General features: G+C 45.9%; 7 protein-coding genes across 7 annotated transcripts; 4 read left to right on the forward strand and 3 right to left on the reverse strand.

Annotated features, from left to right (window-relative positions):
- Positions 1-7,219: 7,219 nt before the first annotated feature.
- LOC128713184 (RYamide receptor-like) lies at positions 7,220-7,670 on the reverse strand. Its single transcript, XM_053808048.1, has 2 exons — positions 7,602-7,670; positions 7,220-7,534 (listed from the first exon to the last, which is right to left on the reverse strand). The coding sequence occupies exons 1-2, from the start codon at positions 7,668-7,670 to the stop codon at positions 7,220-7,222; spliced, it is 384 nt and encodes a 127-aa protein (XP_053664023.1).
- An 18,125-nt stretch (positions 7,671-25,795) lies between these two features.
- LOC128719131 (RYamide receptor) lies at positions 25,796-97,667 on the forward strand. Its single transcript, XM_053812757.1, has 7 exons — positions 25,796-26,487; positions 27,409-27,522; positions 28,694-28,892; positions 91,465-91,533; positions 91,601-91,838; positions 97,363-97,448; positions 97,635-97,667. Exons 1-7 carry the CDS (start codon positions 25,796-25,798, stop codon positions 97,665-97,667), a joined length of 1,431 nt encoding a protein of 476 aa, XP_053668732.1.
- Positions 72,572-74,185, forward strand: LOC128719142 (keratin, type II cytoskeletal 3). Its single transcript, XM_053812768.1, has 2 exons — positions 72,572-72,797; positions 73,533-74,185. The coding sequence occupies exons 1-2, from the start codon at positions 72,572-72,574 to the stop codon at positions 74,183-74,185; spliced, it is 879 nt and encodes a 292-aa protein (XP_053668743.1).
- Positions 97,668-101,385: 3,718 nt separating the features above from the next.
- LOC128712340 (uncharacterized) lies at positions 101,386-103,040 on the reverse strand. The gene is made up of 5 exons (XM_053807238.1): positions 102,973-103,040; positions 102,653-102,885; positions 102,437-102,580; positions 101,577-102,363; positions 101,386-101,512 (listed from the first exon to the last, which is right to left on the reverse strand). The coding sequence occupies exons 1-5, from the start codon at positions 103,038-103,040 to the stop codon at positions 101,386-101,388; spliced, it is 1,359 nt and encodes a 452-aa protein (XP_053663213.1).
- A 6,517-nt stretch (positions 103,041-109,557) lies between these two features.
- LOC128707507 (transient receptor potential protein) lies at positions 109,558-115,700 on the forward strand. The gene is made up of 15 exons (XM_053802464.1): positions 109,558-109,775; positions 110,603-110,747; positions 110,968-111,063; positions 111,162-111,304; positions 111,692-111,893; positions 111,966-112,139; positions 112,207-112,441; positions 112,508-112,660; positions 112,722-112,867; positions 112,943-113,503; positions 113,578-113,742; positions 114,116-114,338; positions 114,433-114,601; positions 114,669-115,029; positions 115,110-115,700. Exons 1-15 carry the CDS (start codon positions 109,558-109,560, stop codon positions 115,698-115,700), a joined length of 3,582 nt encoding a protein of 1,193 aa, XP_053658439.1.
- A 3,753-nt stretch (positions 115,701-119,453) lies between these two features.
- On the forward strand, positions 119,454-122,271 carry LOC128708405 (cardio acceleratory peptide 2b). Its single transcript, XM_053803385.1, has 3 exons — positions 119,454-119,547; positions 121,759-121,908; positions 121,991-122,271. The coding sequence occupies exons 1-3, from the start codon at positions 119,454-119,456 to the stop codon at positions 122,269-122,271; spliced, it is 525 nt and encodes a 174-aa protein (XP_053659360.1).
- A 6,188-nt stretch (positions 122,272-128,459) lies between these two features.
- On the reverse strand, positions 128,460-135,309 carry LOC128718969 (uncharacterized). Its single transcript, XM_053812590.1, has 5 exons — positions 135,244-135,309; positions 130,178-130,372; positions 129,112-129,304; positions 128,733-129,039; positions 128,460-128,670 (listed from the first exon to the last, which is right to left on the reverse strand). The coding sequence occupies exons 1-5, from the start codon at positions 135,307-135,309 to the stop codon at positions 128,460-128,462; spliced, it is 972 nt and encodes a 323-aa protein (XP_053668565.1).
- Positions 135,310-144,179: the final 8,870 nt, after the last annotated feature.

The following is a 144,179-nucleotide window of genomic DNA, read 5'->3' on the forward strand; positions in this document are numbered from 1 at the left end:
TCACCAGTTTTTCTATCTAGTCTATGTACGGTAAAGTTTGGATGTGTAAAACGGGTTGAAGGTTTGAGGTAGGTTTCACTAATTGTAGCTGTATCGATTATACCCTTAGTTAAGATGTTGACAAATTCTTCTTTTCTGCAATTTGCATTTTATGATAGGTTTTTTAACGTTCTGGCTGTTTCAGACAAGATGAAAATAATGCTTAGCAATAACCTTAATAATAAATGTGATGAGATCTTTTTTGAGCGAACAAAGTTCATGTGTGCGAACACATCTTCGATTATTTCACTTATTTCGTCCATAGAGAACGTGTCTGCGTCGGGTGATTGCACTCTTTTGTGCTTGTAGAACAGGCTAGCGTAGGTAGGCGCTCTGCCAGTTGATGTGGCTGACAGGGGCACAGGTGCGATTTGTTTGTGTAGAGGTAGAGGAATATCTCTTTGCGCAGATGAGTTGGGTTAATTTTTTATCCGTGTGTTTGTGGGTGGACGGGACTTGCAACCATGATAATGTGCGGTGTTCGTTGCAATTGGTACAAGGTAGCTTATTAGCGGTGATTTTGCCATCTGGATTTAACGTGCTTTCCGATAGGGGACATGTCTCATAAGTATGCGTGCCGCACTACCATGGCCAAATTGCTGGCAATTTGAACACTGCATGGGCTCATCTTTCCTGTTCTAATCCTCTGTTGTTCCTCTTGTTTGGTTTGCCTTTTGGTATAGTTCACTACTCTCGCAGCTACTATGTATCGGTGGTCGTCGCTTGCACTGGTACCCGATACTATTATTGGTGGGATGCTAGTGTTACGTCGATGAGCGTCTACGTTTGGTTGTGTGGGTCGCTGGCTGTTTCGGGAGCATAGTATTCATCGTTGTCAGCGAGCAGGTTAAATTCGTTTTTTGTTAGAATATTATTCGTTGCTGAATACTTTACGCGTTTGACCTCTCCTAGTGCAATGTTGAAAGACTTTGCCCGGTTGGGCGCACGGGTCATGCTACGAACCATTGCAGGTGGCCGTCCGGCTAGGGTCGATGACTTTGTCTTAATTGACACTCGTTTACTAGCACACTAGAAACACAACGTACAGCGTCGGTAGCTGAGTGAAGACTGACTGCTAGCCCTTACGAACATGTGCTTAAATGCTGTTTATGGCTGTAAAGATTATGCCGATCGGCGTGCGTTACTGGGTCCCTGCTGCTATTACTTTCATTTTCCCTTGCTTTTAATTTGCTGGATTTAACGGTCGATAACGGTCATTTTAATCGCTCTTTCTTCAGGAAACATGAATGCAAAATAAAAACGTGAGGAATTGACACCGATTTATAGATTGAATTTTGCAGGTCTTGGACCAAAATTAGGAATATTTAATTTAGCAACGATTTAGATTAAGATTTAGCAATGGTATTAACTTATTAGGATTTATAAGTCTGAAAAATTATACTAATAAATAAGCAAATTCAAACATACAGCAAGTCTAATACCCTTTGGTTGAAAAATAATATAAACTCGTTCCCTTGCATATTACGATGGTCGATCGTCATGTTTTAACAAAGAAAAATAGACCAACTTCGCGGGCCATACAGCATACGAGCGACCAACAAAAGGGCCCATTTATTGTGGAACGAATTATACGTGCATGATCTTGACGCGTTTGCGAAACAGAGGTCGAAACGTGGACATGGAGACACTTCAAAATTTACGATCAATCCTGGTTTAAAAACCTTGACTTGTTGAGTCAAAAGATATGACCGTTTTATGCACCCCACCCTGGGAAGATATTTCACATAGTTAGGCAAAAAAAAGAACTACGAACAGAAACAAAATATAGAACCAATAATTCGTTCACTTTTGCTATCTGCCGTTGGTTTGAAAAGAGACAGAGCAGGAGAGATAATCGAGAAGACTAGATCATAAAATTGTCACGTACTTCTGGGCGCTATGATCCGAATCTGTTGGGCCCTTCCACTTCCTTTTCCGAGCTGGATGTAGCCTCTAATACTGCACTTCAGCCATGATAATGAACCACTTCTGCGCCAAGACTAATACCAATGATGATAAACCTCACTCAGCACTTGTAGTTGTTGCAGGAAGTGTCTACAACAAATATGATACAGCTTTAGTGATAGTGCGGCAAACGGCATTCACTTTTCCGGCGGGCACGATATTCAATTACAGGAACTCCAGACCAGAGAGAAGGTACCATGCACAATCTGGTATTGTACCTGTGCTGCCAGGTGTACGCCACCATTACGCTCAGTGCGCGGAAGAGTCGGTTGTACTGCAAGCGACGAGCCGGGTATCATCAGCGCCAATTAGTGTTGGCTGACCTCTTATACCAGAGTTTAGAAGCCACGATCGGCAATAAAAACGCAACCAGCGTTGTCCAGCTCAAGCGACAGCAACTTCCATGCAAATCGAATTGGCTTATAACCGCTCGTTGTCTCACCACTACACTTCTCTTTAGGCAGATTGGGTATAAAAGAGCCAGCAATCTTCAACACTGCCGACAGTTGTGGCTGTATTGAAGACCTATTCAGAATTCTACAATCAGCCGCCACTGTTGATAAAGAAACCTAACACATGTGTTGTGTCCTGGTGCGGGGAATAGTTTCGAATTGTTCGTTCATCCGCACACACACACCCAAGACATATACGCTTGAACATTAAAACTTAACACATTACTTTATTAAAACAACATCCTGTACGTTTAAAAGCCGTATCCCGTCCGGGAGCGTCACCGGGATCATCTCGAGGCGATAACCGCCGCTCCATCGGTAGTATTCGTTGGCAGTGTACGTCGCCGCTAACACGACCACATCCACAGGCTGTCGCATGAAGGGAAGTCGAAGTCGTGCGACGTAGCCCGTGTCCGCAATAACTCGAGTAAAGATTTAAATCTGCTGGGAATACCATCCTTTTTCCGAGAAGGATGCAACCTGTAATACTAAGAATAAGAAGCACTTCAGAGAGGTCAAAGTACCAGGAACGTTCTGGTATTGTACCTGTGCTGCCAGGTGTACGCCACCATTACGCTCAGTGCGCGGAAGAGTCGGTTGTACTGCAAGCGACGAGCCGGGTATCATCAGCGCCAATTAGTGTTGGCTGACCTCAATGCTGCAGGTGGACACTTTACTCACCCCAGATCTCCTTATTGTTAAACTAAACAGATTAACGCGCTGCATGTATCAGAATGATAAATTTTATTGTGCTTCAAAAGAAAGATTACAAACAAATTACATCATACGTAAAAAACTGGTTTGTTTCCAAGTTGATGCTCATTGATCATGTCTTATCTTCAGTGCATATTAATCGATATAGTTTTTTTTGTTCAAAGAAATTCAAACACGTGTTTAACATTACAACCAATGCAAGAACTGCAACTGTGTAGGAAGCAAGTAAACGTGTGTGTAGCATGGAATGCTTATACTTAACAGCTATGGATAATATGGGTAAAAACGAAATTATGTCGCAAAATAACGAAGTGTCTTTTGCTTTTTTTTGTCTTTTTTGTCATTTTATAATTTTTTTTGGGGTTAGTATGGCGTAATAATCAATTAATAGTGCAAATTATGATTACACTCTCCCTCCTATGCTTCTCGTCAATGTTAGTTTCTGAAGATAAAAGAATATAAAAAAATCATTTGCGTTTCAACTTCTTTCATGCACGCTCGTTTCTCCATGTATTGTTTCAATTATGGTTGGCGGCACAACTCCTGCTGGGTGTTGTCCAACATCATCCGTTTCATCGTCATTGTAAGAAGGCGTAATTTCTATGTTTGAAGGAAAAGAGCAAACATGAGTAAATGAACGGCCATTCTCCGGGAAATAAGATAAAGATGGTGGAAATTGTAAGTTCAATTAAAAATCAAACAAAGCTAGAAGATTACGTTTTTAATCCTACCTCCATTTCGGGCATCAGGGATCTCATTTTGGCAGCCAGAATCATCTAACGGCCAGGATTTCTCTGATCTTCTTGGTGTTGTTCGCATTCTAAGTTGCTGCATGTTGAGCTTGGCAACGAATCTTCCTGCGTTGATGATGGTGTTTCTATCTCGGAAATCGGTGACGGGTATTGCAAACTTGCTCGGTTGAATCGACTTGTAGTTACAAATTGGATCGGAGGACTCATGGGCCGTTCAACTGGCAGAGCAATCCGAAAGTTGCGATACCATTCCAGGGGTTGTCCGTGATAGGTGGCTTTGGTACGTTCGCCTCCAATCTCAATGTGTTTGGGAACGGCATTAGTCAACACAATTTTGACTATTTTGTTCCCGTCCGGTAGTCCGGCCAATGCCGAACCGGGTGGCCATGTTCCCTCAGTGACATCGATGACTGCGCCGTAGCGCTCCATGTGTTGGACGATTTCACGATCCATTATATTTTGCGATAGATCGTGCAGTTTGACGATGGTCGACCCGTCGTCCAGCGTGATGGACATGGCGTGTGCGTTACCATCTTCGAATAGTGCATGGTATGGGCCTCGATCGGTCAAAACTCGCAGAGCCACCGTCGCGTCCTTCACCTCCATGAGGATCGTGTTGCTGGACGGGCGTACATGAGCCCGATTCAATTGTTCTCGTTGCAGTTCCAGATGGTTTACAATCATCGAAATTACTTCATCGGTAATGAAGTGGAACGGTAAGTCGCCAAAATCTATGCGCAGCGTACTTCCGGTTGTATCCATGGCTTGGCTTCGGTTTTTGCTTTTTTCTTTTCACGCACACACTCACACACAGGCACAGGGTTTTATGTCTTCACTCAGCGAGCTCCACAGCAGAAGTATGAGCAGAAATAAAAATGTGTCAGAATGTAGCAAGAAAATACAGCAGTGCTTTGTCCTATCCAGCGATGTCAAATATCTAAATCGTGACTAATCAGATTTTGTGACATGGCAAACATTCTCGCGATCTCGTGCGTGTTTACATTAGGAAAAGCGAAAGCGTAGAAAACATGTAAGCATTCTACGCTTAAGGTTTAAAATTTCAAATAAACGTTGGAAGAGTGATGACAGGAACCAACCATCAAAGACCATTCAAAGCCTTGCCTAGCTCGCCTTAGATTGTTGAAAAATCCCGAAAATTACAATTCTCTTGTTTTAAAGATGAAAAATATTTTTTTACATGACCAACCATGTGTGGCAAAGCTGGTGGAATGGTGGTTGAAAAAGGGAAATCCAAATAATGAAGGCATTCCAAAATTAATGATTAGTTTTTTATGGTTTAAAGAACTGGAATTTACGAGCCAATGTTGTAATAAATTCTTCCAAATCGTAGAGGATTGAGAGAAAATCCTCAAGGCTTTCCAGCATTTATGAATCGGGTTCATAGTAGTGCGGAGTTGAAGTACCATAATAAACGACCCAAAGCTGGTTGTCGGCTCAGCGAACTTAGCAAGAAATTGGTTATATATTTCAATTTGGGCAACATCGATGAAAGGGAAGCCAACCTCTTTAAACTTATGGAGTACGATCTTTTAAATATATTGAAGCTGGATTCAACTGGAATTTTAAGAATAATAAATAAATTAAAATAAAAATCAATAAAAAACGCACCTAAAAATATAAAAAAAAACGTTTTGAGTAGCACCTTAATGAAAAGAAATTGATTGGATTTAACGAGTATTATTATAGGATATGAAATACCAGGATCAGAAATAATAAAGATATAATCATATTAATGGTCAAAATATTCAAATGAAAAAAAAAACTCACATTGTGGGGTTCAGCTCGTTAAGGGGATGGTACACTTTGATCCATTGAGTCAAAAGATATGACCGTTTTATGCACCCTACCAAAGGAAGATATTTCACTCACACAATGCTTTCACGCATTCAAGAAAAATCGACAAAACCCTCGAGAAACAAAATACAGAACCAAGAATGCGTTCACTTTTGTTCTCTGGCTTTGGATTGAAAAGAGACATAGCAGGAAGAATGAGATGTTAGAATTTAGTTCGAGTAGATAAGATCATAAAATTGACTGTTGAATTAAGCTGTAAAATTGACTGACGCTAGACTGATTTTCTAATTGCTGCTCAATCTGAGCTGATATTGAATGTTTGGTCTGTGGAAAAGAAATGTCTAAGGTCACCACGTGTATTGAAGATAAGAAAGATCGGTCAATTTCATCGGAGACGCAAGTGCAGTGTGTTGCGGTTGGGATTGCTTAAGCTGATCATTCCATTCGCTACTGTTTTGGTTCGATTATAGGTGCTTCGCAACACGCCATAGCTCATACTGTACGGGATGTTAACGAGGCACTACTGCAAAGCAGTGAAGAAGTTGTCCCTTTTATGCTCCATTCGGGCAAGCGAGGTTAGCGATGCATAAGTATGCGCTGAGGGCCATGTTGATTTGGGACGTATTTGGGGTGATGATTCGTTTTACATATAACAAGAATATAATAAAATTAATAGTTGACAAAAAGCATGTAAGGAAGAGCATAATTGTTGACTTTATAAACAAAAACGAGATATTTCTCCCCTTTCCCAGCACTTGACATCGATGGCTGGCTTTCCATCTCACTCGCGCTTGGTGTGATTTTTGGTAAATTTCACAATTAACAAACCCTCACGTACAGGGCGAAAGGCCGTTGCTATGTTATAAGGTTCTGGGACGGCAGCGCCGGATGAATGACAAGAGCGATTCGAGCAGCCGGTGACATGGAAGCATGAATGAAGCTGATGAATGGAGCGCCAGATTCATGCACAGCGCGTCGTTGAAATCTTGAGTGCGTGCTGCGTTCAACAACGGGCGCGGAAAACATTTCTACGCTAGCTCAGTCTATGAACAAGTGGCTAGAACACAGGATTGCTTAAGCCGCGAAAGATTTTCCGTGATGGAGATGAAGAGAGTTAAAGGTCCAAGATCCAGGCCTGAGGCCCAATAAATGGTGCGTGAAATGTTGCGTTCACTATTTGTGCGTGAATAGCTAAGCGGATAGATGTGTGTGAGTGAGTGTGCAGGAAAAAACATGATCACGAGCGATGAGGCGAGGAAAATTCTAGACAAATTCTGGACCAGAGGCTTGTGGCTGTCCACTGGCAACTGGCATGGCAACGAGAAGCGCATCCAAAGCGAATATCCTAAAACCCACGGCACGCAGAACAACCCAGCGGATCCCCCCACAACAGCAAGACACGGTGGGGGGAACTTTTGCAACAACCCCCGGACAACGGAAGCAGAACGGTCCAGAAGAAAGAGAGCAGGAAATAGTGGTTTGTTATCCTGGGTGGCACCTAACTCGCACTCCCGCCTTTCTTCGCAGTGCGCTGGCACCGTACAGGCCATTCATCTCACCGGCGAGGGCCACGCTGGAGCCGACGTTGCGCGCGATGTTCGGGGGCGAGTGGCGAATGCAGCAGCAGATCTGCTGGAGGCCCGGCACACCGTGCAGCACCAGGATGAAGCCGCTGCGGAAGCGTGCGTTCATGTAGCAGTAGATGATCGGGTTGTAGCAGCTGTGCGACATCGCTAGCCAGTGGAAGGCGAACCAGAAGTACGGCAGCAGGTCCCACGAGGCGGGGAGTTTCATGAGCTGGAAGGGAGAGTGGAAGTTAGGCGGTGCTGTCGGTGGCAGTTCGGTGCCGAGGTGACGCCCTTACCATTAGGAAGTTGAACGGAAGCCAGCAGATCGTAAACACGATCACCACGGTAACCATCATCTTGATCATCTGAAAGGCGAAAACATAGAGGAGTGATTAGAAGGGAGTGCTGATAACATTACTAACCACCTTATTCTTCGTTTCAGACATTAAAACAATCTACGGAAGATCGCAGACAAGATCCAACTCGGCAAACACGAATGGTGAATAGATTGTTCCACTCTCTTGGACAAATGAATCGGATTCTATTGAGGCCCAGAAGTTCAGAAAGAGATCATAATCTAGCTTCTTTTGGATTGTCGAAAGCGGAGAGTCTTCATAGAGTACCCACATCCAGGGAACTGCCCGAATCACCGAAGTGCCTATGGACTAACAACTCCTCAAGCCTCAGAACCTATTCCGGATGGTCCGTTACGACGTCAGCAATAGATCTTCTGGGCACATTTAGCTTCTTTAAGCTTCTAAATCCCCCACGGCACCACTCGATGTACATTGGTAAGATGTCAGAATGTCGAAAGCCTAATAATGAAGTAGGGGTTCAAACAGGATTCCAAACACAGAGTACCTGGGATAGCCTAGGTACAAGAAGCCGCCACGACGGTATAACGCTGTATGACAACGCAAGGGCTCTCCGATATAGCGATAACTTAGACCTAAGACTTAGACCTAGGACTTCAAAATTACTGTTGAAGTTGTACTTGCTTTAAAACTCAGAAATAGCTTTACACCCAATTCAATAACAATAGGATAGTAATGTAGCATGATATCAGTCACAACGGCATTTATAACATCTTTTCCCTTCTAGAGAACGTCTATAGTGTCGATGTGACTATAATGAGCAAAAGAGACTGAAGATGAAGATCAGGATAGGATAAAGTGACTGGACCGTGCCCTTGAAGCTCGAAGCAATCGGACAGTGCAGAATAACTTGCAGCAGATTGTAAAGGACACACCTGTGACTCTTCAAGTGAAAGAGTTAGTTGAGGCAGCAAAAACATTTCAGTAAGCAATTTATCGATGTGAGTGAACAATTTCTGTCGACAAAAGCGCGACGTTACTTTCTTGATAGATCAATGTGTCCTGCCTGGTTCTACATCGCCAGACAGCACCAGGCGTGAGAGCCTTGTAGTTTAAGAAGTGCAAAAACCACATAAATATGGATGACTTCAATAGCAGCTTCTGCTCAAGCAGAAGTTGGTCTGTCCTTCAGAAATTTGGTTGATTTGGGGTATTGTCTAAGTCTTAGTGCATTCCCAAAGTTTTTGCTACCTGTCTAGGAATCACTAGAGGAGATAGAATGTTTAGAGACAAACGTTTCATCGAAGACCTTCAACACTCCCAAAGTGTCTAAGATCAGATTTAATTTACGGAGGATTTACTCCAATATTTTGAGGGAAAGTTTGAGAAGGAGCAAAGATTTTATGGTGATTCTGATATACTAGCTGTTGTGTTATTCGTTTAAAGCCCTTTTCATTTGAATTTAGATATTTGAACCCTCTTATAGCAAAAAAGGTCTTTTATAGCAATATGCAAAAAAAGAAACACGTTTCATGGTAGTAAAAGCAAAGACACATTTCGCTTACTTTTCGGTACTGTGACTTGTTCGTTTAATATGCGATAGTCGATAGAAAAAGCTTGATTAAAGTTTAGCGAGGCATTTTGCATCTTTAGGAATTACCCTTAAGGATGCGGCAGCTTTGATGTGATGTGCGCTTGTGTGCGAGAAAGGTGTTCCCAGTAGATCGACATCGCTTTTGGAAGCACACAACACTTGCACGCATGTTCGAAAATGGCCTTTAGGTAGTAGTCCTTATGTCGACGAAAATGTCCTGGACGCCATAAATTTATGGCAAAAAGCTCAAATATTGAGAACTGTTTTAAACGGTGTTTTCGCCCTGTGTGTCTAGCCGAACGTGATTCAATTAGCTAACGCGCATTGTATCGTACATGCACGGCAGTTAGCGACAAGTTGCGTTCGTGTTTGCTCGGTTGATTGATTTATAGCCGCATTTTATGGCAGATTGATAACGTCGCGTGCTTAAGGGTATTGTGCCGTATCTTTGCGCACGTCGGACGATAGCAAAGCGAAGAAATCACCAATATCAAATTATTGGTGATTATATCTGTGTCGCAATACAATTTTCGATAGCACAATGAAATGTCTGCCGGGAAATTCCTCCCTGATGTCTCGCAAAACCCATATCGTGACGGTGTACGAAGTACCGCTCGACTAGCCGGTTGCTGTCAGTGGCGATGTTTCCTGTAACACATCTGGTCATCCCTGTTACGCTCACCCGGTAGTTGCGCATGTCCCTCCCGACGCTCCGCTTTCCTTTCCCCCTTTTTCGCTTTGTATGAAAAATATGCTGTCAGTAGGTGATAGCGCACTGGGATGCCATAAAAAAACGGTTGTAAAACGGTTAGGGCCTGTTCGGTTCGGCTTTTCGACTCTGCTCGGCACGATTTTTTTCCGGTTTTTGGCGGGGTGCGTTGTTGTATTGCGTTTGCAGCGCACACTTCGGCCAGTAGTTCTGCATCTTCCGGCTAGTGTGGATGTGATCATCAATCGAACATCAACCGACTGGTGTAGAGTGATCCTCTTCAGCTTTTACCTGTTAGATATTTAAACCTAACGGCTAACCGCGTGGTGTTTGGTAGTGTGGTTACGAGGTGTTACTGCAGTTCTTTTTTTTTTAATATGGTGTGAAGCTGATAAATCCGCATTACATTCGAAAATTTAATCCAGTGAAGTTTTTTTTTTATTGCACTTGTATGGAAAATTGTGATTGTCCTGCGGTATGAAAATGGCAGCGAAGGAGATTCGAATAATTTTCTTTGTACTTCTGTAACTCGTGCTGCAGAAGCATTATAAAGCACTCTATTGTTCTGCTATTGGCTGGAAAACAAAAGACATTAAACGAGAATGGTCCCACACGCCTGGACAAGACCATCTGCAGCAGAAGTGCGGTTAACGGCGAGTGATTGAATATTTCATTGTTGCATCGTAGCGATTCTTGTCTGTCTGCTTCATTTGCTTTATCGTTGACGCTTGGGCAGTATCCCGGAACGGACAGGGAGATAATTGACCATTCTGACAATAGTGCATCGCAGAAGAATATGCAGAAAACAATAAGTCCAGTTCTGTATGCAGAGAGAACTCAATCCAACCTTCTAGGGCTTTTTTTTTATTTAACAATGCACGGCTTTTGCTATGCTAAATTAAATATGTTTTTGTTGTGTACAAGAGGCTTGAAATTAATTATTTAAAAAATTAAACATCCAGTAATTCAACGAATCAATCATAATTTTAGTGGATCTAAAACATTAAATCGATAACGAAACTATTTGTTTTTAAATAATGAAAAACCATCGTTTAATGGAGACGCCTGGTCATTTGTTCAACCAGCATTGTGGCGCAGTGTAAAGTGCTATTCTAATTAAAGTGGTACGGTTTCCAGCAGACCCCAACAGTGATTGTTTCAAAAGTGGGCAGGGAAGCAAGAAAAAAAAGGAATCTAAATTGTGTCAGCCTAGTCGATGGTAGCATCGCCGATGGTCTGGTGAATAGAGCAAAACACGAATGCGTAAAAGGTTTTCTGATATACTAACCATGGCAAAACCATGCACCCGCCGGCTGTCGATAGCCCGCTACGCTGTAGTGTCTTTGTGTGTGCGTGTGTGTGTGGCTGAGAAATAATATCCAGAAGGTCTCCAATCAAACATTCAGATTAAGTTCGGTCCATCTGATCTGCCTTCCGCAAGCACGGTGGAAGTTTTGCGGACGACCATCAGCAAACTAAGCTCTTCAATCAGCCCGCTACGTGTAGTGCTGTTCATTAGCTTACGATTGTATTCTTTCGACGATAAAAGGCCCTTCGCAGGTAAGCTACGGATAGATTAGGGTGGTTTTTCTGTTTTCTCAACGAATGGAAAATCAATTGATTAGTGTTATTGTGTTTGGAAGTTTTAATTAATAGTTATTGGTACTTTTCGATCATAGTTGGGTATTTGCGATACCTAATAAAAAGATAATTTCCAAAATTATTATTTGCAAACAGTATTCAAACATACTTTAGCGTAACAAATATATTCTGCATTTGAAGATAATATATTTTTTCCCCGTTGTACCAATGTATAGTTGTTGTGACTTACGCGGAAGGAGACCGTTCGTTAACATAATATTTGCGAAAGTTTCTTAATAGGGCTATTCCGAAGAATTCGCCTTCAGAAGATTCATGGAAATTCAATTCAAAGTTCAAGTTTAATTAAATAATCTCCACACTCGGAAACAATTGTTTGTTCATCAATAACTTCTTCCGGCTGATAACGAAGAAACCCATAGTTTCGTTTGAAGTGGCTAAAATGGCGAAACAGTTGTGTCGTGATACGGTAATCCTCTAAGCGCTTTGAGCTATTTGGCAGTCTTAATTTGGCTTTGAAGCTGGAATTAAAAAAAAGGATACAATCTGAAATAATTAATGAATGTTTTTGATCTATCGCCAAGCCAACGCTGGAAGGGAGTAAATATGTTGTCTTTACATAGACAACATATGCAAGGTGTACGTTCAAATAATTCAGTATAAACCATGAATTATTCGAAATTATTAGCGAGCTGGATGCATAAATAAATGGTAGAATTTTTATAAATTATATTACCATTTAGCTGAATTGGCTTCATTGCAATATCAGTCGAGCAAATTTAGAGCCAAAATGCTTAACGGGAAACAATAAGCATTTTCCTTACCATCATATCAACGACCAGGTTGCTACTCTTTTGCTCACAATTTGTTATTGAAGCTCGATGTAATTATGTTCGAACCAATGCACATTGAACAAGGTCTCCATTGCTGATTGATTGTTTCCTGCAAATAGATTTGATCAGAGTTATCTATGTTTGTTTGTGACAAGTGATCTTCCTGAAGAGCGTTCATGGAATCTTATATTTGGCAACGTCGTAGCGATGCTAATGCTAGGAAGTTTTTATTTTCGTTAGATGGTTAGCTAACAAGGCATGGTAAGAGTTGCAACTATTTTTAGGAGTGAAATTTACATATCATGGTAAATAAAGATGATTACCCCACGCGGCCCGGGATCAAAATGAATACCAAATTCTCAGAATATATTTACACGATACATTTCATAGATATTCAAAATGCTACTCTTGTCTTATCTTATCTTTAATCTTCATTAGTGTTGTTTAACTTTTTAGAGTTTTGAGTCAGGTTTTGATCGATTGCAATGCAAATATGTAAGTTACAGTTGTGATAAATGTCGTTAAAGGCCGTAGACATTGAAGTAAAATGATTTTTAAAGCTGATGCGACTGTGGGAAGTGAGGAACTTTGGGGATATTATTTACAGATCGCTACCAGAATTAGGTTCATCACTCGATGGACCTTAGCCGACGAGATTCGATAACGAACTTTGCCGAATTTCGATTGTCCAGATCTGAAGCCATGGGATCGTCCAAAATATTTAAAGCATATTTGCTCATTTTTTAAAAGAAAACCTTTACGAACCGTCCTTTAAATATTGCTACCTCACATTACATGCGCAAAACATCGATGCGATGCAACACAAAGTTGGCAAAATATAGCAAAACCATTTTATATTTTGGAAGGCTCTACCTAAGACGCAAAATGTCTCATCAAAAATTCTAAATGTCTCAATATATTTCAACAGAAAAAAAAACATTTGAAGCTGTGTAAAACATTCTTAAGCCGAGCTTAAGCTGTCGGCGGATAGCAAATGGACAAAAAGCCCAGAAAACTGGTTTAGTCGGAGTATATCAACAACAACTTTGTAAAGCGACCCGTGCTGTGGTTTTAACCCCCGCACCCAAGGGTTGCGTAAGACGTTTCGGCTAGAAGAGCATGTTAGCTAAAGCTAAACCCGGCGGACCATGAGTTGGTACAATTCTTAACATTCTAGCCCATTGCTTCGGTTTCTTACACAATTTTTGCACACAAATAAAAAAGCGAAACCGTATGATCCCCTCGGGAATGGAAGCCTTTAAAAGCTTCGCGAATTGTAACGAATAAAATGTAAAACAACATGACGCAGCCAAAGAGTCGGTAAAAAACACAGGCAATTTATCATAACACTCATACGGTGCGGGTGAAACACGCGACCAGTTCCACCAGTAGCATGTGTATGTGGCCCGCTTATGAACTCTTGCGACCTTTCGCAATCGTTTGTTACATCGGAAACTCAATAAATGAGTGTTTTAGAGTTCTGTTGCTGCTCTCCCGTAGAACGCTGTCAAGCATTCTTGGTACCTTCTGGTCGTATCGTAACAAGGGACGTCTAATCCCTAACCCGTAAGGATAAAAGTTGACTTAGGTCCGTTACCCAGCGAAAGGTGTAACCTTTTCCCAGCCGATGATTACAGTTTTCCGACGGTGAAGCAACAGAAGGAGGAAAATACAACAGCACAACTGCTTGAAATAAATCGCAACATACTTTGCAGTTAAGGACCAGCGTTCCAACATTCTCCGGTTCGCTTGTTTACCTTGCAGTACCCCAAAAGCGGAAGAGGACTCCCGATCCTTCCTGGAATAGGGTTCTCTCCCTCGGTGTGGGTGTTTGTGTGCAAAGAAATTTCAGCGCTTGCTATTTTTGTCTGCCTTCGTTCGTTATTGCAACCATGTTTTAAGATTTATTTAGCGCGATTTTACCCAAGTGCGTGTTATTTAGCAATTAAAAACAGCGACCCCCGAAAATATGTGTCACGCAAGAGAGAAAGAGACGGCAATGGCCACCGACGGTACAAGATGGACCGGATCGAACATCGCCAAAGTGGACAGGACAGCCGAAGGGACCATTTTGACGTACGAAACTGACCCACGTACTCGGGCTGCTGCTGCTGACGCTGGGTGCAACCGGCAGCGGAAAGAAAAGAAAACCCATTTAATAGTCATTTTCACTACGCACCAAAAAAAAAGAAAAAGGGGTGAGCAAGAGGTTCCGACCTAAGGTGGGCAGCATCCGGTACCGAAGCCACCGGAACCGGATGCCAATCATTATTAAAGACATTACGATGCAAATTACCTTCAAATTGTGCCCCATTTCGCATGGCGGGTGTTAGTGTGTTAGGCTATGGTTGGATTGTGGTGAAGCTGACGATGAAATTGGGTTCACCGAAAAGTGATGTAAATGGTTTTTTTGCAAAACAAAAACGAAACAATTTGCTTGCAATTGAAATAAATAAGTTGACTCATAATGTAACACGTGAAATATGGTCCCACCATATTTATTGATGTCTGTCTTTTTCGGCATTGGAAAAATTCACCATTCAGTATGTAGAGTTATCGAAATATTGCGTTATATTTGCCATGAAAATTCCCAAAATTCCTTAGGCGTATGTTTTGATATTTTAGTAAATATAGCCTCTTATAATAGATAAAATTGTGTTTAACGCTACAAAAATACTGTAAAAACTTTCTTGTCCACCTAATAAATAAAAATATGCGAAAGCAATATGGTAGATTATTCTACCGCTCGAACCTGAAGGGTCCTTTAGTGGTCATAGGGAATGTTCCTAGTGGGAGGTTCGGAGCAGTATGATACAGCTTTCTATATGGCAAAAGTTAGCTTCCGACTCAATCAGCCTCCTCACCCGATCTCTCTCTTCCTGCTTTTTACTGCTATCCCAAATATCAAATCGAAATGATTTATTTCTCGCTCTGTTCGCCAGTAGATTCGGCACTATCAGCGGTACATCTAAATCATGCTAACGTTCTATATGGGAAAAATATGCCCGATAAGGAGTCATTCTTTCCCATCGCAATGGGCGGATAAACGAAATTAGCAATTCCTTCGCCAGCGAGCAGGAAACGTGGAATGGATTTAAAAGCATTCACCTTTGAAGGGCAAAAGGGTAGCAACTGTACAAGGGGTTTTGAGTAAGTGAAAATCATCCCTACTGTTGGACCTTCATTTCTGCTGCGTTGCAACACAGAGTGAACGCTAGAAAGTAAACAGTGTCCAAGCGCAACAACATCATAAAGCAGTCCGGGAGGAAAAAAAAATATGAGCGTTTGTTTTGTTGTGTGATGGTTGTTTATTGCTACGTTGATTGTGCTGTTAATATCATGGAGCATAAGGGGGTGGGGGGGATAGGGAGTGTGGGATGAAGGAATAGAATTACAGCGTTCAGTATTATGGAGCAAAAAGAGCAAAGGGAGAAAGAAAGAGGGAGGGAAAGAGGCAGAAGAAGGAAAATACAAGCCGAAAATCCGAAAGATCGCGAACACGCGGTGAAGAATATTGGAATCATATTAAAAGTTGCAGACACTCGGACTATCACTTTTATTGTTGTTTTCCCCCAGCGTTCCACACGTCTTGCCAAACCGTGCCACGCCATTGACCAGCACGCGGAGAAAACGCGTGAAAAGATTTATGAAACAGCGCGCGCAAAATAGTGCGAATCCTTCCACTAACCGCAGCGGCTCGTACCAAACCGGACCGGGTCGGAAAAGCGGGTGGTAAGTTGATGTCCTGTCGATTCGATCGGTGAGCTAATGGTTTACGCCCGCTTCTGGCCGCTTACAACAGTTTCAGAATTTGTTTCCCTAGCCATTGGAAGACGTTGGAATTTCGATATTCGGAGCTCCCGGTAGGCGTTTTTCCTTACTCGAAACCCCCTCGAGCTCGTAACCAGCCAGCTGGATTACAGGAGGAGAGAGGTGGGTAAGGGATGCCAGGGGAAGAGGGGGGGGGGGGGGCGGGGAAGGTGTAGTAGAACGGAGGGGGTCATTTTTTGTTGGGGTGGAATTTGGAATTTGTTGTTGCGCCGAATAGGCCCACCGAACGTCTGACCTTGCGAACTCAGCAGACCAGATGGCCCAGACCCGGGGTAGCCTTCACCATTTACCCACCGAAGTACGGGCATTAAAGGTTACCGAAAGGGTGGTGGGTTCGGGACGGGTAGGAATGCAAAGGAAGCAGTATTTCAATTTGATATGTTATGCTAAAGCAACGGCTCTACTGCCGGCGGGAGGCACCTCTTTGGTAGAGACTTCCGTTGGAAAAGCGAGGGAAAAATTAGGAATAAACCGTCATATAGAAAAAAAAGAAGAAAAACATCTACACCGCAAAAGTGGTGTGTGGTTACATCTACCTCCTCCTCCCTCCCGCCATCACCCCTTTATCCACCATTTGCTAAATCACGCGTGTAACCTCCGCTACTGGCTGTGGGTAGTCATGGAGAGCGCAATGAGTGTGCATACTGATTATTTGTCTAGCTCAACAAACCGAATCTAAGCTGTAGCGATTTACACAAAGAAAAAAAATACTCGTAACCGTAGAAAGTTCTTTTTCCTAGTGAAAATCACTCACAAAAAAAAATCATTCAAATAATAAAACTCTGGCCGGTTGGAAATGAGACGGACGCGATGAAAGAGTTTGGGGCAACAACATCGAGCGCAAGCTAGGTAAGAACCACCCAACTGGCCTTCTTTCTCTTTCGCTCCCGTCCTCCCTTATTTCCACCCTTTCACCACCGACCCCTGCTAAATTAAACATATACACCAAGATTCGTGTATTCGAAGTTCCCGGTGCGAAGTTTTTCCTCCCTTTCTATTTTCATCCCCCAACGCGCCCGCTGTTTATCGCATAGGTAAAAATGGAAAGATGCGGATGATGATTTTCTTTTTCCTTTCCAGTCCACCCCCTGGAAATGGAAGCGTCGGGGATGCATGTTGTTAGTTATTTCACCGTGCCAAACATACGGCGCTGTAAACAAATGTTTACACGGCTACGGACGGTTTAAGTTTTTGCGACGATTATCCCCCATTTTCCTCCAAACTTTTCCCTCACGCCGGCCCCAAACAGGTGGGGTTGGTGTCTATTGCTCAGGTGCGATGGCTAAGGCCGCAAGTGTCTTTGTTTCGGATAGCAGAAGCAACTCCTGCTTGGCATACGATTGGTTTTTTTTTTCCTACGAGCTGCTACTCTCGTGTTTTACTTGAGTTGAATTTATCTTTTGTTGGCGGATGATGGTTTAGTTGTTATTGTTATTGGTTTTTGATTGTTTACGGTTCATCAGGTGCTACTCTGTATTGTTTTGCTTAGCGCTAGAGCTATTTGTTTTCTCTTGACTTGAACTTTAACGACACTCAAGCAGTACAACGACTTCTGAACTTTGTTGAAGGCGAATGATGGGAGTATGATTTTACTTAAGATTCATAAAGCTTATTTACTGTGGAAATATTATGTAATAGGAATATTTCACGATAAGAAACTTACAAATACAAACCCAATGAATAAACTAAAAATTAGTTTTTTTAAGATATTTATTAAACAAAAAACCAACGAAAGGAGGCGCCCAGTAGTTGACTTTAATTTATAAATAACTGAATTTATAAAATTGTTATATTTGAAATGTTTATAGAGAAGGGTTTAATATTCTATAGTTCCATTATGATGAAGCGGACAAATAGAATTAAAAAGCTATGCATTCGAAAAGGCAGAGAAGTTTAAATAACACACCCCTATTATATAACGATATGAATTTATTAAGAAAAATTCAAAATCACTGACACTGTAATCGTAAACGCGAAATGCATTTGAGTAATATTAATGATGCCATTTCACGAATAATAAAACTATAAAGTCAGCCATTATACCCCGCAAGGGAATTATTTTAACGGGCAACGCAAAAAAAGGGAAACAAACTGACTGACCATTGTGCTGTCACTTTCGGTGGTAAAATTTCATTTTTACCATTTGCTTTCATCCATCAACCAATCAAATTGTGATGGGGGTTCGCGTTGTTATTAAAAAAAAAAAAAGCTTTCGTTCACTATCATGCACCAGAATGTGGGCTGGTGTAAATTAAATCAGCGTTTAATTTTCGGCCGAACTGTACGAAACCCGCTTCAGATGATGTTGGTTTTTATTTCTATATCGACTAAATTAATTATCTTTTTTTTGTTATTTAATCAGATGCGTAACGGTGGGCTGTTGCCGCTTTAGTTTGATCTGCTAAAATATTCCTTTTTTTTTGCTGATGTGCATGATATTTGCGAGGAAAATAATGTTGAGATGTAATTAGAAGCAAATTACAGTAGCGAATTTTTTTAAATATGTTTAATCACCACACGTGTCGTTTATGTAACGATGGATGGAAAATAAAGCACGACCTCGTTAGCGGGTTTTTTTTTATCTACACTCGTTAAATATAGTTTCAATAAAGGCCGGAAGGTTAATGCATAATTTGCAACATTGAGTTGGGGAAGAATAATTAATTTTTCGTTGTAACAGTCGATAGACTCATAGAAATTAGATAAAAGTTGACCGACATGTTAGTGGTTGGTAGTAGTAAATCACCTAGGAGTTATAATTCGACCTTACAACAGTTTTTAGACAATTTGTTCGATGTTTGAGTGTCGCAGAAACAGTTCAAATACGATAATGTTGTGTGATAATGATGGTGACCGAAGTGCATTGAAAGAGCACGAACAAAAGCCAAATCAGAATAAAGGGCGTAGGAAGGTCTTGCAGTATATTTGGTGGGACTGAACAAAAATATTTTATTGTGAGCGATATGGACACCCACTAAATTCAGTTAATTTTGCTGATATTATGTTGTTATTAAACGACATTTCATAATCGTTTCGTAGATGCTAATGAAAAGTATCCAGCAAAATTGAAACAAATGAAACAATTTGATTAAACGCATGAGTATAATCATCCTAAATTTAAACGAGTTTGGCTAAGCTCTCGCTAATACAGCACCCTAACGTTGGAATGTAGAGATATTTACCAGAAGCTGATACGTAATGCTATCGAGAACCTTTTGCCCAGAACCATCATCCGTCAGTGCAGGTTGTTAAAGCAACGGCACGGAATAAATAGAACCCTCAATGAGAGCACGTTCGTTGCTGCGGTACAGCCACGAGTACACGCACCGGAAGCGAACCGTTTCGTCCCATTCTCACACACCGAAACTGCGTTTTGGGGAAGCGTCCTGCTTCCAGTAGCTTATCACGATAAAGATGTGAATGAATGGATTGAATTTTGCACAACCCATCTCATCGCAGTACGATGGCAGGCATTCAACGTTGCGTGGGAGTTCAAAACGATAGCTAACAAGCGAAGTGAGGCGAAAAATTGTCGAAGAAATAACATTCCCGCACCCGGTTGATGGAAGGCAGGCGTGATTGGTGCCGTACCGTACCTAACCTGCCCCAGTTTTTTTTTGGTGGAGGATTATGTTGCTGTTGTTTGTTGTACGGTGCTGTACGGCATGTAGGTTTTACCTCTTGATGCTTATTTCATGTTTGCCGTACGCGCTAGAAGTGCCGGAGTTTTCGGCAACTCCAGCGAAAAGACGGTGAGTGGCACTGGAAGAAGGATTCAGCCGAAATTCACTGTGTGTATCATCCAGTTTGACCACCGTACAGGCAGGCAATGGATGGGGATTTATGAGCCCAGACGATCGTTACGATTATCTGTACCTTATTCAACGTTTGCATTTTTTTTTCTTCCGCCGCCTCTGTCGGAACACACTCAACAAGCGAAATTCCCCACGGAAAAGTGGTTCCTTATTAGCCATCCAAGACCGCCCTCTGTACGTGGTGTTCACGCTAAAAACCTCACCGGAGAGTCAGCAAAAAAAAAAGAAGGCTGCTTTCGCTTGACTGCGGCGCTGCATTTTCCGGCCATTTGCAACCGAACCCGGTTCGTGTGCTTGGAGTTGTGGGTGATTTATTGGGCACGGTAGGTCCAAACCTACCGTTTTCGATCGTTTTTAAGGGGCGCTATAATCGGGTGTGAAATTAAATTTGTGCATCGTTGCAGTTTTTTTTTTGCTGCTGCTGTTGCTGCTTCATTCTTTGACTTCGGATGAGATTTCGATTCTCGCAAGAAACTTTCCCAAAGACTTTGACTTTGTGCATTTATATAAAAAGCACCGACAGGGGAAAAAAAACCAGAGGGCCCACTCTGCAAATGGCTCAGCAACTGCAACAGGGGATACGTACCCACTCAACTCCCATTCAACTCACTTCGGAAGCTATTTGCGGAACCGCACAGTGCGGGACATAAACAGTGGTCCGAACGGTCGGCACGGTCCGGTCACGGTGGCTTACAGCACCTGTACCGATGGGTTGTTTCCTGCCGGTGGGTAGATTTCTTTCTGTATGTTTGCTGCAATGGCCAAAGTTCCGGCCATAAGACGCTGTACTTAGACTTCTCTTACCGGCGGTGTGCATGAATAAATCAACCCAACGCGGTGTGCGATGCTGCGCCACCAAAGTTGTTGTTTATTTTTATGGCTTTTTATGGGTACAAACTATTGCATCGACCACACCCAACACCGACCCCGACCCGCGGGTGTAAACATCGAAAACGGGCTTCCGCTAGACGTTCTTGCAACTACACCATCGTCATGCATCGTGAATGGCAATGGGAAGTTTTGCTATTTTATGTTTGCTGGGTTTTTGTTTCACTCTTCAGTTCGGTACCTTTTTTTTACGAGCAGTTCCCACTTTCGCCTACCGTGACTCGGCGGACGAGTTTATTCCGATTTACTATTACTGCAGTTAATAAAAAAACACACACACACACATCCACCAATCCTCGGAACGAATGAAAGGTGGATGCTTTTAAGAGGGGCCATTTTGAAGGATAACGATTTGTATGCCTCGGGACGCTGCCGGTTGTGTGGTGGTGTGATTAAACCACGGTGGCTTTACGGTGCCCACTGTAAAAGCACCACGTGGTCTTAACCAAACCCCTGATCCAGCAGCCATAACTCCCGGTTGGATGACATCCATCCCCAGGGACGCGCTCGAATCGAAAGCGTCAAGTAAAAGTGTGCGAACGCTCAACCAGCACCCCACGTTGTTGGTCCCACCTCGGCCCGACAGCGAAGGTTTAAGGAAGAAAATACAGAAAACACAGCATTTATTTTTTCACTGTACCGTGGGTGGTCGCTTTTATTTACGGTTTTTGCTCGCGTGTCCTTGGCGGTAGTTTTGCCATTTTGTCACTTAGCGCTTAACGAGCGCGCGGGCGATGATTTGCGTCCGTGTGCGCCTAAATGTCTGGTGCCGACCATGCCGCACTGCAAACGGGTACCGTGTTGCTATTCGTCAATAGTAGTTTTGCTAAAGACTGTCAGTAGAGTAGTGGTTTTCCAAGCAGGAGGGGGGGATGGGTGGGGGGGGGGGGGGTAAGGAGGGGGAGAAATTGAAGTAGGTAGGAATGCCCTCCAGGCGGAGTTTGCACTGCTGTTCGGGTTCGGGGAAAATTAATGCAGGAAGCACAGACGACTCCGGTTGCTGCAGCGCCGGTGTTTAGGAATTTGGGTGCGGATCAGATACACTGCGTCTGATGTGTGCGGTCTGTTCAGCCAACTGTTTGCCTGGCTGATATATATTCTATTCTGCTGCCCGCCCCGTCGCCAGGCGTCGTCCGTTGAAAGGACCGGCGTACGCAGCGTTTACGTACAAAGTGTAAATTAATTATTTGATAATAGAACGATAACGTAGCGGTGCTGGCCTTAAGAGGACGGATGAAGGTCGGAACCCATCTCGAGCGTGCATTGGCCGAACGGCGAACGGCAGGGGCGAGCGGTTGGCATCAGCTTCCGCTTTGTGTCCCATCGGGCGTCCCCGGTGAGCTGTCACCGTCGGTGGGCGCGCGTTTTGTTGTCGCAAAACCCGGAGGGGGAACAGAATACAGGAATTCATTACACTAAATTATCGGCCATGCGGAGATGGTGGAGCGAAAAACCGCACGATAAGACAATTTCGGTGTCGTCGCCGTACGGTCCAGGGTGTGGGGGGTATCGTGCGCTGTACTTGGAGGCAGAAGCGATGATTGACGCCTGACAGCGTGCTGCATGTTAAGCGGATGGTACCGTCACAACTCCTCAACGGTGAAGGCGAATACGAGCGCCGCACGTCTGTCGTTGGTATCGATGAGGAAAGTTCCCGAATAATCTGACATGCCGCTTGCGTACGCCGCTGGAAGGTTTGTGTGGGAGGAGTTGGAACGGACGCAACCGGACATGCTTGCCCTCCACAAAAAAGACAATGAATTTGCTGACCTTCGGTGGGATTGTTACAACCCGCCGGCCCATCCGGGGTATCCGTACATCTTAACTACAATCCCGCACAGCATCCGCCCATATAACTCGTTCCCATCTGCTGTGCCTGGATGCTGGAACTGGAAGCGTTACTGCTGTCCATCTTGGTAAATGATTACCGACACAACACAACGTTACACCCGGAAGCGAAATGTTACGGTTTCGATCTCTTATCCGATTGATGTCGGCAGTCGTTTCCGATCAACAAGAGAGCATCATTTTTGGCCCCCTCGGCAGACCCAAAGGGGGAGGTGAAGATTGTGAATGGGATCGGCAGGAAGGAGGCTCTCATTTACGCCCACCATCTCTACGGAGCCGGGGTACGAAAAGCAAACAATGCCGACGCCATTTTATACGCCACCCGTTAATGGTGTGTGGTGTTGTGGGGCGAACGCAAATGTAGGCGCCTAAAGTTATGCACCGTTCGACCTTATGCTACGGTGATTTATCGTGCAATTCGCCTCGGATTCGCAGCACATCCGGAACATCAAACACCCTGCACGCGACGAAAGCTTCTTAGGCCATCTCTTGCGTGCGTGTGTCGAACAGCCATTTTTGGGCTGGGATGCCAAAAATAATTCAACGACAGGAAGCTTCTAGTTGGCGGAATAGGTTAGCTAAAAATAATTCGAGAATCACATCCAACTTGGGCCATGGCGGAACCAAGCATCCTCCGGAAACCGCATGTCATTAAACTGCCGATAATGATTGGTTCCTCCCGCAGGAATGGAGGTACCTTGTCGGGGAATTCTTCTACCCATCCTCCAATAGGCAGCGCTAGCAATTGATTTCGTTCTCGGAAGTATTTAAAGTCTAAAGAGCATCATTGTCCAACGCTTTCGGTATTCCGGGGTGCATGGAGTGAGCAGTTACCCGGAACTGTTCATTCCCGCTTTTTTGTGAGTCTTGAAGGTGAGGTGATCGAAAATGAACCTTCACAAAACACGAGGACTTGGTGGGAGGGACCAAAACTCTTCAAACCCTCCAAACATCAACGACCCAGCTGACAGCAGCTCGGCTATTTATATACGCCTCATCGAGTACGCTGGAGATATCGGAAGGGAAATGAAGTTTCCTACCAACCTGGTGGTGTAAAACAGTACACGAACGACCTTCCGGCGCGGTTTTTCGTACAGACAGCTTGAAGTAAGGCAGCAGCCGCTTATGGCGAATGTGCCGATGCACCGCAAGTGCGCTCCGGAGTGCCTCCCGGTGGTTGTTGCGCGTGTATGTGTACTTTTTAATGGCAATTCGCTACGAGCGAGAGCTTGGAAATCTAGCCGATCGTAAATAAATCAAACGCAACAGAACGGCGCAAGCAAACCTTGAGCGTCTCCGCAACGGCACTACCTTTTCCGGCACATTCGGTGCTACTTCAAAGGGGTTTTCGTGCCGACTTTGCCGCTGTTTAACAGACGCGCCACCGTGGAACGTTGCGCCGCGTACAAGCTCCAAACGAATCGCTGCGTTGCCGTGGACGCAACGTCCCGCGGCTGGGATGCGAAGCCGGGAAACAATCGACGGCACCGACTGCCCGGGGACGTTTTGCTCCGTTCGCCGGCGCGTGGCTTCCTTCGGTGTGACAGAGCGAGATCAGGATGCGTGGTTCATGGGTGTGTCGGTTGGCGCTAACCAAGAATTCATCATCTCGCATTTTTGGGTGCGCCTTTGGATGAAGAGTTCCTGCCCGCTTCCGGGTTTATATCGTGTTCTATGGGTGGTAACGTGGGCTGTCGTCTGATATTGGTTGACGGAAGCGTGATAAATTGCTGACAAGCAGTTGCTTCCTTACTGCCTCCCACAACGCTCTCGGGCGTGCCCTTTCGCTCGAGGAAGTCCGGGATGGTGGGTCGGGGGTGGCGTTATGGACTCGAAGGTAAATAACACGCTCCACTTCGCGAACATCACAAAAAAGCCAAAAAGCTGGAAAGAATTCACCTAAATATCCAAGCAGCATTACAGATCCCGCGGGCCTACCGTTTTGTTGGTGTGAATCAGTTTCCGGTAACACTCGGAAGCACATCGCTTTAATATCTGCTCGGGCAGGTCGATGAAGCAGTGGACGAGTAGCACGACAAGGTAAACACACCGCTGGAACTAATCGCGCAATTTTGTTTTCTTTTATATGAAGTTGAGCTGACGTCCAACTTAGCGGTGCCTGATTATCGGCCCGATTGGTTTCTGGCAGTCGCTGTCCTGCTGGGTAGCTGAGTGATTGAATCGACACGATACAGGGGTGATGATATGTGGTGACAGAGCTGCAGGAAGAGCGAAGAACAAAAATAATAGCTTGGTCAAAAACACTTTATCGATTGTGTGCACGGTGGCGCCTGTTCCTTTGGGGATGTCGACGAGGGGAAGAGATTAGACCACGAGGTCACCGCTGTGTGAGTGAAGGCAAATCAAAATTTGGTCACCGAGTAATACGCCCTGGAGATGGAAACGGCCGTAAGACAAAAGCGCTGAAAGAACGAAGCAGAAAGACGTGCACGTCCTCCCTAATGTGTACCAAACGCAACCGGATGGTAGGCTCTCTCGGGTGATAACATTCATCTTCACAGTGACATCACGGTGACAACTGCGCCGGTTACTGCACGACAACGAACCGGGGGACCGTAACAACATTGCTCCCCATGTCAGAAGGTTAATTATCTGCTAATAGCTGTTCTGTTCTTCCCGGCGGTCCGCATCCTCCGCTCTTGCCGGGGAGTCTTTGGGCGAATAATCGCCCCAAAACAAAAAAAACCCTCAACATCTTCAAACCTCATTATGGTGCCTGTGTTTGTGCTGTGTTTCTATGGACCGCATAGAAGTAATGTGAACATTTTTTGTGCTCTCTTTTCATATTGCCGGACGCTTCTTCGACTCCACCCCATCTATAGTGAAACGGCTCGTCTAAAGCGCGACAGAGTGCCATCCTTAATGTGATGATGATGGGAAAGATTTAGAAATAATCTACTTCGGCGTCGACCAGTGCGGGATTCCCGAAGCCTTTCGGTAAGAGTTTTCTTGTGCCGAGTTTACAACCCTTGGTGGGCAAGTCCTTGATACGGCAGGGCCTCACATTCGGAAGTGAAGATATCGGTACGAACCCGATCATGATATCACAAGCGATCCAGTACGCGGACTACTTTGCTCGCTCGATGCGCAATGACTCCTCGGCGCCGGGAGGCGGTGTCTACTCGGGTGGCAACGTGACCGGGCTGGGTGGTGGGGCGGGGAATACATCCAGTGCCGGGACGGCCACCGGGACCGATCTGTTCGACATGTACGCCCGGAACTATCCGTACGTGTCGTCCACGGAGGAGCAGAACTACATCGAGCAGCTGAGCGACAGCCTGCGCAATCAGTCCGCCGGCAATCGCAGTTACGGCGGGTATGATTACGGGCTGGAACCGATGCCGCTGCCGGAGTGCAGTAACGCGTACTCGGCCGGACCATACTTTCAGCTCACCAGCTACTTCCTGTACATCACCATCTTCGTGACGGCGGTGATCGGTAACTCGATCGTGCTGTTTATCGTCCAGTCGAACCCGCGGATGCGCACGGTCACCAACTTCTTCATCACCAACCTGGCCGTCGGCGATCTGATGATGACGCTGTTCTGCGTACCGTTTACCTTCATCTCGCTGTTCGTGCTGCAGTACTGGCCGTTTGGGCTGGCGATGTGCCGGCTGGTGAACTACACGCAGGCGGTCTCGGTGCTGGTTAGCGCCTACACGCTTGTCGCGATCAGCGGTGACCGGTACATTGCGATAATGTGGCCGCTCAGGCCACGCATCACCAAGACGTAAGTGTAAAAGGGACACATTTGTTGCGTGTGTTGCATACATTTAGGCGTTTACCGTCTAGAGCAGGGGTCTCCAAACTTTTCAGTCCGCGGACCGCATTGGTTGAAACTACGATAGCGTGAGGGCCACTTACACATTACAGGGTTTTACATTAGATAGGATATGGCGAACCCAACTTACTGAATCACACGAACAGACAAGATGGACACAAAAACTACAAACTTTAATGAATTGCCAACATTGGATATGGAATCGCTTGCGCAACTTAGTGAATGTCAAGCCGGGCAGCCTGTTTACGTACAGGCGGATTCAAGTGTTGAACTGCAAAATGAAGTTGGAAGTTAATCACAAGTATTTATCATCATTAATGCTAAGTTTTAATCGATATTTTGCACATGCTTTGCTTAAAATTTACATTAATTTTGAATATTCTATCTCAACTCTTGAATCCGGCAGATACGGAAACAGCCCAACCAGATTTGACATTCACTAAATTATGCTCGCGACTCCATATCCAGCGTTTGCGATTCAGTAAAATGTGTTGTGTTTCACTATCAATCTCCCAGTTTATCTTATAAGATTACACGATTCATTAAGTTGCACTCGTCAGATTCTATCTATTGCCAAACCCTGTATCTTCCGGATAATTTAGAGAGATGTTGCGCTCGAGATGATTTTTATTTCACAATTTCTACTATTAAATATTACTAACTATTGCAGTAATTAAATTGAACAGTTAAGAAATATTACAACTTTGCCAAATTAGACATTTTCATTAAAATGGTAATATTAGCAATAGCGTCGCGGGCCCTCACTGTAGACTCTCGAGGGCCGTAGTTTGGAGACCCCTGGTCTAGAGAGTAGGGTGCACATATATTTATCGTGTCGAATGGTATTTTTCATTTATGTCTTCCTGACAGTTGCTCCAAGTGCTTGATCGGCATTGTGTGGATCATCGCACTGATTACGGCCGTACCGATCGCCATCTTCTCGACGCTGTATTTTCCCACCGATTGGCATGTACAGTGTAACGTGTAAGTATCATCCAAAGCGTGACTCACAAGTTGTGTGTCAATGCGTTCTGAGCACACCGTATTGCCGTGCGATGGTTAACCAGTTAGTACGCTAGATCGCTCTTATGAATAATTCTACAGCGCGCACAGCGTTTGGGCTCTGTCCGTGATTCTCTTTCACGCCCGACACGCCACCCCACCCGTGAATTAGCATACGAATGAAAAGCTCATCTGCATAACATTTTGCATCCGTGCGCCGTTTGGTGGGCGTGCGGACCAACCGTGGGCTAGTTCAACGATCTGAATAAACAAACTAATGCCGAAATTTTGCCGCCATCCAGGCGCAAAAGGGTAATGGTCACCGTATTACCAATTTTGTCAGCTCGCACAGCTACAAGTTAGCTGTACGCGCTGGAACAAAGGAATTACCATACCAATTAACATCCGTGCAGCGATACGCGGCGCGGTGAGGATGTTTCGAACATGGATGCGACTTGCCGTGCGAATTATGGCGGTCCGCGTGCGTATGTGCTGTCCGAAGTTAATAAGTCTTCTGCCAGCTGCTTGTCAACGTCGAGAGGGGGCCATCCTCCGACCACCTCTCATAAATCCAATATGCCACTGGAAGCTTGGCCGTATTGGCCGGGTAAGGGTGGGTGTGATTTTATTGTCCTGATGTACCGCTGATTATGGTGGTTTTATGGGAACATGGGAAAGGATTGCCCTAGCCCCGAGATGCAGTGTTTTAGGCCCGAGACATGGTGAGTGTTTTAGGCTGTCATAATTGGACCGGCACACGGTCACTTGGATAAGGATGCGCCGTCCAAGCAGGGTGTTATCATCCGTGCTGGGGAGTTATTTGTTTTTTTATTGGAGCATAGATGTCTATGTGGATGTTGCGACATTAGAATTACATTAGGATTAGCAATTTTTTGTGCAAGGTCGAGCGAGCTGTACAGGGAAAGGGTACGAGCTTAGGGCGCCGAGAGTTCATGTTCCCGAAAAGGTCGGTGTGGGCCGTGGAGAATTCGTCCAAACTTTTCTACATTGCACTGATGCTCGCCAGCTAACCCCAGCTGCTATAAAATGACCACTCAGCAGCACCAGCTCACCTGCACGGCGAGCCCCGGTAGCTACCACGTGTTTTTTTCTGCTTTATCTCACCCCATCATATTCCCTCTGCACACAACAGGCCAATCTGTGCGGAAAAATGGCCATCACCGGAACAGGACGACTACTACACAATAGCGCTGCTGACCACACAGTTCATCGTGCCGCTGGTGGTGCTGATCTTCACCTACACACGCATCGCGATTGTCGTATGGGGCAAGCGGCCACCGGGTGAGGCGGAAAACTCGCGCGACCAACGGATGGCTAAATCGAAGCGCAAGGTAAGTGACGGGGACTGACATTTCCGATGCGGGGCGGGGGCGATGCTGCTATGCGCGGGCGCGCCTAAAGGTAGGCAATCGGACGGTGCCGTTCGGTTTTGAAGCGTCCGGGGACCTCCCGAGGCTCGCCCGTGCCAGAAGATGCAAGAAGTGGCGCTGCAGCCTTAAGCCATATGCTCGGTATCGATTGGGAAATAGATCCCTTAATTAATTTTTACGACCCCATTCGATGCGCGGCGGGTCTCTCGTGCTGCGAGAGTGAAATAGCTTTTCCCCAGTGGCATGAGCAACCATTATTGACCGGTGATGTTCGAGGAACAGCAGCGTTGAGCAACTTCGATTTTGAGGTTTTGTTTTACCATCTTAATTCTTTCCAGAAAATTCCAGCAATACTAATGCCGGAAGATTAATGTCAATTTCCATAAAATCGCTCCATTAGAGGAGAGAGTGAGAACAGACAGTGCGATTCGATTGCCACCACTGTATTTTCTACCCACTCCGGTGGGAATGGGAATCGGTTCGGTGTTGTACTTACATAAATTAAGTAGGATAGAGTTTTTTTTCCCGGAACGGTTTTTGCCCGCGTATCGCCCGATTGTGCACAAAGCACCATTACAGGGATAAGATTTAATGTCTTATTTCATTACACTTGAAGCGCTCAATTAAATTCACGGCAAAACCGGTGCCCTCTCGCTTCTGCTTGCTGTGTGGGTGGGAGTAAAATCAGAGAGAAGCGTTTTCCGTTTCCTTAACCGATTTTCCGCCCGGAGGTCGGCGGCCAATAACACACTCCATAGCACCACCGCACGGTCGGTTGAATTTGCCTGGTTTCGGATTATTGTTTATGTTTCTGTGTAAACACGGTCGCGCCCTCCGTAAAGGTTGGTTATTACTGCACCAGTTCGCTGGTGGTCCATCCAGGCGCGTATGGAAATGTTGGAGTGGAAAATAGTGGACATAAAAGTGGGTCAATATTTCCCGATGTACGATCGCTGCGTGTGAAAATTGTGGCCCACGTTGAAGGGCGAGGCAATATACCGGGGAGATATTGAACATCATTTTGTTTTTGGGAGGGGGAGGGGGGGGGAAGGAAGTCTAAATCACGACGAGTGGGAGTGGGAGGACGATAATGAAGGAAATTAAAAGCATTGAAAAGTGATGTTCGTGGTAGCATACTGTTAACTTTAATTTTCCGCGTAAGTGCGGTAGATAGCGGAGCCGTTACGCTCTACTCGGTATTATAAATGAACCATGACATGTATGCGTTCGTGGAGGTTTCGTTGTGTTCGTAAAGCCTTATTGCTACCCAGAATTGACTCTCAGAAGTGGTAATTTCACTCATTGATGACTGACCGGCTATCCTGCCCAGATTTTAGTATGGATGTGCTCGAAACAAGGCGTTAGAGTGTTTTGTGCTGCAAATTGCATACTTTTAGGCTTGGCGTACATAATTTAAAAGTAAAAAAAACGTTGTTTTCTTTGGAGTCTCAAATCTTCCTCAAATTCCACAAATCCTTCGGGTGGATTGGGTGTTTAATTTATATTCTACCAGCTCTCAGCCACTAAAATATCCGCACCTGGCTAAGATGCAGGATATAAGTGGATGATGGGTGCTTTTCTGTTCCTGTCGCACGAGCTGCAAAAGCAGAGAAAATTAAACAAGGGTAGGAAAATAATATATTGGAGGCAACAACAAAAAAAACTCATCTTTCTCTTGAAATTCATCTCCCCGAAAATTTTCCTTCTCAGACAGCAACGAAAAGCACAGCACAAAACATCTTTCGAGTGGTATTACGGCTAACGGCATCGGTGAATTATGTTGCTCCCAACAAACCAACGTACAAGAAAACATATGAACTCGTCGCCAGAACCCCGCCAGTACCATCGGTGTACACGAAAGCGTGAGGCGTGGTAAAACCTCGGCTTAAACCCATTAATCACACTCACACCTGCTCTTTTTTGTGTTGTTGGTCCGGGCACAAAATTTTCCCATAAGCAGCTTACCGATGCTTGATCCTCTTCCACACCCCGGGGATGCGATTTCACCTGTGCGAGCACGGGTCGCTTGGCTGTATTTGTACTGCTTTTTTTGTGCTATTCTTTTGTATCTTTTGTGTTGCATTTGGCGTATGGGATCCGGCTATTACGTTCCTTTGCTAATGTGTGACACCGCGATGAATTCTCGCACGTCTCGACTGATGCGGGTGATCGTTTGGGAGGGGGGAAGGATAATGCAAAAGGGTGTGAGAATGTACGGATGTTGTCAAAATATGGAACCTTATTTGTGGCCCATTCAACCCACTGCCAATCGCCCGCCCGCGGGTGCAATATGTGTACGTGACCGTACAGCGAGACGGATCCCATACTGCTCGAACGACTTTTTGCGCCTGGTGGCGCCTCACACGGCGTATGATGGAGTGCCCATATACTCTCATTTTTCTGGCTGCCTTTTCATGGACTTGTCCAATTTTTTTGTTGTGCCTCATTCCTGAAGGACTTATTCATTAATGGGCTTCTCACGGGACCACTCAATGACACACGGCTGGTGGCGGCCCATCGTCAGCCGGCAGTCATTTGTCGGTGATGCCTTCCCGGAAGGCATACGCACGGGAAGGCGTGTACGGTTTTGCCGATCTTTATCGATAAAGGTTTTGCTAGCCACGCAAGCAACGGAGTAAAGCGAAAATACATTAAATTTAATTTCACCGGACGGGTGAAGGAAACAAGACGACAAGTGAAATGTCACGCACCGGTTGCAAACATTAGCATGCCGAGAGTTTAACGTTGGTCAAAAGTTCGTTTATTATATTTTGTTTTTGTTTTTCACTTTCCTTACGGTGCCCCATCTCCCTTCCCCTCCCTTCCTCCCCCCCAAAAAAAAAAGAGAGATACAGAAAAATAAACGAAGAATAGTTGACCTCATCAGCGGTGATTGAGAGAAAAAAAGTTTTTCTCGCTCGACGGACAAACAAACAAACCGGAACGTGGTCCTTTCAGGGCCCACCTCACACCAGAACCCTCTCGCGCCTTGGTTGGGAAAGAGAATTTAAATTAATTTTCAATAATTCGTCATACTTTACGCTGCTTGTTCGTTTGGTGGGGAGGTTTGGGGATGGGTGGAAGGATGTTAGAAAACAGAAGGCAACCAACAAAAAAAAATCCTCTTCCGTTTATGCACGCACCACCAAACAAGGGGATGGAAATGTTTTGCTTATTATTGTCCTTCTATTCACGATCTTCCGATCGGATGTTTCGGCGCGTTTATCACCGGGAAGGGTCAAAGCGGCAAACTCAGCAGCGGAACGGAAGCCTCAATCCATCTGCCTTTCGCCATGCCCAACAACCCGCTCCAAAGTTGTACGATGAAATGGCAGCAGGAGCGTCAAGTCGTCGGAAATGCGAGGCACGAACGCAAGCAAAATGTCAAGCTCGTGGCCGTTGCGTTTGGCTTTCGCTTCACCTTTTCGGGAGCGTTGTGCACCTTTGCGGGAAAAATTATTCCACACCAAACAAACCCCCTTCTCCCACCAGGACAGTGCCAACATGTGTGCAAATATGCTCGAAATGAACAGAAAGAACGTGAAGCCAATCACCATTTTATCATATCGCAAATGAACCTTTATGATATGTAATGCTAAAATTATTATCCCTCTTCAGCTAACGGTAGGAAATTTGTAGTATAACGGACTGATAAGGCGAATTCTTACTTGTACTAGCGCAATATTATTGTGCGAATAGCTAAACTCGAGATATTGTTGCTATAATTTTAATTTGCTCCCAAAAGTATGCAATTCGCTATACAAAATGATAAAAATTATTCGAGAATTCTTTTCAAATTTTGAAAATTGATCCTATTTGGTCGTTTTGCTTTACTTTCTCGCTGTTACCTTTTCAGGTTCGGTAAAATTGTCACTTAGGGGCGTTCGTTTAACCTGATCAGTGTTCGGGCGGTTGGAACGAGCTACACGTGTTTTTGATCAGCCAACTCGAAGCGGGAATTGTTTATTAAATTTCTATGTTAATGATTTTTGTTCGCTTTCGCGCTGCGGAAGGTAAAATGGTAACTTTTTTCGCCAACGATGACGGCAGGGGAAAGAGGAATTGATAGCGATACATCGATGTTGAGGGTGTTGTTGTAATTGTAGGGAAATTTCGTTGGAATTTTCCCTTTCTTTGCATATCCCATGCCTACCCCCGGAAGGGCGGGTTGACAAAGGATGCTTTTCCGGTGGCGCTAGGAGCACCACAGGGGTTCGGGTTTCGATGGCATCTTCTTCAATGCTGCGGGTGGGTTTAATGTTCCAAAATTCCGATATCACGTTACGAGGCGTCTCAAGTGTATAAGTGAATTTTTGGTAAAATAAGACAAAAAAAAAACGCGGAGAAATAACAAGTGAAGACAGGAAGCCAGTGAATGTAACGGCAAAATTGAAGAATATGGTTCGCAATGGTACGCTACTTGCCCGGTTTTTGGGAAGGATAATCCGAGAACGGAAGCTGTGGAAAACGTGTTTGCTGATAGCGGACGGAAAACGTGGGAATACCATACCAGAGTATTTTTCGGACGACAGGGGGGGGGGCAAAGTACGAGGTGAGCTTTTGTTGACAATGGCGCATAAAGTGGCTAGTGGATGGGAACAAAAAAAAATGGAAGAAAAAAAAAACAACCCGGGAAAATTCACAATGTCACCCATCAGAAACCAAAAAAGTAGAGAAGAAAGAATAAAAAAAAACACATTCGACCAAATGGTGGAAAATCTTTTGGCCCCAAAATAGCACAAATTCACATACCCTTGTGTCATGCCCTAACCTTCTTTCGCTTCTTTATATCGCTTCGCGTTTATTGATGTTGCCAGCATATGGGGGGGGCAGATGCTGGACAGTAATGTGTGCTGCACAATTGGCTCTTCCACTCTTTCGGTTAACAACCCGATTTTCATTGCTCACGACGAATTCGACCAATTTTCGAAACTTTTCTTTCAGCTCGTTGTGTCCGTGTGCTGAGGAAGAAAGACGAGCGATACACAGTGATTATGGTGCCTTTTTGGCAGCATCAGTCTAAACTAGAACTGGCTGGAAAATGTTCCATTGCTCGGTGGAAATCCCACGCTATAAACGGGCTAAGGTGATCTTTTTTTTTTGCTCCTTTTTTCTCCATTATGTTTCAACACAGCGACAGGAATTGAGCAGAACGGGGTGTAAATTCAACCGATGCGAACCACCACCGAGCTACACCGACGGTAGTCTTCCATAAACGAAAGCCCCGTCCGGTGATTACGGTGATTTTATTTGACTTTTCATCCTTCACCAAACGGTCGGCACGAAAGGCGTCGAGCTTTTTGGTGTGCAATGGTGCATTTCTCTTTCGCAAAGGAACGACCCCATCTGAAGGGTTGAGAAGAAAAACGAAAACCGGTATTGATCGCGAAAACCTGGTATGTGGGTAGGAAATTAGCGCTCGAGCAAAAGGCCAGCGAAAGGAAACTGTGGCACTTTCCCAATCAAAGTGGAAATCCTTTCAAATCGTGCGCTTAACGGTTTGTCGCGAGGAAAATAGAACCCGTTTCGTGCCGCTTCCTTTTTGTTTTGCGCGGCTTTGTGCTTCTGCTTCACCGATGCAGGGTTTCCCTACATATATTTAAAAAGAAGTTTATGAGTTTCGTGTTTGATGTCTCGATGGGATGATTTTTAGTATGAAGACAGTACTGAACTAAAGTCTCTTTACAACTGTTTAACTGCAAGAATGGGTCTTCTTCTTATCTTCTAGACTTATTTTTTATCAATCTTGAGCTGATAAAAGAGAGATATACATTCAGTATTTATAATATTAAAAAATGTTTTGTATTGCATTTTCTTGAAACTCAAGTTTTTATCATTATCTAATAAAAAACATAGCAAATCATCGATAAATTTCGAATCTACATCTCAAAAAATACAAAAACTCGTGTCTTTAGAATCTTAAAAAGAAGTTTTTTTAATGCAAAACAATGTTTAGTACATCAGTTCTCAGGAATTCTTTAAGAAATCGAACTGAACCTGAACTGGTTGAATTGAAATTTTAACCAGATTTTGTTGAGGTATCTTCCAGGAAAATGACGAATCCAAATACCAGCGAAAATATGATAAATTGGTGTTCTAAGACTTGAATATCCTTGGACTAGGATATGTTAGGGTGGGAGATACAATTACATAACAAGTGTAATAATCGTTTGGATGGCCAGGAAGGGTGCCTCTATAATAAAAAAATACTTCCAGAATATGTAATGTACCCTTTCATTGATAATATACGACATTATGTGTGCATGTAATAAACAGAAGTTTGTTAACTAAACTGCTAGAATTAGAGCTAAACTGCAATTATTTAACGTACTAAAGTATGGCAAATAGTGTCCAATTCTCAATTAATTTGGTTATTTCGAAAAGTAAGTTGAAAACCCCTGTAACTTCTCTTTTGCAATTTTTCTACCATCGTCTATCTCCCAATAAACATTCGCTTCATGAAATACGAAGTTGTTTAGAGCTTCTTAATCGATTTTTACGTGCATCCTTTTTTTGCTGGCACGGGTACAATGTAAACCTCCCAAACCTGCGATACCGGATGTCGCAGTTAAACGGGGGTTGTGTATCAAATGGAAAGCAGAACTAAAGCAACAAACAAAAAAAAAGGAGGAAAAAAAACACACACACCCCATCGGGCCCATAATTTTAATAATCTCACTGCCGACATGCCTTCGCTACCCCATTAGCTACCGGCAGACCCCGGGCCCGGGTCCCGTTTCATGCGGGTGTGTTAAAAACAAACAAGAATATTCCAATTTTCCCCAGCACGGTCCCCGCCTGTTTTTTGTTGTTGTTGTGTTTGGTTGTTGTCGGTCCAATTATCTGAAGGGACCGAGATTGGGTTGTCAGTGTGGCGATTTTCTGGGAAAAAAAACGGGGAAATGGGAAGAGGGCGGAAGAAAAAGGTCCCCAAATACGGTGCGGTGAGGTTTTGGTGTGGTGCGCACCGAACGGGAAAGTTATTGGAAGTAATTACTTTTTAACCAAATTGTTCGGTTTTCTCCTCAAGAAGCTGCCGTGATGGATAGGCTTGTGTAGCTGTGTTTAGCTGGACCCGTCCGTGTGTACCGTTCGTTCGCTCGGCTAAACTGAGTTGTCCAATCTGTACAGAAAATCTGTCAACAGTAAGAAGAGAGAAAAAGGGAAATAGAAAGAGAGTGACAGAGAGAGAGAGAGAGAGAGAGAGAGAAGGAAAAAAAAAGACTTTTAGCAAATTTAAAACAGCTGCAACTGACGATCACTTCAATTGAATTCCACTTGATTGGAGCGAAATGGTGACGTTTTCGTTTGGAATTTTCCCTCCCGCATTTGGGAGGGGAAAAAAAGGAACGCAATCGTGATAAACGGTGTATCCCGGGCGAACCGGGGAAGCCGAAAGCAACCCGGCGGCAGGTAAATTGTTTCCCTGCCGATGGACATTCATTTTCATCTATCGATTACATAAATCCCTGCATTAGTACCGGCCGATTGAAGCGCGCGTTCGGCCGTGCACCTTTTGTCCATTTTGTATGCCCTGGTGCGGGGTGGATGAGCAGTCGACCCGGCGCAGGAAAACATCTTTCACTTCGAGTCTAGCAGCTGGTAAATCTACTTTGCCCTTCCCCCCCACCCTCCACCCCACCCCCTTTCCCTGCTGCACGAGGCGTGTTATGGCGTGGACATGGTGGGTGAATCGTGCCGAAGGCGTTCGAGTGAATGTACCGGGCATAAGGCCATCATCACTATTCTCGGCTTGGGTCATGTTCCCGTGATGAGCACGGTGGCGGCGAGGTTGTTGTCAACGGGTATCGTTGCAAGCACGCGCGGGGGGAGGTGGTGGGTGGGAGTGGAGGGGTAAAAAGATCATTTGTGCAAATAATCAGCCACTTACGATTGGTCACGCTACATTGTGACTTTTGCGACGCTGCACGCCAACCAGCGACTTCTAGCGGCAAACGGCAAGAAGCAGCAAAATGGTTGCATGTTCATTAGACGAAAAAGGGTGAGCTTGCTTGTCGGTTCGGTGCCTTATGGGAATGGGAAAAAGGGTTCGAAATGCATCAGTTGTAGCGATAGCAACTCCCATCCCGATGTACGTAGAATGATGAATGATCTCCGGTGCGCCTGAAATTAGACAAAACGCATATTAAAAGATGGTTGGAGCAACCTTAGTCGAACGAGCTTCGATCCAACTGTGTGTTGGCAGTGCTACCTCCATAACATGCTATCATGTTCCTAATACCACAGCACCGCATCTGCAGATCGTGATTGCCGACAACCCGTCATCTTCCTCCGGGAGGAGTTCCATTCGAAGCGTACCCTGCACAGCTGTACCGTACAGCGTGGACCAACATCACGAGCACCCCGCCGGCCTTTGTAACTTGTTCCCTCTGTACACGCGCGGTGGAAAATTCGGACACACCGCTAGATGGTCGCAAACGGTGCAGAAGCGCACATACCCGATTACCCGCGACACGCGGTGGAAGATTCGAAAGCTGGCCCCATGGGTGCATTACCGATCGGCCATCGAACCGCACGTTACGTAACGCTGCGAGCGAAAGTATTATTTTATTAGGCGTCCATTACGAAAAAAGGGTTGATGTGTGCGACAACCTGCGCGGTGCCTCCAAATCTAGTATCGACCGATAGGTTGTGCTGGATATCCATTTTGGACTTAATTGAATATAATTATTCAAAAAGTACACCAATAAGGAGTTTCAAGACTTCATCAACTTCAACTCCAGGAAAAGACCAAAAAACTCTGGAGCCCTTTTCTTCCGTACGTAACGGGAACACCCCGCGTGGTGTGTGCCTTGAACGAGGGATAAAAAACCCAGCAAGGTCTAATAGGTTGACGTGGGAGTTAATTGATTTGGAGTGGACTTCCCGTTGTTTGTTGGACAACTTTTTCCTTTCGCCGAAAGGTGTTGGGAAGGTTAGTTGTACTTGCTTTACGTTGCGTCCTCGCTTCCGGTCGAATGAGTTTGTGATATTGCACGGCTCCAGCCGTTACCTCGTTATTTTTTGGGGCGTTCACTGCGTGCCTATGCTAATGATATGAAGCACAAGTCGAGTGCGCATCAGCATCAACCTCCGAATCTGGGAACGGAAAAAAGAACAGCAACAAAATGTCCCTAATGCCCACGCTCCAACGCTTCGCTTCCAGCTTCTTCCGGACGTTCGATGTTTTTGTGAGCTGTCGGGCGTCTTCATAAATCATTGAAATTTTAATAAGATGGCTTTACGTCCCGGGGTGCGTACGTGGGTTAGCAGCGACCCCGGGCTTTACGTCAATCCAGTTCCCGGTAGCCGTTCCAGTCCATCCATCATTCAATCGTCAATTGGTTTCGTTGGGCTGCCGAAGGTCTCCCCAATGTCCTGACGAACGGGTTGCCTTGAGGTGACGGACACACACACACCGTATCTTAGCCGTTCCAAGGCCTTATCCAGATGGACGGCCCGATGGGGATGCTGCTGCTCACCGAAGAGTAACAAACGTAACGAACATAATCAAATCAGAAATTAATGGTCCCCGGAGAGACAGAAAGTGAGAGAGAGAGAGAGAGATATATTGGGAGATCCCGTCAAGGGCACCCTTTTAAGATGGGGTTTATTATTCCGCCTTTTTTTTTTTTGGTCAGCTCTCTCCATTTTGGAGAAAGGTGTTGATCCTGCCATGCTGAAAGGAGACACCCCAAAAAATATATAGCCGGCCACTTATAACCCTCCTCACTCGACGGTGGTGGCATGGGTGGCACGTAGACGACGAACCTGTTTGTCGCGGTTCATTTGTCTGGTGTCGCAAAAAGGGCACAACGGGAGTTTTAAGATTAACTTTGCCAAATCTGCTACCCCGCCGTCCCGGGCGTGCCCGGCCGCAGTGGATTATAAATGCGCACGGAAGGGAAGAAAAATTGACCTCCCCCCGTTAAAAGCCGTTCGGTGCGATGGAGGTTACGTTGCGTTACGGTGTCCAATCAGCAGGCAGAGAAGAGAAATAGAAAAAGAGACAGTGCGAGGCGGTGGTTTAAGCGATGATTAATGAAGCCGTTTGTTGGGTTGTATGAATGTCAAAATTTGGAACACTCTCGTACAGGTATGCACTCGTGGGTATTACATGACGTATCGCACGTGCTCCTGTTGTGCCGCAACAACTGGACGAGGCGCTGTGGCTGCTCTTCTGGGGGTACGCGCACACACTCTTCATCAATCAAAAGCTTACCCAAGGTGTGGGGATTGGTATTGGTACCGTCTCACACGACCGTTTATCATCGAAAGTGGCATTGATTGGTGACGTTAATTAAGCGTTACTATCGTACCGGTGCCGGCCTTCGAACACCTCCGCACTGCTTCCCCGGGCGCGTTAATTGAATCGAACGTAACGCACAGATAACGCTGGCTGGCAACACTGCAAGCGTCCGCCAATCGGAAGGAAACCCCAAAAACCGCAAGCACGCACCACTTGAGGCTTTAGCTGATGGGCTAATGCGATTGAAATCTCTTACCGATTACCGTACCACGGGATCTTTACCCGCTCTTTCCAATCTGCCACGATTACAGTGCTCCTTGTGGTTAAAGTTCTGCATTCCGATAGGATATCAGGCGGGTCGAAATTAAAGCGGGGGTGAAGGTGGCACTGCAACTACATCCCCCGAATGTGGACGTGTCGCTCGATATAAAACACACACATACACAAGTACAACTCACCACAAATCTGCCCGCAGCACAATTCTCGACAGCTAGACATGCACTGAGCAAACGGCAGCCACCGGCTAACCCTAACCTCACAATCTGCTGGAATGCACATACCACTGCTGCGGTGGCTGTTGGTTTTTCCGTCCCCTTTTGCGTGTTTTCTTCTTCTTCTTCGGGGGGTGGTTTTTGTTTTTTTTTTTATTCGCTACCTTATGCGAGCGTCTTCGTGAGGTTTTGCTACCACCGCACCGCATTTCCCAGGCCACTTTCTCCGGTGCTGCGGCGCTGCCAGTTGCGTAACGGCTGTGAAGCGAAGGCCTTGGGAGCGGAGCATTATGTTGTTAACTTATCGGGGCCCTGGTGTGCATCTTAGATCTGTGTGTTTTCTGCTTGCTTCTTCCCTTTCGTTCTCGCCACATAATTTCACCCTTCCGTTGGGTGTTTTTTTTTTGTGTTGGAATGTTTGCACACTAATGTCGTTAGCAGGCCGTTTTTGCTGCGTGTTGTTTTCTGGTAGCCGCGTGCAGCCGTTTTTGGGAGCCCCGTGGGGAAGCTCCTCGGGTATACGGGGCCAAAGGTTTACCACCTGGCAAATCCCGGCAGCCGGCTGCATATCGGCATCATCTTCAAAAAAAAAAAGGGTTTCTTAGATAATGGGCGATGCATCTTCACAGCCCGTCAGCGCGTTGCGTGAGCAAAAACAACCTCACACCACTCGCGTAGAACCTGCCGTGCTCACGGCCGTATCTGCTCGTGTGCAATCTCTTCATTTTGGGCACTGCAAATCCACCTCTATCTCCCGCACACACGACTCACTCATCTAGGCCGCGCGCTGATCGGTATCTGGTCGTGCGAGCGGGTTTTAACCCGACTTGACTCGAACGCTTGCGTTTCGATTGCGGTGTCGTTTCGCTGCTTTCTTTCTGCACAATCGTGGCCCGCACCGCCACGATGATTGGTTTTAGATAAGAACGATCGATTTGTGCATAATGCAAACGTTACCTCAGCCGTGGAACGCTCACGCTTTTGGGGTGAAGGCACACATTAGAGATAACAGTCACCGGTGTACAGAAGATGTGAACCAACTTAAATCTAAGCACCTTTTCCCACGGGAGTGTGAATAGATTAATTCGACAATCAGATCTGTTTTGCGGCCCGACTCCCTCGCTCGGTCGCTTGGTTTGTGGCACCATCCATTGTCCGCCCGGCGACGGCTCGAAAGTGTCGAAATGCCAGAAAATTCCAAGTCATCCCAAAACGGCGGGAACGGTCCGGACAAAAAGGCACGAACAACAAAAAAAAAGGTGTTAGTTTATTTCTCGTACCGAGCTCAGCCCGAGCTCTCACTCAGCGCATTACTTCAGCACTCATCTGTATCGATGGTTATGGTTTTGATAAAATAGTCTGCCCAGTTACATAAGTCGGGTTAAACTTTGCCCTTTTACACATTTTGCTCCCAGCAATTCGGGTGTCGCCCAACCATGCCGGCACGTGAATGGTGGGCTACACTTCACCTCCGAACAAGGACACGCGCTTATCAGCGACAGCGGTACAGCTACGCAGCGCTAAATCCTCTCCAGCCACCCTGAATGTAGGCAATCCACCGAGCAAAAAACGTCAAAAACTGGGTTCCGTCGCAGTAACGGTCCCCAATAACCGTTGAGTTTTCGCACTCAATAATGCTAATTAGGTGCCCGCTTTACGCTCTCGGGCCGGGGTCCCTTTTGCAGGGTTGGCGCCCGATCGAGAACGGTGCTTGAAGCACCCGGTGTAGTGATAGAATAAGGCGTTTTCTGGCTTTTTTTTGTTGTTGTTGGGTAGTGAACAGAACACTAGCATTCGGTTCAACTAATCTAGCGGAAGAACGCTAGAAGAAGAACTATCAGTGCTAGACACGTTCGAAGATGCTTCCCATCAGCATGGCGGGCATAACAATCTGTTATTTATTTAGAAAATCCTCTCTCTGCTGGGACGGCCGGGTCGGGCCGTACGAGTATCTTTGTCCGGGGCGTCGGATGTAACGTTTCTAATAAAAGTTTATCGACAATCCTCCGACAGCTTAGTTGCAGGAAGGTGAGGGATAAGGGTAAATGCTGTCATGCTTCTTATCGACCGCTTGAAGTGCAGCTGGTACGTTTAGCGCACCCGACCGAAGGAGGAAAAATTGTCCACTCGTCCGCCTTCTAAGCTTAAATGGAGTGGGGGAGGGGGGAACGGACCCCCCCACCTTCCCATCACACCCTCACCTTCAGTAATAACCTAAACGGCATCATCATCATGGTCGTACCGCTCGGTACATTATCGCACGCTCCATTCAATTTAAAAGCGTGAAAGTAAATCTCAATACCATAGCCCACGATGACATGACCTAAGCCGCTGGAAGGCACCATCCAACCACTCTTAACCACCCTCCCTTCCCCCTCACCTCCCCACATTCTCCAAGCGGGTATGTCTTCCGGGGTAGTCCATTTTGTTTGGTGGTGCTCGCTGGATCAACGGTTGGATTTTTTTCCTTGCCAAGCCGTACGAACAATGTTTCGACCACATGGTTTGTGTGCTTACGGCGGCCACCGGACCGCCCGCTGGTGTTCGGGTTCACCCGCACTATCCCTATTGTTCGGCGCGCACCAGTTTCGCCATCGGCCGGGCAGACACTTTCCCGCGTCCAGCCAACAACGCAGGGTCCCACGCACCGTTTTGCCCTCCCGGGCGATCACACGCCCGGGCTCAGTGCGGTGCTCCGGTTTGTTCGGACCCGGCCCCGGTGTAATGGGTGTAATTTACTTTAAAACGAATACAAGTGCGTGACCCGGGCCCAAAGAACAAAAAAAAAAAATGGAAAAACAAACCCGCGAGTCAGCACGCGGCCACCAACCCGGGGTGACATTTGCTCGGTGGTGGCCGGAACGCGCCCTGACGAATTGGGGCCCGCAAACGAAGCAAACATGCGTCAGTGTCGTCCCGGCCAACCTGACCCGGTACAGGTGGGCAATGTTTTATTGGACAAATTTTTAAATTAACTTAAATGCCCCCCTCCCTCCCCTCCCCCCACCGGTCCGGTTCGTTTTTGCAGGATGAACTTGCAGCAATGAATTACCACCGGGCAGAAATTGTGGAAAAGTTAATAAAACCGAATGATGGCCGCCCTCATCGCGTTTTTTTTTGTTGTTGCTTACGTTTACTGTCGTCCAGTCGTCTGCGCACGATTGCATGCCGAACGAGAGATGGGCGCAAGAGCGCACGCAAGGTGCCGCCATAAACTTTGGTCACGGAAAAATTAGCTCATAAAATGTGATTCCGCTTGCTGGTCCGTCGCTCTTTCGCTCTCCGCCGAACGGCCGACGGGTGTCGTTGCGGGTGGGAATGATTCGCCGCTTAGATGGTGCACACGTTTAATAATTACGAACGAAAGGCATATTAATTCAAGTGCCGATCACCCAGGTCAAACCCCCGGGGGTTTTGGTTTACATATTTAAAATAAACGGCTGATGTTGTGGAGTGGAATGCTTCCCTGCCTAATTAATTGTCGGTACATTAAAATCTTACGCCTTGTGGTTTATTCATTTAATCCTTTCGAGCAATATTTTTGATTGTACAAATGTGTAAATTTTAAAATAAATAATTTGTTACAGTTCTTTAGCAGTTTTCGAATTAAAATAGAACAAGAATGGAGTGTTATATTTCTTTTGGTGATTAATTTAGCCAATGGTCCAACCTGGAATATTCACCAGGGCTCTCACAGATGAGTGAGATGCTGTGGGGGTTCCGGATCGATAGTGCTCAGGACAGAAGAACACTCTCTCTCTCCGGCAGTGCTTCAGAATAGTTGTAATAAAATAATGTAATTGAACTCGCTTGCACATCTTCGCATATGCTTATTTATTTTACCCATGACGACAGACCCTTAACATATTTAATATTATGTTTTCTCATTTCAATTTCTTGATTATATGACTAATATCGTTCTTTACCGATACGTTCGTCATTTACAGTCATTGTCCGAATTCTGGCTACGCGAATCACAAAACTATGACTGTTTGTGTAATTTTGAATACGGAAATGAATTTTTTCTTCGTCAAAATTCAATTTTTCAAAAAAACACGTTATTTATAAATATTAAAAATGAAAATGTTGGTAAAAATTTACTCAAATTGTCTAAATAAACGTTAAAGTATCAATTATTAATGTCCTTCGTAACGTGAAAAGAAGAAATCGATCACTGAATACCAAATATAAATGATATTATAAAGGGAGTTCGAGTTACGCGAATTTCTCTGGCATTATTTGCGTTCCGAGTTACGACTAGTTAAGAGACTGTATTACAAGATTTAAGTATAAGAGATTTATATTATGACATTCCATCCCTTAAAATCACTCAATTTTTATTTTATTCGACCTTTAATTAGTTTAACTTTTCTGGCCGTATCAATTTATCAACTTACCCGTTCCGCTACCATCATGCCACCTAGCAGCCCCTAATTACGTTGATTTCTGAGGAGTTCTCTTCTAGACATCTTTGTTAAGCATTTTCTTTGTTTCTTTTGTATACTTAGTGATGCTAAAATAGATTTATGAATCCTTAATCCATACTGTGTCTAATAAATTCAAACGCTCCCGGAACGATTTTCGGTAGTTCATTATTAATTCGAGTTCATTTTTAAATGCTAGATGCTCATTGCGTTTAAGCTGTACAATTCGTTACTTAATCAAATTCCAACACTTCTAACAGCCTATTTGTATGAGATATTACCTGAAGTTTGAATTGCTATAGAAATCAGAAGTGAATCAATCTTCTTTTCAAACACATTCTTCATTTCTAGGTAAAAGAAAAGTTTGACCGTACGTAATTGCCGACAAACACTTGATGCGTAAAGTTGATACTCAAAAGGCCATTTATAAAATTATGTACATCGTGTCACGCTAATATTCACCATTGCACAAGTAATCTCCAGTGTTTGTTTTTTTTGGCGAATGGCGTCGTTTACGATCGACCTTGATAGGCGCATGACGTCTTGCAGCTTTGGGACGCTTTCGACCGGAGATGGCAATTTTCGTGTGACATCGGCGAGGGTCACCGCCACGGCGGCTGGAGAGTGCTAGAAAAAATTGGGCAAATAATAACTGATCGCAATGTCCAATGAGCCGTGCCGTCTATTTTGTGGACGAACCTTCCACAAAGCCGTTTTGGAAGGACGGTACCCACTGATGTAATCAATACGAGCTCATCGGCGATACGATACGATCTTGCGACGTCTCGAAGCGTAAGCGAACAGTCGTTTGCAAGTGAAAGGCACCGTGTCCATCTTCGCGCCACCAGGAGTGCCGACGCTGGGGCTACTTGAACCCGCCCGAGGTAGAAACAAGCGAGCCCACGTCACCCGGCCTTAGGAGGTGCTCTGGAAAGTCGGTCCGTATCCAGGCCGATCTGGTCCCGCACTGCTTCAGCCGCGGTGAAGATGATGAATGATGTTCCACGGTTCCACGGTGGATTATGTAAATCTCGGACAGTACGGGGTGTGCGCACGCGTGTTAAAAAAGAGCGCCCGAAAATAGCCGGCCGCATCCCGTCAGGTGTGATCACGTGCTCTTATTGTACCAAGCGTGAGCCGCCGGGAGGTCTTGGGAGATTAATAGATCCGGGGTTTTTTTTTTGAGGGATGGACGCCCGGATTACTGGGGGCGCAATTGATTGATAACTGACTGTTCCGCGCACTGTGTATGGTTTGTGACGATTTGGTCTGCCCAATAGAGAGCAATGGGGTACAGTTTTGTTAGGTTATGACATCCCACTAATGCCATTACCGGTTGTTACCAGAGCCTGGGGCTTGTGATCGATCTCGTGGATAACTGATGAAGTGGTTCGACGAATTTCACCATACCGTCCTCCACATCTTCAACCTTCCTTTCCACCCTCCCCCCTCCCCCTCGCTCCCCCTAGGGAAAGGGTGTTGTTTGGGAGATGTACTTTTACGAATGGTACGAACCTCATTTGTTTGGCTTCCGACTTCAGGCTGATTAGCTTTGCATTCTTGCGTGGAATCGATCTCAGACATTTCAAAAGCCTTCCCACCGTTGCGTTGCGTACCGTGTTTCTCGGGTGTGTGTTGGTAATCGGATGCTTCCGGCACCATCGCTCGCGAATGTTTGTCGCCTCCGGGGCCAATACAAAGCGAACGTTTTAGCGCACAATATAAAGCGCCTAATTTCGTTCGCTCCCCCTCCACCGCCGACCCACCACCCCCCCCGTCACTTCTCCCGTGAATAAAAACACACGCATACATTGCGCAAGGTTTATGCTGTGTGCTGTGATACATATTATTTTCCCCGCGTGCCTTTCCGGCCCCGCGTGCCCGGCTGGTTGCTTGAGGCTGGCCCGGGTCGGCCTGGTGACGGTGGTCAAGATGGTGGACCTCCCTACCAACGCCATGGTGTGCTGGTGCCACTAATAAAGCTTCCGGTTACTAATGGGAAATTAATCATTTCGCTTCCCTCCGAAATTGGCTACCGTGCTACGGTGCCACTGGGTGTTTGATGTACCCAACGCCACCACAAAACCACCCACCACGCTCCTACCCGGTCCGGACTTGTGCTTTGTTTTTCTTCCTTTCGTTACGCGCGCAGTGGCGCTGGCAGTGTTTCATCGAACAGCAACACCTTGTTTTTTTGTTGTTGTTGTTGTTGCTGTGTGGGGAGATGATGATGATGGTTAAAACGGGCCACAGGAAGAAAAGAAAAAACTAAACTCTTGCAAACAAAAACGAAATTAAAGAAAAAGATACAACACTGCAGCGGAAGTGAGAGAAGAGAGAGAGAAAGGAAGAGAGAGAGAGAGAGAAAAAAAGAGGAAAAAACGAAACAAAACACTAAACACCATACTGGAAAAGCCACAAATTGCGAATCTACCAAACTGGCGACCATTTACCCAACCTCGGCTTGGGGGCAGTCTATTCCACGCCGAGCTGAAGCCCGGTTCGGTTGTTTTCCTTTTATTACCGCCCCGAAACATAAGCGCTTCATAAGCGTTCCGGAACGACTAAAACAGGAACAAAAAAGTATGCAAAAAACGCCACCTGGAAATGAAGACATGATATGTAGTTTTTACACCGTGCTGTTGCGTGTGCTCTCCCTTTTCTCGCATCGTTCAACCAAAACCCGGGGGACGTATCAGTAGGTTAGTATATAATCTCACTCGCTGCGCGCTTCCTGCCCACCCATTTCACCTGGCCGCTTTATTTTCCATCGAGAAATGTTCATTTAATGAAGCAGAACGGCTAAGAACGGGAAGCGACCGTGTGTGTCACGGTTTCCTCGGATGGTATGCCCGTTAATGGTTCCGTTCGATGTGAAGTTACCGCAACCGTTACAGGGGTTTTCGAACGATGTTTTGCCTAATCATCCCCAACCGCAAGGTAATCGCACCGACATCAGCATCGTTTAACTCGGAGGCGGTGACCAGGTTAGTGGATTTTCACGGGTAATGGGTGAATATTTTGTAAGACAATAAAAACGCTCGCTACGTTCCCTTCATTCCAAAGAGCTATATTTAGACAACAAATCGTTAGCTTTTGAAAAATTGCATAAAAGCAACACAATGGGGTAAAAGCTAATTGTATGGTCTATCAAAGAGTTGAATAAAAATTAAATCCAGACACAAAATAACACAAATTACGTCACCAGAAGTTTGATCTGATAGGATCAACTGCTAAGAGATGAAGATACCAGCATAGAGGAACTGGAAAAAAGCAATAATTTGGAATTAAATTTGGTGAATTGCAATTAAATTTGACATATTTTAGGAAGGCACCAAACGAGTTGAATCCAGACCTTCGGTGAGGCAATTCCAAGATGTTAAAAAATGATCTCCAGGAAAGCATCCAGAGCAATATTGAGCGGATGACTTCTACAGAGTACCTCATAGAATAACACAATCCACTAAAGTTCCTCATTTTTAGCTGTAGAATCATCTGAACAATCTCTTTATCTTTATCCGTCTTCTTTTTTTTTGGTAGACAAAAATTGAAAACAATTGCTAATTTGAAGTGCTGAGAGAAACCTTAATGCTGTATGAAAACCCCTGCATAAGTCAATCAGTAAAGCGCATTGTAAAAACCGAAACTGATATGACTAAAGCGTTCGGTGTGTTTAACTCCGGAATGAGGCACCTTTTCAAGCGTTCCCTTCCAGCCTACCATCCAACAGAACACGCACGCACAAAGGGTGTTGAGTAGACATGATGGAATCTAAGCGACCAGCAGAAGATCAAACAGTGCGATGGCCAACGGGGCGTGAATGTGTGGCACAAAACCTGACGTTGTAGTTGCCCCGTTGCCCGGCAAAGTTCCAGCCAGCAAACTCAATGCAATCTCCATGGGAACGTGTCATATCACGGGGATGGGATCGGATCAGTCAGGGCGAGGAACGGTTTGCTGGCAAAACCGTCAAGTTAAATATCGCGTCAGAACGTTTGCGATACGCACCTGCACCTGTTGGAGATACAGCCCCATGACATCTAATAAAGTTTGTGAAATGTACATACAGCCGCAACGCACGAGTGTTATCTTGCTGTAGTAATTTGTTGTCAGTCAAAAGCAACTACAGAAATAGGGGAAAAATATGAGCAAAAAGTTCAGTCACTACCCCCCTCACAAAGGAAGGGTTCGTTTCAGCTTCCTACACGTCACTGTCACAGGATTGGAAGACCATAACGAATTTGTGGCTGTTGGCTCTCGATTCAGGGGTGGGTGCGCTGGAAGCCGAAGCGATCTTTTGTTTCACCAGAACGATTGCGATATTTTATTTTGCCGTTCTCAGAATTATGGGTGAAGGTAAAGGGCGCTCCGGTTGAACTTCTCATTAACGAAGAACTGGTAGTTAGAACTGCAGCAGTACAAACCTTCTTGCTCCAGCTCTGCTTCATCCCGTCCGTAACGGTGTTGTGGCACACTGTCACCGTTGTAATTTTGTTTTTCGTCCAACAGAAGGCCTACGGTGTCGAAAAAACCTGGTACTAATCGTCCGTAAACGAGTTATGTGGGAGCCCCGGTTTTTTGTTTGCCTCACTTTTATTTCTGTCACTAGTGCCCAAGTGCCACGGCCCGCCAGCTGGAACAGATCGAACAATTTACGCCCCGAAAACTTCAACACACCCAGGTCCAGTAGGGGCAGCATGTTTTCGGGGGGAGGTAAAGCATTTTCATTTTCTCGTGAAGTAGGTATAGCGTTAGGCGTCATTAAATGTCGCTCAGCGGATGCCAAATCATCCACTCGAGTTCGCTGCATTACGTGCGCTGCGTCTTGGAATTTCTTTCTTTCTTTGTGGTGGCTGGAACTCGTCTGAGAAGTGGGACGTTAAACGAAGGCATCTGGAAGATTGGTTATGCGAGAGTAAGCAACAAAAGCAAAAAAAAAAAAAACAAGAAGACACTAACGAGAACGCAATCGATGAACGGATTTGATTTGAGCTCCAGCGGTACCGTTTTGCTCCGTCAGATGGCGTTCTGCAGGAACACATCCAACAGGATGGTGCGCATTGGATGGTTGTGACATGTTGGCGTATTTGCACTACGGTTGGCGAAATCAGACCTACAAAAAAAAAGGAACAACACACACACACACACAGAAAGACGGAAAACCACCACAGGCAAAGTCCTCCGGGATGTTCATGTATCCCGTCAGGTGCACCTGACGCACGTCACGAAGTCTGCAGCGTACGCGCTTCAACCGCACGCGAACGATGTTATGTGATGTAAATTGAAATGGATCACCATCGTCAATAGAGAATTCTCGATTCCGGGGGGTGGATCCCGGCGGTACGTGCACGTTACTGCGCGTCAAGGTGGTTCGGCTACTGTTGCGGCTGTTGGTCACAAATTGTGCGATAGAACATTCGTACTAGCGCGCGCAGCGTAACGTATTCCGGCTGTCGATGCCATCCGGGCAAGAATTATGAAAACCACCCCCCGGGTGTGTCACGCGTGTTTCCGTGCGCGGTGTTCCTGCCGACAGCCGTGTGGATGTGTTGCATATTTATGGCTTAATGGTACCTCCGGCAATGGCAATCGAAAAAGCCACTTAATAATGCCCGATTGATGCGTGTGATTACGTCCCGCAGGAATCAAGGTGAGAGTCGTAATGATAAAAGGGAGAAGGAAACTTTTCCACCACATCATGTTCCGGGGCGCGCTTATCACCGCATCCAGGGATTGCCTTACGAAGGCGACCAACTACCACACGCGGAGGAGAAAGGCATTCGGCAATGCCACCTGCACCGAAACGAGAGGATTCTATTTTTTGTTGTTTTGTGTTCAGCTGCTAAAATTACTGCAATTACTGATGATGTAATGGCCGACCGGTCCTCCCCATGCACCGCAATTCCGTTGCAGATTAAATCAGTTCTTCTCCAAAAAATGTTAAAAATAACACGGTGACGAGCTTGGTCGTGCACTTTCCGTGCCGTGGGTAACAAAAAAAAATCGAAGCGAGTGAAAAGGTCACGTCAGTGACGGTGAATCCCAGATGATGGCCTTTGAAGTTTTCCCCCCCTCGTTTTCGGTTCGATCACCATCACCTGCTCATTAACCTTCTCCCGTTTCGTGAAGTGCCTGGCGGTGGACGGCTGTTAATGGTTGGTACGATACAGTTGAGCTACATATCAGTTTCGGTGTATCGATCACGTATCGTCGGCACGTGCCCAAGTTGAGCGCCGGATGACTTATCGGGGGCTGTAGCTCTCAAACAGTATCCTTTTTTGTTTTTTCGGTTGCCGAAATTCAAGTACAAACAATGGATATTTGCATAGCTCCAACCGAAAGGGGCATCGATGGCACCAATTATTTCTGGCTCGTTGTCTTGCTCGTCCCGATAGTTTCCGGATGCTCCAATTTTGTATAATGTTACACGGACCGGGCCACTCTCAGCTTAGGGCTTAATTGCACCGAACGAAACCATTGGCACCGAAAACGGATCACCTTTCCGACAAAACTGGGTCAAGCGCTGGGTGGTAGCATTTTCCGAGGGGGTTGGTCAATCCAATCCCCCGAAGATGACTGCACCGAACTCGGTAGATGGTGGAGAACTAGTTGGAATCTCCCATTACCTCATGGCTGCGTCGAGGACACCCTAACGAGCTTATGATGGTTGACTATTTCCGACGAGTAATCTTGTCGCACTTGAAGTGAAGGTATGTGCGACAATGCTTCACCTTCGCGGTGAAGTAATTTTGAAAGATTCCTTTCTTGGCGCTTCTTCAGCGATGAGTGTCGTTTTGAAAGAAATGAAAGTGACATATTTGTGGCTGGAGATATCACCGCCTTTAACCGATGTATTGCATTCGAGTAGTGAGATCTCATAGCAATATTCCTGAACAGGAGCTTCCGGACAACAAGTTACGTCTAGCGTGAGAATATTTCTTGAAGGTACTCCAATGCAGGAATGCACCCACATAATGCGGTTGTTTCATTACTTTCATCTTTTTCGTCGGTAGCGCATTATATCTTTACTTTGCGATGTGCCAAAGCACACGCGAACCGTGTACGTGTGAAGATCAGGTTGGGAAATCAGGCATTGAGCTCCCAAAAAAAAAACACAAGGAAAAAACCCTGGATTTGAGATCTTTCTTTACCGGGTTTTGCGTTTTTACGGTGTACAGATTTGAACACGCCAAAGCAAAGCTTCCACGCGCTAAAAAGCGATTGCGTGGAGGATGATAGAAGAAAACAACTAACACAATAAACCGAACCGAACAAAATGGAGCGCATGGCGGTGGTTGGACCTGGTGCGGTCGTCCGCGGCAGTGTCCGACGGTGGGAGCAGTATTTAATTACTATTCTGCCAGCAGCCTGGAACAGGACTACTTTGTTTTAATCATCCCGAGCCCCGGTGGGAACCACATCCTTTGCCAACCGTTCCCCGACCCACGGGATCAATCGCCCTCTGGTCAGTCGCAAACGTTCACAACAACCTCTCCAGCAACGGCAACCAAACCGTGTGTCTACGGCAGCATTTGAATCTTCTAACGTCTTGATACAGCGCAACACCGCACACGAGCACAATATGTTCGGTAAAATAGTCCGCACTTGTTACTGTATTTCCCCGTGTGCACGGTGGTAGCGCCGTGCATGCGTGTGAATGTTTGCTTTTTTTTTGTTTTTATTTTCCACAAGCACTGGCAAAAGCAATGAAAATTAAATTAAACCACACCAGTTTCCACCTGTTCAGCCACCCCACCTTCCCCTCTCCCAACGGATAGGGTGCTGCTGGACCACGTTATTCACGCATTAATATTCATTTCGTGGAAGGTGTTACATCCCGGGTGCTCTTCACCACGCGCGTTTTCGTTGATGGTGGCCAACAAGGCGAGTTACAGGTAAGATGCAGCTTAACGCAGCACAATTGGCAACACAAACTCTCTTCAGGCCCGGTTTTGGCCGGGAAGGGTGCCTGGTGGTTGAGTGAAGCTGTTTTGTTTCAGATTATGCTGCAATCGTTCGGTTGGGCTGCTTGGTTTGGAGTACCATCGCAACGTCGCTTGCTCGCACTCGTCTGTTTTTGGTTTTTGCAGCAGTGCAGCAGCAGCACAAAACGGAACCCATGTAAACGTAGCGTGGAAGCACGTTAAGCGTTTCGTGGTGTAATAATGAGACGCTACTCCCGACATGCACCGGGGGGGTAGGGCTGGATGGTAAGGGAGGGGGGGTGAAGTAAAAAAGGCAAATGGGTTGAATAGCACAAAAAAAAACCCATCCCCTTCCAAGGCACTGACTCATTACCCGCTGGAGGATCTCTTGCCCGGTTCGGGCTCGCGTCCATGCCCGATTAATCCTCGCCGCGTTGCAGCGCGCACCACCCCAAACCACCTTACAAACCGTACCGCCAACACTTGCGTGCTTGCATAAGACACCCCTGTTCCACTGTTTGCTCGCCATCATCCGTTTGGAGCTCAATTCATCAACTTCGCGCGGTGAAATAGAAACAAAATTCGGGAGCGGGCTATTAGCAGGCACCTTTGTGTTGCGCTGGTTGTTCCAAAAAAACTACTGACGTACCGAAGAGCGTCTGCTAGCGGGAACACTCCACGATAGTGCTGCGCCGTTGCCGTACTGCACCGAGGGAATGGGGTTGTTGCCCACAACGCTGGTTATCTAGGAGATCCTTCAACCTCACCACGGCTGAAGCTGGACAACGGTTGCCAACATGGTAAATGGTATCAAATCTTCCTTCCCATCATCTTCAACCCGTGGTTTGGTTGGTTTAGCCCATCGTCGGGAAGAAGTGGCCAATTACATGCACACCCGCGTACATGCCCGTCCCGTCCTGGCCTAATACCGCGAGGGCATTTCCCGCAAACCCAACGGCAGCATCTTCGCATCACTGAGAAAACAATTCGCAATTAAAAACCGCGCAACAATAATAATAAAAGCAAAACCCAACAAAACGGCACCTGACGTTATGTGTTTGGACACTTTTCAGGGGGGGAGGTGGAGGGGGAGAAAAACATACTTGCCCGGCCGGGCTGGTGACCGAACGAGATCCATTAGTAGCAGTGCTCCAACGGTGGTATGTTAAGCCAGCCTGTATGTAAAATCTCACCAACTGTTGCCACACCAGCCAAACAATCCCTTTGATGCGGTGCGGAAAGTCCGAGTGGCCCTACTTATCAGTTGCTCCACCTCGGCCACTCTCGTGCGGGTACAATGTCCGGCCCGAGTGGCGCTTTAACGGCAAAACTTCGCCGGTTGCAACTGGTGGTGATTAAGTGCGCTAAGTAGTAGATTTTAACTCGCCCCAACGAGGCTCGGTAACTGTAGCATCATTCGTTAGGTAATCTGCGTGTCAGTGGACGCCGTGAATCTTCAAGGTATTTCCATTCTTCGCCCAACGGTACGAAAATTTCGTAAAAGTCTTTTGGAAGTTGAGAAACACTTTCACAGTTGAGAAACACTGTTTTCTTTCCAATTCCTTCAAATTTCCCAATAATGAAAGATTCAATATTGAGGGTGCCAAATCTTACCCTTAAACGACCCTCTACCCCCCCCCCCCCCCCCCCCCCTACCCGAAATCATTTCACCACCCGAGAAGAGAGTAATCCAAGATTGCGTGCAGGATGAGCCAATTAAGGGTGTGTTGTGCGTGTCCGTGCGCATGGGAAGTGAGGAGGTTTTGCAAACGTCGACTTGTCGGCAAAAGTTCATAGGTTGAGGTTACGCAAAATCTCCTCCAATCGCAAATGGGTTCGGTTCCCATTTGGTTACGGATTGGATTTTCGGTGCTTTTGGGGGTTGATTTTTGGTGCAGCATTGCGTACGTGCTGGGGTATGGTGAATCGATTTAATTTAATTGGAACACAATGTATGTACGAAGCCTGTAAGTTTACGCTGCATGAGCTGCAAAGATTGATTGTATTTATTTGAGATTTTTTTAAATGAAAATCATCTGAAATGAATTTATTTATTCATGTCACATTTTACTCATTATTCACCTTTCCCTTTTTCTACTGTGTTTTGTTATCATAATTTCTTTATATATGTGTTTGCTTGTTTATATATTTGTTTATAGCATTATTTATTACTTTATTACAATTTTTAAAAACATTTATATAATTGTTTTAATCATTGATTTTTCTAATAAGTAAATTATCAAAGTTTGTTTAGATTTTCATGAAATTTATTTCATTTCATGAGCTACGGCGAAAAGGTGAAACATACACATCAAATAAGTCGAGTAGACCCTATTACGACTGCTAGAGCATAAAGTCGACTTATTAAGAATAGGGAAACTTTTTTTTAAAGCCACAAAACACTGGTCTACTATATCAGCAATCTCGGATATCTCCAGTTCCTTGGAAGTTGTCGACGAACCTTGCCGCAATCGTTCAAGCTGCCCAAAATGAGATGAGATTTACGAAGCGGCTACACACACCTTAAACACAGCTTAACGAAACAAACAACCAGACACACAGATTAATTTACTCCCTGTTAAAGTCGTCCCCGCTCCCTCCACGCCTTGCTGCCCCCAGCTGCCGACAACGCAACGCAACGTCATGTTCGATTGCCATTTCTTTCCTTCTGGCCTGTTTTGTTTCATTAAATCCTCCAGCGCTGATGGTCTGTCCGTCGGGCGTCGTTGCATTGTGTCTGGCCGTCTACACGCCACTGGAGAGCAGAAAAAAGATCGCGCTATTTACCTCTCCTTACTCTTGCTCATTTTGGGCCTTCCTGTTGGCGCACAATTGGGCAGGTGAATTTAACGTTTTTGGTATTTTTCTTTCCCCGTTCGGTTGTCGTCATGTTCCGTCCGCATTTCGTCCGTGGCATGCGGTGTGTATCACCGTGGTCAATCAAGCTTACCTTCAGCCGCAGCGAAAGGGACGTAGCAGGGCGCTGGATCAACACGCAAACAGCAGACGAGAGCTAAAAGATGTATCCCGTCAACATAAAAATGAGAAAATCAAATTGGACAAGTGGTTAATGGTACGGAATGACTGCCGAACAAAAGCGATAATAATGTGCGCGATGCAGTTCTGATTGACCCTTTCGGACGTCGGCTGTCAAGGCCCTCCATCTCATCGCATCGCCGATTCCGCCATAAATGACCCGACCTGACAGGTGAGGCTATTAAAATGTTAAACGCCGAACCGCACGCAATCGTGACCTCCGCCGCTCATCTGCTTGGGAATACGCAACCGTCCGGTTACGTGGTGTTTGCGGGCATTCGCCGATGACATCCCGACGACTTGGCTGCGTTTGGCAAGAAGCTTCCGGTGACCTCCTCGCTAACTGGCCCACCGGGAACACGGGTTGGTTTAATCAATCCGAACAAACCGTTACCGGCGAGATTGCAAGCTCTCGGAAGCATCTCGTGTGTGGTGGGAGGAGGTGTAATTCGTATGAGTAGCGTCGAGCGCAAATCGAATCAGCGAAAGTAACTCGATTTGTAGCGATTGTGGACGTGACACAAAGTTTATCACATAAAAAAAACAACAACAAACTTTCGCCACCATGCACTGGGGATGAGGCAGATAGTGTAACCATTGCCAGACATTTGCACCGGAGATGAGATTCTATCGTGGAGCGCTGTTTATCAACAAACAGTTTATCTGGGGAATTTCGTTCCAGAAACTCGGCAACGTCACATTCTTCGAGTCCCACCGCTGCGAAGTCTGGAAGTGCACTTCATGCCCGGGTGTTACACCCAACTCCTGCGCGGTGCATCGTGCATTCTTGGCGATAGTTTTGCCCGGTTTGGCTGCGACGCTCAGCACCGGCACGCCAATCGCTCCGGTGAGTGGTTGGAAAAATTCCACAGCCAAGAATGCTCATCCAAAAAGTTTCGGCGGCGAACCGTTCTCGCCGGATGTCTGGGTGTGTCAATCACGCGGAACAGCACCATTTGCACCAGTAAAAGCGCACCATACTCTACCCCGTCTGCAGCTACTTCGCGCACGATAAGGACCCCCCCCCCCCGGGGGGCAATTAGCTGGGACGGTTTTTAGATCCTTGCCAGCCCGGTTGCTGCAAACCGTTGGAGGTGTTTGCGTGGATTGCAGCAAACGGAAATTGCAAACTAATTTGCAAGTTATCGGCACTTTGTTGCCGATTGTCCTCAGACACGGTCGTCAGGCGCGGGTGCTGTTGACAACCGTGCCACCATGTACGGGTCGGGTGGATAAATAATCATCAAACCGAGCGCAAACGCTGATGTGATCGAAGAGTTTTGTGTTTGTTTATCCCAAGTGCGCCCGGGTCCTTGGGGCTGGCAGCATGACAAACGGTTTGGGGTTTTTGTGGTGCGGCCAGTAATCGAGGCTGCAAGTGACCTACGCCTACGCCGCCTACGGCCGTCCGGTTTGGCTTTTTGCTGTTGTTGGCTCTGTTTTGATTTGGTTTTTTTTTGCTACTGATTGCCTGTTTGATATTGTGAAGCCGTCCCGGCTTCAGGCTCTTACACTGTCAGGTGCAGACGCAACGCGTACACACGATGGCATCTCCTCAAGATTGATTATGTCATAAATCGGAGCGGATAGGGCGAAAAAATTCCTGCGGTTTTGCTCGTCTCCGGCGTACTGCCCGCTTTGGCATAGCTTTGCTCCCCATTTCCCCCCCTCCCCCCTCGTCCCAGTGGCTCCCATTCCACCAACCAATGCACGATGTGCTAACCATTGATTTATGGCACCTTGGAATCCGTGTCAATCCGGACCAATCAGCTGCACAATAAAGGGAAACCCTCCTTCAGGGGCAGCTGTCACAAACGACGGGTAGGACAATTTTTAGCACCATCCATCTGCACCAGTCGGTGGTGGTTTTCTGCATGATGCAACGGATCCAGCGTTAGGATGCAAACCGAACCCGGCTGTGTAAGGCTTTTCCCCCCCCAGACCGCAGCCTTCCCGTTTTTTGGCACGATGTGCAGTTAATTGAATTTTAAATGATTACTAAACGCCACGGCACGGTTGCTTTGTATGATGCGATTGTACATTTTTGCATAATCGAGCAGAGGAGTTGTTTTATTTTATTTCCCCCTTTTGTCGAACGCAAACGCGAACCGATGCCGATGGGAAGCGAAACCGTAAGGGAAAGGTTTTTTTTTTTATGACCGGTGCTTAAAAGAGCAAAGGGCAGCCCGCGCACGGGAGGGGAACGGGCGTAGAATGGGAAATAGAAAGTCATCTCGCCAGTGCTGAGGCGAATGTTCATTTTTAAATGTTTTATTTTATTTTATTTGCTGCCATGGCTGACTAGGCCAGCGAATGGTTTAATAAACAGTAAAATCGCATATATTAAGCAGAGTTCGCTTTTTTTTTTTGGTACCGCTTGGGAATTTTGGCGGTCGTGATTTGAAATGATTGATTTGCTCATTTGTTTTGTGTCACGATTCTAAGGTCGATGATGGGCTTTTCGTTTTTTGGTTTTTAATGTTTCCACACGTCAAGAACTCAAGATATAAATCGGTTTTTGCACTGTGAGAAATTAAATTAATTGGTTTGACAACATCTTTCCGACTAATTTACTGTACAAGGTTTTAAATTCATAATTCGCTCAAAATAGCAATCCATTTGGAAAAAAACTTTAATGAGCGAGTAGCTTAAATAGTACAGTGTATAACATAAGTTTACGACTGTCTTATGTATGGGAATATACCATAACGTTGAAGAGAAAGCTATCGGGGCGGCTCGGTGGTGTATTGGTAGCGGCGCCGGTCTTCACACGACAGGACCATTACAAAATCCCATCCGGACCAACCGCCTGATAGTAAGACTGACTATCCGGCTACGGGTAAATGAAGTCAAAAGAAGCCAGAAATGGCAGACCTCTAGATCTCTTGAGGTTATTGTGCCGATAAAGGAGGAGAACTTGAAGAGAAAGGGAGCATTCAAACTTAGATTTATTATTATAACGAGATTTTGAGATAAATAGTACAACAAATCTTAACTTACACAGGAGTGATTTCGTTATAACGAACGAACTCCACGAACTTTACGGCGCGCTCACTATTTTAAAGCAAATTAGACTCACCAGGCTCCGGTGGGTTGGTCATGTCATGAGAAAGACACCGGAGTGAACCATGAGAATATCGCATGAATAAAGAAGGTATATACAATGATGATGAGTTCTCACCTCTTACCCCGACAATGGCTACGAAGGGGAACGAATTTATTTTTGTGATATTTAAAGCACTTAAAATATGTATTAGAAGTTTAAGAAGCTTATACTTAACACTTAACAGAAATTATCCTATTGGACATTAAGTTGTAAATTTCGCTAAGCTAATCCGGCTGCAGGTCTATCTACTCGGCTCTACTCTATGCGGATCTACTCTATCTATCGGTTGCCGAATCCACAACAACAAACGTTCCACAACGTCCAATCTTGTGTGTTTTGTATCCTTTCTTTTTACACACCTTGTTGTTGGTAGGCAAGTTGACACAATTTGTACAGATTTCCGAGCAGCTTTCGGTAGCATACCACTTAAACTGCCCACTTCAACACTGACAAAACTTGTGTTTGAAGAACCTTTGCTAGGTTGGTTCTCAACCTTTCTGACTGTTCGTAAATATAGTGTCCGTGTTGGTAGCTTTTGTGATCTTGTGATTTTACTGGCCTCTCTGGTGTACCGCAAGGAAGTGTCATTAGTCCCCTTTTATTTATTTTATTTACAAAAAAGCTGTATCAATGTTTTACCTTGTAATGGACACTTGCTTAATGGAGACAATATCAAAATGTTTCTTCCTGTATCTTCGACAAATGTTGTCTGTTTCAATCTTACCATGACTCTTTTTCTTCATGATGTCCCGTCCCAACGCTAGGAAAAGGGTCACAAACTATGCACTTCTCAACTCTACCATGCGACGAGTGTCTCTGATAAAAGAGCTTGGTGTATGGTTTGATGAATGATTGTCTTTTAAGGAGCATATAAATATAGCAGTGACTAAAGCTCGAAAAGTTCTGGGACTTGTTTGTCGTCAACGTCGTCAACGGATGTTCGTAACCACTTCGTGTAAAGGCGTTGTATAGCTGCTGATTTAAATGCAGTTGCTGAGTTCACTCGAATAGCAATTGATTCGCAATTCTAATGTCTCGATGGCTCCCTGGTCTATACGTTGTAGCTTGCTAGTATATGTAGATGATATATCACACCTCTCAAATGTGCAAGTTGTATCCGGCAACGATTCCTTGTAATCCTCTGTGTGTAGTTTAAATTTTCCCCTTAACACCTAATTATATTTAAGATTAGACTATAAGATTACCTTTTTTAAGTCTAACGGGCTGAAACATTATTTTACAATCATAGCCATACCAAAGCTAACCTACAACATAGTTGGCCACTTTAGGCCAACTGCTTCTGGCTATAAAAAAATCCACATTTGTTGAGCACTATAATGTCCTGAAATTTCGCAAGCGTTTCTCGAATCATTGTCGACTCATTCTCTGATTTTCTAAGTTTTACTTTGCTCAAACATATTTTTTAACTCCCTCATCATCAGAACAGTGACGACAGTGTTTTTCTCCATAACACCCAACTAAGCACATTAACATTTATCTATTAACTAGACTTAATGTACGTTACACAAGACTGTTTGAATTTACGTAAGAACGATGCATTCAAGGAACCCCTTTAGAAAAAATCATTTGCTTGAATAGCTCGTGTGCACCCAAGTAACCTGGCAAGAGTCCATGAAGTACTTTGAGGGATTAAGACCATTGTCAAATATAAGATTCTTTGTGTCACTGACATCCATTGCAGGAAGTTTAGCATTATTTAATAATGGCTACAACGAAGCACCGCCTTCATGGCTGGGTTTTGTATATTCTTTAGCCGAGACATTTGAACTTCAGATGGTAAAAAGAATATAGTTAGATGGAATTTTTATGTGTGAGCTCCCTAGTGAACTTTAAAGCTGGATTCTGCCCTCCATATTAAGATCTTTCTTAATTCTCTGTAAGACACCGTATTTAGTAGCCATTTTCTTAATTACATAATTAATATGAGCTGAGAAAGATAATGTATCATCTACTATTACTCCCAGATATCTCATTTCAGAGGCTACAGCAATAGGTACTACATCTAGTCTCAAATCTCAATGAGCACTAATGTTTCGCAGTGTCACGTCAAGCATTTTAGTTCTGGCTGTTTCATTTTAATTTCTGGTACTCGGCTTTGTAAGTCCCAAGATGGAGTGATGGCGTTGATTGTCCCTGCTCGTGGCTCAAATCTCATATTGATCGCTGCTCTAGTATACCTCTGGATCTCGGAAGGTATTGAGTAGTACGGTGGATCTCATTCGTTACGGGAGCGATCGTAATGATTACTTAGGGTTGTTCATTCGAGTTTATCATTGTCATTTTCTCATTAAAGGTTAGTACATTTAGAAAATGAATGGATGAAGCTTCCTTAGCAGAACAATGTTCCGAAGTTATTCTTAAAAAGTGTCAATAATTAATCAATAATCACACAATCTAAAACCAATTGTTACCGTTTATTCTACGCGAGGTTTGTTACAATACTGATCACAGCACATCGTTTTGCCACGCTGCGGTGAAACTCTCACGCTGCAAAAACGCTGGAGCGGGAAAATTACAAACCCTGTAACAAGGTACGGGCATGTTTATGTGTCGTACGCGCCCGCTTACGATGCGAAATCGTATTAAATCGCTCGGTGCGGCGACAATAAAGCCTACCCGGAGCCACAAATTAATCGGGCTGGCGAAAAATCCATCCGGCCCATGCCGGGTTGGGTGCCGGGGCAGGCATTATCGTTCGCGGCCCGGTGGCTGGCCCGTTGTTTTCCTTTTGCCGTTTTATTACCGCCCGGTCGCAGCAATTTCACAGCGGCCAGTGCGACAATCACGAAACGGTCCCCGGGACGGTCGCTTAAAAACCCCGGCAGCGGTGTGGTTGTGTCGTTGCGGTGCGTGTAGTTTTGTGTCAGGTTTTTATGCAGTATTAAATTCGTTCGGCAAACAACGAGCGGCCCTTAGAAGCGCCTGGCCCGCTTCATTCGGGCGGGGGGGGGGGGGGGGGGGGGGAGGGGGGGAAATGAAGAAAAACGCTACGAAAAACGCTCACATAAATTGTTCCCCACAAACAAACCAAATAAAGAAAAAAAGTAGAAAAGTTTGCCGAAAAAGTGACGCTCGGTTCAGGTGGATGGGGCATGAGAAAGCAGCGAAAAGCCCTATTTGCGATAGTAAAAGCGGCACGAGAATGTTCGGAAAGAAGGATCTCGTTACTCGACACCCTGACGTTATCGTTATCGGGACGAATCAGTTGACTTACGTGACATTCGGGCGGCAAGATATAGGAAAAAAATACCTCCCGGACGCAGGTCAGGAGGTGCGGGAGTAATGTAGAAAAATGGCGGAGACGGATTAATTAAAGTTTTTTTTGCTTCAATCAACGCGAAAAGGGTTTGTTTTGTGCCAGTTTTAGCAGGCCTCGGCATTATAATGGACGCTTTACGATGCAAATTTTAACGTCCCCTCCCCCCACCACCCCTATTGCCTCCCAAACTCCCGATGGGTTTTCCTCCCCAAATGAGCCGGCATTCAAATTGGAGGCGCGGAGAAAAGAGGAAAACTTTTCACCGTAGTCGCGCTGCTCAACTTCACATTAGTTAAATTGGATGGTTCGAACAGTCGTCCCGGATGGCTTCCGTGATTCCGGCCCGGCAACGTCATCATCATCATCATCGCCATACCGTACGCCGATTTAGTCGACTGTCTGGCCTAACGATTCATTCCGACATTGAACGCACAACTGCATCTCATCGCTGGCGCCATTTTAGTACTAATGAGCAGCCGGGTACTGCGCGTACCTGGCTACTACCGCCACAACTACTGTTAATTGACAGGTCGTCGGTTCGCTGTCAGTGTGTGCGCGTAATAGGCGAAAATTCGTAACTTAATTCGTATGCGTTTTTCCCGTTCGTCGACCGTCTACGAATGTTTACTGCGCGATGCTGGCACGCGGTTGCCATTTTACTAACAAACAACTGTCAAAAGAAGTGACTTGTCAAACAGAGCAGCATTAGTAGAAGATGTAAATTCTGTAGCATTCCGTTAAGACGTACGAAAGGCCCACCCCGTCTTTCCTAACCTGCAAAATCGACAAAACGCGAAAGATTTGCGATGGTTTTATTTTTATTTTTTGCGTCATATTGTTGTTACCGCCATTGTGTTGATTACATCTTATGGATCGCATTTTCTGCAAAGCAACGCGTCTCCTCCACCAACCTCCCGTTCCCACCCTAATCCAGGTTCGTTTGGTTCGTCTCGCGCTGCTTCCGTCGTTCCATTTGCCGTTTTTTTTCCGACCGCTCGCGGGTGGGGTCCGGTTTTTTGGACACTTCAATTCCGTCCGGGACAATGGGACCGTCCAATGGCAGGCTTTCGCCATTGCGTTTTCCAATTTCATGTACGCGCGGTCTTTACTTCGGTGCGTCTAATCTTCCACCCCTTTCTACCTTCCAAACACAGCAGTCTCTAATTCCCATGTCCGATCCGGTATGCACGCTGTGGTTTCATTCTTCTCCTGCTCTCAATTACCTTCGCTGACATTAAAGAAGGGAGGAGGCAAAAGCCACCCCCCCCCCTCCGTTCAACGATTCCGTCTGGGAAAGGAGGCATCTTCCCCGGGGGTTTCGGCTCCATTTGGCAGTCCGTGTCTTTAGGGCTACGTCCGCGTACCAGGTGGGTCAGCAAGAAGGCCCCCATCATCTTTCCCCCATCCACCTGCACCGATCCGCGCACCCTTCCCCATACATCACGTAATCAAACGCAAGCCCCATTTGCGGACAAACGAGGTAGGCATCACTTTTACTTTTGTTTGCTAACTGCTACGCTGGCTGGACCGTTCAGCAAGCCATATGATGGCTAGCGAGCGTTGGTTTATTCCTCGCCATCTCGGCGTTATGCTTTTTTTTTTTGTTGTTGCTTGCCTCGTCTCCTCTATTGCGGACTATTATTGCTGAAATAGTCAGATTTAGTTGTCGCGCAGCGCCACTGGATGTAGTTGATGGTTGGCATCTTTTGAGGTAAGAAGAGGAAAAAAAAAACAAGACATCAAGCGGCGCGGAGGTGTTGGGCCCGTGGTATGACCGGACAAAATTTGCCGTTTTCGATGATCAGACCAGGAGGTACACATAATTTTGCCCCCCATCCGCAATTACGCAATAAGATGTATCGGCCCGAGCCCGGAGTTCGACTCCTCCGTATGTGTGTGGATCAATCAAGAATGGGCCCTTAACGGCTTGCCAACGTATTACCGACCGGCGCCGTACGATAGGAGGATGCATTCCGTAGATAATCCTCCGGCATTCGAGATGCGTTCGGGTAATGGTACCGTCCGGGTCGTTATTGCTCAATTTCGTCTTCCATTATCTAACCGCAACAGAAGTAGGCAGAAGCGTGTGTGGTTTTTTTATTTTGCCTTCCCGGGGACCGGGATCGGTTCGATTGATGGACGGTGCGAGATGACAGGGCACTTATTTGCAAGCGGTTCTTGATCCGTGTGATGTCTTTCCACGTGCATCACGCCGCAGGTGACAGCTAGCAAACGATGCGAACTCCCACACACTGTGTGTACATTGTACCGGCGCGCAATACATTCGGCGCTGAGCGTTTTGTTAGTCAAGCGTCAAGTATGGACATTGCAGGATATAAGTTCTAGCGCTCCTATTTGGCCCCATTATTCAAGAGTAGAAGTACAATATAGCAGAGAGATCCGTTGCGCTTCTGGAGCGTTCCTAACGAGGATCAATTAAGCTCACTTACGCTCATTCTTGTCCATCTCCGCAACAAGGGAGCACTCACTTTTTAAGTGGAGTTATAGATGAACTGTCATGTACAGAGCGAACTGGCATGCTCTGGAAGTTCGCTCAGGGAATCGAAGAGTGTAACGAAGATATGTCACTGCTTACCTCTACTTGTCGATGTTGGTTAGGAGACACGACCAACATCAAGAAATTCTAGAGATTTAAAAGTAATTAGAAAACACTGATGAACTGTTCCATCCTCTAAAGATTCAGGTTCGAAAGGGAGAGTTCGACATGTGGAGATTTTATGGATCAGATAAGTCTTTTTTGGAGGAGTAGAAGAGAAGAATAGGAGGAATCTCTATAAGCAGACTAAATTAGAAGTTGTCCAGAAGAGCTCTTTGCTTTCCAGAAGATCCTAGAACGAGTTCCAGTACATGGAATTCCTGTAACTTCAGCGATCCAGCGAATTCCAGCAGTAGCGAAGGCAACAATCCCATCCAACTTTGATGAACAAACTGGATCACTATGGATAAAGTAGCGAACCGTACTGCAACGTTAACTGCACCTTGTTTGCTAAAAACTTCCCCTCGGTGCGATGGTTGTGCGAGTAGTCGAAGTTTTTATCCCGTTTTGCAGCGGTGTCGGCACCAAAAGTCAATACGTCCCTACCCGGAAACCCTTGCCTCCGTCGCTCGCTTTTATGTTAACAAGCACCCCGGTTGTCAAACATCGCGCGCCTTGTGGACGAACCACCGTCCCGACAGGCGAATCAATCGGGCAAGATTCGTTGTTTATTCATCGCTTTATGCGTTGTCGCTACGGCAGCGGGACTGGGATTTCGGGATTGGGGAGTTTGCAGTGTGCCTGTTTGAGCATGACTTCTGTGTGTGTGTTTTTTTAACTTTACTGTCTTTTTCGGTAAACGTTTCGTTTTATTTGTTGGCGCTGTGAGCTACTGAATCGATTCGCACTGCGGAAGCGTCTCGTTCGACCTGTCTGCACCTTAAAGTATCGTGTTGCGCTGCCAGTACAGTGTACGGTCTGTCAATTTGCACCGCTGTCCAAATGGCTGCGCGCGCCCACGACCGCCTCCTTCAGTAACGGTAGTCGTTTTTTGATGTCGTTGCCAAGTAATCAAGGTTAAAGATCAAACAGGGATGGTACGGATGGGGCGCATAAAGGTCCCGCCATCGCAACCATCAATGAAGCGCACGGTCCTGCCCGAGTGATTTATGAATTTTCCATACCCGGTGCCGCGTTATACGTTAAAGGTGGTGCCCTCTTGTTGACGCCGCGACACTTGTCATTCCGGGCCGGTAGTTGCCGGTACGACACGCACACGCCAGCTCGAATCATCACGCGATGAAAGCGTTTTAGCATTTTAGCAGCTGCTCCGTTCGCACCGTGGGGTCACGGGGACTCGCTGATTGACTTCAGAGCTCCCGGACGTTCCCGGCTTGATGACACCTGATGAGTCCATTCTCATCATCCTACGGTGGCGATGACAGGCGTTTATAGTGTTGTGCAGCCGTCCAACGATGCAACTGGGGCAGCAGACCCGGATCGTGCCTGAACTGGGCAATCGGTCGCTCGTTGTGCTGTCACCTAAATCAGTCGACAAATGGGCACTGCACTGTACCTTCCGAGTAGCAAAACAGACATCTTGCTCGCACTACATTGTTGTAAAACTGGTAGTCGGGCGTCATCGCGGAGGTTTGACCTATCGATAAATCAGCGTGTGGTATCGTACCTTGCTCGACACTAGAATTAGACACATACGACACTTGTCGGAATAGCCGCGGGGCAACCAGGTGGTAGTTGGGAAGATTCACCAACCCAAAACAGCGGCCATCCTCCGGAGGTTACAGCTTCGCTACCCATCCCATCGGAAGGACCGCGAACGGATGCCTCCACGCGTTGCATAATGGAGGCGGCAGGACGTACAGAAATGGCGCGTACCACCTTAATTCGATTTTGATCGGCAACAATGTGCGGCAGATAATTGTGTATTGGAAGACGCAAGGCAAGGCACCAACAACAACAAAAAAAAAATGGAAGAAAACAATTTGCTGACGAAACTTTCACACCACGGAACACACAAAGACGCGCCCCCGGTGGTGTCTATGACAAAAAAGGGGAACATTGAGGTTAGGGTACGGTTGCGTTTCCCATGATATTTGTACCGGGGGAGGGTTATTCGTATTCTTCGCTTCTGGCGCAACCTCCAGCCGGCGAAGTGGTTGCTAAACACCAACATAAAACTAAGTGTTTCCTTTTGACAGCACACAGACGGAAAACCAGAGCACACTACTGGCCTTTTTAGGGGTTTTTTTTCTTTCTGGTGGACAAAGCGTACCTTCTGAATGCACACGAAAACTACGACGCGCATTCAACTCATCTTCTCAATTTAGGACTCGAAATTTATTGCTTGAAATGTCGGCTCTTTGATTAATCGTAGCGTTTGTGAGCAACGATACACAAGCTGTTGTGCAACAGTCTACGCACTTTAGAAATTCCTTGGTGTAGGGGTCATAGGAGTTTCGTTATTAATCTAAAAAATATTGGTGGACTTCAAACTAAAAAATATCAGTAAAACGAACTTCAAGATGGTTGAGGTGAGATGCTTGAGGTTTGTAAGCTCAAGACTAGAGGAAGTTCAAGAACTCATAAAGAAATCAGAAGAGGTGTCCGAAATGTAAGGTTATGTTATAGACTATAATTTGAGGTTACGTGTTATTCAATATAATTAGGTAAACATGGGAAACATTATAACAATCTTTTTTTTTTTGTATATATTTTGAATTAAAGAATGAAGTTTCCTTAATAATCTCAATATTAATGGTGGATTTATATCAGTAAATCAAATATCAAAATGGTTGATGTGAGATGCTTGAGGTTGTAAGCTCAAGACTTGACGAACTTCAAGATCTCATAAAAAAGACAGAAGAGTTGTTCGACAAGTAAGGTTATGTTATAGACTATGATAATGTGAGGTTATGTGTTAGTCAATATAATTAGGAAAACATGTTTCACTATAATTTCAAATCAATGTAGATTTATAACAATTGTTTTGTCTTGAGCTAAAGAGCTAGTTTGTGTGCTTAGTTCACCAAAGTGCCCAACTGATGTCATGAATTCTAGCTCTCTCATGCCAGGGCACTCTTTAATCTGCTTATTAAAGAGATATTTGTTTATAAGATGGTTAAAGACATAGCTTTTTGAGCAATTCTTCAGGTTTCGTTCGTATAGGTCAAACATTGGAGTAATTTTTTCTATCTCTTCAATATCTTGGAGTGGGGAATGCCTCCCTTAATCGAAAAACCCAATTTGCGTTCGCATCTCTCCCGCAGGTCCGTAACGACCGTACATAATCCAAAATTGGATGTGGTGTTTGGATCGCCAGTTGATGAGGTACCTGTTATATAGGGAAGGGGAGAGCGGTTACCTTCGGATGCAGATCGGATTGCGCACCGGTGACATCACACGCACTACGCACACGCCTTTATCGGTGGCCAGTAATTATCCACTCGAATCATCCCCACGGGAATGGTTGCGATCGGTCCTGCTGTGGCAGTTGTGAAGGTAGCTAATACCTTCAGCGAAGATGCAGGCTACCGGCGCGAGGGACCATTTCGGTCAAAGGTCAGCGCCGGACAGCCTTCATCGCTTCGTGGCGGGTTGATTTCCCATTCCGCGGTTCGGAAAGTCCTTTACCAGCGCAAAACCACCGGGTGAAAGGCACTGCGTGCGGTTGCGCAACACACGGATACGGACGAAACCTGCCTGCCTGGCTTACACCTCGAGAACGGTGCGGATGCGATACGATCCCTACGCCGACGGGTTTTTCGTTCGGGAAAGGCTCCCACCGACCGGCTGGTGTAATTCTACAGGCGCATTATCCACCGGCGCTGCTCGTACGACTTCCTGGAAGACGAGCTCGATAACCGCTTTCGCCCAACCATATGAAGACATATTCTTTTTTTTTTCTCCACCCGAAAAGCGTTCCCCAGCACCGGGCACGCTCATGAATGTGCGCTTTGCGCCGGGATCGTCTAGCATTCGGGCGGCGAAAGGTTATCTAACGGGTCGATGGATGGAGAGCTTCTTCGCGTGCTTATTTCAGCCGCTGGTCGGGGCGTACGGTCGGTGGCGTGGTGGCGCGGACATGACGTTTCGTGCAATGCATTCGATTTGCACAATGTTCCGCATGCGTGCCGGCTTAGTCAGTAGGCGTCAATTTGCACCATCTTGTCGCGGCGGTTACTCTCCGCCACGTAAACACCACTCCGGCCAGCCGTTTTCCGGTTCGGCGTTTGACACTCGCCCGATAAACGATGAGGTATGACTTTCCGTTTGCACATCCCTCCATCCCGCTGCCGCTCCGAAACGCACACAGAGATAATCGGCATCGCGAGATCCGGACGCTGCAGCGTATGGACATCCAATTGAGCAACAGGTTTGGTGATGCGTTGCAATGGCTTGCAACGTATAATACAGATTAACTCTCTAGAAGCAGCAAATTAGCACATTTTGAGAGTGTGAGGAGGGGTGGTGGGAGGGGGGTGGTGGAGGGATGGGAGATGAAGAGTGTAAAAAAAAAACTGCAGCCCGGTTTCATAATTCAGGTCTCCCCAAAAGAAAGGAAACCACCAACAGGAAGACCCACCCGGGGCAGACTGCGTGATGTACAAATTGGCGAGTGCCGCTCGACCGGATCCGGTCAAGATGGCTGATCCAGTGTTAAAGGGGGGGTAGAAGATTTACCGGCGGTGCGGTACAGATTGGTAAATCACCGATTTCTTTCTCAATAATGCCCGCCCATGCGGTCCGGGTGCGGATGCGACATTGTCAACCCGTCTACTTCGCCAGCGTGCCAAACATCTCACACGCCCAAACCGCACAATCGGCACACGGCCAAAGTGAAAGTGCCCGAAACGTGGACGGCGGCCGGTGGGTGGGGGGGGAGGGCTTGCTGTGGCACGCTGAAATTGGTGCAGAAAAGGAAAGGAAGTAAAGTACCGCACGCAAATGTGCAGGCGAGAAATTTTAAATAAAAGCCCGAGCCCGAGCTTCCTTCGCGTCCTTCCCGTCCGGTGCGTTCAATTAGCGTAGGATATGTGGCCGAATATCTTCGGTTATTATAGCAAAACCGTACGTGACATGACTTCATCCGCGAGAGTTTGATGTGATTATGGACCGTAAGACTTGCCTTTAAACGATTGTACGTTGCGATAATGTGGTCCTGCCTCTGCGTCCGATCTTGTAGTCTGAGGTTTCCCAGCCAGACTGAGGTCATCCGGAGTATCCGTTACACATCTCGCTGTTTGTGTATTTTGTTTTTGTTTTTTTGGTTTTGTTTCATTCCTTATTCCGGTTACCGTTTCTTCCCGAGCAAATTAACCGATCGTGTTATTCCATTTTCACTTTCTGTTTCCCTTTGTTTTTTGTTTTGCTTTCGGTTGCCATTCATGCCATTCCGCTTAATTCCGTTCTACTTTCAACTCGTTTCGGACATTTCGGGTTTTCGGGTCTCTTCCCTTTTATTTTTGGGTTTTCACTCCCTCCGCGCAGAACAGCTGCCATTCGCGCCGGCGGAAATCAGAATGCCGGACCGGTGCTGCCGGCATCATTTGTTTTCGCTCCGTTCGCTTCGTTGCGCACCTTCGCCGGGGTGGCACGCTGACGCTCCGGGCTGGCGCTGATCCACCTGCGCCACCGTGTCTACCGAGCGTGCGCGTGCCACGTAACCATGGGCCTCATGCGCGGCATGAGAATATGAGGCGAGAAGATACACATCTTAGCACGCGCATCGCAAACATTAACCCTCCCCACCGGGCCGGGGCGCCAGTGAGGAGATGTCTCGTTTGTTAGACAAGCAGTTAGGAAGCCGTTAGCGACCGGCTACCGCCACCCAAACCGTAACGGTCTGTGCGCATTAATTAGCTAAACAGACAGTAAACTATACGTCATAAATATAAATATTTAGAATGCATTACCGTGCAAAGCGTTAGCGTACAGGAGGCTGGCTTACATTGTTGCTGGCTGGCACGGGACGCATTCAGTGAATTATTGAAGCGTTGGATAGACGACATCATAAAACGTGGATCCTTCACTGCTGAGACCCTCTACTGCTTATGCAATATTTTGAGCATAAATATTAAAAGGGTTTAAAATGCAGTTTAAAACAAATTAATACTCTAGCAAGAAATGAAGATTAAGATTTGTGATTTTTTGTTAAAACTGTTTGTATAACTGATGCAACACTTTCATTTGTTACTGTTTATTCACTTGTTTTATATGGTAGTTCATTTGTAGTTCATTCGCTATAATTAACTTAAATTCATTTAGATTTGTTCTGTTTACACCACCTACTTAGAGCGTTACTATTTTTTATAGTAAAACAATTTTTTTTATATACTATTTTATACTAAGCTTTACTATAAATTATATATTTGCCTGGCTTATGAAAATTATAAAACAAAATTTGTAAATTACTGATTCGGATAATAATAATTACTTCAATACTACATGAAATTAATATTAAAGCAAAAATACTTATTATTACATTTCAAATATGTCGACATGGAAAATAAATAACAATTAAATTAATTAATAATTAAATAAAACACTGAAGTTTGTCGTTTTTAAACCCCAATTATTTCAAGGGTAACAGTGAACTACAGCTCGAGTAATTGTTGAAAATAACTTAAACGGAAAACCTTTTTCTATTTTCCACGTAACTGCGTTACGACATAAGACGTAAGCAACACAGAGAAGAAGAAAAGTGTCATAATATGCAGATCGTCAAGAAGTAACGTATTTTCAGCAATTTTTCTTTTTCCAAACGAAAAATAAAACCCTTCAACGCGTAAACTGTCGCTTGAAGGCGAGTGTTGTTTGGTGAGGTGAAAAATAGGCCAGATGAAATAATCGTAAACAATAAAACAAAAACTACCCCCTCCCCCCCCCAAAAAAAAAAAAGACGATGCACTCGCTGAAGAACTCATCTTCATGTGGTCGAAAAAAAAGCACACAGCCTTGCAGTCACCTGAAGTGGAGGCTTCTATTTTTATCGCCCGTACACCGCGAACACCGCACGTCAGCGCGAAGACATGGCTTTATTTATTAAACTGCTTCACCTTGGGCCGCCGCCTGTCAGGTGCCACCTGCGTCCCGGCCATCGGTTTCGTATCGGACGAGAAGCCTGGGCGCCAGCACACTTCACTTCGGTTGGATAAGAGTAAGCGAGAGCGAAAGAAAGAGACGGGAGTTAGCAAGTGAGTGAGATGCAAGGTGTACATGCTTCCCATTCGCTTTCATTTGGGGCTTTCCGCTCGCTCTCGCTGTGCAGATCTTTATCTTTCTCTCGTGGTGTATCAACAAGCACCAAGATCGTTAATTCCCACCGTTGAGATGAGCTTTGGTGCCGTGACCAGGATCATCGTGGTGTCTCCCTTTTCGGTGGCCCTCTTCGATGGGATCACTCACCCAGCCGGATTGGTGTGGATCCCTTGCGTGCCGTGTAGATAAATCCCATCTTCATAGATTGTTGGGTGTTTTTTTTTACGTTGTTATTGGTACGAGCCCACCCTCCACTCCACTCACTTTCATTCGCTCTTTCCCGCTCGCAGCCGGCACGCTCCTTGTCGTGCACACACCTGCTCCAGAGGGCGCACGTTCACTTTCGTTCGTTCTCGGCCGGCCCGAATGCGCCACCGGATCACAATACACCCTGCGATCATCTTGCCGTTTTGGGGTGGAGTTTGAGAGGACCGCGTGTGTGTGTGTCCCTCTCTTGCATCGCATCCCTCTCCTACTAACCCGCAGCTGTAGGCTGTGCAGCATCCGAACCGAAAGTTCATTTCGCGAACACGATCGTGTACCGTTGGCCGTTGAGATTTTGTTTCCTTCCTCCTCCTCTCCTCCCCCCTCCCCCGTCCACTCTCCTTCTGAAGCTTCCCCTCCCCTTGGCTTGTCACTCAACCCCGGGTGGGGATGCCGGCTCCCACACCTCGGGGCGGTCACGGGAGAAGTTCACTGTTCATTTCACCACCGGCCTCATCATCTTTCCCTCCACACTGGGCGTTTTTGTTGTTGTTATTGTTGCTTTCGGGTGGTACCGTGTGGAAAGGATCGGGTTGTGGAAGCGAAACGGCGTAAGAGCGCATCCACATCAACCCGGCGCACCGGTCATAAAATGAAGTGAAAGAAAAAATCATCGCACCGGGACACCAAACCCGGGACGCTCTGCGATTGTTGTTGCCGGGCCTGTTCGCTTCTCTCGCCACTGTGCCACTGTGGCGATGGTGATGGTTGTTGCCGTTGTTGTTGCTGTTTCTTTTCTTGTCTTGTTGCTGATGAACGTTGCCTACCACCGGTCTCGGGGCGTGCGTCTGTATGGTACCGTGCATTAAAAAGGGTATAAATTGCATGTACCGCAGCAAACGGATCATCAGTGAAGCATTTGCATCGATCAAACTAAGAAGCACCGTCAGCAGCAGCAAAACCGTCGGTGGTGCAGCTTTTGTTGTGACGCTTGGCCGTACGCAGCTTAGTAATAGTAGACGCCGCAACTACACCCAACCGCAAACGCCGCAAACAGGATTCGCATCCTAGCGAAAACCGTAACGAGCAAACGAACGATCGTAAAGCGTCGTAGAGACAACGCACAACTAGAATTCTAGCAGCGACAAAAATGAAGACGTTTGTGCTGTTGAGCTGTTGTTTGGTACTGGCTTCCGCTCGACCGGAAGCAGGATACTCATACAATCGTCCATCAACTGGCGGCTCGCACGGTGGTGGTGGTGGCGGTTACTCGTCCGGTGGCGGTTCCTTCACATCCGGCGGCGGTGGCGGATACAGCGGTGGCTTCTCATCCGGTGCCGGCGCTAGCTTCGGTGGCAGTGCTGGTGGATTCGGAGGTGTGTGTTTCAGTGCAATTCTCCTAAATGTTTCCCTTGTGCGGTGCACAGAACGCTAGAACGGTGGCTAGAACACAGTGCTTGAGTGATGGGACCAGTGCGACCGGAGTGCCCGAGAGCTCGTGTGGTGCGTGTGCGTGTATGAACAGTGTGTTGATTCTGAGTGCCCTCCGCAACGTAAAAAAAGGCTTGTAGGACTGTAACACGTTTCGGAAAAATAGAGTGCAAATATCCTTACCGCTGTGGGCAGCTATTTTGTGGGTGTTAACATCATCACACCGTCATACGCACGTCACGTACTCCACCGATGCCTTGCTCGCATGGCCCAACCAGTCAACACTCTCCCATCAATCAAACATCCCTGCATCAAAACCATCGCTTCTACGAATTTTGGAAATTTTTCTGTGCATAAATCGTGCGAAAAAAACGAAAGACTTCCGAGGTGGACATTAAGCGACGAACCCGGAAAATAGTCAAGAAATTGCATTTTGGTGAACTGTTTGGTAGTTTTAAACGTTCTTAGGAACGCAATGATAAATTAGCCATTTTTAAGATGTAGTTAAGGCGGTTGAGTTATACTAGACGCACATCCTTACTAAGAATCAAGCGCTTAAAGGATGCGTTTTATTGCACGACTTTGTGTAACCCTTGTCTCCCCTGTATCACTTTGTTGCATATTTTATTCAACTCCCTTTTGTTTTCCCTTCGTTCATATTGAAACCCCATCTTAACCAGGATCGTCGTTCAGTTCGAGTGGTGCCGGTGGATTCGGCGGTGGTGTGAGCAGCTTCGGTGGTGGCAGCAGCTTCGGCGGTGGTTCCTTCGGCGGTGGCTCCCAGCAGGCCATCATCCAGAAGCACATCTACGTGCACGTGCCGCCACCAGAGCCGGAGGAGGTGCGCGTCCAGCGCCCGATCCAGCTGGCTGCGCCGCAGAAGCATTATAAGATCATCTTCATCAAGGCACCGTCCGCACCGTCGTACCAGGCACCGCAGATCCCGATCCAGCCCCAGAACGAGGAGAAGACGCTCGTGTACGTGTTGGTGAAGAAACCGGACGAGCAGCAGGACATCGTCATCCCGACGCCGGCCCCGACCCAACCCAGCAAGCCGGAGGTGTACTTCATCAAGTACAAGACGCAGAAGGAATCGTCCGGTGGTGTGTCGTCCGGTGGATACGCGAGCGCCGGAGGTTTCGGTGGCGATCTCGGCGGTGGACTCGGCGGTGGACTCGGTGGCGGCGATCTCGGCCACGGTTCGCTGGTGGGCGGTGATCTCGGCGGACACGGTGGACACGGTGGCCATGGAGGCGATCTCGGCGGACACGGTTCGGGCGCATCCGCACCGGCTGCTCAGTATGGCCCACCGGGCAAGTCCGGCCCGTACTAAGTGCGTTGTGCTGCACTCGGCATACAAACGAAACACTCACACATACACACATGCAAAACACACGGGACCACGTAGCTAGTCGTAACCATCACACTGAAAATGCCCTCCCCGTTCGGTATGTCCCGATCTGTGCGAACCGCTTCAAAGGACCTTTCTCTATATCTCGCACCCGCTCAAATGCCGTTTTCCACGTTCGAGTTCGATTCCGGATCCTTGCGCAGCGCCTTTGTATATAGTCTCTAGCCATTTTCCGCACTGTTTAGCGACCGTCCCTCGTTTATCGCTCCATCTTTCTAATGCGCTGTTGGTTCATCTAGCGACTTTCCCGGGCTAGGAATCTTCCAAGGTGAAGAAATCCCGGCGCGAATTGAAACGGAAACGGCCGAACGAGTGCGCGGAGTCAGTGAGAAAACTTTGAGCGGCACAGGGGAGCAACGCCGGAGGGGAGTTCGAAACACGCGTCCCCATGCAACCACCCCCAAAAAAAAAAGCAAAACTAATTCAACCACCACCCGAGTGTGTAAACAAATCTCCGCCGAATTCTTAGCACGTTAAGGACCATTTTTTTGTTTGTTTTGTTTTCATTTCTTATTGTTTGGACATATTTGTCCGCCCCCCCCCCATTTCCCCGCTAGGTTTAAGTGTATTGTTAACTACTCACTACGTTAATTTTTGTACTTCTCGTTTTTCAAAATGCAAATTAAAAAAAAAAAACAACGGTGACAAATTTTGAAAAAACGAACTGCCTTGTTGTTTTCCCTTTTTTTTCCTCCACTCATTCATGTGCTGGCTCCTTTCTACTAGCGGTATTCTGCTGCGTCAGTCGGCATATGACGCCATTTTTCGAAGAAGAAGTGTCCTACGAGAAAGTAAGCAATATCCTGCCCTTTGTTTTCCCTTTCGTTTGCGTTCGCGTTCTCCAGTGACACACCCGGGGTGGTTTTTTTTTGGATGTATTTATTTTGGTTTCGTTGTTCACTAAACCGGCCGGCAAAAGCTGATCCGGTTTATTGCTTTCACATGAACTATGCAATATCTTCGATTTCTTTGTCTGTTGGCCAATCTGTTTTATTATTTTGTTTTTATTTCGCGCCAAGCATCCCAAATAAGGGGTGCAATGGTTTTGGGAGGCTGTTTTTAGGGGGGTACCCTTTCTTTCCTTTCTGTTCCGGTACTTCATTAGCTTAACTTTTACTTTCGTTCTGACGTTGAGCAAAAAAAAAACAAACTCGTCTCTCGTATGTGAAAACGTGCGGCAAGCCAAAAACAACGAGTGAATGGTGGTGCGATCGGCACTTCCGGCACTGCCACACAAACCAATCATTCAAGTGCCTTTTTGGCAGCTTTTTCGGGTGGAACAGAGTGGGAGGGAGAGAAAGAGAAAGAGAGGGAGAGAGGCTGCGTAATAGTCTGCTTTAGCAAACAATGGCTGATGATGTGATGCTGTGTAATGGTGTGCGTTCGCAAACACATGACGATTGCGATTGAATTAGTCCACCAGTTTTGTTGCTTCTTTTTTTTCTCTTTTACTTGGCGTGCTCATTTCCGGTTGGCGGACATCTTTCTTTACCTCCAACCCCATCTTTAACATCCCGCCCCTTCGCTTGGTACAGTTCAATTTCGTGCCATCTTACAAAACCAACTTCCGCAAAACAACGGCGTGAATGGGGTACGAGCTTTGTTTTTTTCCTCCCCATTTTCCGCCCCATTCGTAAAGCTTCTTCGCGCAAGAAACGCGGTAAGGGGAGGGGGTAGTTTTAACCCCCGTTTGGTTAAAGATGGGGTAGGTTTTCCACTGTCTTCATCCAAACTCACTTGCTCGGTGCCAGCGATCAAACAGCGGGGCCGATCTTTCAACTGTTTTCCCTCAAACACCCAACCTCCCCCACCCCCCTTCCGCTACACCCCCGTGGCTATTTTACACCCCCGCATCGGGTTATCGCTGACGCGCAGCTACCTTCCGGTTATTTTTTTCTATTTAAACAACGCGATGTCGTGTGACCTTTCCGCGTGTGGTTTTTTTCCATTCGCTTCTGCTTTTCCCGCCAGACCGGTTTATTTACTCATCCTCAAACACCGCCATCCCCCCCTCACGGGATGGAAAACCAGAGGAAATCAGAGTCAAACACAATGGCAAACATTATTCCTTACTTCCAACCCCCTGCTTCTTCCCTCCACTCCACCCCATCGCACCCCCTCCCCCACACACCCCGTTTGTGATAAGCTGGATACCAACCACCTACGTTGACAAATGCATCTCTACCACTCTCTCTTTCTCTCCCGCTCTCACTCACTGCCTTCCATTTCTTTCACTCGGTATTAATTTTAAATCACCATCCAGAAGCGAACCGCTGGGAAAGCTCGTAAAAAACTTGATTGTGTTTGATCCGTACATCTTCCCGCTTGATCATTCCCCTTCCGGTAATGTCATCATTTGCCTTCCGCGGAGAAAGGGGGTGGTTTTTGGGGTGTTGTAAAGGGAGACCAAAAAAAAAACAAGGCTTACACCAAACCACCAACTTTACTTTCCCTGGACCGTAATCGTGATCGCGAAAGGAAAAAAAACAACTTTAACACGAAAAAGGGAAAGGGGTAATGAAGATCAGAAAAGGTTGGAGGTTAACCTGTGCCACCGCCCCACTTACTCCGGTCGCCGCTTTGCGCCCTTACACACCCTGGGACGGTGCTGTACCGATGCCCGTGTGAGGGTGTACCCGTCACGGTGCACTTTTACTTTGTGCCCACAAAGATCATGATCGCGACGTGTCGTGCCGTGCGAGGGCCGGTGAACGAAGCGCTCCTTTTGGGAGGTTCCTGACAATTCCCAACGTTTGAAAGCAGCTGAAAATGGAAGACAAACCGAATAAAAAAAAAATCCTGCGCAAAATGCAGAAGACAAGGAAGTCGTTTGCCGTTTACCGAACCGGTAAAGGAGTTATGAGGCGCAGACAACGACTGTTCACAATTAAAGTTAACGCAATAAAAAAATATGGTCAACCCGGCAGGGTGGGGAATGGAAATGCGTTGCCTTCTCGGGATACGGGCGCAAAACTGCAACGGGCAAAATGTCAGTGAAATGACAGATGAAATGCAGACAAAAGCAAAACCCGCAAGAAACTTCGTGGGGAACATTTTATTATCCACTCGCGCGGGAAAGGGGATAACAGGGATCATCTTGCAGGGGTTTTCCACCGCTTTTTTGGCATGTTCAGTAGTTCAAAAGTAAATAAACATAAGTTATTTTTTTTTTTTTTTTAAACATAAGTTATCTCAATTTATACACAATGCATTATTAGCTATCAAACTCTCACTTATTAAAAAAAGTCCTACAATATTATCGAAGAACGTTTAAGAAGTTAGCGTTTTTACAGAACTTTTTAATGAGTGCTATAAAAAGGGTTTCCAGCGTGTACCATCATTAAAAGCCCAATAGTGTAAAATATTTTGAAAGACTTGAATATTAATCGAGCTTTAAAAAAAACATTAATTAAAGTACAGTCTTTTCCCTAGATATGCGAATAATGCGTACCAGATAAATTCGCGTAACTCGAATTCCCCTTATAATATCGTTTATATTTAGTATTCAGCGATCGATTTCTTCGTTTCACGTTGCGAAGCACATTAATTATGCCGTCTTTACGTTTATTTCGACAATTGGAGTATACTTTTACCAAAAATGTATGTTTATAATATTTATGTGTAACGTATTTTTAGGAAAATATGAAATTTGACACATAAATAATTCAATTGCAAATACAAAATTTCACGGACTGTCAAAATGTTGAAATTCGCGTATATCGAATTGGCGTAACTTGAGTGCCACGTTACTCGGAAAATGGCTGTGTAGCAAGCGAATTCTGAGAGAAAATCTGTGTTTTGGTTATATTCATCACAAACGCTAATCGACGGAGTAAAGAATACCAAAGATTCCAAGATTTTCAATCTCAAAATTGTGTCAAATTCTGCGTACGCTTTGGATCATGTGGGATGGTATAAAGATTTGAAGCTTTTACAAGATGTACATTTCCCTTCAATTAAGCAAGAAAGTTGCTTAATGTTGGATATTCTAACATTTTATCGAGATTTCTGATCTGTTTTTCATATTTTTTCCTATTAACAATAGGTATGTTTATGTTTATCAAGTATATGTTTATGAAACATAATTGTTGTGTTCATTACTAATTTTTAAGCGAATGTAAAACTGAATGGTAGCAATATTTACATCGTAAAACAGAGCATATAGCCATAAATAAACAGAATGGTAAATTAATTAACTAAAAACTTTACTGTTGATGCAAAGGGAAGACGAAAACCCCTGCAAAGCAGTAAAGATCAAACCGATTTACGATGCTTCTGCTTCTTCTTCCATTTATGGCTACCGATGCAATGACACGGTAAATGGCGCACCGTGAGCAAATCGCACCGTACCCATCCGGACGCCCAGAAAGGTGGACACGGCTACCGTTGTACCGCCGATGGCGGCTGCTCTCGTCCCACTTTCACATGGTTCGCATCCCACTAATCGATCGTGCATTGATCGTTTCGTGCGGATTAAAGCCACACTCGCGAGCGGCGCGCATGCACGCTTGGGACGGAGATGAAACACAAGGAAGCAGCGCAAAAAAAAGATGACTGTTTTAAGGAAAGTTACATAAAAATTTTGCATGCGCTAAAAATTGTGTTGCTTTCGCACAAATAGATCATAGCGGGGTGTGTGATTATTTACCACCGGCTAAAAACGCGAAGCATTTTAAATATTCACCCCAAAACACGGTGAGCATAGAAGTACCTTCGGGGAAGGGTAGGGAAAACAGACACAAAATTAGCCTAAAAGTGCAGCAGGCGGAAGAAAAGGCGCCGTGTTTGTGTTACCCTTTTCTACCGTGCGGGTTTACCATCGCGCACGAGACGCGCCAAACGGTGCACGATGGGAAACAAACACACCGCGCCAGCGGCAGCAGCAACAACATCCAAATTTCCAACCATCCCGACCCGCCCAAGGCAAGAGGTGAAAAATACATAAATAAATAAAACGAAACAATCGCGATTACATGCGCACCGTCGTCGGCACTTTTCGCCACGAGTTACGACCCGGTTACGAGTGGATATGGGAAAAGGTTGAGGGGGAGAAGGGAGGGGGAAGGGGGGGGAAAAGAGCGGGAACGATGTAAAAGTTGCTCGCTTGCAGATCACACCGCATAATGGAAATCATCGCGATGAATCTTTCCCATTTCCTTTCGCCCGCAACATAACCCCCTCCCCCAACCCATCAACGTTTGCCAGCATGTGTGTGTGTGTGTGGTGTGCCTGGAATGGCCGGAAAGTGGAGGGTTTTTCAAGATGAAACCGAACTCGTTCAATCTCATTTCCTCTTTTCGTTCTTCGTGCATTTTGTTTTATGTTGCGTCGGTGGAAAAGTTCACTCTCGTTGATTGCCCTCGGCGCAAGGTTGGCGCCCATTGCGAGTAAAGTGCATCTCCCGGTGCTGCACGTGCAGGAATAAGCTGTTTAAAGTGTTTTGTTCGTTTATGAGTGGTTAGGTTTGTTTCGTTCTAGTCACTCATAGGCACACCGTGGGGAACATATATCATAGCACTGAGTGCCGCTGAATTGCGGCTGTCAACGCATTTTCATCCCATTTCAGTTTGTGCTATAATTCCAGTGAGCTAATTGTTTGTAGTAGATTACTTCATTTAAACTTTAAACAGCTATTCAAGAATTATAAAACGTTGGGTCTCTAGCCTCAATCGCTTAATTACTCTCAATAAAGCATTAGGACGCTACGAGCACTTCAAGAATTCGCTTGAGAATTGGACGAATTTAATGATCTCTTCAATATATCCTCACATGATGCACTATACGGTTTCAAAATTTCAACATATTTCCTGCTATAAAACTATGCATAAAACACTCCACTTCCAAGGATTTGTCTCCCGTATGGCACTGGACAGATCAAACATTGTCTCAGCGCTGTCGGCCGGAAGTTATGAAAACTCGGGAATGTTTCCGGGGATGAAACCCTCAACCGAATCCGCTGGACTCAGCTGGTACCGTTGTTCGAGCCTTCAGAATATGCGACACAAAACAAACAAACGGAGTTGGCAAACTGGGCGAAGTTGGCAGGAGTTGGTGGGCCGTTCTTTACTGCGGCGTTTTATTAAACCTCGGCTCTGCTGTTTGTAGGTTTTTTTTCGGACATGAGCAAAGGAATTTTGTTTCTATGTGTTTGAGTTCAAGTTGCTCAAAGCAAGCGCCATTTCCGAAGCCTTTACGACTTGTATTGGAATTTGAGGAGGTTGCACTGGAATTCTGGAATACACACAACACTTGCAAAGCATACAGTGTGACAGTCGAGAAAGCATTCGCCAGAAGTGATATTAGCTTGCAAAAGTTGCAAAATTTCCAAAAGTTGGACAAATTTTAGAGATACCTTAACATGTTCCAGCTCAACTTGGGAAGAGTTGCAAAATGGCTCCAACTTTAATTTTACCACTAGAACTCCTGACTTTGGAATTCAGAACTTAGATATCGTTTTGATTGTCTGTTTCTCTTTCTTAGAACGTATAAAGCGTAAAATATGGAAGATTTTCATCTCCAGTTGCTTAGGTATTCGAATTTCTTCGGTGTACATCTAGGGTTCGCAGCTATTCAGCTCGAATTCGAGTGTTCTTAATGCTCTTTCATTATTTTCCCTTTACTCTGGTCGTGATATCTTCACTTAAATGAAAATAAACCTTCTCCGTTAGGCAATGGCTTATCGATTTGGGTGCGACAAAACTGCACAGCATTCAATGAACCGGTAAAGGTTACTTGCATGCATTACTGTTCACGTGAACGCCGCGAAAGAACACGACGATAAAGTGGGAAGTGGCAGCACATAAATTAAACATCGTTACAGGAACCCGTCAGAGACCCGACCATAAATTAACGCCGAAAACCAGCACGTGAGCTTTCCCGCTTGAGATAGAGAGAGCGAGAGAGAGACAGAGAAAGGGAGATAAAGAGATAGAGAGAAGGAATACCAAGAAATTCTTTCTCTCAGTGGTTCAAAACTATTCGGTTGACCTTTCCTAATTTGGATAGGGGTGGGTTGGGGGTTGGAACTCCCGAGTGGGAGGATTGGGAAAAACAGGAGCAAACAGACAGGGAAATGGTGTGTCGTGTCGTTACGCAAGTGAATCGGCATGGAGATGAGGTGTGTGTTTTTTATTTAGGGCCGGTAACATAGGATCCAACGATAACGAGATTAATTGTATGTGAAGGGCATACAAAGCGCTGCATATTGCCTGCGGACGCATCCGAGAGAAGCACAAAAAAAACACATCCCCCCGCACACACTCCGGCACGCACACATGGAAGCGAAAGAAAAATCAATCACGTACGTTTGGTTGCCCCATTTCGGCCACGGGAGTCCGGAGACACTCCGAAAAAGGGACATTAAAATGAAGTTGCGATGGGCAACACAAAAAAAGGGGCAAGGAAAAGGAACTGAAAATTGCATTCCGCCACACGGATTGCACGGTTTGCATTTCGTTTCGGTGATAAATTTCATTACCCAGGCTGGGTGGGCTGTTCGCGCTGCGGGTGGAATAACGCCGCCCTAACCTTTAGCGCGTGAATCGTGATAAAAAAGCGTCACTGCCGTGCGCCGAGTGCTCCACATTGGCAGCGAGCGACAGTGCTGCACCAACGTCACTGGCCCTGGGTGCGGTTCTAGGGGGGATGTTTTCGTAAATTAAGATCGTACTATCCATCCAACAATGTGGTCCCACCGGGAGGATCGCTCCATATCGCTCCATTATCCCAGCTCGACACGGCACGTCCCAGCAGTGTGTCAGCACGTCGTACGCGACCAGTGCATACCCCGATGCACAAATAATTGACCTGCACCGTACGAACAAGAAAAACAAAATGGGAGAAATGATCCACCCCGTGTGAGGAGTGGTACCCACCTCACCTTCTTCTGTTAGCTTCCTTTTTTTTCTCGCACCATAAAGAAACATTCGTGCAGCGAGTGTTGCCATCAACATTTTTAACCCGATGACATTTGATCAGCATCCCATCCAGGGCTACCAGGAAAAAAAACATCGCCAAACCAACAGTTACCGAGCGCTATTCGTATGTTGAGCAATGCTTTTCTCTTTAGTTGATGCGTTTAATTGTGCCTTGGCAACGGGCAGTGGACCGGCATGGTACGAGCAAATGGTAAAGCAGAATAATGCTAAGTGCCATTGTATTGAATTATCTCCAACGAAATTAATCCGTAACGCAAAGAGGTCGGCCAGGAATATTGTATGGTCGGTATCTTTTAATTTATTTAGTATACGTCAGCCATTTCCTTTTAGCGTTCAATGTGGGTGACGGTTTGCAAGAGTGAAAAATTGCAATTCAAGGTTGCATTGCAGTGGAAGAAACAGGTCGGACAAGATGGAAGTAAAAGCCCACCAGCTTTAATGCACATTACACTTAGCGTCGGATAACGTTATTGCTATACTCTGCTTACTCTTAAAAGAGACTCTTGCATGTTAAATTCCGTTCTGTTTTGCTAGATTTCGTTAAATCTTTGTGATTTTTCTTTTAATATTCATTGTTAATATTGATTGCATACTTGCAGGCGTACAAATTGTCATGAAATGCACGTAAACCGGTTAACATTTGATTAATTATTTTCTGTTTTTATTAAAAATATTAAAATGATTATTATATTTTATTATAACAATTTAGTATTACAAGCTTTTCGTTTAAACAATTGCTTATTGAGCATACGTACTAAAATATGCTGCAAATAAATTTGACGCCTGTATTTATGTAACCGAGATCACATGCACTTGGGCGTTTGTGTGTAATGGTTAACCCCCGGTTATTTAAAAAAACCTTCTTTATAAAACAGATTGTGTGTTAATAATATTTTTGTATTTTGTGGTTCTATTCATTTATTTATTTATTTATTTATTTATTTATTTACTCCATAATGACGGCATTTGCCGTATTATCAATATAGTGTTGAGTTTTTACATATACTTCAAATTTTGCATGGCATTTCCTCCTTGGGAATTGGCTTATTCCGGGTATACTCGGTTATTATATGGTGTTAAGTGAATATAAAAATAAATATTATATAATATTATAAGCAAGTGATGCAACACTAGACGCATTGATCGCTGAGCAGGAAGAGAGAAACAAGTTATTAATAATCTCTTGAGGACTCTATTTTGGGTTTTGAATTAATTGGACAGAATCAAGTACAATTTAAATGGCCTAATGGCACTCCCCCAAAAGACAAACTTTTAATTAGACTCCCGGAATGCTCGAAGGACCATTTTTCGTTCGATTTAAACGAATAGAGGAGGTCCATTAAATGCCGTTTGGAAATCATTGGTCTGTATGACTATATTCTAAACTTCAATAAGTTTACTTCAATAGGGTAAAGGCTTTATTGATGTTTGGTACGAAGGGAGCACGCTGAAAGCATTGCAATATTGAATAAGTTCTCATTAATACTGCCACATTTCAAGAAAAAAATGTTGATAGGAAAAATTGCATACTTTTGGGTGTTTTCAACCCTTTTCCCTTATCTGTATCAATTCGTACAAATAATTACAAAACAACCATATTTGAACAAAATAGCCACTGCAGTTAAGTTGCCTATTGGCCCTTTACGTTCATAATTTAAACCCGTCAAAGTATTTTTTTTAATCACCTTTTTATAACTTACATTATCCGAGTAAATAGTCCACTTATCTTTCGATTGCTTTTTGTTTCGCTCTTAATCTACGGACATCATTTGGCGTCTGGGACAACTGACTTCGGCTTGTCAGTTCTCTGCGCAGTGCAATAATTCAAATCACCGAGAACTTTTGCACACTTCTCACACATCGTACTCATACCGCTGGGAGCACCCGTCCGAACTCGTCTAGTTTTTGCGTGGACCTCGAACTTCCTGCACTATCGGACCAACTATCCTGCCAGAATCAGTAGCCCGGCAACGGAGTACGATTCCGTACCCTAGTCGGCCTCTAACTGCCGGTCGCTTATGGTCGTCAAACGGACACTCTGCCGCTTCAAAACTGTCAACTCCCGGTGTGGCCCCGACCTGTCACATTTTATTATCGCACAACCGGGCCAACTGGCCGGAAGACTTTGTTTGGAACGTTTGCCGACGGGTCTCCAGTAGCCCCGTCTAAAACATCGCTTTTACCAGTGGGAGAAAAAGGCCAGGGAAAGTTACACCAACTTTTCCACGAGAATTATGGGCCTGGCTGCCGTTCGTCGAGGCTTTCCTTGGAGAACGTGCGCACGGACGCAACTGGTGTGTGTGGTTTGCAGAAACGGGGGTCAGAAGGAAACCGGAAAGTGAATTATGTCTTCTTAAACACATCCAAACACGTTAGCGTACCATTCTTACGGTTGGAGCTAACAAAAAAAAACACACACACACAACGACCGCACACGTGCCGGGGAGAAGGGCACGTCATACTGTACAAATGCATCCAGACAATCAATCCTTTCTACTCTCACGCCAAAGCAAGAAGAAAAACAAATTAATGACTTTGAGCTGATTTGCCTTTTAATTTGATTACACCAAACGAGGGACTGGGATGTATCCGTTACCGTTGCGGAGGGAAACACCAAAGACCGTCAGTCGCTGGTGCCCGTGAACGTGAAAGTTTCTGGCTCACCGTACGCTGGAACACCCCTTCTAACCAACCCGGTGATCGTTAGCGAGCGAGATTCCCATTTCCTGTTCAACTACGCCCCCCCCCCATACCTGCATGTTCTAGTGCAACGTGTCCGTCCGACTGCAGAACAGGGTGGAGTTTTGATGGAATAAATGCAAATGAATTTCGGACCGGGGCGAGATGAAAATAGAACCACATTGCCGTAGGCTGCAGGGAGGGACATGCCGGAACAGAAGGTGAATCGTGACATTTTTCGTGCAATGGTCGTGTCACCAGTGCCATCACCAACTCCCATTTGACCCATTTTCATTTAAACTAACCTCTTTTTTTTTTACTTTCAACCTCCCCCTCGCACACAACAGCAGGAAAGGGAGGCAACATTTGCGAGGGTTTTGTTGCAACACAAAAAAAAAGATATGAATCAAAGCGAAAGAAGAACAAGAGTTTGCATGGTTAAAACAGAAAATTCTACCAAAAAAAAAATGCTTCAAACACACTCAACATGAGAAAACGAGAAAAATTGAAACGCACCCGAAGGTCATACTTCATTTTCAGTTGCCCAGTGTTTTTGCTGATGCACTTTTGCTCGTTCATTTTTTCAAACCTCCCCCAAAACGTACGGTTCACGAAGGGGAAGGTAATGGAGAAGACGGAAAAGAAGGAAGGGAAGGAAATATTAAGAGGAAAATGTAAAATGGGGTAAAAAATGTGCTTCGCTTCATTCGATGTTTCTAGTTCTCGTTGATGCGAATTGTGCATAATTCTGCTGCCATGGCGTAGTTTTGCTATTATTCGATGTTAACCTATTTTTGCCCCCCACATTACGTTCCTTAATTTTCATGGGTGAGCACAAATTTTTCATCATTTTCATCTACTTTGTTCAATATTTCCGCCAAAGCATCATGATAGTGGGCATTTTTTCCTCTTATCTGCACCACCAATACCCAAAATGGAGGTTCGTCGTCTACGAATTTTCTTATCAGCACATATTTAACAGTGAGGTTAAGTTTTGACAGCCATTTTGTTATTTTTTCGAAAGAGATTTTTTTAATCAACATGAAAATTAGTAACCTGATGTTTTATCTTGAATATTGCTTGGTAAAAAAAAGAATCTTAAAAAAACTGCATTTGTGAACATAAAACCCCTAAAGCGATGCAACCCGCATGACAGAATTATCCTATTACGCCCGTATAAACTGTTTTGCTTATCATCCTTAACAACGCTGTCGATTGGGTTATGATGATGAGGAATGGTGTTTCTCCGCAAGCTTCTCCACCGTCCGGAATACGATTTTCATCAGCGCGCCACTCTCGGTCCCTTTCCAGCGCGGCGAAGGACTTGGTATGGGGCTATCATCACCGTACCACGACGATCCACACTGCGGTTGATTTGCAATGCAAATGATAGTCCCCACACCGCCTTACCGGTGCTGGGGCAGAAGAAAGCTTCGCCTGGGAAGCATTATGCTAACCAGAAATTTCACCCATCCTACTGTACGTGCCACGCTGCAGTGCGGGTGTATGACATCGAAATTGGAATACCTTCCACAAGTAAACCCGGTACCTCGCGCCCCGTACCTCCTGGAAGGCTAGACAAACTGATACAATTTAATAAGAGCGCATGGCTAATCAGTACAGGTAGATATTTATGTAACCACTTTTCCGGCTCACTGCCCACCCACCCGGCCACCGCACCGTCCATTTTGTGGGATCCCTCCTTATCGCCCTGCGCCGTACAGAGGGTCAAGTGGTCTTTCGGCTGGTGAAGGATGAATCGAGTGCTTTATTGCTGGGTCTGGCTATTCCGAAGGTATTAAAGCACAGTAAAGTGCAGCATCCCTCTCCACCCCAAAAAAAAAAACTCCAAGCTATTTCAGCCTGAAGGTAATATTTCGAGAAAAGCAAACAACCTGTATCGAATAATCGTACAGCGCGATAGCATGAACGTTACTTTGGTTGCGTCTAGAATTCGCCTTTCGCCTCCGGCGACTGACCGGTATTCCATTTCACTGCTGAGCTAAGAGCCCGGCTGGCATTGAATTTACTTTTTCTCGTTTGTCCATATTTCTTTCCCCTGCATGCGGTCGTTGTGCCGTACGGTGGAAAACCATTCTCGAAGTCGACAAAAAGCAAAGTTTGATTAATCGATTATATTGGTTGGGTCGGAGGAAAAAAAAAAGCCCCCACGAACCCTGGAGGGAATGCGCTTTGTTTGTTGATATTTTGCAATATGGAATACGTTCCGGGCGAGAAACTTTTTTCTTGGTAAAGAGCAATAGATTGTTCATTTAAAAATTTCGCTGAAATTGACAATGCAAACTCCTGCACTCCGAGTTTTCTATTGCCCGCAATTAATTATTGTTTCCAGCCCAGATTTCTCAAGATCTTCTGAAACTGTTTGTGGGTTATTTTCAAGGAATCACAGGTCAAGATCTCTGGAGATTGTAGTACCACAGAAGAATAAAAAGAAGAAGAAGAAGGTGCAGATGGAAGAGAAGAAGAAGAGTAAGAAGAAGAAAGCGGAGCAGAAGGTGGACAAGAAGAAGAAGAGTTTGCCCACTTTTCTTGAGGTTTCGCTGAGGATGCCACGAATTCTGTGCAATTCACACAGTTTTGCAATGCTTTCTGATACTAAGGCTATGTTAGTTGAGGATGTTGTGGTACAGATTTAACTCCAGTTTAATAGAATCTAAATAATAGTCAAATAAAAAATAATAATAAATAATAATCTCTAAATAATAGGAATTTAGAGATGACTTACATTTTCTCACTGAAACTCAAAAAGCTCCTCCGGCAATGAGGGCTGCAATTGATGATTATTAAACCCGGTGACAATCGGCAAGATCTCAGAACCGTTCTGAATGTGTAATATTTAACATTTCTTGGGGGTTTCTTTATGTTCCGTGGTGTACTTTTTCATCTCTAAAAGTTCATTTAGGAGTTTGCTATTTTCCACCTTTAGACATTATAAGGAGACAACAAACGTGCGAATGATTTACGATGCTGAATGGTGTTGCATATTTGTGATATTTACAATTGATTTAATGTTTCACTTAAAATGCCCATGATGAATAAAATTAAACAGGGGAAATTTAAGCTGCAGATTGATGCGTACGGTTAATTAAAACTTTCCCTGCCCGCCATCAAAATTCCACCATACATTGAGCAGTCAATTAGCTGAATCGGCTGCTAGCAATGTTGCGCACGTCTTAATTAACGCCCACTGTGACAGAACTTCTTCCGACACACTGGTCCGCGCTGGGGGGGGAGGAAAACGCTGACAGGGAAGTTTTCGCCAAAGCAGCGCAATATTTGCGTATCTTTGTAATGTGCGAAACCGGCTCTGAAGAAGGGGCTGAAGGGGGAGGGGGGGAGTGTAAGGACAAAACTTCGCCGTCGGAACCGTTCCGTCGTAAGGACCAGTGTGACGAACGATAATGTTGTTTATCGCTCAAAAGTGTTTACACAATATTTTCATTAGCCGACGTGACGGGGAGGAGTAAAATCCGGACAACCTGCACTGGAAAAGAAAACTTCCGCGGAGTGTTTCTGTACGTCTCGGTACCTGAAGCACACTTTACGCTGTTTTTTCCCCCTCACTTTGAGCCGCACACAGCGAGCGAGTCGGTGGGAAAGAAAAACACAGATTTGACAGTTTTTCCACTTCACATCACATCGCCGTCGGTGGGAAAGTGAACGACGCGCTACGCCAACAATCAACCAGTTCTGATTTGGTCCGTCACCAAGAACCGTGCGGGCCAAGTGTACGATGGCTTCCAGATGGCCCGCCCGGCAGTAAATCGTTCGTTGCACTGTGCTGCACGTGTGGGTTTCACACCAGCAAACAGGACCGGATTGTGCATCGGGATCCTTTGCGCACCGAAGTTTGGTGGGAACAGGACCCCCTGGGGCGGGTTCGGTTGCTTTCGGTCAAAACCGCGCTTGTCCTAAAATAACACATGTGGGACGAATTAGCTACGCTAACGCACCGAGAAATTGGGTCCGTTTTTAAGGGATAGCTAATCGGTTGATTGATTTATTTTAATTTGGTTTATGTACCGCTTAGTTTCCGTTGCTTGTCGATGCGGTTCAGTGCAGGCTATTAAAATAGGAATACTTCGGTGTTTTTCCCAGCATTGAGAACTGCTTGGGAACTTTATTGGAATGCAGGATTGATCCCTCCTAAATTCTTGGGGGAGTTTGGCACACTGAATGTTTAAACTTCAACGCACTAATGCTAAACTAAAAGGACATTCAAGATACCCATGCAAGTTCTGGTTAACTCTCAAAAGAGGCCTCAATTTCAGAACACTTTAGAAGATGTGACAACGTTATTGTCTGTATCTTCGCTAGATTTGGTTTGACTAGCTAATCGGCCCGGTTGCAGGGCTACGCAACAGAACTACAATATTTAGGCAAACTCCAAAATATTGGAAAAGAGTTTTTTTTTCAATAGCTGACTGTGTTAATTTTACTTTAATCCTTTAATTAATTAATTAATTTAAATTAATTTAGTTAATTAAAAACTGTTTGGTAAAGCACAATTCAAATCATATATAGCTGCTGTTGTAGTTATTTGTTTTAACAGACCTTGAGCCTTAGGGACATCGTTCGTTTCTTAGTCCAATATATATAAAAATATACGACACATCCTGTTTGCTTTCAACTCCCACCTGGACTGTGACGCCCATATGCAACGTATCTTTTTAACATGAAAACTTCAAATTACACTTAAGCTGATCTTAACAATCTTACGTCAGTTTATGCCCCCTGTTGGAACCAATCCAGGAACAGATGTCCAGTTTACGGGTAAACACAGCTAAAAAAAAGCCATATTCACGCAGGATTGATGGATTTGCTGTAGCACAAACGACCTGATAAAAAATAATAATTAGCATTACTAAAAATCATTTCGTTCCGTAAAAAGTCGAAACATGGACGGTAATAATTCTGCAATCGCAAACCCGAAATATTCGGTGAAGTACAATGATTAAGATGATGGTGGAAGCCAATCGGACTTGGCTGGTGTGATTTGAACTGACGATGGTTACCTATGATTTAACCGAGCCTTCCTTTCTTTCTAGGAAAAAAGGTTTGTTTCCTGAAGTTTATGGCGAAGTTACATATTTTGCCTATTGTTTGATGGCATCTTGACCATTGGAACTTGGCTCTACGAAATTCTACGTCTCCAGACACTCAGGAATGATGCCTTTTTTTAGTGTTTATAATGCAATATAAATTCAGATGAAAACAACCTGTAACTCGTAACTCGTGAAAATCCGTACCAAAAAACCTAAATCAAATAGGGCAGAATATATTATTCGCAGTTGTTTCTGGATTTGGCATCGTTTCCACTATGTCACCAACTCGGTGAATGAAATTTATTTTAAAAATCACTTAAAAATACCGGTTGAAAACTGTTGAGGACCGCGTGGCAACTGATACCCAAGAAAAACTGTAAAAAACACTCTTAAATCGCTCGTGGAAAAAAAACATAAAAAATAACTTCCAATGATAAAACCACAGTACTCATCGAAAATTGCACTGCATTGTTAGCGCTGGGATCTTAGAAGGCATTGAAAGGGTTACCGTGGTTACCATGAAAACGTTACGGCGTTACGTTACTACCAACTACAATTTGTACAGGGGCACAGCGATTCTCCAACGATCCACGCTTGTTGCGGGGATCACAGTAAGATGCAAGACTTCCCCAAATGACCTCTGATTGATATAGTTTGGACAGATCCTAACTCCTCTAGGGTTAAACACACCAAACATTGTCAATTGCATTTGATTTTAGCGCTAAAATTGTTCTTCTCAAAGCGTTTACCAAACGAGAACTCTTATAGGCTATGAAAGTATTCCAGCTCAAGGCATCGTTGGGAAAACAAATCTGCAGATATCAGGTGTCTGCGGGACCTGGGGGTGCCTACACCTGCAAAAGGTGCGAGTAAGACACTTTAAATTTCAAAACTAATATGTGAACAAACTCGACCTTAATGTTGACGAGACTAGCCGTTACTAAGCCAAATCAGACAGATCAGAGTTATCCTCATGATGTACACGTCCAAACATTCTACCTTTCTAAGGTTCTTCAAACCTTCAAACCTCACACCTTCAAACCTCGAACCTTCTAAGGTTCTTCATGAAGGTTAGAGTTGGTATAGCTATAGCCTTTAATTGGCCTGATGCCCATAATCTTATGTATCTTTAAATAAACTAATCCTATTACTTGACGAAGTCTTCAAAAGAGTCCAAAAAGCTGATATTCACCGCATTATTGTACCATTTTCTATGGTGTCTTACTCTATTTTCTAGGGGATACAGAAACATAGCAGAAGTATACTTGTTGTGGAGTGTGTTAAGCTATTTCTGAGTATTTAAGCTGTGTTATGATCTCTTTCTGCAATTCTGGACCTCAATAGAATCCGATTCATTTGTCCAAGAGAGTGGAACAACCTATCCACCATTCGAGTTTGCCGCGTTGGATCTTGTCTGCGATCTTTCCTAGATTGTATCGTGTCTGAAACGAAGAATAAGGTGGTTAGTAATGTTATCAGCACTCCCTTCTAATCACTCCTCTATGTTTTCGCCTTTCAGATGATCAAGATGATGGTTACCGTGGTGATCGTGTTTACGATCTGCTGGCTTCCGTTCAACTTCCTAATGGTAAGGGCGTCACCTCGGCACCGAACTGCCACCGACAGCACCGCCTAACTTCCTCTCTCCCTTCCAGCTCATGAAACTCCCCGCCTCGTGGGACCTGCTGCCGTACTTCTGGTTCGCCTTCCACTGGCTAGCGATGTCGCACAGCTGCTACAACCCGATCATCTACTGCTACATGAACGCACGCTTCCGCAGCGGCTTCATCCTGGTGCTGCACGGTGTGCCGGGCCTCCAGCAGATCTGCTGCTGCATTCGCCACTCGCCCCCGAACATCGCGCGCAACGTCGGCTCCAGCGTGGCCCTCGCCGGTGAGATGAATGGCCTGTACGGTGCCAGCGCACTGCGAAGAAAGGCGGGAGTGCGAGTTAGGTGCCACCCAGGATAACAAACCACTATTTCCTGCTCTCTTTCCTCTCGACCGTTCTGCTTCCGTTGTCCGAGGGTTGTTGCAAAAGTTCCCCCCACCGTGTCTTGCTGTTGTGGGGGGATCCGCTGGGTTGCTCTGCGTGCCGTGTGTTTTAGGATATTCGCTTTGGATGCGCTTCTCGTTGCCATGCCAGTTGCCAGTGGACAGCCACAAGCCTCTGGTCCAGAATTTGTCTAGAATTTTCCTCGCCTCATCGCTCGTGATCATGTTTTTTCCTGCACACTCACACTCACACATCTATCTGCTTAGCTATTCACGCACAAATAGTGAACGCAACATTTCACGCATCATTTATTGGGCCTCAGGCCTGGATCTTGGACCTTTGACTCTCTTCATCGCCATCACGGAAAATCTTTCGCGGCTTAAGCAATCCTTTGTTTTAGCCACTTGTTCGTAGACTGAGCTAGCGTAGAAATGTTTTCCGCGCCCGTTGTTGAACGCAGCACGCACTCAAGATTTCAACGACGCGCTGTGCATGAATCTGGCGCTCCATTCATCAGCTTCATTCATGCTTCCATGTCACCGGCTGCTCGAATCGCTCTTGTCATTCATCCGGCGCTGCCGTCCCAGAACCTTATAACATAGCAACGGCCTTTCGCCCTGTACGTAAGGGTTTGTTAATTGTGAAATTTACCAAAAATCACACCAAGCGCGAGTGAGATGGAAAGCCAGCCATCGATGTCAAGTGCTGGGAAAGGGGAGAAATATCTCGTTTATGTTTATAAAATCAACAATTATGCTCTTCTTTACATGCTTTTTGTCAACTATTGACGAATTTTATTATATTCTTGTTATATGTAAAACGAATCATCACCCCAAATACGTCCCAAATCAACATGGCCCTCAGCGAATACTTATGCATCGCTAACCTCGCTTGCCCGAATGGAGCATAAAAGGGCCCATCTTAGCTCTTCCGTTCTTGAGCTTTGCTGCATCGCGTACAGTATGATCTGTAGAGATACATTAAAGCTCCCGAAACAAAACCAAAACAACAATCAAAAGGCTGGAATCGGTACCGACCCCCAGCTTAAGCCACACCGCAACTTGCGTTAAGGCATTTGCGCAGTGCAAAGCTAATGAGGCTTTGCTGCTCATGCTGTACGGTCGGGAACGATTGGCCATTAAGGTTGAACCAGCCTCGATCGTAAATATTGAAGTGTCGTCATTTCCATATTTTTTCCTTCTGGGCGTTTTTTTGATGAAAAAGTTGAAGTATTGCCAGCGAGTGAACCCGGTTGCCCCAAACAACATGAACGAATGCATCTTCGTTTTATTATACCATGGACATGAACCGTGGAGATGGACAGCGAGATGCAAAATTAAGTGTTAAAAATGAAGGAGTCCTTGAAATTACCGTAGTCACACTCAGTACACCTCGGAGTAGGCGGCCTCGCCGTGTAGGGGGCCACGGAAAAAGCTGTTTATTTTATTTTTTATTGATTTTATTTAGGAGCAAAAGTGTATGAAGTATGCCAGAAATGGGCCCCGAAGGGTAGCATAAGGGGCCTCTAGAAAATTGCCCCCCCCCCCCCCCCCAACCAGGATCAACGAATTCTAAGAGAGACTGTTGTGGGGCTCCATTTAACCACGCTTTTAACTTCGTCTCATTTGAGAGGCCTCGAAGCAACACTCCCCACCCCCCAAAGAAAACTTTTTTTTTAAATTAGGAACCCCAAGAGTTCTAAAGGTCTGCAATTGTTGGCTTTCAGTGACATTATTTACTCGTAGTTGGCTGGTCAGTCCTGCGTACGGAGGAATGGTCCGGAAGGGAATTTGGTCCAGTCCGTTCGTGTGAAGACCGACGCCGCTATCATCATGCCACCGAGCCACGCCCCTCCCATCCCAGCTAAAAAACAACACTAATGATAAAACTATTTCGCTACCATGCATTGTTTGCTCGATTTGTTCGACGGACTTCTACACACTCCAATCCGTTGCGCGGCTAAAGTGGATCGCAATGGCAATGGTTTATGATTCACCACTGCAATTAACTATTTTATTGCTAGCTAATTGAACCGACGGTCCGCGTATAAAAAGGCCCTGCAGGGCTCGGCTCAGTTGACAGTCAGCATGTTCTCTAGAGCGGTACAGAACTCTTGGGAGTGCTGAGTGTCCCAAAATCTTTAAAATGCTGAGCTGCTGGGCAGTTGCAGGCGATGTGTATGTGCGATTTGCATACTGTCGCATGTGCAATGGGACGATACCTTCAATCATATTTGCAGGATCTGCATGGAATTGAGATAATGAGAGGCAAATTTAGAGATCTCTCTCTTAGGACTTCTCCGATTCGATGTTCAAAGCGTACACATTCCTGGAGAGTCATTATTTTCGACTGGCGTACTCCAGGAATTAACTGGAGCTTGGGCTCTCTAGAATGCCATGATATCGTTGAACTTTTCCAGAAAAAAATCAGATCTAATTCGTAACAAAACATCTTCATGTCTAAATGGCTGTCTCGTCTCTCAATTCCATGAGGCTGTCTGGCTCTTTTTAATTCGCACCGACGCATCGGTCAAACCTGCATAGCAGCTCAGCATTTGAAAGATTTCAGGACCAATGAGCAAAGTTTGTAGAGCTCTGCATGGCTCTAGAGCCGATGTTCACTGTCAACCGAGCTGGGCGCTGCAGGGCTTCTTATACTCGGCCGATCGGATCGATGGGCTAGCAATAAAATAGATATTTGCATGGCGAATCTTAGGACGCCGCGGTACCCATCCATTCCTTCCGCCGGTGCACACCGGACTGGACTATAAACCCGCTTAGTTACACCCGCACTCCCCGTCAGCACCATAAATGCATTCGATTCACCGAATGCTAAAGGGCACGAGCGGAGTTATCAATTGCAATGACAAGGTGCCACGCTGCAACTGTTGTGTGCGTTTGGTCTTCAGGGCCACGACACGAAATTCCTTCCGGACCGAACTAACGATTCCCGCCACGATTGACCGTTTTACAGCCCTTCATCGAAACGTCACACACGACCGGTGCTGTTTACCAATCGAAGTGCAATAAAATCGCTCATAAGTTCCCGGCTAATTACCATTTCCGTGGTGCGCGAACTCCAAGTCCCGAGTATAAAAGGGCCCGCGATCCCGGGCTCAGTCGACAGTACTGACGCTGTGTAGAAGCTGTAAACTCTAGGCAGTATCAGTGCTGTTCAAAAACGAACCCTCACAAAGACGCATCATAGCCGGGCGACTGGATGTGCTCAACCAGGCTGTAATGTAAACAATGCCTTCCATATATGGCGCATACTTTCATCCATGATGGCAACGAACTAGATCGGGTGCGCGGAACGGATTGTGTGCGGGCGGGCGAGTAGCAGTTGTTTGTTCTAAAACGTCACCCAAAACCACGCGCCCAAGAAACGACAAAGAATGGCGAAGCATTCCATCGCGATTAGTCAACGGCTGTTACTCATGCGATATAGTTACAGGCGACGCAGTTCCGGTCACGTTGGTGCTTCGCAGGCAATAAAAAAAAACCATTATAATGAACTGTGTAATTGGCTGTTTTGGGCACGAGGCACCGGACACTGGGTATAAAAAGGCAGCGCACAGTTCCGCGGTACCAGCAGTTTGTGTGATATTTCGCAATGGAGCACAGCTCCTAATATCACATATACAGCTGGTCTCAAAAACTCTCACAATCCGGTCCTGGCAAAAAGCGCTGAGGAAGGGGACGAGGCACCCTGGACCAGGTGATCTGGCATCCTTGGTTCAGGGGCGGCACCGGACACGACAGGACCGGTCCAAAATACCATCCGGACCAAACTTCCGTACAGACAGGACTCGACTATCCGACTCCGGGTAAATAACGTCAAAGAAGGTCGGAATGCGGCTGCTGAGAATGCTTATGCGTGAGCACGCAGTGGCAGGTTTAGAGTGGCGGGCAACAGAGTGGTTTTTGCCTAGAAGTTATTGGATTTTACTTTCTGTTGAGTTTTGCCCTAAAAAGTTTGTTTTCCCACCACTGCTGAGTGTTATTTCCTAATGTTGGTGGACTGCCGCAAAACGTTATCCTTAACCATCCCATCAATAATTTTAGCACCAGAACGTTTCGTTCTGCTCCTTTAAGGATGTTCAGCTCAAGGTCTCGATCGAAAAAACTATAAAACTACATTTTATTAAGTTGCTTCTTAATTGTTTGGCCAATTATTTTTAGCCTAAATGGTCTTAGGTCTTAGGAACATTTAAATTCTTAATCTTTATCTTGAGATTCTGTTGCAATTTACGGTCATGTTTGTTGTTGGGTGACCAGAGCAGGACTAATGTTTTCCCTTCGTCGGTCTCTTTTATCCTTTTATAGTCCTCGCTGGCCAGTGGCCCCTGATCGAACCTCAATTTCGGCCCGATCGAGCTTGAATTCATAATGATCGACGACGACAACGCCATCTACCGGTCGATCAGACCGTTAATATTTATTAACAAATGGGTTATCCACAAGAAAGCAGCGGAAACTTTTGTGAAGAATCGTTAAACTCAGTCCTTTTTTTGATAACGTTAATACTAAAAGAAACTATTTTATGTCTTCAGTGGCTTCCAGCTACTGTTGCTTTAATGCTTTAATTTTATTTATAATTGTTGGGAGAGCCCTGTCCTGGAGAACCAAAGTGTGTGGACTGCCAAAAATGTGGTCTAATCCATCACGATGTACATACAACTACGTTGGCTTAACTCGCTTCCTGGAGAAAATCGCATTCGCTTAGTTTGCTTATCGTTAAACCCGCCACTTGGTGCACGTGCGAAAATACATACATCAAACAATTAACCCACCCTCTCGTGCCGTGTTGCAATTCCTTTTAGTGAAAATGTGTAACGCACCGTTATGGTAACTTAAAGCTGAAAATTTAAATTTAAAAATAGCTATATATCACCGGTAATGGATGCATTAATACTTTCTATATCTGTTATTAGCTGCTGTAGACATTATTCATTTACGTTAAACGGACGTTAAACATTTTTCCTGCTATTAATTTCCCTCTCTAAGATACTGTGTGCAAGCAACACGTTCGGGACATTTTTTAAAAAATGACATAGATACTCCTCCAAGGTTCTCTTCGGCTTCTAAAAATGATCGTTCCTTTCACATTCATTCGCTTATCACTTCTATTTACACCTTTCAGCATCAAAAATTATGTTTGTTTTTTAAACAACTACTCGGTGGCATGTTTTTGTAACGACCAGCAGTGTATAGTTGCGTAGGAACAATTGGTTCGCTTCCAAGCCAGCGTTTGTTCCGTGTTTGCTGTTAGCGTAGGATTGCAGCTTGTGCAATGAAATAGAACATAAAATCGGATCTAAAAGCTAGCTAGCAAGTGGTGCGCAAATTAAGGGAAGTTACTAATGGCAGCCACCCGTTTGTTTATCCTCTCTATCTCCTTCCGCCTGTCGGCGTGTGTGCAGGAATCGATGAAGTATCGCATCTGCATCGAGTTAACACATGCACCACATACATAAGCACCAGAAGGAAACCCAACCACAACGTACAGGTAAGGGTTTGTGGATTGTTTTTTTACCATATTGCAGCTCGATGTGGAGGCTAACTTCTTCCTACTAACACGGTTTCGTATCTCTAATAGCTTGAAGTTCTTGATGTATGCTAACAATTCTATCGCCAGAGCACTTCTATCTTACTATGCACAACACGCTGACTGTGACCTTCTTACTTTGCGCAGGTCCAGTCGACCGAGACGTCCCTGTTACGGTGATACCAGCAGAGCTACGACTAGAGCGCACCAGTCACCGGCACCGGGAGCGTCTTCGGTGGGTTCGGTGGTGCCGGTGGTAAAAGGGCGCCGTCCCAGAGCCGTGCAGCGAATGGTGGGAACGGCGGTGGTCGACGGAAACGACGGTGCTGTCAGAACGGTGGCGACGGCGATTGGCAAACCGGTCCAGAACAACGCATCGAACTGATCATCCTGGAGACGAACGAGGAGCTGGTCGCGCAGGAAAGCGGCCCCGGTGATATGCGCACGACGGAGCTGCACCACGCCCGGCAGGCTGGTGTTGACGGTGCCGGTGGTGAAGGCGAGCTTACCTAACCTGCGCCTCTAGGGGGACGGGGGCTCGAATGCTCTGCACCGTGACCGCATCACCGACACTGTGAAAGTGAAAGTAAATGTTAGAATATTTCAGCTTATTTAGAAAACAGCAGCGCGTCATTAAGGGTGGGAAGAGTTGATTGAAATATTGCCCACCCAATCCACTATTGACATACCTGGAACGCATCTTACACACACACACACAAACGCCAGCATCTTTCCTGGTTCATACAACCATCCATCCATCCGTCCGCACATCGGACGCATTGTTTGCATCCGACGATACGCCGCATTTATTGTCGGTGTCCGTTTCCCCGTACAGCATCGTAACCGAGCAGTGGAAGGATATTGTGTTTTGGAGGGAGAACAGTCGAGTCGTAGTGGGTTCTAAATATTGTTGTCCAGCAGCGGAGAGTCTATTCCTTCTTCCTAACCATGCGGTCACGTTACTCTGAACGATGTCCAGAGAGCACTAGACGCACTGACCCTGAAAGAGAGAGGGAGAGAAAAAAAAGCATTAAAACACTTCCATGTTGAACCGATACACCTGTTTTTCCCTGGTTGGATCCCTCACCTTCGTGGTATTGCGTGTAAAACCTTTACAACCACTCCATTCGTGCCGTACAGTTAATGCAAATACTCTCCCGTTTTATGCTGCTAGAATTAAAAAAAACAAAAAACAAACTAAATCACATAGTGAAAAAGGCTGATGTCGATAAAGAGAATTCAATCGTAACCACAAACTGTGTATAGAACCCAACAGCCCGGTTTGTCCACCAACCCAGCACATAGTTTGGGTGGCATTGTACAAATCGGGACGGGGTTAGGAAAGTGCGCGTTACGTATAAATACAGCATAACAATTACATGAACAGCTGTCGCCGTGTGATAGAATATTTGCGGTATTATGCAAACTTACGCAAAGCACACTATTCATACTACCCGGCACGCATCGCCGTGCCATTGATGTTTACGAAAACGGTGACCCAACTTAGTTGAATAAAATAAATGGAAAAGGAAGCATCGAACGAAACAAAAAACAAAAAAACAAAACATGCTAAAACCCAGCGCCGGTTTGCAAATGAATGTGCAGCGATAGACATGTTTGTTTTGTTGATAAGTTTCATTGTAACCACACGCAGGCACCGCACACCGTACGGGCATTCAAAAAACTCTATGGAAATCATGAAAACCAAAACTAATAAACCAGTATTTTGTATGTATCCTCTTCTCAATGGCATTCAATATAATGCGCGCGTGTGTGTGTGTTTTAATCGCATTCGTTCTGTTTTGTGCTTTAGTTTCCAATACTTTTCCAGGCTTTCGAACAATTTGTAATTGTTTTTTGTTATGGTTTATAATTATTTTTCCGGCATTATATTTCATACAGTATTCCCGCACAGACTGTCCAATTAATTCGATTTTTGTAGTCTAAAACTGGAATGAAACATCTCTTCGACTAATTCTTTTTTTTCCTTCAGTTCGAATTCATTTATAATGTTTCAATAAAGTTGTCTGAAGCCGCATAAAATATTTAAACTTACGTTAATATTTAACATAAAATATTTAAACTTATAATTATTTAAACTTAAACTCTTAACGCATAATTTTATTAAGATATACCATCTCCTGCATGATTTGCGCTACAACACAATATGTTTGTGTGCTCCACGTCCATTTTGTGATAATTTAACTACGGCCCAACATTAGTGAACATAACAAACAAACCATCTACATTGTCTCATGTATTTTTTTCCTTTCTCTTTGCTTTGTTTACATATTTTGTGTACGGCTGCAATCATAAATAGTTTGATTCGAACTTTTGGCTCTAGACTCTATCTATCATATATGGTATGGATCCGTGTAAAGTCAGTAACATTTTTCTCCTGCCCGCTGTATTATTCATTAGAACCATCACTAAAACCTAGTCACGAAATAATCTCGCTTAGCTTGGGTCGCCCGATCGGTCGAGTCCCATTCACATCCAAATTCCCGTGTACCGGTAGCGACACGCATCTTCTCTTCAGTTTGTTTTTCCTCGATTTTGTTTTGCTTCTGTATCGGTAACTTACAACACTTTTAGTTAAGATCACTTACCTACACACCGTAACGCTTTTAGTAGTTTTTTTTTGTTAAGGCCACTGCTGGTTGCCGCTGAACGAAACCAATTTTCGCATGTTACGGGCGCATTCCAGTTGTAATGTGAATGTGAAATTTGGTTTAACCGTGGTGTTATATTCGAATATCGCATGGTGCATAGCGTTACGGATTCTTTTTTAAGGAGTGCGGGGGGATATTCTTCGGTTACGTTTGCGTGAGAAAAGAAGTAAAATCACAAAACAGTAACATTTAAACGTTGGTACAAGTAATTCATTACTGCGTATGCAAAACAAGATGTTCACCTATACAGCGCATAACTATGATGATAGGAGTCGGCATACGGTATTAGTTACCAGGATAAAAACGCTCTCTTTCTATTCCAAACTTTACCTCAAAATATGTCGTCTTGTCGCTATAAATTCTCCTGTTGAGAAATCTCCTGAGTTAATGGTATGATTGGTAAGTAGTGATGAGTAATTAATGCATATTGAGGAAAGAGTAGATGATACGAAAGTTAACTGTCAATATATGAGTTATTTTAAAGGATCCTGACTATCTTTTAATTATCAGATAAGACGAGTAGGGGGTTTTTCTGCTATTAGAAATCAACCAAATAATAGTGTTTGAGTAAATTATACCTCGTCCCATTCCACAAAAGCAATCTTGTACGGTGCAAACGAAGGTTCAATGGGTAAACAAATTGGTTTTGCAAAACTTTCTTGCTCGATTTCTGGCTTGTGCAGCAAACGTACCGGATTAAAACCGTTTCGCACATCATCGATCATCCATTTGCTTCTCCGCTATCAATATTTATAGAAACACGTAACCTAAATCTCATTTGCTTTTTTGCTTTGTTTTCGTTTCTTTTTTCGTTTAAAACACGCTAGTACGTTCATGTTAGCTACTCTGCACGCAATTGTATTACCTGTTCTGTTCTATGTTAAGTACCGTTCCGGTTGCACGGTGGCAGCGCCGCAAACACTTTTTAAGGCATTTTACCCGTAAGTTAACGTAGTAGTGGAATCTTCCTTCTGCGTGTATACACGCACACACACACTCTATCTCTCTCCTGAACAATTGTTCATCAGGTGTACTTAAACTTAGCGCTCAATTGCAGCTGATTCGTTTGTTAGAGCCTCAAACTCCCCCCTATTAACCCCGTGTGTTAGTACGGTTCCGTTCTGTTAACCTATGTAACGTGATTATAAATAGCCGCGGGAGAAGGAAGGGGATAGGGGAGGGTGGTGTAAAAGTGTATAAAGTATAGGCTATGTATGGCACAGTATTTACAAATCGGTCACCGGTCCGATCACGCCAATGCCGCTGATGTTGTTGCTGCTGCCACCCGCGTTCGGTGTGTCCGTCGACTGCGAGTCAACCTTTTTCTGCAATGCCATCACCACCTTTTGTAAGCTAAAAAAAAAACACGTTAGTTGAATGCTTTTCTTGCTGGCAAAACAGATAGCCTCAAACTTACTAGGCGATCTTTTTCGACTGTTCGTTTTTGGCCGCTATTGCGTCCTGCAGATCACGCCTCAGCTCCACCTCGCCTTTCTCCAGCATCAGCACGCGTGAGGACGCCTCATGGACCGAGGTGGTGGTGCTGCCGGTGCCAGAATTTCCATTTCCCAGCTCGACCGTAACCGTGTCACCACCATACATGTCTTCGGTGGTGGCGATCCGCCCGTAATTGAGTCGCAGCATCGACGGCAGGTTGTTGCTGCCTGATTTGACACCGTTGTTGCTGTTGCTGGTGGAATTGTTGATGTTGCCGGCACAACCTGCACTGCTTGGAGGTGAACGATCACTCACACCAAACGTGTGGAATTGCTGCTGAGAAGGAACCGTTGCCTGTGGGGAATGTTGTTGTTGTTGCTGCTGTTGTTGGGAGGAGTTGGACTGTTGGTGTTGCAGCTGCTGTAGCAACAGTGCCTGTTGGACGTTTCCACCGAACAGTGGCATCGAGGAGAGTGGCATCGTGTGATTGTGTTGCGCCCCAGCAAGACACACCGCCGTCTGCGGTAGTACAATACTTTCCAGCTGTAACACACGGCTGGTAAGCTTCTCCAGGTCGATGCGTGCCGCGCTGACGGATTTCTGCATCGTGTCCACGTCCTTCGCCAGCCGCTGCAGCGTATCGTTGATGGACCACATGTGGTTTTCCTGCAGGTTACGCAACCGCTCGAACGTTGCATCCTCACGCACTCGACAGATGTCGCGTATCTCTCGCACCACGTCCGCTACGATGCCGGAGGTGTAATTGCCTGCAAGTAAGGCAAAGAATCTAATTATCAGTGAGTCGCAGGGCCGGTAAATCACGACTCGAAATATTCTTACCCGACGACCGGTACGACGGTGCGGGACTGTTTTGACCCATGCTGCCAATCGGTTGGCTGGTGGAACTCAGTCCGCTCAGGCTGTCCCGACGCCGCCCCAACCCGGACAGGAGATTCTGCTGCTGCTTTAACCGTTCCGTTTCCACTGCAGACAACAACACACACACAAACACATGATTAGCGTAAGGTTAGAAACCCCGTTCGGTGAGAACCGTACCTTGCAGTTCCAGCAGACTGCGCGTTAGCTTCCGGTTTTCCTCGAGCAGTACCGCGTTTTCCTCGACGATGCTTCCATCCTGGCCACCGGTGGTCGGTGGTTCCGGCGGGTATTGCGAAGGTGTGCCAATGGTGGGGTAGGGCCGTGCGGACGGACCGGGAAACGATGTGTTACTGTCATCCATCGTGGTAGATTCGTCGTCGGACGGCGGGGAGTCCGATTCTACTGACTTACTGTGCATGTTCGAAGGAGGAGTAGAAAGCAGGCAAGTTAATGTCACGAACAGAATGCAAGAAACGTAATCATTGCCTGAACCTTACTGAGGATGTAAGTATGTGCCGCATGTAGGACACGATCCGTCGTTCCCTGCGTGCATACAACCAATCATAAGAAGAGTTCACTAACGTCTTTCATCCGAGGGGAAATAAATAATGGCTATCAATGTATCCTTCTTTTGTGCTCCTGAAAGTAGAAAACAAATTAGTAATGGTAGGAGTTGGTGACGATGCGAAATCGCTTACCGCAAGCACGATGTGTCTTTTCGATGTCAGTCTTTCTATTACTGGATGCAAATCCGATTGATTGATGCGAAGAGCATGAGAGATATGGAAAGAAAAAAAAACGTTTCAGTACTACCAACTGCAAGCAACGGTCAAACCAACACGAAGGAAGGACAATGCGTGACTGATCGGGATGTTTATGCATTTATCGCATGTCGGCAAGGGAGAGCATGTATACACGAAAGTAAAAGCGATGCACAGTGCAGGAGGGTGTACTTTAAGTAATCAAAGCTCCCACTCTACAAAGGAAATTGTTTCGATACGTAAACAGCTGTTACTCGGTTATTTATGGCCGAGTTACTTGTTTGCTATGTTTACCATTTTTCTATCATTTTTAAGCCGCTTACGTAGAGTGCCTCCTTATCTTCACTCGAGATGAATACATTTTAGAGTGCACGTATGTTGCTGTGCATTATGTAAACTAGAAGTTAGCTCTTAAAGCTTTTAAAGACAAGCATGATAAGGCATTGAATATTAATGCAGATTATCATGTGGCCGTGTTTTGATGGGTAGTAATATCGGACATTACACAAGGAGAGATCCGGAGTAATCGGAATAGTCCGTAAGTATTTAGAGCTTTGGAATTTGCTTGGATTCGAATCCGGGGTTTTCAATGAGTCCCTCAAGTCAAACATACTCGGGGTAGACCTAAACTACTCGGATACAATTTCTGTTTTCTAAGCACTAGCTAATCAACGGGGTGTTTGATTAAAGCCCAACATTAATCCTCACTATCGTCACACATACCTCCGAGGCACGGTGGGACTGATCCGTTTGTATTAACCGGTGCGTAAGATTGTTATCTAATGGGATTCGATCCGCTTACCGCGCTTAACAATTTACTGTACAACACAGCGTCTGGCTAGAATTGCGGTACGGCATGGCGCACCATTACGCTACAGCAACGATGGTGAGTTATCCACCGTATCGAGTGTTTTTTTTTTGTTTTCGCACAGTTTAATAATACCCGTTTAAAAGGAAAGGAAAGGAAAAAAAGACCATATTGACCATGGACCCTACGTGGCTTCGCGTCACGGATGGGGATGATGGTTCGCGAAAAGGTGTTGTGCGCCATGTCGCGGACCTGCTGCACCCATTACATCACCGTACCGTCTCTAATCCAATAGAAACTGCAAAGTGCATTTGCCATTTCGATGTAGGCGGTGGGGACCGTCCAATGGAAAATTCGATCCGATCGGCAGGCGCAGTGTGTGTGTGATAACCCATTTCCGTGTGTCGCTTCTAGCAGGTGGATTTTTTTTCCCCCAGCAACATTATAGATCAATTTCTATCAAGTTGTCGTCCCGTGATTTTTTCTTCTTCTTCTTTTTCTTTATCGGCCCAACAACTTCAAGAAGGCTCAAGAGACCATTTCTGGTCTTGTTTGACTTTATTTACCCGTAGACGGATAGTCAAATCCTGCGTACGAATGGGAATTTGGATCAGTCCTGGTCGTGTGAAGACCAGCGCCGCTACCAATATACTACCGGGCTGTTCCGTGACTAACGTTTAGAATTTCTAGTACTCCTTAGTTTATTACAGCAACGTCGAACGCCTAAAATGATATAAAAAAAAACAGACGTTAACCACAACCAAGGACAAGTATGGCATCATGTCACGGTTCGCCGAATTCCAAAGGCATGCATCGCTTTCGCTTTTTTTTCAATTGCAATCACTCCGCGTTGAGTATTAACCTTCTCGACCGGTTACATAAACAATAAAGCGATCAGTCCTTGATGAAGGTGAATTTAAATACGTTTTTAACAGAAGGAATTCCCTCGATTGTTGTAGTTAAAATCTTTAATGCTCAATAAACTGTCTTCTGTTTTCATCTTAAATCTTAGAGTTTCAGGTTTAGATTGGTTAGAATCTGGTTGGCAGAACATAACAACTCTGAACCCAGGCAGAACATAACCCCATCTCGTTGTAATCGTTCAAGAATTGCCTTAAAACTCACCAAAGATAACCAGATATCCAATCTTTTGTTATTGCATATGCTAATCAGGCATGAGCATTATGTCTAATCCGATGGAATTAACTGAAGAGAAAGCCATAACCAAACTGACCGTTTTTTCCCACAAAGTGGGAGTTGAAAAAAAGGCCCACCGTCGAACGACATATTTATCGGAGCGAAAAGCAAGGTGAAAATCATCGGACCAGGTGACACCACTACCACCGTGAAATGGCAGTACACAATGCCACACCGCATTCCAACGCTGCTGCTGAATGTTTAATTGCATTAACATAAATGTGAAACTGTCGGGGCGGGTGAACTTCAGTGTGAAAAGCGATGGGAAATGCGGAGGGGGCCAGTAAGGGCACCACTCGGGAATGGAAGGAAAAGAAAGCGCTCAACATTATCTTGAGCAATGGGCAGCAAGATGAAAACAACAAAAAGAACAAGGGTGAAACGAGATGATCACCCCGTTTTCCCTTGGCGTCGTGTGAGGTGTGGGGAGGGATGCTTTTAAAAAGGAAAACCACATTTTCCCCGTTGTTTTGTTTCTGTTTTCTCTCGCTCTTCTTGTTAAACTCCCATCAAAACAGCAAATGTTTCCCACCAAAACCGACCTCGAGCTCGTTTGTTGTTGATCGGCTGTTTTTTTTTTTGTTATTTCCTTTTTGGTTCATTTTACCTAAAACGAAGAAGGGAAAACATTCTCTCCCTCTCGCCTGCCTTTTTCCCGACCCTTTTACCATACCGAAATGGTGGGCCCGCGAAATGGGACCGAAAGAGACAAATGAAAGGAAGCGGGATGGAACGGAAGTGGAGTTAAAATAGTTAAGCGACAGATGGTTGGGAAAAGACGTTGATGAAAGGGGAGGAAAACTACCACTTACCACAGCTCTCAATGGAAAAACTCCCTCTATCTCCCTCGCTTCTGCTTCGATCGTGTGTCTTTTGTCGTGGAATTAAAGGGTTCGTCGTTTTCGTCTTCTTTCGTTGGGGAGTTTTTTTTTGTTGTTGTAGGTACTAATTTAATTTCGTTTTATTCCCGCGTTCCGATTCGTGGAAGAGGGTGATTGATGAGGTGTTGGTGGTGATGAGCGTTATCACTTGGCGTTATCGTTTGACACCTGCCTGCCGCTCCTTCGCCTTTTCCTTCTTACGCACGCTACTCCACACACCTGCAATTGTGTTTGGGCGGCTTTGAGCTGTGATCGTTGAGTTGATAGATGGTGAACTTTATGTACAAAACGGACAGGAAATGCTTGGATGTGTACGTGTGTGTGTGTGTGTGTGTGGTGTATGTGTGTAAAATTGGTGTGGCAGTTGATTGGTTGAAAAGAGACAGCACCGCGAATTGGGTATATCACAAGAAAAAAAAACTTATCGTTTCGACCACCAACACTAATGCAACCGGGCCTGCTGCATGGGCTTCATGCGTGTAGAGTGCTCTTTGTATATGACTGAGTCCCCCTCGCCTATTTGTGTTGGTGCGTGCACACACCTTATTGCTTTACAGCACGATACGTCCGTACGGTTCTGTTACGATCTGTAGCACATTAACGGAAGCATTCCTGATCCGATTCACCTTAACACTTTAAGCGTTAAACACCCTAATGGTAACACTGTTTCCTGTTCACTTTAAGCAAAAACCTTGAGCTTATTAGACACACTAATAGCACACAAAGGTTCCGTTTTATTTGGTGGTATTTGGTTATGAATAAGTTTGATACAATTTCACCCACATCTTAAACCGACCGATCGATGACGAATGATACATTCTTTGACCACACACTCAAAAAAGAAATAAACAATCCACCCACACACACACATCACAAGCTTGACAATTAATTAAGACGAAATTGGTGTATTGTTAGCGATTGCAAATACAAAAAAAAAACCATAACAAACCCGTAAAGAAAGCCTCACACGTACGGGAAAGGTGGAAATTTGGATTCGATTTTCCCAATCGCCCTACCGGGCCGTCACAAAGCAACTGCTACCCCTCTTTACTGGTACTGAGGGCTGACGACGGTGTTGCCAACAACTGGAACAGCCAGATGCGTAATAATGGAGGGAAAGAGAACGCTGCAGTGAAGTAATGCGCGTTCTCGCATCACATGCGCGCTATACGGGTGTGCTAGAGAAAGGTAGCATTGGTTGTGCGAATGGGATGGTGCGAAGCGAAACAAAACTGACAGTGACGCATTTATATCGTTTAACTGTCAAACGCGATTAAGCGGCATGTATACGTGCACACAAATAAATGAGAAAAATGACGAGAATGTACATTCGTGATTAAAAACTGAATCAGTTTGTTTGAAAACGTTTTTATTTCTAGTTTTTTATTTAATTATTTGTTTATTTACTGGTTTATTTAGTAACTTTTTTACATTCCAATTCATCCAATTATTTCACCTTGGAAGGCATTGGATGCAAATTTCCTGAGAACGTTTTGGGATTTTTAATGAATCTTACATTTAAACACATCTTTGTTTGAATATACATTTCATTGAAATAGTATTATTACATCTAAACAGCATCATAGTAGAGTTCCTATTCCAGGGCTTAATATTAAACTCACTATTGGAGGAAAAGCTGATGGTAGCGACGTCGGTCTTCCCTTAACAGAACCCAGCACTAATCCTAATGCAGACTGTTTCCCGATTATTTCTTTCTCCCTTTTAGCTTAATGACCTTCAGGGGTTTGCCTGCCTTATGAAGGCTTACTAGACTTACCGTTACTACAAATCATTGAAGCATGTTGCAGCACTGAAGACTTTCAATGACATTTATGTGAACTTGGTATTCTTCACAAGACTCGTTCATAATGACACTTTCAGCCAGTGTTCGAATCTCGTCTGGACCAACTCCATCTATACTACGGATCGATTTATTTTTCACCTATCTTTTTGGATTGTGGGAGGAGAGATTCTTCTTGGAGAATCCTCTTTCTTGTCAAACCAAAACAGACAGAAAACACTTGGTAGAGACAAGAGCATGCATTTTGGCTCTTCTCACGTCAGTTTTTGGAAAATTCGTTGCACAAACTCTACAAACGGTGAGGTGTCCTTCACTAAGTATGTGAAACGAATACACGCGATTGATGTAACTGTGATGATGAGATGGTGGTCAATCCAATAGGTGTGCAAAGCCTACCGTCGCATTACCGGACAGCGCTTTGCGCCTGATACTATTGGATTATTTTATTGCCCTTGCCATCTTACCTGCACCTTGCCGATGCCTGCAACAGCTCACTAGTAGATCCCCCGTCCGGCAAAAGGGATTTAATCGAATCGTTCGCCAAACAGCTGACACGGTACCAAGACGCGTCAGTACTCTGTCCGCAAGGACCTGTAATTAAGTTTATAATAAAAAAGCGAAAGAAAGAAAGATAAGCTAACCAAAATCGATCTCATCCGCCGGGTAACGGCAACACGTGACTGGCAGGCGATCGAGCCGAAAGGCTGTCAGGAAACGGTACGCTGGTTTTTTGCAACGGAACCAGCCTGCCCCTAACCGGGGCAGAAGCTTCAACCGAAAAGTCTTGAGAATGGCCGCGTGTAGTCGCGAACAGGCGTGTATCTACATCGGCTTGTAAGTGAAGCGGTTCAAGGTGCACCGGAATGTGTCCGCAACAGCCGTCAGCCAGCGGCGGGCTAGAGTTACATCATCAATATTGACATAATTTTGCTAATTTAATTAAACGTCCCATTTGCCGAAGCCCTGAGGACGCCCGGCCCCAGGAGCGATTGGCCATTTTCGATGAACATCTTGACCGGTACGCAGGTGCTCAGCTGGTTGCTTGTGGTGCGGTCCGGCCAACAATTGAAGGAAGTGGGCCTGGCACGGTTTGGTTCGGTTTGGTTGCCATCGTATCCGGTGCAGTTGGGTTTGGGCCGATCGATGCGGTGCGTTCCCGGTATCAATCGTATCGCATCAAACGAAGCCAGTTCCGCACACGGCACGCGATAGTGGGTCCGTCCTTCGGCGGAGCATTTCGTTTAATTAAATTAGACAACGAGAAGAAGCAAACACCCGCGAACAGCAATCAAGTGCGAGGCGTAAGCAGGCACTTTGGGGGACGCGTTGAGCCGCCCGATCAAAGTTGGCACGGCGCAAGTGATCGTTGTGGGACGTTGGTGTGCAGAAGGCAATCGTGTCAGTCTGACCGTCAGCAGACCCGGTGACGGATGGGTCAAGCATGTGAGCAATAGTCGGCCAACACAGTGGGTTAGTGTCGTACGGACTTTGCGAACCATTCGTGCGGGTCTCTGGTGTACCTCTTGGCCCGCTTCCGGGTGTTGGTGTGTGGGCGTGTGTGGACGCGCCCCCCCCCCCCACACGCAGTGGACAACCCGGTTTGACCGGATATCGGCTCAAGCAACAATCACACGATGAAGAAGGCGACGGAGTCGCGCGAGAACCTCGTCAACTCGGCGGTCTCGCTGGAGGATGGGACCACCGAGCCGGTCGACGATCATCCCTCAATGCTGCGCTCGCTCAAGAGTGCCACGTCCGAGTTTGACCTCGAGATCCAGGATATAGTGCTGACGAAAACGGAGAAGCGCTTCCTGCTCAGTGCGGAACGGGGCGATTGCGCAACCGTAAGAAGGTAATGTCTGGGCTGGTGGAGGATGGAGAGCCCTGTAGGGCACGCGAAACTAATCCGCTTTAGTACGGTGCGAATAGACGCGTGAAGTATCCCTGGTGTTGGAGCTCGAGTACACCACCCATTAAGACTTAAGAGCACCAAGGCTCTAAGGTCTAACGCTTGTGGATGCAATAAGAATGTTTTGGCACGGCATTAGAAGACCATCAACAAAGTTTCTTCCAATCAAACAACCCAGATACACACTAGGCGTAGTCTTCAAACGATCAATGTTCAAACCTCGGCGATATACACACCAGACTGCTAGCAACCCCCACCCTCGGGGAGTTTCCGGGCGGTGGGAAGTTTTGTTTCCAACTGCTGCTAGCAAATTTCAACTCATCCCCCGCGTAGGTTCGACTTGTCGCCCGCCGAGGCGCGCTAATTATATTTAGCGCGACATGTCAGCTTTAAAGCGTCCTAACCGTTAAGAAACCAGTTCTGCCCCAAAAAAAAAAAAAACCCGGACATGGAGCCCGTACAAGTTGCCAGGCAGTGGGCTCTGTGCGTTAGACTGTTTTAAACTTCTTGCTTACATAAAACGTGTGTCTCCCTCGGGGATATTAACTACCACCACATTTGGACATCCGATTCCTTGCCACAGCAACGCCATTCTGCTGCTGTCGACTTGGACATGTCTCATGGTTTTAATGCACTCCTCTAACTAGGTTAAGGTTATGGTGGGTTTTTTGTCACGAATCAGCCAGTTCCAACTGAAATCTATACACCTTGCACATCCAGCACCGTCCCGCCCGTTATGTAATCGTAGCACCCTCTTTTCGCCCCGCCAGAATCATCCAAGAAAACAGGGAACAGCCGGAGGAGTTCGACATTAACTGTGTCGATCCGCTGAACCGCTCCGCCCTGATAGCGGCCATTGAAAACGAGAACATCGAGCTGATCAATTTGCTGTTGCGGGAAGGTATCAAAGTCAAGGTAGGTCGGCCCCGGGTGGGAATGCTGCTAATCTCCCGTACGGCAATCGAACGTCGTTTGTGGAATTAATGGCGTAAGGCGCTTGCTCGTCCGGGATGGGTTGCAGCCGGTTAAACGCCAGCTTCGATCACGGACCACGGAGCTCGCTCGGAAAGATTACGAATGTACACGAATGGGTTTTTTTTGTTTCTATAACTCCCGCTATAACTCCTGCTGCCAGGATGCACTGCTGCACGCCATCAAGGAGGAGTACGTCGAGGCGGTGGAAACGCTACTACTGTGGGAGGAGGAAAACCATGTACCGGGCGAACCCTACGTAAGGATTTGCTCGCTAAACCGAGACGCATGCCGGCCAATGATGAGTCTGCCCCTAACGCCGCTCACTGTATCGCCGTTTACTTCTATTCTTCGCAGAGCTGGGAAGCGGTCGACCGGTCCTCGTCATCGTTCACCGCCGACATCACGCCCCTGATACTGGCGGCCCACAAAAACAATTATGAGATACTGAAGATTCTGCTCGACCGCGGTGCCACACTGCCGATGCCGCACGACGTACGGTAGGTTATTCGCTTGGGACGCGGTCGGGGTTGATGCGTCACGGTGGGCGGTGATTAACTGCTCACCCCTGTTCCGAGCTCAAACACGCAAGGGGAGGGCAATTCACCGGAACTCGATGCAAGATTTCTGGCGAATCGAAACAACCACCGGCGGATGCAAATGAGCTGCAATTAATTATGCCCACGCACACACTCGGTGCCACATTTGGAGCGCAGTGCCCAGGGGGGTTGCTTTTCCAGTTTTTTGGGGGAAGTGACAAGAAATAGAAAAAAAAAAACCCCGTCCTTTTGGTAAAGGCCACGGAACAGAGTTTAGTCCCAAAAAATTTATGACACCCACCCCCTGCGCGGGGGTTTTATTTCTCTCTCCCTCTCTCACTGGAACAGGTGCGGTTGCGATGAGTGTGTTACGTCGAGCGAGCAGGACTCCCTGCGCCACTCCCAGTCGCGCATCAACGCGTACAAGGCGCTGTCGTCCAGCTCGCTGATAGCGCTCAGCTCAAAGGATCCCATCTCGACGGCGTTCCACCTGTCGTGGGAGTTGCGACGGCTCAGCCGTATGGAGACGGAGTTCCGGGCGGAGTACACGGTAAGTAGCGTTACCGGCAGACGGTACCGGCACCGGTAGGTAATCTCGGTCTTCCGCTCGGTGTTGTCACAGCAAATGCGGCTGGCGGCGCAGGAGTTCGCGACCGCCCTGCTCGACCATGCCCGCACCTCGAACGAACTGGAGATCATGCTCAACTACAGCCCCGGTGCGGTGGACAACTGGGAGCCGGGCGAGAGGCAAACGCTGGAACGGTTGAAGCTGGCCCTGAACCACAAGCAGAAGATGGTACGACGCGGGTCCTAAAGCACCCTTCCACCCTAGCCCCCTAACGACCGTTCCGTTTCGCCCCTAGTTCGTCGCGCATCCGAACGTGCAGCAGCTGTTGGCGGCCATCTGGTACGAGGGCCTACCCGGCTTCCGGCGCAAATCCATCGTCGGACAGATAATGCAGGTGGCGAAGCTGGGCACGATGTTCCCGGTGTACAGCATGATCTACATGATCGCACCCAACTCGGACATGGGGCTGTTCATGAAGAAACCGTTCGTGAAGTTCATCGTACATTCCGCTAGCTACGCGTTCTTTCTCAGTATGTTGCCTTGAAGGACATTCGCCCACCGTTCGCATAACTAATGAGCCCATCTGCTTGTAACAGTGCTCCTCGGTGGTGCTTCGCAACGCGTCGAATATCTAGCGATTGAATGGTTTGGACCGGACTGGGCGCAGGACATACTGGCGGAATGGAAACGGAAGGAACGGGGCTCACTGCCGGGGATGTTTGAATGTCTGGTGATACTGTACATCATAAGTAAGGCGAGGTGAGTCTCCTACAGGGCGTCGGGTTTTAATTTGTCTTCCACCGCCTCAAGGTTTGATATGGCACGAGATGAAGTCGCTGTGGAACGATGGACTGATGGAGTACGTGTCCGACCTGTGGAACATCGTCGACTTCATCTCCAACACGTTCTACATCGTGTGGATGAGCCTGCGGTTCACCTCCTGGTACACGGTTTGGGTGAGTTGAGGCCAGCTGCTTTTCCAACGGATCATGAAGAGGAGTAACTTCATTGAAACTCTTCCACACCGACAGCGTGACGCGAAAGCCGGCCTTAATCCGTGGTATCCCCGCGAGCAGTGGGACCCGTTCGATCCGATGCTGCTGTCCGAGGGCGCGTTCGCCGCCGGCATGATCTTCTCCTTTCTCAAGCTCGTCCACATCTTCTCGATCAATCCGCATCTCGGACCGCTGCAGGTGTCCCTCGGCCGCATGATCATCGACATCATCAAGTTCTTCTTCATCTACACGCTGGTGCTGTTTGCGTTCGGCTGCGGCCTGAACCAGCTGCTCTGGTACTACGCGGTGCTGGAGAAGAACAAGTGCTACCATCTGCCGAGCGGCCTGCCGGACTTCGACAACAACGAGAAGGCGTGCGCCATATGGCGCCGGTTTGCGAACCTGTTCGAAACGTCGCAGTCACTGTTCTGGGCGTCGTTCGGTTTGGTCGACCTGATGGCGTTCGAGCTGAGCGGCATCAAGAGCTTCACGCGCTTCTGGGCGCTGCTGATGTTCGGTTCGTACAGCGTGATCAACATTATCGTGCTGCTGAACATGCTGATCGCCATGATGAGCAACTCCTACCAGATTATTTCGGTACGTTCCCCGTAGATGCACCGGTACGACGGGACGGGTTGTTTACGTGCCAATACTTCGCCTTCGCCTTGCAGGAACGCTCCGACACCGAGTGGAAGTTTGCCCGGTCGCGGTTGTGGATGAGCTACTTCGAGGACGGTGATACGCTGCCGCCACCGTTCAATCTCTTTCCCTCCATCAAAAACTTTACCAACCTATGCAAATGTTCGAACGACAAACGGTCCACGACGAGCATCATCGTAAGTTGGCTAAATTGAATAATTCTGCTTGTTGTCGCAGGTCCCATTTTTTGACAATCCCAAAACCCGCGAATCGGTTGGAATATGTTGACAAAACATTGCAAAAGTGTGAGGATGAAGGGGGGGGGGGGGGGGGGGGGTAAATGGGTAAAGCCACCGGGTAAAGGATGTGCTGTTGAGTAACTTCCACATCCTGGAAGATTTGATTATCCCTGGTTCCCTTTTCTTTGCGCCTTTCAACAACTTCAATCCACCCCGAAGGTGGCTGCGGGGCTAGAAACGTCAGCAGATGAGCATGCTGAGGGGGGGTGAGGTTTTTTTGTTTTTTCATTTTCCATCCATTACTCTCATCCTTCCCCGCAACCGGGTGTAGAAGCGAAACCGGGAGAAAGCCCAGCGGCGGCACGAGAACGTCATGAAGCTGCTCGTACGGCGCTACGTCACGGCGGAGCAGCGCAAGCGGGACGACTTCGGTATTACCGAGGACGACGTGATGGAGATCCGGCAGGACATTAGCACGCTGCGGTACGAGCTCATCGACATACTGCACCAGAACGGCATGCGCACGCCGAATCTCAAACCGAACGAGAATGCAAGTACGTGATGCGTTGTGGGTGGGATGGGACATTCATGGTGAACTCCTTGGAAGATGACATTGGGGGGGGTTTTTCATTGGGTTTCCGTTTGCAGTTGCCGGCAAGAAGGGTCGCGTGATGGAGCGTCGTATACTGAAGGACTTCCAGATCGGTTTCGTGGAGGGTATACTGCAGGACACGTTCAGCACACCGAGCGAAAAGCCGGCGGACGTCTTCAGTACCATCGCGAAGGCAATCGGGAACAAGTCGAGCACCAAGAAAAAGTACGTATCGCACCGGGGGTGACATCTTGAGACAAGAGTTTGGGCCCATTTCGTGTTGGTTTTGCAGGAAGCCGGAGGATTGGAATGCGCTGGTGCGCCGCAGCACGGTGGCACGCGATCCGATAGGGAACTCTACCGAGGCAATTATGCGCCGCAGTCGGCAGAGCTTGCGCAAGCAAATACTCGAACACTCGGAGAAGGGGCTCGAGATGGATACGGACCATTTGGTCGAGTACAACCCGAAGCTGTCGGAGGTGACGCCGGTAACGCGCGTCGCGTACGTGAAGTTCATGACGACCAAGATGAAGAAGGATGCGGCGGATGTGGCGGCGAGCGGCAGCGAGACGACCTCGTTCGAAAACGAGCGCCGCCAGTCGTGGAAGCGCAGCTCGCTGAAGAACTTGGTGGACATGAAGGACAAGATTAGCGTGAGTATCTTCACGAGGTATCTGGCGAGTTTCTTTGCGCCAGAAGTTAAATATGTCACGTTGCGATTTCTTGCGGGCAGAATCTTGATGCTGGTGTAGAAGGGGCGAAACCGGACCAGGAACCTCCGGTGGAAGATGTACCCAAGGCAGTGGTGATTGTTGAGGAACCAAAGCAGGAAGAGCCGGCCGCAGTAGTACCGCCCGCCGAAGAGGTACGGGCCGAAACACGGCCAAAAGTTCGCGTCCGTTCACCAATCATCGAGGATCCGAACGAGGAGCGCGAGGACACACCGTCCTGCGTCAGTCCGCCGCCAGCCGAACCCATTCCCGAGCGTCCCGTCTCACCGATTCCACCCCACAGCCCTCCGCTGGAGCGCCATCCCGAGCCGGAGGTCGAGTCACCCTCACCACCACCAGCGCAGCCCGAGGGGAAGGTGTCGGCTGGCCCGCCCTCGGAAGCGGCCGCCCGCTGTCAGGATACGCTCTCGCCGACGGCATCCACCAAGTCGACGGATTCGCGCCCGAAGGTGGCCACACCGTCGGCCAAACCGCCGGAACGGCTCACGCTCAGCCCGAGTCCCGCGGGCACCGACGACACCGGACCGCCCGCATCGCCCTCGAACCGTGGCAAATCCAAGAGTACCGGCCGCAACTTGGGTGGTTGGATCTAGGAGCAAGGATCATGGCTGCGGATGGCCGGGTTGCTGCCAAAAAGGAAGACGTACTTGGAGTGCGATTCCAGTAGTATCATCGCTTTGTTTTTGTCACCTTTTGACATCACGCCCACTCTCACAGTTCGCTCCCGAGGCTGTATATCGCCCCGAGATCCGACACGGTCCTCATCCTCCCGTGTGCCGTCCATTGTGTGTCGTCCCGTACCTGTTCGTGGTTAGCAATCCAAAGCCGCTTTGCTCGTTAATTAGTGGTAATTTGTTTGCTTTGTACTTTGAAAGGAATAAATAAACTGCTTTGGTGTCGTCCCGTCCCGCCTTTCCTTCCCTCCCGTAGTCGCCCACCTGCGCCTGTGTCGGACATTTGCCCAGCGTGTACGTCAAAAGTCAAAACCCTGCTAAAAAGGCCCAAATCGCCCCAATCTTCCATTTGCACTATCGATTTTGCCATGGTCGCCCATGTGACGACACCGTCCCGGTTGAGGGTGGCCGAGAGATGTAACCCCTCCCCCCATCTTCCCACCTTCTCAATGCCCAATGCCCGCAAAACAGTTTCAGACGAACCGCAAAATTATCGTACCAAAAAAAATAATGTCCATTGAGTTCACCCACATCGGCAACCTCCCCCCCCCCTTATCGCACCATTTTCTCATCGAGTCTTTGCGCTTGCAAGTGTGTGTATGTGTGTGGGCCATTGTACAGGTAAAATGGCGCGGCACGCTTCCGAACCGATAATTGCGCCATTTGCCGATTGAGTGGACAGTTTTCACCCCCCCCCTCCCCACCCCCCCTTTCACCCCCAAAAACCAAAACCGGGACGCGTAGGAGCGGGTTCTCGTAGTCACGTACCGAACGAAACGACAAAAAACCAAAGCGAAATAAAAGCGACAACAATCACACCACGGGTTGTGAGCCTGCCGGCATGACGGGGCTCTGTCTGCTTAGCGGCACACGCTAGCGGATGCGTGCAAAAGTTAATGAATGTTACAGCCATCTTGCTCGCTAACATTTGCCACGTACTAGGTATTAGGTGTATTTTCTGCCTGAATGTTTGTATCCTTCTTCGCGCGTTCTTATCGCAATGTATTACGAATATGTGTGGAGTGGTAAAAGCATCAATAAAGTTAGATGAATGAGTTATAGCGCGATGATAACGTTAATCATGTGCTTTGCGTGTGTGTGTGGGGGTGGGGTGTTAGGACCCATCGTGGTTATGCGGCCAATCAATTCCAAGGAAGAAACAAACCAATCCGGCCAGATTATTATGCATCTAGACCAGGGGTCTTCAAACATTTCAGCCCGCGGACCGCATGGGTTGAAACTATGGTAGCGTGGGGCCCACTTACATATTACAGGGTTTTACATTAGACAGGATAGTGCGAATCCAACCTACCGAATCGCATAAACAAATAACATAAACACGACGATAGATATTCTAAAACAACATAATTTACTGAATTGCTACGACTTGATATGGAATCGCGTGCATAATTCAATGAATTTCTAATCGGTCGGCCTGTTTACATACTTACGGATTCAAGAGTTGAACTACAAAAGTAAGTTGGAGTATTAATCACAAGTATTAATCATCATTACACATAATTTTTAATTGATATTTTGCACATCCTTCGTTCAAAACTTCGCACATTAATTTTGCATATTGTATCTCAACTCTTGAATCCGGCTGATATGTAAACAGCCCAACCAGATTTGACATTCACTAAGTTGTGCCTCCGAAGCACTAAAGTTGGACAGGAAGGTCCAGCTACGGGTAAATAAAGTCACAGAATGCCAGAAATGGGCAGGGTTGTGCCTCCTGAGGTTGTCGTGCCGATAAAGAAGAAGAAGAAGAAATTAACTGGCCCACGACTCCATATCCAGCGTTTGCGATTCAATAAAATGTGTTGTGTTTCACTATCAACCTCCCCGTTTATCATATAAGCTTACGCGATTTATTCAGTTGGGCTCTTCATATTCTATCTGTTGTAAAACCCTGTATCTTGCGTAATTTACACAAATGTTACGCTCGGGATGATTTTTTTTCACAATTTTTATTACTAAATGTCACCAACTATAACAGTAATTGATATTTGAACAGTTAAAAAATATTACAACTTTCCTAAATTAGACATTTTCGTTAAAATGGTAACATTAGCAATAGCGTCAAGGGCTGGCCTGGAGACTCTCGAGGGCCACATGCGGGCTGTAGTTTAGCCGTAGTTTGGACAGTCCTGAGCTAGACAAAGAGATGTTGACAGAATGATTAAAAATCAATTCCTACTGACAAGCACCGAGCGGCTGTTTGGGTGGCAATAGTTCGCCGAAGAGATTAGCAATTAAAACGGAGCACGGTTCGTGTTAAATCTCATTATGGTACAGTGGGGCAGAAGTCCACCAACAATTTCATCCTTGAAAGCGCGTTTATCACCGTAGCATCGATGCACCTGCGAGATATCTATTAATGGCATCTATCAAGCTACTGCCATGCAATGCCACCAACACCGAAGCAATCTCCATCTTGAGAGTTCTTTCGTGAGATTGATACAGACGGAGTGCTCCGTTTTGAAAAGGATTTATTCGATGTGGTGCTCTAGGTGGGCTAGGAGTTTTAAAAATATCTTCACGCCTTATCAGGATTTCCCATCAAGTCTCTCATCCCCCCCCCCCCTGAGAAAAAAAACTCCACCCCTGCGGGGCATTTCCATTTTGGAATCGATTGCATGCAGAAACTGACCTGTTGCTGCTGTGGCATAAAAATAGCTTCAGTCGCTCTGTCACATGATGGTGCCCCGTTCCCCGTCCGCCTGCTATCGGGTGTACTGCGTAACGGTGGCGCCCTCTACCGTCGAAACGCCGTACCGAAGCGCGTGAACCGAACGAAAATTAATCGCTGCACATTTGTTTCAATTCGTGTCCGGGTATCGGGAAGACGATCTAAAAAAAAAACGCTCAATGTCTTACGAACCTGGAAGGAAAATGATTTAATTTGTACTTTATTTGTGTCTTTTTGTTTCTGCTTTTTTTTCTAATCAAAATCCGTGCAACAGGTCCTTGCAGCATGGCGTTTAACCACCCCCGGTGGGGGAGCAACAGCAACTAATGAAACAATCATTACCGCGTGGTATCCAGCATAGTGCCGGAGCGATTATCAGGTCCCCGCGCTGGTGCAGGGGGTTTGAGCCTACTGGGCAAGGCCGAAAGTTTTGCCAGGGTTAATCGAGCTAATCAAGCCATTCGAAACCCAGCACCGGGTCGAGTGTTGGTTCGCACGTCACCTGTCGGCTCGTTGCTGTTACTTGGGCAAAAGCAGAAATTCCCATTTACCGGAGCAAGGATTTAGAATTAATGTGTATGTGTGTATGTGTGTGTGTGTGTGTGTATAATGCTGTGCCTTAGGGATGGATGCTGTGCGGAGGGACTCGGTACGGGGCGAAGGATATCGTCCCGTGACATGCGCTCAACCGTCCAGCACTGGACACGATCCCGGTCCGCGTACCCGGTGGTCGGTATAAAAGACGTCCGGTTGGCCAACCAGCACGACACAGCACAACTCGCAGCCGTCAGTGACCGACCGACCGCGATACAAGGCGATCGATCCAACGCGTCTCACCAGCCATCATTCAACCCTCGATCATCAGTGGCCATCCCGATTCTGAACTTCAAACTCCAGTGTGTGTGTGTGTTTATTTGTGTGTGTGTAGGTGCGACTGTGTGCAGAGTGCAACGAGATCTTTATCCGCACCGCAACCGACGATGCTGACCAGCTCGCAAGTGAAGCCACCGGTGTACGTAGCATTCGTGCTGGTGCTACTGGTCGCCACCGTACTGCAGCTGTGCCAGGCGGAAGGTGAGTAGCGGATGCTGGCCCGGTACCATCCTTAAGACGCCTCCCACCCCCCTAAAACATCGCAACAGTTAACGACTGTTTGCCCAACGTGCCCGTTTTGCACGCTGCGGCACCAAGCAGGGGCGAACTTCTCGCGGGTATTTTGGGGTTTTTGGTGGCCAAAAATATGGGGCGGTCGATCACGGTGTTCCATCCCGGCAAAAAGTGATAATCGAAGGAAAACAAAAACACGGCGGTGGCTGTGGCAAAACCAATCGAATTATGGTGACCCGCTGTAAAAGCGGGCGCCGTGGGATGGAGTGCGAGCGATAATAGCGAAACGGCACGGGCGCATAATGATTATTTCTAGCAAGTTATTTTACTATCTACGCTGTGTACACACGTTCGATGCGTTTGTAATGAATTGTAAGCACTTTCTGCTTGTAGCTGCGAGCTGCAGCACTAGTGGGAAGATGGGTTGAGCAATGTGAGTTCCCGGTAAAGATCAGCCAAGATAGATAAACGCGTGATCTAGATGAATCATTGTAAAATAGTTAAAAATTCTCTTACTATTTCAGTTTGATACTGGAACACCACATTATCAACCTTTTTAACCAATCTTATTAATTAAAATATGATTTGAAGTATCAATATTAATTTAGTTTTTATAATTGTTAATAATTATTTTTTTTAGATATACGGTCCGGCCGTTTTTCAGATAAATAAAAAAAAAATAATTTTTAAAAATTAACTCATCTCAGCTTAACTTATCTTAACACATTTAATTTAAACATTTTCGCTTTTGATAGAAAAATAATTCATAACGATTGCTAAAAAATCTCACCACGTTTGGTTTGCTAAAATATGGAAAATATTTATTTTCGGCATCATTACCCACTAGGACCCCTGCTTCTTTGACAGCTGAAAGAATTTTCCCTAATAATACGAATTCTCACACAGCGGATATTTGTGTACCGGTGAACTGATCACAAGAACTTTTATTTATTATTCAAATTTTCAGGATTTTTTTGGTTAATATTTATTTTACAATTTTTTGAGTTCATTTGTAGTTCATTTCGTTCGATCTACTAACACATGTGTTTTATTTGTTTTGACAGTTCTTATTGTTGTTTGGAATGTCCTTTGCGAACGCGAGAAACAACACAAGTTGATAAATATCTTTCATCTTCAAAGAAGTATCGAAAACGACTAAGGAGAGACAGTTTTTTAGCGCTTTAAACCATAATTTATTAATGTTATTGTAGTAAAATGTGATTTTCAAGTGTTATTGTTGAAATAATATGGAACAAGAGTAAAACGTATAAAAACTACTGTTTGGACCTGATTCAAGAAGGTCTTGAACTTTGAACTTTTTTTTGAGAAGGATTTGAACTTCAGTTTCATAAGACAATTGTAAAAAAGAAATTATTAATAATGGTTAAACATTGTACTATATAGGTGTAATTGTGTTAATTAATTGTTCATTAATTATTGTTTCGTCGTGATTAATTATTGATTTATTCACTAAACTATAGTGAGCGTCGTTTTTCAGACAAAAGGGAAATGAAATTTAAAAGCTATGTATAAAGAAAGTTTGTTTATTTATTGTATTTACTTGACCGTCGTCCATATTGATAAGCTTAATAAAAGGCTTATTAAGGGGTTTAATAAATTGGTTTAATTTAATGTTTTAAATAATTTTCAAAAATTAATGTTTGCTAAATAACAAAATACGGTTCGGAGTACCTTCCGATGGGACAGGACTTATTAGCACTTCGTGCGTGAAGATGAAATGCCTTTCGGGCAAGCTTACCTACCGGAGCTTATGCATTGCAGCGCTATGACACCAATATTAGCTCCATGGAAAATATATGGCCGGCAAGGAGAACAAGCTGGGAACAAGGGGAACATTGATACATATTGTGGGACACACAAATGAATCAGCGTTCAAAGTCTACCCGCAAGCAGCGAAAAGAACTGACATTTTCCAACATGGCGGGCGTGGAAATTGTGTGGGTGCGTGGCGGGGAAACGGCATCCCCGGGGCCATCGAAACACGCCAAACAACACGCAAATGGGGAAGCGGGCGTCACTGTCGTTATCAATTATCACTTTCCAAAGCAGAGACACAGGGAGTTGCCGATGGCTCGCGGCTTGCGGGCGTGCTTCGGTACCGTATGCCAAGGGACGCCATTTAGTAATGTGTTGTTTGTGTTTCCCACCCAAACGCAGCGCCCGAGTTTGAGACCGGTGGACGCGTTAGCAAGCGTGGCCCAACCGTCGGCTTGTTTGCGTTTCCACGTGTCGGCCGCAGCGATCCGGAGCTGGGACTCGACTGGGAAGCGTCCGCCATGCTGCCGATGGAGACGGGCGATGATTACGGTATGAAAGGCACAAGCTACTTGCAAACGTTTCGTGGTGCTTCTTACACGGTGTGCCCATTCCTTTCACCTTCTCTCTTTAGCAGAAGACTACCCGGTGAAGGAGATGAAGCGTCAAGGGTTGGTGCCGTTTCCACGTGTGGGGCGCTCCGGCAAGTCGGAGCTGGCGATGGCGGCCGCCCGTTACTGGCAGGCGGCGCGTAACCTTCAGCAGCAGCAAAGCATCGTGAAGCGTGCCGGCGGTTCGGGTGCCAACAGTGGCATGTGGTTCGGACCGCGGCTCGGCAAACGGGGACGCTTCGGTGCCGTCCCGGTGCCGAGCGGTAGCAGCGAGCAGCAGCTGGCGAAAGGTGAACAGCTGTAAACGGGATGCATCAACCGGCCGCCTGCTCGATTTGTTTTCTCCCTCCCCTCCCCCTCCTTCATCCCGATACTGTCCCATTCCATACCTCAGTGTTTCGTGATTTGTTTGAAGAATCAATAAGACTACTGACGTACGCTGTTGCTGTTCCTGTTGACGTGCCGAAAATAATGTTCCCGTTTGGAGTGGCTAACTTCTAACGGACGGTTCAGCAAGAAGAGATGAGCTGCCCGGAATGGCGCAAGCATACCCGCATGTTCCTCTGTTCTTCTAGGTGTTATATTATGAGCTGCGTTGTGCTACTTACCGTCGCACGGTTTGACGGTTGCGTCTACCGTCCAACCGGCTGATGTACACATTCGTTCCCTCGGGAGTGGTTCTTTACTCGCCCCGGGCTGGTTCGGAGCACTGTTATAGCAGAACGTCAACCAGGGTATGGTGATCTCGTCGGTAGGCTTCCTTCCCATGCGTACAACAACGTTGAAGGCTGGCAGGCAATTGAAGGGAATACTTACCGCGCTGTTCGATTCCATCAGTTGCCTGACGTGTTTACGCAAACCTACTGCACGCCCAACACATTCGACTTGATATATTGATATTGTTTTGTTTTTTTAAACGTAAAGTTTCCGTTTTCAACCAATAATCACCGCAATAGACGTATTTGTCCCTTAATGGATGTTAATAGTTTCCTTACACCAACAACAAAAAAAAACTCTGTCTTTTGAAAGGAGGTTGGCAATATAAGTAGCGCGAGCAGGTGAAATATAATACAGCAAAAAGAAAATGGTACTAATATTACTAGCTGACAGCAAACTGCACGCGTTGGAGAAAAATGGCAGACAAGAAAATCAATAAAAAACAAATGAAGTGTTGTTCAATTACGAAACAGGCTGGTGTAAATAAAGTTTAAACGTCAATATGTAAACGAGAATGCCCACTCACAAACGAACCCCTGCAGTTAACAAGGTTTTGGTTTTTGGTTTAATTTCAACTGGCAAGTTAATGAATTTTCATCCGAAATCTTACAAATTCTAGCATTTGGAACGGGAAACCGTTGCATGGGCTATACCACGTGGTGGGGTTTAAATTTTAACCGTTTTTCGGTCGCACCGAATGCTACCAGAGGGCGCTGGTGTCGATAGAGGGAGCTTTTCACAAGCTGGAGCAGCAAGTGCGGCTGCTTATCATGCACATATTTAAATGCTTTGAAAAAGCGGAGGAAGCATGAATTAAATGTTTGTGCGTAACAGAAAAGCTGCGAAATTGCATGAGATACAATGACCTAAATACGGACCACATCCAGCTGCTGCTGGTTTCGATCTACCTAGCTGTGCTAGGAGACGATAATATCATCTAAAATTGTTGAAATATGTAGTTTTTGCTAAGATAATTCATGCTCCGATTTAATAACTTCCTTTGCTTACAGCTCCAACAGTGTTCCAATTTCTCCAGAATAAGATGTTTGTGCTGTCCTCGGTACTGAGATGTCCTCAGGAGATGGCCGCAACCTTGAAATGAGGTCACTTTCAGGTACGTGTGATGTGCTCACTGACTAATGCTGAGTCTCTTTATGAGTCGTCCAGAATTACAGAGAAGTGAGCTTGAACCTCTCGCAAAAGCTGCCAGAATGCGGAATATTCTGCGAGTATGCGAGCGTTGTGAAGTCCATCTCGTACCCGGACGTTGCCTGTTGCCACTAAGCCACTAAGTGTGTCACAAAGGTCATCGAGCACGTGTCGAGCACGCGATAATATAACTTCATCTTCAACACCTTCCCCAAGGATTTAATGTCCCCCAATTCCCATTCCTTTCTCTGCTTCTCTGGAGGGCGTCGGTGCGAGCTTGCGAGGCAATAAAAGGTGCTAAAAACGTGGTAAAAACAGCGGTGCATCGGTAGTAAATTCCATACGCAAGAACCAATCACGATGCAGCCAACCGGTACCCACTGCTAGTGCGACTTGGATCGTCAGACAACAGAAATGGGTCAGGCACTGAGGCTCAGCACTTCATCTTTGACATTCAGCCAAGCTTTTAGCACCGATCGTTTAATGGAGATGATGAAGAAATCAATCAGAAATACTATGCGTATTATCTAGAAGATGCTCATCCTGCACCACGAGAGCCATTTAGAATGCTTCCTTGACTGGCGTTGCACGGTGTCTGCATAAAACCTGCATCAGCAAGACGTATTGAAGATCGTAAATATTGAAATGTCTTCATGTTGTTCATGTTGTTTTTATGAAAACGACGCTGTAAACTTCAAAATTTTATGACCATGTTGAGTTATGCGTTCATTTAAATAATTTAATTGATTGAACCACTAATTGATCGCTTAATATATAGCGGATCAGGCCTGAGGCAAACAGGAACGAGTGCGAATTCAGTGATTTATCTCGCAGTCCGTCCAATATCATGAACGAAATTGGAAGTCCAATAAAAACGCTCGTAAAATAAGTGTTTTTTTTTAACTCCTGGCAGTGACCTGCCAAGCTTGTAGAAATGAATGTTCGTGAGAGCTGTGAAGAGGTGTCTCGGGCAGTGCAATCAGCCTGAAGAGCCCACGCACATCCCCTCACTGCGCGCGGAGAAGCGGGAATGGCAGTGCATAGCATGGTGCTGTTTGCCGATCGATCTGTACATGATCGTTTCCATCATGTTAATTATTTTTTAATAATTGAACTCTGAAACGAACGGACGAACGGACGAAACAGCACTACAAAAAAAAAACCATTAAAACTATTTCGCGACCCGTGCAGATCCTCAGTTGTCCAATGCACTGTGGAAAGTTGCTCCCATGTTTTACGATCTTTTACACTTTCCAGTCCGTTGGGCGGATAAAACGGCTCGGAATGCCAATGTTTATGATTCGCTATGCAATAATTTGTTTTATTGCTAGCCCATCGATCGGTACGTCAGAGTATAAAAAGCCCTGCAGGGCTGGGCTCAGTTGACAGTCATCATGTTCTAAAGAGCCATACGGAGCTCTTTAAACGATGATGTCTGTCCCGAAATCTTTCAAACGCTGCGCTGCTGGACAGCCTCAGCCGATGTGTATGTGCGATTTGCATACTGTCGAATGTGCAATGGCACGATATGTATGATCGATAGCACGATATGGCACGGTTGAGATATGATCCGTCACTAAGATATGACGATTTTTTTTACAAACTTCTTCAGAAGCTTCAAGTATCAACTGTCGGAAGTCTGAAGTACCAACTGCCAGTTAATTATCGAGTGTAATAACTCGGCTAACACAACCTAACTTATGCAACGGTGACGTATAAATAGGCGAACGCTCTTTCGAAGCGGACTCCGTGTCTCAGGGACCTTGTCCAAAACTGACGAAATCCTCTTAGCCGCGTTTGAGAGGAAGATGCTCAGCAGGATTTTTGGCCCTCAAGTTCTATGAGCTGTACAGCGATCTCACTGTCGTACAGAGGTTTAGACTCGTCAGGCTCCGGTTCGCTGGTCACGTCATGAGAATGACACCGGACGACCCAGCTCGTAAAGTCCTTTTAGGTCGTCCACATGGACAGAGGAGGCGTGGTAGGCCCAAACTGAGATGGAGTGATGGCGTTGATGCGATTGGCTGACGACTTCTTTAGGGGACTTTCGAAGCAGGTCAAGACCGCGAAAGGGTTGTAGCGTCGGATAAGTAAGTAAGTAATAACTCGGTGGTCTGGTGGTGTATTGGTAGAGGCGCTGGTCTTCCCACGAAGTGGAGGAATTGGATCAATCTAGACCAATCCCCCGTATGCAGGACGAACTTTCCAGCTACGGGAAATAAAAGTCACAGACTGTCAGAAATGGCAGGGCTTTAACCCTGTTGAGGTTGTTCTAACAATAAAGAAGAATAACACTCGAGGAATGTGTACCAGACACGCTTTGAACATCGAATCGTTCTGTGAAGAAATATCTCCAAGTTGGATCTCAATATCGCCACTCGATCATACTTATCGTACCATTGCACATTCGACCGTATGCGAATTACACAGACACATCGGCTGAGGCTGCATAGCAGCTCAGCATTTGAAAGATCTCGGGACAGCTGAGCATTGTTTGGAGAGCTCTGCATGGCTCTAGAGCCGATGTTCTCTGTCAACCGAGCTGGGCGCTGCAGGGCTTCTTATACTCGGCCGATCGGATCGATGGGCTAGCAATAAAACAGATAATTGCCACCACCAACAGCAAAGTTCAATACATTGCAAAGATGCTCCTTATGCAACCGCCAACGGTTGAGAATTTGATTTACAACCCTTCATCGATGCGTGACTCACATCCAGTGCTCAGTGCAAATCGAGGTGCAATAAAGTTACTCAAAATTTGCAGGCTAATTGGCATGCTGATGGATTGCAACTCCACACCGGGTATAAAAGGGCCAGCGATCCTCCGGTCAGTTGGCATTTTAGGGCTATGGCAAGAGGCGTTAGGAGCCTTTCGCTTAGAGCTAAAATGCCTCAAACGAACCTACACAAAACAGTCGGAGTTGCCGCCTGATGTCCAACAAGCCTATTGGGCCACATGGACCGCAGCGGGAACCTGCGCCTGCCTAATTTTTTGGTGATATTCCAGATTTTGGATAGAAAATTTTTCAGTTATTAATTCTAAGACGTCAGTTTTCGATTACTTTTCGTATTCTCTGGGTTCGAGAGAAAAATTCCAATGGTCAGTTTAAGTTGCGTCTCAATCTTTTCGATCTCAAACATCGAATACGCCCACATCTATGCAATCGGAATCACATCCACGTGACAGGCGTTTGATAACGTTTCACATTTCTTTTAACCATTTAAATGTCAAATACAAATACGCTTGGTCACACTGGTGTCCAATCCAAAGCAAACGTCCACAAAAGGCCTCAAAGAATAAGTTTTATCGCAAGCTACCCATTGGAACGAGCTAAAGCTTGCTGCCATAAATGTTTATAGCACAACTGACAGCATTTGGGTGTCCGCTGCAGGACACGCCATCCAGTGTATCCTTTCTCGCAATTTGAATGTGGCAGGACATGCGCACCGCGCGCCGCTGGTTCGGTCCTGCTTCGGGAGTTGTTGGAGTTGCAGCAGCAGTACCAGCAGTGGGTCTGCATCGCCTGCACGAGTCGGATGCAAATGTCGGTGGTGATGCTGAGCAGGACGGTAAGACGCGCGTAATAGTTGGACATTAAAGCAGCACCAAACACTTTCGCCACTCTGCCGTGCGCTGTTTGGTATCGCATCGTTCAGGTTGATGCAAGGGATGGAATGCGTCCCCACGGGCGAGCAGGTCGGTCGGAACAAGCTGTACGGTGTCGCCAGTAACCTTCGACGATGGAATGCCTTCAAACCGTATCCCTACGGTTGCTGGTGGGGGGAGGTGTCTACGGCCGTCGATAATGCGTCGCTCATTATCAAGATGATGCTGCACGTTCCCAGGGCACGATTATTCAATTGGACCGCCTAATGTCCGACACTCCTCGAGCAGGCCGTGCCCAAGTAGGTGCCGTTGCGCAACAGGTTGTATACAGACGAGATGCGAGAACCGGTTTCAGGATGCGAAGCTAAACAGGTAGACGGTTCTGAACAAGGGCTTTTCGGTGCGGGTGAGACAAAACAGTAGACGCTCATATACCGCCGCCTATTAGACAAGAATGGGTTTACTATATTTTTGGCTTGCACTAAAATTATACGCGAACATTGAATCGCAAGCGGTGCCGCTAAATGCTAATCTGGAAGAGCGTGGACCGGGTCGGTATTTGCTGGTACATACTGTGCGCTGGCGGCATCCTGGTTACCCTACCACTGCCCCACAGGAATAAAGAAGCACCGTCCTGTGACGAGTTTAGTTTGACGAAGCGCAAAAGCAAAAGCGTATGCGAATCAGTTGAGAGCACTCGTATGTTGTTATGTTGCACTGTTTTCTAACTGCGCTTGTAAGGTGGTAGTATTAAACAGTAACAACAAAATAAAAACAAAAACCTTTAAAAAAAAAAAACTAAACACAAATCACACCAAAGCACATCGAGCAATCGAGGGTTCGAACCGTCCGTTTGGTACGTTGTTGCCGTACCGTTCGCATTCGGGTTGGAACCGCGTTATACATAAATATCTATATAGCCCGTGTAGGTACGCGCACGTCTAGGAATATGGCAAATTGGGAGTGGGTGAAAAAACAAAATTGATCCCGAATGGACGATCGAGGTCGGTGAGTCTGATCTACCCCGTTGACGATGATGGTGGGGTGGTTGTTTGTTTTTTGACCTGGGCACACTTGCAGCAGGCGGGATACCTGATGTCGATAAAATCAAACTTGGAACTGTTCACATCCAGGGGGGCGACAAACATCTTGTAGTCTCTGTACGTCTGCATGCAGATCAGCTCATACTGACTAGAGGTGCTACTTTTGCTGCAATTGGAGCCGGTGTTTCTGTAAGAAGGAAGATCGATCAGTATTGCGACAATGGGCAGCTGGTGCGCAGCGTAACCTACGTGCAAGTCTCATACACCACTGGCTGGAAGAAGCCATTCAGGTTAATGATGTAACGCTTATCTTTCACGCTGTACGTTGGGTATTCGGTGTGAGCGTCAGAGCTACACAGAAACTTATCCGCCTCACTGTTCGCTCGCGTCGTTAGCGATTCTCGCTTGATTTTGTTGTCAAACCAATGCTCGTAGTTGCCCCTATGTTGAGCGATGATATTTTGAATCATCTTAAAAGGATAACCAGCCGGGTAGGACCCGTCCGCGAAGACTGGATCACCATCTTCCGGGATCGTTGTGTTGCTCGGTGTTGCGTCTACTGCAAAAGAAGGAAGCACACAATAGACAACTCATGTAAATGCTTCATAGTAACGATCAATTCACTTACATTTGAGCACTAGCATGTTATCATTTTCGTTGGACGATGGCGGCTCGGAATAGCTGGTAGTGTGGGGTGTGGTAGGTGCCGATTGTGGATCAGGTAACTTTAGCACCAGCTTCCCATCGGCATCGCGGTACACGTACATCATCGCGTTCTGTTCGTTGTTTTCAATCGGTGTCTTAGTACGCGTGGAGACGTGCTGCAATAAACCGAACGAAATATATCAAAATCAGCAAAAAAAAAATGGTCTGGCGCATTGCTTTTGGAACAAATATCTATCGAGCCCGGTCCCCGGTGACTCTACAAGGCATATCAGTAAGGTAGAGGACTACCTCAAACGATATCTTTCAGCATCAGTACGTGATGTATAGCGTGAGCTCTGGAGCTGCTGGCAAACTACTGAGTATTAATTTAGATTGAGGAACCACTTATCAAACATTACTAAAAGTCAATTATTTTATACGTCTTCTCGCGATATACCTAGTGTCTTTTCGCTTTTCGACAGGAGAATTGATCACAAACTGCAACATCTATCTAAAGAGAAAAAATGAAGTCAAAGTGACTTCATCGTGCCATCCGGTGGATGGTGATCAAATTCTTGAACCAGACGGACGTGGGCATGCGTAAGTGGGCAAATCTGAGGCAACATACAATCCCTAGCGAGAAGCTAACGGAGCGCGACGCCTTGCTCTGATTGGCGGACTGCGATTTGCATTGTTATTTCGAGTGGGAAATGTTCGACCGTTCGGTAATTGTGGTGATTGAGGACATGGGTATGGTGTCCCAAGGAAGTAGACGAATTCACCAAGAACCTAACCTCAAACCTGCAGACTAGAGTTTTACCTCATCAGAATTATTTGGACTTTCACGAAGCTGATGCTAAATATCTGAATAAAACGACTAATGTTGGATCCCAATGGAGGTGCCCGTATACTATCGTTGACTTTGAGGTGAGATGATGTCTAGAACCTTTTGTTTCGTGTTGCATCTACCTTGAAAAAACCTTGCGAGACAGTCGGGTACAGTACGCCCAGACCTCTGGCAGGGAAAACTCGACCGGAACATCACTTACCGAACGTGCGACGAGCTCCGTTGGGGAGGGTTCCACCTCATCCGTGGTCAGATCTTTGTACGGGGTGGTCGTTTTGAAGTCCTTCCGATAGATGCGCTCGATGTTGGCGTTTAAATCTTCCTCGGACGATTGCTTACGGTCGCGGATGGCGCGATTGCGTATCAGCGGCCCGAACGTTTGAGGGTTGGCGTTGAGCTGCAGACGGTAAAGCAAGCAACGCTGGATGAATCATCAATGCGGACGTCATTCGGAGCAATGTTTCGGTGGGACTGATAAACAGAGCCGAATGCACACCCGCGGCGGATAGTTATCAGTGCGGTGCATTATATTACGGAAAAGGTGTTTAGCATAGGGTACGCGGGCAAACACCGGTGTCCGGTGACGTCTGTTGACACCCTCTGACACAGCGATGAATTACAAATGGTGTGCCCTGTTTCTACCTCAACTGCGTAACGCTTCCGGCACGTTCGACTGTGGACGAGAGAATTCGTTCTTGTTGGACCAGAATTTACCGAGTTCTAGCCGTAGTCCGTATCGTGCCGGGCAATCTGCTCGCAGATTTAGCCTTCCGGGGCCGGCAATACCCGGGTAGGGCAACACGGCGGTGCCTCCCGCACATCGATACGAAAAGTTTAGAAAAATGTCAAAGTTCACCCTCGATGACATCCCGGGAGAAATCGAGTGCCGCTCGGTGCATGTCGTTTTGCAATGGCATACAGCGGGCCCTGCATCGACCATAATTTCCACATCGCTTTGTTTGCTTCCGTCCGGGTGCGCCCTGGCCATTGGTGGTGAAATTTTTGGGCAACCACCAAACTTTTGCCCTGTTTGAAGTTTGGCGTATGCAGTTTGAGGTTAATTGAAAATTACGGCACACGAAGGAAGGATACATTCCTTACCGGTGCCGGCAGCAAACTGTAATATTGATTAACAATTTCCTTTGCTTCGTTGCAGACCGCAGCAAAAATCGGTCCGGTAAGGAGGATTTTGTTTTTTTGCCGTTTGATTTAATAACCGAATTTTATCGTCCTTTAAAGGTACCCACACGGCACCGGCATCTGTTACACCCATTTCCTGGACCGTTCATGCATGTGGGAAAACCCCCTTACTCCTGTAATGTGATTGCTAAGTACGGTAACCGGACGAGCGTCCGAGAGTTCCGTCGAGTGTGCATAATTTTCTGCTGTGAATGGTCTAAAAAAAAGGGGGCAAACAACAAACGCACAGAGCGCAAAAAAAACAGAACACCTCACTGGAGAGGATGAAGCTAAAAATAGCTAAATCCAAATCATCCAAGCTCGAGAATCTCAACCCAGCTGGTGAAGCGTGGTTCATCATCCGTTTTTGCTTGATTTTTTGTGTGTTTGTTTTATGATTTTCGGTTGCATTATTTTCCCCCTTTCCCGCCCCGTGCCGTGGTCCACTTTTAACGACAGACAGCGGGCCGGGATGTTATCATTTTAAACGAGGTTGGCGAGTTTCCGTCACTGAATAAACGGGGCACGGGTTTGGGGCTTTCTGGGGGTGCGGAGGGGGGTTTGCGAAGGGTTGCAGTTAAATTTCCGCCCGTTCCCCGTCAGCTCGGCACGCACCGTGAGGTGGGTCATGAACTGACGGATGGATGCCACCGTGCCGCGTCGCGTACCGACGGGCACCCTCGACAAGATGCATCTTTGCTGACACCTCATCCAGGATTTGCTTGGGTTCACGGTACTTTACGGTGAGCGTATAAGTAGCAGTCTCTGCTTTGCTTCTCGCGCGTGCTACGGTGTTGAATGCTTATGCAAACGAGATTCAGATTATCCTAGATTGTGCTGCTTCCTGCCGGGAATGTCGGACACATCACCGGTCAAGCTCAGGTTGAATGAGGCTGATGGAAGGAACGGTTGATGGAGTAAGATGTCTGGCAAAGGATTAGAGGATGACTATAAAAGGAATTTGTTGCAACATTCTCAAGCACCGCACGGTAAGTGCGCTCATGGTTGTGGTGTTTCGTGAAGCCTGTAACGTTTGCTACGTTGTGTAATTAATAAAAAAGAATACAAGTTAGTAGCTTTGGAATTCTTGCTATTATAACTAAGTGTCGGGTCGTGAGCGCTAGAGCTACCTCAATCGCTCAGCTCAACTAACAGAGCGAGCTCCGAGCGCTCAAAGCAGAAAAATAGGTAGCTCAAAGCTCAAATGAGCGCTTCAGCGTGTTGAGTATGTTGAGCACGTCCAGCTCTTCGAGCCCATTGAGCGCGTCGAACTCAAATAAGTGCTTTGAAATTTGTACGAATGAGCGAGTTGAACGCCAACGCTCTCAAAACGCTAGACGCGCTCACCTTGTTGAGCGCGAGCTGTTTGCTCAGCTCATTAAAACGAGCTACTTGACCCAACAGCGGTTATAACACAGGTTTAAATAAAAAAAAGAAACGATAAGTATAACAGTTTCATTGTTTAACCGTGCAATTAGACGGTGACAATTGCCTCGGAGACTTTTTTCTCCGAGACTTTTTGAAGTAGCTCAATCCAGCAAAAAAAAACGTCGTTTCTCCGAGAAATGTCTGCGCTCATTTGTTTGTTTACATACCACTTGTGGGTGTTTATTTTGTTTTTATTTATGCAGGTAATATCGATTTTAATTTAAACATAAAATGACTTTTTTTATATAACTAGTATTGATGAACAAATGGCAACAGAACGACAGTCAAAATAGAGCTACTTCATACAAGCGATGTAAACGGGATGCCGTTTTTTAGATATGGACTTTTCATCGCATTTAATCGAAAAAGTCTCCGAGACAATTGTCACCGTCTAATTGCACGGTAAAGTTAGATAGTATCATAAAACTGTACATATATCATATTTGTTAGACAAAAATGAGTAATTGTTTGACATATAATCCTTCTTTCTTGTAGGTCTTGATAATAAGTTTATACAAGATAAGACACCGTCTGTCTTGTGATGGAGTTATAGCAACTAATTCTCAACCAAAGTGTTTGCAGAATTCCAAAGTTATTGTATCTTTTGTAAAAAAGAAATAACATGTACGAATTATCTAACTTCAATCAAAGCACTTTCCAATGAGGGTAAAGATCGGTGTTTTTTTTTGGGTTGCTGAGTGGAATTATCACTGCTCGGCGAAACCTCCTCAAGCTCGCATAAGGAGGTTCGTCTCTCACAAAGGGCACCAGCGGGTTATCATGGCGCTATGATCAACTAGACGCGGTCCAAATTATTAATCGCCCGTAGCAGCCCGCGATTCCAGCACGCCCCAAGAACACATCATCCGCTACAGGTGTGCCCGTGCTAGCGCACACCCGCCGCGGATAATTGACGATGCTGATGTTTGGTGGGATTTCCCAAAAACCTGCAACCCGACACCACTGCCCGGCCGCACGCCTCGCACGCGGAAGTTACACGCTATTCCATTCTTCGATACGTACATATCTGGAACACAAAGGGGAAAGGCCGATGCCTCACAAACAGCGGCACACACCGGATCCCGCCCTGTCAAACACTTGGGCCCGGCTCCACTATCATGCTAATATTCTTCCGTTTATCCGCTTCCGGTCGGTTTTGGACTTGGAAAGCCCCGCTGATACTCATCAAGACGCCGCATGCATATGTTTACAACTCTCCGCCCGACCACTGCGTTGGTGCCACCTGTTCGTTCTACACCGGGTGCGTGACATACAATTCGTCGACGACCAGTTTGAAGTTCTTGATAGCATTGTTTCTCCGACTGCGCCACATTTATCTGTATCTATTTGAAGAATTGCGACGAGATACATTTAAAGAGCTGTTATAACCCCCTTTGGGTGTTCAAATGTTCTAAACCGAACGAGATTCCAGCTTTCTTACATGCAATGATTCATTTTTTAATCCCACAAGTGCAGCGCATATCACTGATTGCAGGCTGTTCCGAGCGCTTCGGACGATCTAATTGAATCGCTTGGTGCAGTTTAACGCGGAAGATCTCGGGGCGGCGCACTGAACGCAGGTCCGGTTATACCGCTTATCTAGCCCAGCAGCTGCCAGGCCGGCCCAAAACCATTGCGTCATACAGGGGCCGGTTGTTGTCGATCGACAGCTTCACATGGAAGAGTCGCGGAACCGCTTTGCGCAAACTTTCGTCGATCGCTTCATCGCATCTCACGAGCGCCGCTGGAGGAAGAGATGCCAACAATAGAGCGACAGAGCAAGAGAGAATGCTAGATAGCGAGAAAAAGTGAGAGACTGCTGAAGGGGTCGACTACACCGTTTCGCCGATCGTGTAATAAATGAACGCGTGGGAAACGGATTGACATTGTTACAGATTTTACCACACGCCGCGAATTGGTATTTTTCACGTCGGACCGTGTACGTATCGGTGCGAACAGCTGAGCGAACGTCGCACCATTTTAGCACGATTTTAAGATAGCAATTTTGGCTGGTGGATCACGCCTGTATCACGCTCACAGCTAACGGTTAAGAATGGGTATAAAGCGTAATCACAGCAGGAGAGATGCTGACTTGATCGGGCTAGCTCGCAGCATTAGCGACTCCATTTGTGCAAACAAAACAATGCGTCGCCCCCCCCCCCCCCCCCCCCCCCCCCCCCCGTGGTACGGGAGCAACATGATGTGCGAAAAGAGATTGTCGCTCACTGCAGCAAACCCAACCTGTGCCCGCGTGTGACGTCACCCGGCCGCGCTGGGAAGGTGTTGCTGCTGCACCAAACACCACGCAGCGCTCGTTATCAAAGTTTGGCACAACGCTCGATTCGATTGGCCGTTTTGCCGATCAACCGTTTTTACCGTTTTGCATAACAATTCGCCAAACGGCACACGTTTGTTACTCGCTTCCAACTGCGGTGTGTGGTGTGCGTTGGTCGCGTCTCACGCAGTGATTGGTTTTAATTGGTCCCGTCACCCACACACCGTCGGTCGCTCCTTTTAGTTTCCACACATATCTTGCTTTCGCTGCACGCCATCTGTCAAATCGTGCACGGTTAGATAGTGCGGCTGTGATCTCATCTCGGGTGAGCGTCCGGCTCGACAACAACAAAGCACTAACACATACGCACACACACGCGCGCTTACCGAGGCGGTGTAGAGCTGGAAGGTAAACAGGATAAGCAGTGCACGGCAGGTTTGATGGTGCGCCATACTGTACGGCAGTTGTTTGGGAGGGTTTTTTGGGCCGAAGCGACGGGTGGTGGGTTGATCGGTTGCAAACGTGGACGCTGCTTGGCCAGGCTCCCGAACGTAACCGTGCTCCAGTGACCTTCACCCTGTGCGTAGGGTTTTGTTGTTGTGTTGGGTGGCGTAGCGTTGCCGGAGAGAATTTGTACCTGTCGCTTTCACCGCCCGCCTGTACAACACTTTATTACGCTACAAACAAACGTCACGAGTGCGAATGCTACCTCACGACGGGCCTAGTAAGTGTGTGTGTGTGTGTGGTTGTGGGGGAAGGAAACAAAAAAAAAAAAACGGGGGAAAGTGAAGGCTTGAAAGGCACCCGGAACGATGCACTAGACACACGCTCGACAATCGCGTATTATTGGTACACTGGGTGAGGTAAACTACACACAGCCACGGGCGATACAACGTTACGGTCACTTGCGCATCTACTAACAGCGACGCACTCGTCTGCAATGATTAAATACTCCGCGGCGAGAGCATAACCGATCCGCGCTCCATCGTACGAGACGCAAGTCGCTCTCGTTGCGTTGCTTTGCAGGGGTTTTCGTCTCACTCACTTAATCTCTTTGTCGACCGAGCGTCCGTGGCTCCATGCATTCGGCGTGGAGCGTGACTGTGAACTCATGTAATGTGGAATAGCGTTAATTCTAGAAATTCAATTTCGGATACATTTTATAATAACGAAAGGAATTCAATTCAATTATCTGGAGGTCTTCTTTTTCTTCTTTATCGGCATTACAACCTCAAGAGGTCTGGTGAAGACCGGTTTCAGCTTTAAAATATTTCGATCTAGTAATAGATTATTATGATCAATGCTGTATATATCTTGAGGAATCCATTTTAAAGTATGATCATACGAGCTTTGTTCGATTGATTTAACCTAAAGTAACGATCGAGCAGATGATTAAACCAACAACGTGGATAACTTTTAACCAAAATTAACACAAAAATGGCTGAACAATGAACAGATATACAGCAACTCAAATTTCATGTAGTAAAGTCATAAATAGAGACAGCAACAGTGGATTGGAGACAAATAAAGAAAATAACAACATGCAAGACTTTGTTTTGTACTAAATCGACCAACACAGCAACGTTCAAGTGTCAGCTGGACAAAAAAAAAGCTTTTATTGCTAGCCCACCATGAATTATGATTCGGCAAAGTCGCAACACCAAAACCAAGGAGACAACCCCTGTACCGGACAACATCACGTAGGCGCCACAGACTTTAACACCTGAGCGCCGAGTGATGCTTCCCAGCCTAATCGTTAAACCGCTTCCCGGCAAAACCGCTCGCTCGTACTCAAAACAGTTTAACGGTGAAATAATAAATTAATCGTTCCGCTAAGCTGTTCAATAAAGTTGTCACTTACTATGTAGGCAATCCATCGATGGTTATTGTTTAAACCCTAGAGTTATTTGCTGGCGGTTTAAAGTGTTCTTTGATTATTTGCCTTAGAATCATGGCATTGAACTTAAAACGTGCGAGTTAAGCTGTCGGGTGCAATAACTTCAATTACAAAGCTACATAAAATCATGATGAGTAATCGCACGTTCTCAATTACGATAAAAAAAATCGCAGTTCAAATACGTTTGACAGATGTCATTTTGTTGCTGAGCAATTATTAATTTTAGATGTAATACAGCAGAAAATTACTCGAAATTGAAGAGTTTAGTCATGCATATTAGTTTTGTAATATATGCTTGGCTGGATCACGTTTGTTTATTGCCGATAAATATCACGTTGTATAAACTGCACAAACAAAAAATATTATCAACATTGCATTTTGTCCGTCGGGAAGGTCTGAGAATTTGCCATGACCAGTCAATGAATTAGATAAGCGGAAAATGCTAAGTTTCGGTGCAAAAATACTGTTGCCAAGATGAGTGAATCATTGCTGCCAACATTATTACGCACGCATCGGTTGCATGTTGCAATTAATTAGCTTATGTTTATGTTGAGATGAGCTATGAGGGTACGCCAATCCCTTACTGTTTAAATTAGCTTCTAAACAAAGCAATATCAAAGAGTGCATTGTTATTTTTGTTTCCTTGCCATTAAAGATCTTCCTCCAGCCTCTGCTGCGTATTTGAAAATTGTAATTTTAATAACATATTTTTCTGGCTAACCCTCCCCCCCCCAGCCAGTGTGCCGAAGTGAGTAATTATGTTGCGCGAATGTGTAACAGAACGTGTGCGAACGATCAATAAGGAAGAGTTGTGAAATGCGTCACTCATCGCATTATCACGCCCACCCCCAGCCGAAAACCACCTATCAACCGGCTGGCGGTGGTTCTGTGTGGCGCAAAAAGGGTTCGCTGCCCGTAATCAAACGTAGCCGATGAAGTGTAAACGCTTCCCCGTTGCCAGTTGGGTTGCTGGGAAGAAATGTGTAGCGTTTTGTTTCGCAGACACTCACCGGGGATGCGCAGCGGAAGCGACCATCGGGCAGCACTCATTAGCATTCTATGGGCAGCTTTGGACACACCGAAACGGACGGATATTCCTCCCTTCTCATGCCGCCTTGGTTGACCGCACAAACCACACCAACCGACAGGTGGGTGGTACGGTTCACCACACACAGATCGACCCCGAACGCGACCCCCCACCCATGCAGGCGCGTGTCTATGGTTAGATTCACAATGGCAAGGGAAATCCTTCGGAGGGCCTACATCAACGAGGCTCGTAGTAGAGTAAATATAGAAGCCATTAGACGTAGCTACGCTAGGTAATAATTTGATGAATTGTTACGATTACGTACCACACACAGTCAATCAAGCCTTGCAAAAATCATATTTGAAATTTTAAATAAGATAAAACAGCATCGACATCAGTAGCTGCAGTGGCGGATCTAACGGTGGAGTGGAGTTGGCGGTTGGCTTGGGCTTCGCAGCCCCGAAGTGTATCCCAAGGAGCCTCTGGAGAAAGTGGTATGCTACCATGGTGATCCTCCACCGAGCAGCTGTAAGTAATCGATCTGATTAAATCATCAGTTAAATATCTTTCGCACTTCAACAAGAATTTCTTTTTTTGCCATTTTGCGGCCCTAGTCGAGAAAGCTCTCTTTTTCCCTGAGTTTTTAAAACTTCTCCTCAAAAAGGGGCACAACAAAATCACAAAAAGGTTCAATAAATTACACGCTGTTTTGGGTAATTTTCCCCAGACTGGATACTAAAATTAAGCTGTCACCCGTGCGAGCATGATAAATGGCAGCCATGTAATGGGAAGATACATTGAGCGTAAGTGTGTTACAAGCTGAGCGGTGGAGTTTGCCTCCAAGCGCCTTGCTGCATGCAATGTATGTCACGTCATGCTGACTTTAAGACGTCCAAGGTCACAGGGGGTTGGGGGACCACTAGACACTAAAAGTAAACCTTTAAAATGGTATTTGCATATTTTCCGGGCGCTGTGAACTCAAGCCATCCGGACTTGGGACTTGGGAGCACCCCGAACTTTGAACGTATATTTGTAGTTATTCTATGCAAAGAATGGTAGACATGCCTTTGGGTTTCCTTTCCTGCTGTACCGAACCTTGCGGATTGCCGTTCATGCATTATGGGCAAAGGTTTTGTTCGCCTCCCGGCAGCATTCCGTTGAAGATTTGAGGCGCTCTTGGTGACAGAGAAATAAAAGAAGAATACTCCACGTATCTCACATCATCCCAAGGTAGAGGGTTAGAGAGAGAGAAAGAGCAAACGGAAATACCCTGGGGCTAGGCTGAACGTAGCTGACTGAATTGTTGTACAGTAGAAAAAAGATAGTGTGTTGGGTTTTTTTTTCCCTCCCCACAGTTTTAGGTCTTTCGCCCAAAGTTCCAACGATCGTGCGAAGAATGGTTGCGAAAACCCCTGTTTATCGACTCAACTTGCGTTCTAGCGATTGTTTCTGTTGTTCACCGTTCGTCACTGCACTGGTTGGCGGAAGATTTCTGCACGGAACTACCCGGCGCACAAAGCAAAACGGCAAGTGCCACTCAGTTGTGGCGGTCGCTCTGGTGCGACATCGCGATGCGGCTGGCAGCCGACACCAAAACACACGGCCAAAAAAGGCAACAACGGGCCAGGCCAAGTGCCCAGCTTCCCGGCCCTTCGGCGGGGCGTGGGTGGCGATGGTTGCGGCTGACATGCTAACGGTCCTGTCAGCCGGTTTGCTAACTACACGCACTTCACCGAAATCGACTCCGTGCTGTTGACAGCTTGATCCGCGTGGGTTGGGTTGGGGTTCGAGCGTTTATGGGGCGGATTTAATTGACCGGATTAGGCACCAGGCTACCGAAGGCTACCGGGCGACCAGCTCATTAACGTCAACCAGTACGATTGGCTGTCCGGGAAAACGGGTCCCGATAAGGATGTAGAGCGAGCGTGTTAATAAATCGCCGGACAACTCACCGCTACAACCGGGCGGTGGTAAAGTACATCCGGCAGACAGATACGCCCAACCGAAGGACAGTAAAGCAAGGCGAGCAAAAGTCAAACAGTCCGGTATTTTAACGGATTATAGACGAGGATCAGTGACGTTCCGCTTGATAGGGCTAAGTAATATTAAACACTTTATCATTAAAAACAACAGCAAACCATCGTTTTGCCACTCGTCCATCAACGATGACTCCGGGGAAGTGTAAACATTCGACACTCTCCTAATGATGACAAATCAGCATTGATATCAATATTTACCCGGACTTGATACAGCAACCATATTGAACAAACGAAATGCGTTGCGGGATTTCCACCCCACTCCTCCTCCAAGGGATTCGGGTGGGGGTGTGGTGTGGTTTCCGTCTGACAAAACAATGAACTGAGTTGTCAATTTACATAAAATTTGGGTCAAAGGCAGAATTTTCTGAACCCTTGTTCCCGAACACTTCCGCTAAATCTTATCTAAATCTAAACACATTCAATGTTGTGGAGATGGGTGGAGCCTTAGACGACTTCAAGGGTGTGAATTTTGCAATTTTGTCCTGAGGTTTATGTTGCTATACAATTGTTTTTATAGGAGAACATTCATTGTGAAGTATTAGACAAGGTGAAGATATACATTTAGACATTAGGTCATTATGAAGCACGTGGTAAGATTTTCTTTTTGTCAACAACCGGGCGCCTCCTTATATGCCCGTACGAAATTTCTTTATTATCATTTATTCACATTCACATTTATTCTTCAGGGTGTATCATATCGTGCTATCCGATGGGTAAATGGTTTGCATTACTTGCCATCTATTGCGGTTTGTTTGATAATTGTTTGATTTGGTTTGCAATTCTTGCAGGGTGTTGTGCTTTGCAACTCCATTTTAATGGTCAAATTCCGGCGATGGCTTCGGCTGGATGCCAAACAAAATTGGGCTATTTTGTGCTTTATTTGCATAACTTTTCTAGTGTTGCTGGTTGAATGACGGCGTGTTTTTGTACATATTTTAACCTTAAGTTGCTGGAGCTTTAGAAAATCAAAATCGAAATCTATCCTTTAAGAAGTTCTCAAGGTAAGATCGTAAAAATGGACATTAAAACTGCTGCTCTAACGATAATCTTTTCGAGGTTAAAAGTGACCCTTTACGATGGCTTAATAAACAGCATAAAATCTGAATAACTGAATAAAATCTGAATTGTCTAAGTTGTGATGCCCCCTACACAGCCCCTAACTGTAAAAATAGTTGTCCAAAATTAATAGCGAATCACGTTGAGTGTTTTTGCAGTTTTTAGTACCTTCGGGAACACTACGGATAATTCTCAACATAAACATTAAGATGATGATGACGATAAGTTCCACCTAATCCACCCCAACAGTGATAAATTTCGAGCGTGTCCCCATTGCTTACAGTAACAACCATTTTGACTACAGTTTGTTTGCTGACAGGTGACATTTGCTGTAATTAAATGCTAAAGACTTTAAAGAATAAATGCTCTGCTAAACGATTACGGTATAATTCCCGTAGTAATTGTCGCAAAACAATCCCGCGGTGTATCCGTTTCGCGTGCGCGGCCGGGCGCGATTGAAATATTTCACGTGCTGTGCCGGTTGCCTACGCTCAGGCGCATGCATACGGTGCGGAGCGCGCGCTTTTCAAGCAGCGATAAACAGCAATTAAATTATTTCATTTAAAGTTTGCTAATTTGCAGCGATTATCAGCGCAAGTGTGCGCCGTGCATCGCACGTCGGCAGACAGATATAAGTGCCTGCCCGTACTGTTTTATTCGCCACAAACCATCACCTCTACGGCCTTTCGGGCTCCCCGGGGCAGTGTGGAATTCATTTTTACAACCGCTCAAATGTGTCTGCAACAACAGTAGCGAACAAGAAAAAACAAACCCCGAACAGATTCATTAATATTTTGTGCCAAAGCACGTGCCAAACGTACGGAAACATAACCGGCCCGGCACATGTGTGGCAATTGGAAGGTTTAACGTTTTTAAAAGGTTTAACGATTAATCTGTCGCACGGTTAAATGCGCGTTGGGTGTGTGCGGGCGTGGGACGCATTTGACGTGCGGGTGCTTTTCCTCGCTATAATAGGAAAAATCACCAGCATAAACTGTGCAAAATTGCGCAATTTAATGCGGGTGGATGAATAAAAAATAAATTAATCCAGTAACCAGATGCAAAGTTTCTACGGTGGAGACACAATTTTTTCTGGCCCCACCCCTCCGGCCACTGGGGGATGATTGATGTTTCGATCCGTTCAATCGATTGACCCGATTGAAGTTTGTACCAGCAGCCGAAGCTGACTGTTACATCGATCTTAGAGGTTGCGTTTGGGGGCAATCGCGGCCGGGAGCAAGGCTGCGGGGAAAATGGAAAATTATTACAAATGACAATAGTGTACAGCAAGAGAAAAGCGATCGACAGCAATTACGTTAGTGTGAGTGTTGCGCAAAAAAAAAAAAACGTATCGCATCGCGAGCGACATACTTCCATCGGGTGGATAGTCTTTTCCTTTGACTCGTGTGCTGTAACGCAATTCGTCACATTTGTAATTTGGAAAAGTACGCCTATAACTTCATCCAGCCCCGTTTCGCATTGCAGTCGGCGGAGCCCATTACGACGCCATCTTTTATTGCCCACTGTCAGCGTGCGTGCGTGCTGACATATTTTAATGATACCTTAAAAAAAAAACCCCAGCGAGATCAACGAAGAAAACGAAGAGTAACCACCATCGAACGGAGTAAACGCGAATGTGTCCCAACGCTATGCTAAGTGAAACAACGCTAGAGTCCAGGGAAACGCATGCCAGTGGCAGCTGTGACAGGAGCCGGTATTTGTGGCGTTATGTTTAATCGTTTGTTTGAAAAGAAATTAATTAATCGAATGACAGCCAGCCCAAACCCCCCTCCTCCCGGCTAGTGTTAAAGTATTTTTCAACTTTTCCACAATCCGTTGAAAAAACCCGCGGGACGAAAAGTGCTGTTGCGCTAGCGTGGAAAAATTGGAGAAAAACAATTTTCCAACCGGATGGTCTCCGTTCCTTGCGCCCGGGAACGGGTGTGGGGGGAGGGGTTGTTGGTGTATTTTAACACCGTTTAATAGCCCCGTCTGCATGGCACATTACTGGCGCAGCGGTGGGTCATCGATCGATTAAGAGCGAAGCAAAATGTCAACACATAATATCGGGAAGGATTTAAAGCGTTTTTTTTCTTCTCGTTGTTGCAATCACTACTCGATAGATTGAATACCTAATGGAGAGATTTCTTGCGCACCAGAGCTGTCAAACCTGTGAAAACAAAAGCAATTCCAATTCAGGGCAAGACGTTCGGTGCATTGTATTCGATGATCTGCAGAAGAATACATTGTGCTAAGGACACTCTGAGACATTCAGATGGATTTGTGCTCAAGAATATCTTGAGAGTTGATTGGGGCTCTCTCAAGGCTCTGGAAAGTAGCTCTCAATCGGCCCATTTGTTTTGGAGATTTCTGTTAAGTAAAGACATCTAGGATTAATTGTTGCTGTAACTGATTTACCATATATATGAGAGAGTTGAGAGATCAGTACCACTATTCCGATCCACCACTAGTAGACCGAATGGTACATACCAGGTATAGAAGATCAAAATGTCCGAAGTTTAGGGTTAAAATTCTCAAATTCAGTTCAATTTAATCGTCAATGACAATCAGATGCAGAGACCCTCCACCTTTGGAATCGTCGAAGAAGTAGTACAATAGTACAAAGAATTGGTCTACATTATTGTTTAGCCTAATAACAGAAGGATTTAGTAGACAAAGAGGTTCAAAAAATTGTATTCAATTTAAAAAGACAATAAAGTTATCAGGAAATTCTTCATTATATCTCGACCTTCTTGGGAGTTGATATTTGCAAGCAACAGTTTAAGCTCAGTTTAAGCTCAATGTGAAAATAGTCTTGAGGTGATAATAGCCTATAGTATCTCTTTCGTCTAGGAGTTAAATACTATATGAGTTACAACAGTATGTTTCCATCCTTCAAAGAGGTTCAACAAATCATATTCAATGTAAAGAGACAACAAAGTTATCAGGAAATTCTTCATTATGTCTAGACCTTCTTGGGAGTTGATATTTGCAAGCAACAGTTTAAGCTCAGTTTAAGCTCAATATGAAAATAGTCTTGAAGAAAAAATAACCTATAGTATCTCTTTCATCTAGGAGTTAAATGCTATATCAGTTACAGTAGTATGTTTCCTTCCTCGACTCTAGAAGTAACTCTTGGTACTCAAACACTTAAGGGCAAACTTTGCTTGGACAACCCTGCACTCTTTAAACCACACGAGCTACTAATCGGAGAGAGTTAACCATCGTGCGTTTACGCTTGCTGCTAGATTACCTGCCCGGCGGTACGCGTTTTGTTTCGCCTAATGGACTCCAACGTTTGCT

This window comes from Anopheles marshallii, chromosome X (assembly GCF_943734725.1).
Source record: "Anopheles marshallii chromosome X, idAnoMarsDA_429_01, whole genome shotgun sequence".
In the NCBI taxonomy this organism is placed as follows: domain Eukaryota; kingdom Metazoa; phylum Arthropoda; class Insecta; order Diptera; family Culicidae; genus Anopheles; species Anopheles marshallii.

Coding starts and splice junctions, on each gene's coding strand:
- LOC128713184 (XM_053808048.1), bottom strand. CDS start 7,670: ATGATCAAGATGATGGTTACCGTGGTGATCGTGTTTACGATCTGCTGG. Junction 7,535..7,601: donor TTCCGTTCAACTTCCTAATG/GTAAGGGCGTCA, acceptor TCTCCCTTCCAG/CTCATGAAACTCCCCGCCTC.
- LOC128719131 (XM_053812757.1), top strand. CDS start 25,796: ATGATATCACAAGCGATCCAGTACGCGGACTACTTTGCTCGCTCGATG. Junction 28,893..91,464: donor TGGCTAAATCGAAGCGCAAG/GTAAGTGACGGG, acceptor TTCGCCTTTCAG/ATGATCAAGATGATGGTTAC. Junction 91,534..91,600: donor TTCCGTTCAACTTCCTAATG/GTAAGGGCGTCA, acceptor TCTCCCTTCCAG/CTCATGAAACTCCCCGCCTC.
- LOC128719142 (XM_053812768.1), top strand. CDS start 72,572: ATGAAGACGTTTGTGCTGTTGAGCTGTTGTTTGGTACTGGCTTCCGCT. Junction 72,798..73,532: donor CAGTGCTGGTGGATTCGGAG/GTGTGTGTTTCA, acceptor CATCTTAACCAG/GATCGTCGTTCAGTTCGAGT.
- LOC128712340 (XM_053807238.1), bottom strand. CDS start 103,040: ATGATTGGTTGTATGCACGCAGGGAACGACGGATCGTGTCCTACATGC. Junction 102,364..102,436: donor ACCGTCGTACCGGTCGTCGG/GTAAGAATATTT, acceptor CCTTACTTGCAG/GCAATTACACCTCCGGCATC. Junction 101,513..101,576: donor CAGTCGAAAAAGATCGCCTA/GTAAGTTTGAGG, acceptor TTTTTTTTTTAG/CTTACAAAAGGTGGTGATGG.
- LOC128707507 (XM_053802464.1), top strand. CDS start 109,558: ATGAAGAAGGCGACGGAGTCGCGCGAGAACCTCGTCAACTCGGCGGTC. Junction 111,894..111,965: donor AGTTCCGGGCGGAGTACACG/GTAAGTAGCGTT, acceptor GTGTTGTCACAG/CAAATGCGGCTGGCGGCGCA. Junction 112,442..112,507: donor TAGCTACGCGTTCTTTCTCA/GTATGTTGCCTT, acceptor TGCTTGTAACAG/TGCTCCTCGGTGGTGCTTCG.
- LOC128708405 (XM_053803385.1), top strand. CDS start 119,454: ATGCTGACCAGCTCGCAAGTGAAGCCACCGGTGTACGTAGCATTCGTG. Junction 119,548..121,758: donor GCAGCTGTGCCAGGCGGAAG/GTGAGTAGCGGA, acceptor ACCCAAACGCAG/CGCCCGAGTTTGAGACCGGT. Junction 121,909..121,990: donor GGAGACGGGCGATGATTACG/GTATGAAAGGCA, acceptor TTCTCTCTTTAG/CAGAAGACTACCCGGTGAAG.
- LOC128718969 (XM_053812590.1), bottom strand. CDS start 135,309: ATGGCGCACCATCAAACCTGCCGTGCACTGCTTATCCTGTTTACCTTC. Junction 130,373..135,243: donor TCCAGCTCTACACCGCCTCG/GTAAGCGCGCGT, acceptor TACCGTCTGCAG/CTCAACGCCAACCCTCAAAC. Junction 129,040..129,111: donor TAACATGCTAGTGCTCAAAT/GTAAGTGAATTG, acceptor CTTTTGCAGTAG/ACGCAACACCGAGCAACACA.